This window comes from Bufo gargarizans, chromosome 3 (assembly GCF_014858855.1).
Source record: "Bufo gargarizans isolate SCDJY-AF-19 chromosome 3, ASM1485885v1, whole genome shotgun sequence".
NCBI lineage: Eukaryota > Metazoa > Chordata > Amphibia > Anura > Bufonidae > Bufo > Bufo gargarizans.
This window is the reverse complement of record NC_058082.1, coordinates 56,074,932-56,219,110: the sequence shown is the minus strand read 5'-3', so window position 1 is coordinate 56,219,110 and position 144,179 is coordinate 56,074,932. Positions and strand designations below refer to the sequence as shown.

The 144,179-nt window shown below is 44.5% G+C and overlaps 1 protein-coding gene across 2 annotated transcripts; it reads right to left on the bottom strand.

The window, feature by feature from the left end:
• Positions 1-40,382: 40,382 nt before the first annotated feature.
• On the bottom strand, positions 40,383-93,954 carry LIMA1 (LIM domain and actin binding 1). Of its 2 annotated transcripts, XM_044284199.1 has the most exons (11): positions 93,818-93,954; positions 84,182-84,304; positions 76,167-76,212; positions 65,829-66,227; positions 58,887-58,980; positions 55,564-55,718; positions 49,768-49,866; positions 49,205-49,259; positions 47,967-48,070; positions 45,052-45,185; positions 40,383-43,606 (listed from the first exon to the last, which is right to left on the bottom strand). In XM_044284199.1, the coding sequence occupies exons 2-11, from the start codon at positions 84,295-84,297 to the stop codon at positions 42,643-42,645; spliced, it is 2,166 nt and encodes a 721-aa protein (XP_044140134.1). In that variant the 5' UTR covers positions 84,298-84,304; positions 93,818-93,954; the 3' UTR covers positions 40,383-42,642. The 2 variants fall into 2 exon arrangements, with proteins under 2 accessions (XP_044140134.1, XP_044140135.1); XM_044284200.1 differs by lacking the exon at positions 65,829-66,227.
• Between the last annotated feature and the right edge of the window lie 50,225 nt (positions 93,955-144,179).

Below are 144,179 nucleotides of genomic sequence, written 5' to 3'. Positions count from 1 at the left end.
CCCTCAAGCAAGAGGGTAAGACAGAGAAAGAAATTTCTGAACTAATAGGCTGTTCCCAGAGTGCTGTATCAAGGCACCTCAGTGGGAAGTCTGTGGGAAGGAAAAAGTGTGGCAGAAAACGCTGCACAACGAGAAGAGGTGACCGGACCCTGAGGAAGATTGTGGAGAAGGACCGATTCCAGACCTTGGAGGACCTGCGGAAGCAGTGGACTGAGTCTGGAGTAGAAACATCCAGAGCCACCATGTACAGGCGTGTGCAGGAAATGGGCTACAGGTGCCGCATTCCCCAGGTCAAGCCACTTTTGAACCAGAAACAGCGGCAGAAGCGTCTGACCTGGGCTACAGAGAAGCAGCACTGGACTGTTGCTCAGTGGTCCAAAGTACTTTTTTCGGATGAAAGCAAATTTTGCATGTCATTCGGAAATCAAGGTGCCAGAGTCTGGAGGAAGACTGGGGAGAGGGAAATGCCAAAACGCCTGAAGTCCAGTGTCAAGTACCCACAGTCAGTGATGGTCTGGGGTGCCATGTCAGCTGCTGGTGTTGGTCCACTGTGTTTTATCAAGGGCAGGGTCAATGCAGCTAGCTATCAGGAGATTTTGGAGCACTTCATGCTTCCATCTGCTGAAAAGCTTTATGGAGATGAAGATTTCATTTTTCAGCACGACCTGGCACCTGCTCACAGTGCCAAAACCACTGGTAAATGGTTTACTGACCATGGTATTACTGTGCTCAATTGGCCTGCCAACTCTCCTGACCTGAACCCCATAGAGAATCTGTGGGATATTGGGAAGAGAAAGTTGAGAGACGCAAGACCCAACACTCTGGATGAGCTTAAGGCCGCTATCGAAGCATCCTGGGCCTCCATAACACCTCAGCAGTGCCACAGGCTGATTGCCTCCATGCCATGCCGCATTGAAGCAGTCATTTCTGCAAAAGGATTCCCGACCAAGTATTGAGTGCATAACTGAACATAATTATTTGAAGGTTTACTTTTTTTGTATTAAAAACACTTTTCTTTTATTGGTCGGAAGAAATATGCTAATTTTTTTAGATAGGAAATTTGGGTTTTCATGAGCTGTATGCCAAAATTATCAATATTAAAACAATAAAAGGCTTGAACTACTTCAGTTGGTGTGTAATGAATCTAAAATATATGAAAGTCTAATGTTTATCAGTACATTACAGAAAATAATGAACTTTATCACAATATGCTAATTTTTTTAGAAGGACCTGTATATGTCAGCATAATTTTTTTTTCACTCCATTGAAGTTTTATAGGGCAGGTCAGTGGACTATACAGTTTTGGCATCTACATCAGGAGCATTGCATGCCTGACGTATGAGCCAGAGCCAGAGGTGTACATAGATAAAGGCCCCAAAGCAAGCATCGAACAGGCCCCCACACCAGACAGAAGGCGTTCTGCCTAAACCCTTTTCAATTACCCTTGGGCCATTTTTTTCCACTGCCTCATTTGCTAAAAGTTGTTTCTTTAGAGTAGGCATGCTCAACCTGCGGCCCCACAGTTGTTGCAAAACTACAACTCCCATCATTCCCGGACAGCCTACAGCTATCAGCCTACAGAAGAGCATGGTGGGAGTTGTAGTTTTGCAACAGCTGGAGGGCCGCAGGTTGAGCCATCCCTGCTTTAGAGGGTAGAGTCCTGACCAAGTTTTCACCCCCAGTAGAAGAGGAGATAATCCCAACTGAGACTGGGCCCCCTCTTGCCCTGTGCCCCATAGCAGTCGCATGGTCTGCCGCCATGGTAGTTACACCCCTGGCCAGAGCCTTAGAAATACCAGGACATCGCTATAACAATATGCATGGGCGGACTGGCCATAGACCCTACAGGGAAATGTCCTAGTGGGCTGATGTCCAGGGGGCCGCCCAGGCACTTCTCATGTCTGCCAGCAATGTATATAAAGATCTGATGCTCTCAGCATTAACCACCTCAGCCCCCCTAGCTTAAACCCTTAATGACCTTAATGACCAGACCACTTTTTACAATTCTGCACTACACTACTTTCACCCTTTATTGCTCGGTCATACAACTTACCACCCAAATGAATTTTACCTCCTTTTCTTCTCACTAATAGAGCTTTCATTTGGTGGTATTTCATTGCTGCTGACATTTTTACTTTTTTGTTATATTAATCGAAATTTTTGCAAAAAAACATCATTTTTCACTTTCGGTTGTAAAATTTTTCAATTAAAACTACATTTCTATATAAATTTTTCTCAAAATGTATTGTTCTACATGTCTTTGATAAAAAAAATGCAATAAGTGTATATTGATTGGTTTGGGTAAAATTGATGGCGTTTACAAACTATAGTGCAAAAATGTGAATTTCCGCATTTTGAAGCAGCTCCGACTTTCTGAGCACCTGTCATGTTTCCTGAGGTTCTACAATGCCCAGACAGTAGAAACACCCCACAAATGACCCCATTTCGGAAAGTAGACACCCTAAGGTACTCGCTGATGGGCATAGTGAGTTCATGGAAGTTTTTATTTTTTGTCACAAGTTAGCGAAAAATGATTATTTTTTTTTATTTTTTTTTACAAAGTCTCATATTCCACAAAAAAATTAAATTTTACATGAACTAACCATATCCCTCACGGAATACCTTGGGGTGTCTTCTTTCCAAAATGGGGTCACATGTGGGGTATTTATACTGCCCTGGCATTTTAGGGGCCCTAAAGCGTGAGAAGTAGTTTGAAATCCAAATTTGTAAAAATGCCCTGTGAAATCCTGAAAGTGCTCATTGGAAATTGGGCCCCTTTGCCCATCTTGGCTGCAAAAAAGTGTCACACATGTGGTATCGCCATACTCAGAAGAAGTAGGGCAATGTGTTTTGGGGTGTATTTTTACATATACCTATGCTGAGTGAGAGAAATATCTCTCTAAAAGACAACTTTTCCCATTTTTTTATACAAAGTTGTCATTTGACAGAGATATTTCTCACACAAAGTTTGGATATATGTATAAATACACCCCAAAACACATTGCCCTACTTCTCCTGACTACGGCGATACCACATGTGTGACACTTTTTTGCAGCCAAGATGCGCAAAGGGGCCCAAATTCCAATGGAGTACCTTTTAGGAGGGCATTTTTAGGCATTTGGATTCCAGACTTCTTCTCACGCTTTAGGGCCCCTAAAATGCCAGGGCAGTATAAATACCCCACAAGTGACCCCATTTTGGAAAGAAGACACCCCAAGGTATTCTGTGAGGGGCATGGCGAGTTCCTAGAATATATTTTTTGGGGCACAAGTTAGCGGAAAATGATTTTGTAAGAGAAAAACAAAAAATAATAATAATTTTCCACTAACTTGTGCCAAAAAAAATATATTCTAGGAACTCGCCATGCCCCTCATGGAATACCGTGGGGTGTCTTCTTTCCAAAATGGGGTCACTTGTGGGGTATTTATACTGCCCTGGCATTTTAGGGGCCCTAAAGCATGAGAAGAAGTCTGGAATATAAATGTCTAAAAAATTTTTACGCATTTGGATTCCGTGAGGGGCATGGCGAGTTCATGTGAGATTTTATTTTTTGTCACAAGTTAGTGGAATATGAGACTTAGAAAAAACAAAAAAAAAATAAAAAATTTCCGCTAACTTGTGCCCCCCAAAAAAAAATTATTCTATGGACTCGCCATGCCCCTCAAAAGTGATCTTTTTATAGCGCCGCAGCGATTTTACGGTGTTTTTGCAGTGATCAGAAAAAAAAAATTCTGTCACTGCGGTGGGGCGGACTGAATGCAAGTGTGCGCACAAGATCAGGCCTGATCGGGCGATTTTGCGTTTTTTTGTAGAGCCTATAGAACATGTCCTATTCTTGTCCACAATTGCGGACAAGAAAAGGCATTTTCTATATAGTTCTGGCAATGTGCCTGTGTCAGTGTTTTGCAGATCCGCAAAACACATACGGACGTCTGAATGGAGCCTTACAAAGGGGTGATATCAATGACAGGGGGGTGATCAGGGAGTCTATATGGGGTGATCACCCACCTGTCATTGATCACCCCCCTGTAAGGCTCCATTCAGACATCCGTATGTGTTTTGCGGATCCGTGGAACATATGGACGTCTGAATGGAGCCTTACAGTGGGGGTGCTCAATGACAGGGGGGTGATCAGGGAGTCTATATGTGGTGATCACCCCCCTGTCATTGATCACCCACCCCCCTGTAAGGCTCCATTCAGACGTCCCTATGTGTTTTGCGGATCCGTGGGGGGTGTAGTGTAGTGGTGTTTGGTGCTACTTACAGAGCTACCTGTGTCCTCTGGTGGTCGATCCAAGCAAAAGGGACCACCAGAGGACCAGGTAGCAGGTATATCAGACGCTGTTAACAAAACAACGTCTGATATACCTTTCAAGGGTTAAAAAATCGCATCTACAGCCTGCCAGCGAACGATCGCTGCTGGCAGGCTGTAGATGCACTCGTTTATCTGCTGTTTCCTGTGAACGTGCGCGCGTTCACAGGAAATCTCGCGTCTCGCGAGATGACGCCCCGGCGCGTCAAGGAGGAATTAATCGACCACCTCCGGACCGCAATCCTGCGTTAGGCGGTTAAAGGGAATCTGTCACCTGCTTTTAGCATTTTAAGCTTTCAACATTGCCATGTCCAATAAAGTACCTTATTTCCTGCAGTCTTCTTATTACTTTATTTTGTTTTGTCATTTTGATAAAAAAATGCTCTTTTTCTGATATGCTAATGAAGCTCCAAGGTGCCCAGAGGCAACAGCGCTCAGATTATGTCACTAGGCTCGGCACATGCCCAGTGAGACTTTTGAGGCTGTTGCCCTCAGGAGCTTGATGATCGCGCAGGCCGCAGGCGGTACTGCGCCTGCGCAAGATTTCTGGCGGCTGACAGGAAGAAGAACGGGGCGTTTCTTGAACGTAGAAGATGACGTGGCGAGGGGGCTGAACCGTTTGCCGGGGCTGTGGGAGGTTATTTCAGGATCAGGAGGCGTTCTTGGGATTCAAATTAAGGCGGGCTGGGCACTGCAGGGGGGCGTCACTGGTCTCCAGAGAGGGGAAAAAACACCCCTCTGGGCACCTTGGAGCTTCATTAGCATATCAGAAAAAGAGCTGACAAAACAAAATGAAGTAAGAAGACCACTGCAGGAAATAAGGTACTTTATTGAACATGGCGATGTTGGAAGCTTAAAATGCTAAAAGCAGGTGACAGATTCCCTTTAATTAATGTAGGAGCATCAGGTACTTATACATCTGTGCAGAGGCCGCAGGTGCCTCCCTGAATTCAACTGTATTCCTGTCTTAAGGGCAAGCAAACAGTTTCATATAAGAAAAAGGGTTAAAACCAGCTCACCTGCATTACTCCTGTGGAGCAGTGCACGGAACGGACCCAAGCCAGTCCTGATGAATGTCCACATGAAAAGAAAAAAGGTTCCAGCACCAGTTGTAGACGTTTTTTTCGGTCCCGATCTTTACTCACCAGATTTCTTCAGAATATGTACAGAATACAGTGGCGCTAATTCCCACTCTTCCCCAGTTGATTTACGCGTTTCGAACAATGATGTTCTTAGTCATAATCCGGTGCTGGCAGCAGTATGTTTTGCTGTACTATGGCAGGGATGGCCAACCTGAGGCTCTCCAGCTGTTGCAAAACTACAACTCCCAGCATGCCCAGACTGCCTACAGCTATTAGCCTACAGCAGGGCATGGTGGGCGTTGTAGTTTTACAACAGCTGGAGAGCCGCAGGTTGGCCATGTCTGCACTATGGCATTTGGTTCTGCACTACGGTATTGCTAGCCCCTACTACTTCTATTGTCCCATCTTCTGCCAATTTAGATGTGCCTACAACATGGGGCCACTTTAAGTTCCCAGTCCGCCCCTGACAATATGAGAAAACTGAACGGAAATACAAGTAATCATTGGACATACTGTGGCTTTATTCCTTCTTTAGTAATTACTTGACTGCCCTCCAGGGGGCTCCCTTGCAGTGTTATATGCCTTGTAGCTTGTTTCTTGTGTCTTTTCAGTTACTTATCTTTATTTCCCAACATGTGTGTGCGCATTCGGATTCTTCCTACTGCATTAATCCAAATCCTAACCTTTTCTGCATTTCTACAAGGTTTTTACAGTGTATTTAATATCTGATATTTAAAGGAAGCCTGTCATCTCATTTTTGTCTATCCAGCAAAAGTTTTCCAGAAATAAAAGTTTGAATCTGGGTCTGACCTGAGCTCATTGCTGGACCTGGAGTTACCAGGGGCGTACGGCTGGATTTGCTGTGTCACTGGCACCAGCCAGCCCACGTTGCTGTGATTGACATGATGTAATCACCAGTGTGTCTGAAATCTCGAACATGCGACCATGGTGACATCTCAGCAGTCATTTGAAGGGTGAGAGATCTCTCTGGTGACTTAAAGCCCACCCCACGACAGGATCATAAAATCAATAAACATCACTGGTGTTGCGTACCTAAAAATGGCCATATTATTAAAATCTAATATATAAAGCTGTATATGTGTATGTGTGTGTTTATGTATGTCCGCTAAAGGAATCCGCACCATCACATTTACAATCACGAAATTTGGCACACAGGTACATCAGGTGTCCGGGAAGGTTTTAGAACAGGTCTCAGCTCTCTAGGACGTACCGTTCCAGAGAGATTCACAAAAAATGAATTAGCCAATAGAAGCTTGGTCACATGACCCTTATCAGCCAATAGAAGCTCTCAGGTCCTTCAGCCTCCACACACAGTTTTACTCCAGGTTTCCATAACAACCCAGCCATTTATCTTCACTGCTGTAGATGAGTTTTAAAGGAAATCTGTCACCAGGATAATCGCTAGTGAAGTAAAGCCATGGCCTAATAGCACTTAGTACCTTATTTCAAGATGTACCTTTGCAATGAGCAGGATACGGGGTATACACACTGATGTGAAATTATGCAATGGCTGGGTCAGGTGTAGATGATAGTCTATGTAGTCCGTTTGTTTGTGACGCCAATTGCAGCGTGCGCAGGGTACAATCACAGGGCCCCTCAAAGGTGTTATAACTAACGTCCCAGTTTAGGACTGGTGTAATGTCTCTGTATATTAGTGGTAATTGTGTCAACAATGTCTCCTACCTGGGTACAGGTGGACTCCTGGCTCACTTGCAATAAAAAGAGTGTAGTGATAGGAGGAGTAATAGAGGGATTTTGCAGCAGAAATTGAGATCCAGACCTTTGGTAAAGTTCAAAATAGTCTTAATTGAGGGTAACTTTCATCCAAGCAAGATACAGCTTTTTGTCTTAGGTCCTAGCAGGTTTTCAGCATTGGTTGGCAGGAATTTATCTTCTGCTCTATCAACCTGGAGCTTGCAGGAAAGGACGTCTGCTTTGTAGCTCTAAACATGTGGCAGGAATTTGGCTTCTGCACTTTCTATCTTCTGCTGTATGGGGACTGACTAGCTGAGGAGGAATATGGCTTCTCCTAGGTCTCTGGACTTTACTCACAGTTATCTTCTCAGGGTATGCTTTCTTCCTGGAACTCGAGGTTGTCTGCTGTTTCATCCAACTGAGGCTGCAGGGCTCCGGCTGGGGATTTGATCAAGGTCTCAGCCAAGACAATATCCTGGCTTTGTTTCCTATATCAGGGACACCTGAACTCTATCACACAGCCTTCCCCAATAGGGGTGGCTGGCACAATGACTCTAAGGCCTCTTTCACAGGGGCGTCATGTTTTTGGCCCGGATAAGATGCGGGTGCGTCGTGGGAAAATGCGCGATTTTTCCGCACGAGTGCAAAACATTGTAATGCGTTTTGCATGCGCGTGAGAAAAATCTGCATGTTTGGTACCCAGACCCGAACTTCTTCACAGAAGTTCGGGTTTGGGTTAGGTGTTGTGTAGATTGTATTATTTTCCCTTATAACATGGTTATAAGGGAAAATAATAGCATTCTTAATACAGAATGCATAGTACAATAGGGCTCATGTGACGGACCATGTGATGAGCGTAGTGACGTCACCACAGGTCCTTTTCCTGTGCACAGCAAAGATGAAGACAGAAGAGCTGCGCGAACAAGTGGATTAAGGTGAGTTAAATTATTTTTTTTTAACCCCTCCAGCCCTATTGTACTAAGCATTCTGTATTAAGAATGGGTCCGATGAATGGGTCCGGATTCAGTGCTGGTGCAATGCGTTCACCTCACGCTTCGCACCCGCGCGGAAATCTCGCCCCGTCTAAAAGGGGCCTAACTTTCTTCTCTCCCCACGATGCAGGATGTGGGCACAGCCCACTCTGCCCACAGAGGGGGAGCTAAGCTGGAATGAACTATTCCAGCTTAGAAATAGTAAACTGAACCTAAGTTCTTACCAACACATTGCTGCCACCTGCTGGTGACCATGGAAATTACAACATTAGTTTACATTCAACATGGTTTATGCACATTTGTGAATGATATAATGAAAAATCACATCATATGACAAGGTAAAGGCTCTTAACAGGTTGTAGCGGGGTAGAAGAGTTTCATAACACAACTCTGGGGTGTTACACCTTTGTTTCAGCAATATATGTTTTTATCAGGGGTCAAGTCCTGGGAAAAAAAGTGTGGGAACTCACCCAAGATCCACTGCAACCCCCCCCCCCCCCTCCAAAAAAAAAAAAAAAGCACAGAAAATCTAGCACGCTGTAATTTGTGTAGCTGCGGACTGAGCCAAATGTACACATTGTGATCAAAACACAATATCACAGTGCCATCCTCTCCCCCTGTCCCCTAATGTGCCAGTATCAAGTTCCTCTCTCCTACCCCCTTCATGTGCCAGTATCATGGCGCCAATAGCCCGCCTCCCCCGTGGCAGTAAAGTAACCGTCCGGTATTTAAAAAAAAAACACTTTTAGAAAAGTTTGTCATGGGATTCGAACTCATGACCCCTACACATCAGAGGCAAGGCATTTACCCTCACAGCCATGAATGCTGTCTAGGTATTTGCTTAAAAAAATATATATAAGACTTCTACTGTAGGTAACTTTGCCCACTGTGTGTGGATGTAGCAGAGCTGGGTGTGTTGGGGCAGCTGTCATGTGTATGGTTGTACACTAGGTATCAGTACACTAGGTATCAGTAGGAGTCTTAAAAAAAAAAAACACTTTTAGAAAAGTTTGTCCTGGGATTCGAACTCATGACCTCTACACATGAGAGGCAAGGCATTTACCCCCACAGCCTTGAAAGCTGTCTAGGTAGTTACTTAAAAAAAAAAAATAAGTCTTCTACTTATACCTAGTGTACTGATACCTAGTGTACAACCATACACATGACAGCTGCCCCAACACACCCAGCTCTGCTACATCCATACACAGTGGGCAGCTGTCATGTGTATGGTTGTACACTAGGTATCAGTACACTAGATATAAGTAGAAGTCTTATATTTTTTTTTTTTTAAGCACCTACCTAGACAGCATTCATGGCTGTGAGGGTAAATGCCTTGCCTCTGATGTGTAGAGGTCGTGAGTTCGAATCCCAGGGACAAACTTTTCTTAATGATGAACTTCTAAATGATCTCCTATGTGTCAGCTGCGAAGTGACTGAACATACTCGCAGCGTATTAGGCCGACAGAAGAAGTGAAGGAGATGAGGTCAGTAGGGGGCGGGGCGCCATGAGAGGAGTCACAGACAGCAGCAGCACCGCACAGACAGCTGTGTAGCCGCTTAGCCTGCCCTGCACAGTGCGCTTCACCCCCTGATTTCAGCCGCGTTCTCCTGGCTTGAGGCTTGAAAGGGAACGGCGTTCCTGCCATGAAAAAAGTGCAGGAACGCCGTTCCCACGCGTTCCCCCTCCACTCGACCCCTGGTTTTTATCCTCTGAAAATCCAGTTTATTTTATATGCAAATGAGCCAGTAAAGTGCCCAGAGGGGCGTCACTCTTGCAGGAAGAAGCCCAGACACACCACCTGCCACAATGTGCCCACCCTCAAAAGACTTACAACCCCAATTAAGCCACTCCCCTGATCTGGTTAGGCCACGGCCTAGTGCATTGTGGATCCGCAATACACCCAGCCAGCACCCCCATAGAAATGCCTATTCTTGTCTGCAATTGAGAACAAAAATAGGACATGCTCTATTCTTTTTCTGGAGCTGCAGACCAGAAGATCAGGGCCGTGCTCCAGAAATGCGGATGCGGACAGCATAGTGTGTGCTGTCCGCATCTCTTACGGCCCCATAGAGAATGAATGGGTCCGCACTTGTTCCGCATAATTGTGGAATGGATGCGGACCCATTCTACGGACGTGTGAATGGACCCTTAGAGTGAGCTGTTCTAAAGGACACTCCCCCGACCCGGTTAGGTCATGCCCCAACCCACTCCTCAGCCGACTGAGATTGAAAAAATGAAGTTAAAAAATTAACTTATATCTGGTTAGGCCACGCCCCCTCCACTCCTTAGCCGACAGGGATTTAAAAAATAAAGGTAAAAATAAACTTCTGTCAGCTACAGATCACACTCAGACAGCACAGTGCTGCTGTCTTAGAGTAAGCTGTTCAAAAGGACACGCCCCCGATCCAGTAAAGGCCACTGTTAAGGGGGCGGTCCCCTGTGGAGGTCACTGTCAAGGGGGTGGTTTGCTGTGAAAGTCACTGTTAAAGGGGAAGTCTGCTATAAAGGTCAAAGTTAAGGGGGTGGGCTGCTGTGGAGGTCCAATTTTAAGGGACGGGGCGCTGTGGGGGGGGGGGTTCAGTGTTAAGGGGTGGGGGCAATGGAGGTCACTGTTTAAGGGGCAGCGTGCTGTAGATGTCACTGTTATAGTGGATAGTGTTGATATCTTTTAACGACCCACACAAACATTAAATGAAATAGATTAAATATATGTCACCGCCAGTTCTGTGAGAAGGTCTGACAGATGTTCTTCTCTACCTCTTGCATGACGTTCTTTGTTTTGGTTTCACTTTGTCATCTCCTTTCCTTCTCCCAGCTGTCACCTATTTAGACTAATTGTCTCCCTTTATATTCCCTCCCATACTGCCTCACTTTGCGGTTTATACTACTTCCTGGATGAGGTGTTCACTGCTGGAGGCTGCTGCTGCTGTTTGCCAAGATAAGTCTTTTTCTTTATTTGTGTTTCCTTGCTGGCTTGATTCTAGGTGACCCTGACTCCGTCTGTATTAAGTGCAGGGAGCCGGTTGTCGTGTCCCCTCACTATTATAGGGTCTTCAGGTGTCACACAGTCTTAGGTACGTGGGCATGCAATCGTCTACCATTCAGACCTTTGCATGGGCATAGCAGTCAGGGAGAGCTCTTAGGGATTCATAGGGCTCATCCATATGCTCCTTAGTTTGGGATCAAGCCAGTCGGATGTTTATTTATAAGTTCCAGCTATCTGCAACATCCGTGACATTATAAACCGCCATAACAGTCTTAAGCATGGATCTGGTTTCAGCCTTGATTGACCGCATGCAAGGTCTTTCACTGGAGGTAGCAGATCTCCGTAAAACTGTGTCTCAGTTTCAGGTGACCGGTTCTGCTGGCGTTCATGGAGTTTGTTCCGAGCTTAAGATCTCGCTTCCGGATACGTTCTCCGGGGGTAGTGAGAATTTTGTTCGCTTTAGAGAGGCTTGCAAAACTCAATTTTCGCCTACTTCCCCATTCCTCTGGTGATGAGGAGCAGAGGGTGGGATCATCGTCTCGCTGTTCAGGGATAACGCTCAGTCTTGGGCCTTTTTGCTGCCGGTGTGGTGGGGGCAGGCCCCCTCCGATCGGTGGATGAATTTTTTGTAGCCCTGGGGCAGATATATGATGACCCGGATCGTATTGCTCTGGCTGAATCTAAACTGCGTCTTTTATGCCAGGGTAAACAGTCCGCAGAGATATATTGTTCTGAATTTCGGAGATGGGCAGCTGATACTGGTTGGAATGATGCTACACTCCGAAGTCAATTTTGCCATGGTCTTTCGGAAAGATTGAAAGATGCATTTGCTTTTCATGAGACCAGCCTCGTTAGATTCTGCCATGTCTCTAGCTGTTCGTATTGACGGGCGTCTTAGAGAGAGAGGAGACTACTCCTTCCTGTCATATTCAGCCCAAGGACAGTGGGGCTGTCTCAGTCAGTGTGCAGGGGTCTCAGTCTCTCTCAATCCCCTCTGAGGAGGAGGCCATGCAGCTGGGTTTGCTTGCCTCTGATAGTAGAGGATTCAGCTCTCAGAGGAGGGTTTGTTTCTGTTGTGGGGGTATAAATCATTTGGCTGTTTGCCCCTCTAGGAGATGCATGGAGTTTTCTGAGGGTAATAAAAGAAAAACAAAAAGAAAAAACCCTCTAAAAGCTTTCCATTTGCTACTATTGGCAAGGTTGATGCGGAAATTGAAGGTTTGTCAGTTGCTTGTAGTTCCCGTTTTCTCCTACCTGCCAGGGTGGCGTTAGACAGCAAGAACATTGTGAGATTTTTGTAGATAGTGGAGCAGCTGTCAATCTCATTGATAATCAATTTGCAATAACGCATGGTTTCCAGGTATGCACTTTGGAAAAGGATATACCTGTTTTTGCTATCGATTCCGCTCCACTTTCTCAAAGATCATTAAAGGGCATAGTTCACAATATCCGTTTGACTGTGGCTGACGCTCATGTTGAGGATATGTCGTGTTTCGTCCTAAGCGGATTACCTACTCCTCTAGTGTTGGGGCTACCCTGGCTCACTAAACATATCCCCACCATTGATTGGCAAAAAAGGCAAATAAATGGTTGGAGTGAGTTTTGCAGAGAGAATTGCCTCACGGCGTCTCTTTCAGAGGTTTCTACCAAGACTGCACCATCTTTTCTCTCTGAATTTTCGGATGTGTTTTCCGAGAGTGGCCGCCAGGAGTTGCCCCCTCAACGGGAGTACGACTGTCCTATTAATCTCATCCCAGGCGCCAAGCTGCCAAAATCGCGTTTATACAATCTCTCCCAACCTGAAAGAGTCGCTATGCGTACTTAACTCTCTGAGACCCTGAGAAAGGGACACATCCGACCCTCGAAGTCACCTGTTGCCGCAGTTTTTTTTTGTTAAGAAAACAGAATGTTCTTTAAGACCTTGTCTGGATTTCAGGGAACTGAACCGTATGACAATTCGTGACCCATATCTGCTTCCTCTGATCCTGGACCTGTTTAACCAGATTGTTGGGGCTAAAGTTTTTTCTAAGTTGGATTTAAGAGGGGCATACAACCTAGTCAGGGTCAGGGAAGGGGACGAATGAAAGACAGCCTTCAATACCCCTGAGGGTCATTTCGAGAATTTGGTTATGCCCTTTGGTTTGATGAATGCTCCGGCCGTCTTCCAATATTTTGTGAACAGCATTTTTTAATCATTTAATGGGGAAATTTGTACTGGTGTATCTAGATGACATTTTGATTTTTTTCTCCTGATTTCAAGACTCATCGGGACCACCTATGTCAGGTCTTGCTGATTCTGCGGGAGAATAAATTGTACGCTAGACTGAAAAAATGTGTGTTTGGGGTTCCGGAGATTCAATTTCTTGGTTTTCTTCTCTCTGCTTCTGGTTTTCGCATGGACCCTGAGAAAGTCAGCGCTGTGCTTGATTGGGAGCTTCCTGAGAATCAGAAGGCGCTGATGCGGTTTTTGAGTTTTGACAATTATGACCTTTGCATTGGCATAGCAGTCAGAGAGAGCTCTAGGGGTTTTATAGGGCTCGCCCATATGCTCCTTAGTTTGGGATCAAGCCAGTCGGATGTTTATTTATAAGTTCCAGCTTTCTGCAACACCATCCGTGACACTGTTATTGTGTAAAACTTACATAAATAAAAAAAAGTATACATATTAGGTATCGCCGCATTCATATCGACAGGCTCTATAACAATATCACATGACCTAACCCCTCAGATGAACACCGTAAAAAATTTACAATAAAAACGGTGCTAAACAATTTTTTTGTCACCTTACATCACAAAAAGTGTAATAGCAAGTGATCAAAAAGCCACATGCACCCCAAAATAGTGCCAATAAAACAGTCATCTCATCCCGCAAAAATCATACCCTACCCAAGGTAATCGCCCAAAAACTAAAAAAAATTATGGGTCTCAGACTATGGAAACACTAAAACATGTTTTTTTTTGCTTCAAAAAAGAAATCATTGTGTAAAACTTACATAAATAAAAGTATACATATTCGGTATCGCCGCATCCATGACAACCTGGTCTATAAAAATAGCACATGATCTAACCTGTCAGATGAATGTTGTAAATAACAAAAAATAAAAACTGTGCCAAAACAGCTATTTCTTGTTATCTTGCCTCACAAAAAGTGTAATATAGAGCAACCAAAAATCATATGTACCCTAAACTAGTACCAACAATACTGCCACCCTATCCCGTAGTTTCTAAAATGGGGCCACTTTTTGGGAGTTTCTACTCTAGGGGTGCATCAGGGGGGCTTCAAATGGGACATGGTGTCAAAAAAAAAAACAGTCCAGCAAAAATCTGCCTTCCAAAAACCGTATGGCATTCCTTTCCTTCTGCGCCCTGCCGTGTGCCCGTACAGTAGTTTACGACCACATATGGGGGTGCTTCTGTAAACTACAGAATCAGGGCCATAAATATTGAAATTGGTTTGGCTGTTAACCCTTGCTTTGTAACTGGAAAAAAAAATATTAAAATGGAAAATCGGCCAAAAAAGTGAAATTTTGAAATTGTATCTCTATTTTCCATTAATTCTTGTGGAACACCTAAACGGGTAATGAAATTTGTAAAATCCCCAAAAAATTAAATATCATTCCCAAAATGATCCAAACATGAAGTAGACATATGGGGAATGTAAAGTAATAACTTTTTGGAGGTATTACTATGTATTATAGAAGTAGAGAAATTGAAACTTGGAAATTTGCAATTTTTTACTTCATTTTGGGTAAATTTGGCATTTTTTAAATAAATAAAAATGAATTTTTTTTACTTCATTTTACCAGTGTCATGAAGTACAATATGTGACGAAAAAATGGTATTACTTACCGGTAATTTGATTTTACAGAGCCCATGACCGCACCACCAGAGAGAGGAGGATCCGCCCCATAGAGACAGGAAACCTGCAGAATAAAAATGGGCGGATATTCTCCTCCCCTTCAGTGAGTTTTCCAAGTATCGGAGGAAAGCCGCCAACATATGTTAGACATGTGTAATATATATATATATATATATATATATATATATATATATATATATATATATATATATATATATATATATTTTATATTTTAAATAATTTTTTTTCCTTGCAACACCCATGCAGTATAGAAGGACCACCAGGGAGGGAAAACCAGGGTGCTGTCATGGGCTCTGTAAAATCAAATTACCGGTAAGTAATACAACTTTTTTCTATCGCCCATGACAGAACCACCGGAGACTTACTAGTGTAATCCCTAAGGGTGGGAAGTAGAGAGAAGAACCCCTTTACCAAAGGAAGAATCACCAGAAAAGTTCAAGTCCAGCCTGTAGTGCTTAAAAAAGGTGGAAGGAGAAGACCAGGTGGCTGCCCTACAAATTTTCTCTATTGAAACAGAGGACCTCTCAGCCCAGGAAGCAGCTACCGCCCTGGTCGAGTGGGCCCTCAGACCAACCGGAGGAGACAACCCCGAGGAAAGGTAGGATAAGGAAATGGCCGAAACGACCCACCGTGATATAGAACTTTTTGAGGCAGCAGAACCCTTGTTCCTCCCCTGGAACTGCAGGAAGAGTGAAGACTTCCGCCAAGAAGAGGTAGAGGACAAATAGGCCAAAAGGGCTTTCTTGACATCCAGACAATGAAGAGATTTTTCTTCCTCCGAGGAAGGATTTTGGAAAAGGGTAGGAAGAATAATCTCCTGAGAGCGGTGAAATTTGGTGGCGACTTTTGGAAGAAAAGCCGGGTCAGGACGGATAATTACTATGTACAATTAAAGTGTATGGAGGGTTAATGGAAATGGCTTGGATCTCACCAATCCTGCGAGTGAAAGTTAAAGCTTTCAAAATGGCCAGCTTCAAGGTTAGATGCTTAATTGAGATAGAATTAATGGGTTCAAAGGAGGGCCCAGATAAAGCTTTCAATACCACTTCTAGACTCCAGGGGGAGGGCTCTCGGAGCCACAACTAAGGAAGACCTCTCCATGGCCCTAAAAAACCTGGAAACCCAAGGGCTCCCAGCTATGTTCTGGTTAAACAGAATGGACAGGGCAGAGACCTGAACTTTCAGGGTACTGATTGATTTATAGACCCTTCTGAAGGAACTCAACTCGAGGATAGAATGCAGAGGAGCAACCGAAGGAATGTCCCCCAACTGGATCTGGACAAAATCTAGAAATTTGTGCCAAATTCTGCTATAAATCCCTACTGTAATTTCTTTTTTGCTTTTTTAGCAGAGTAGAGATTAGAGCATTTGAGAACCCTTCCTTTTTTAATAGCCACCTCTCAAAATCCAGGCCGTTAAGTGTAGGCTGTCCACGGCTGGATGTATCACTGGTCCCTGGCTCAAAAGGCCACGGACTGTCGGAAGCACCCAGGGATCGGAGACTGACATGGTCCGGTGCCCCGTGAACCAGGACCTCCTGGGCCAGAAGGGGGCAATTAGAATTACTGTGGCCCGCTCTTCCCTGATTTTCCGTAAAACCCGGGGAATCAGGGGAAGAGGGGGAAAGGCATAAGCCAGGCGGAATTTCCACTCCTGCGTCAGGGCATCTATCCCACAGGGGCATCCTGCTTTGCTCAGGTAATAGAATTTTGGCACTTTCTTGTTTGAATGGGTAGCAAATAAGTCGATCTCTGGGATGCCCTAAAGATCCACTATTTTCTGAAAAATGACAGGGTCTAGCGACCATTCCCCCTGAGACATGGTATGGCGGCTCAGGATATCCGACTGTTTGTTTTCCACCCCTCTGATGTGTACTGCCAATATCGAGGTGCACATTCTCTCTCCCAGACTCAGAATGACACAAGCTTCTTCCATGAGGGCTCTGCATCTTGTCCCTCCCTGTCTGTTCAAATAGGAGACTACAGTCCTGTTGTCTGAAAGAATCCTTAGGTCCTTTCCTTCTATCTCTGGGAGGGAGGCCCTCATTGCAAGGCCGATCGCCATCAATTCTTTTAGATTGGATGACTTTGCTTTCTGTAAGGGGTCCGAACTACCCTGGAAGGAAGTTCCCTGAATGTGGGCACCCCACCCCCAAGGACTTGCATCCGTGGTCAGGCAAACTAACCTGTCAGTCTTCCACGGGGTACCCCGGATAAGATTCGCCGTATCCAGCCACCACGATAGCTTCTGGAGAGTTTGGACTGAGAACTTCAGTTTTGTGTCTAAGGACCTGCTTCTTTTCCAACTGGACAGGATCTCCCACTGTAAGGCTCTGGAGTGTAGCTGAGCCCACCTCACTCCCGGGATGCAAGATGTGAGGGAGCCGAGGACAGACATTGCTGCTCTTATTGAGGTAACTGGTCTTCGGGTCAGGTTCCCGATTTTGTTTTGAACGAGATCCACCTTCTCCGTAGGTAAAAAAGTTCTTTGGAGAGATGAATCCAATATTAAGCCCAGGAAGGTCTGCCTTCTTGATTGACGGGGTCTTGACTTCTCTTCGTTTACTATCCACCCTAATCTGTTTAGAATGGACCGGATTTCTGAAATTGCCGAATTGCAGGCTTCTTCTGTCTGACCCACTACTAAAAAGTAGTCTAGGTAAGGGATAAAGAGAATATCCTTTTCCCTTATGTGGGCCGCCATTTCCGCCACCAGCTTTGTAAACACCCTCGGGGCCATAGAAAGGCCAAAAGGGAGAGCCTGAAATTGAAAATGTTCCAGTTGACCTTTCAGATGGTCGGCCACCCTTAGGAACCTCTGGTGCTCTATCAGGGGGACGTGGTAGTACGCGTCTTTTTAGCTATAGGATATAGGAGGTTGATCGCTGAACGTAAAGTTTCCATCGGGAATCTTTTGGGTTGAAGAAAAAGATTACATTTTTTTAGATTTATGATGGTTCTGAAAGAACCGTCAAGTTTTCTGACCAAAAAAAGTGGGGAGTAGAACCCTTTGCCCTCTTTTATTACCGGGGTTAAACCGATTTTTCTATTAATTTTAAACACCTCTCCCTCTATGACTGATTTTTCCCAGGGCTGAAGATGGATCGACGGTTGGTAAGAATCTGGCAGGAGGGTACTGAAGGAATTCAAATTTTAACCCCTCGCCGATGGTATCTAAAATCCAAGGACTTTGCTAAAAAGTCCTTCAGTCTGCCCCATACCGGAGTTCTGGCGTCATTGCTGGTCTGGCTTTCTCTTATCCGAGGAGGATTGGTTAAAGAAAAAAATAGTTTTTTCTCTGACCTCTGAACCGGTCTTCCCTGGCCTTCTTATCCTGTTCCTGGTTACCTCTAAAGGAACGAAAGGGCCGACAATCTATTTTTATAAGAAAAGGATCCCTGGAAACCATGAAACCTTTTCTTTGTCTGCCGCGTTGTCCAGGTCATCTAAGCTTGGACCAAAGAGGTATTCCCCCTCACATGGGACTCCACAGAGTTTTGATTTGGAAGCAATATCCCCACTCCAATATTTTAGCCAAAGTGTGCTTCGCGCTGAGTTAGATAAAGCTGCCGATCTGGCTGCCAAGCTAACAGAGTCAGCCGAGGCATCTACCAGAAAGTCAGCTGCCTTCCTGATCGTAGGGAGGGAGGCCAAGATATCTTCCCGGGGGCACCTATTTTTTAACTGGGACTCTAGCTCGCCTAACCATACAATAAGAGACCGGGCCGCGCAAGTAGAGGCTATGCTGGGCCTAAAGGAGGAGGTTGATGCCTCCCAAGTACCTTTAAGAAAGGCATCCGCCTTTTTATCCAGGGGGTCCTTCCATATTCCTGTGTCCTCGAATGGTAGGGCCGTCTTCCTAGAGACCTTGGATATAGCCACATTGATTCTAGGCGCCTTGTCCCAAGAGGCAGAATCTTCCTCTTTAAAAGGATATTTACGTTTAAGATTCTTAGATATAAATACCCTCTTATTGGGTTTCTTCCACTCTCCTTTTATTAAAGCAGACACATTTTTATGTACTGGAAAGGTACCATGTTGTCAGGACTCCAACCCCCCAAACATAATATCCTGAATTGAACGGGGTTCCCGAGTTTCCTCTATGCCCATAGTCGAGCGGATGGCTTTAAGGAGCTTTTCAGTGTCTTCTACCAGGAAACAGGGTCTCCCCCCCTATTTCTTCTTCCCCAGAGGTGGTCTGTGATGAAACATCAGAGGACCCAAACACCGAAGAAGGGGCCTCTCCCTCGTCTGACGAAGGGGGTTCTCTGGAGTACTCTCTACGCTTAGGCTTTTGCTGTTTTTGGGCAGCCTGGGATGCGTTAACTTCTGAGTGTACTAACGCTTGTAGGCACTTGTAAAAATAGGGAGACTCCTCAGCCACCGTCCTATCTATACAGGGCTGGCACATCTTTTTATCCCTGAGAAACATGAATTACATAAAGTTGCAGAGCCATAATGTAAAGAAATAAAATTAAGCACCGTCTAAACTACAACCAACAGCTATGTCAGACATCCATCTTACCAATCAGAAGATAACCCCACTCTGCATAAGGCACACTCATTCTTCTTTTTAGAAACTACTTTCTTGGGCCTAACTGGAGCAGGAAGAACAGTGGGCTTCTCAGAAAGCTTGTAGTCTTCCATACCTGCAGGGTGGATGATCAGCTCAGGTCAGAAGGGGAGACGCCGGCCGATGAAACTCGCGCTCTACTCATAGGGCTCCTGAAGATGACGTCACAGCCGGCGCACTGAAGCCGATCATGTGACTTTAGGAGCGCTCCAGGGCATGCTCATAGCCGGAGCTGCTCCTCTTCCTCCCCCTGGTGGCCGGCGTTCTTCTTCCGGCGTACCACGATGCTGCAGTCTCCAGCACTCCTGCACACTGACCGCCCCCTCCGGAGCTCAGCTGTGCCTCTGCCTGCCCTTAGCACACCACCGGATGCCGCCAACTTACCAGGGACTCGCAGGTTAGTGGGGAGAGCCACCAGAGGGAAGGATCCATGCACGCCGACGCTGCAGGCTTCCCATCAGAGACAGGAAACCACACTGAATGGAGAATGTCCACCCATTTATATTCTGCAGGTTTCCTGTCTCTATGGGGTGGATCCTCCTCTCTCCGGTGGTGCTGTCATGGGCGATAGGAATAAACAATCTCAGAATGGCCTGGATAAGTCAAAGCGTTTTTAAAGTTATCAGCACTTAAAGTGACACTGGTCAGATTTGCAAAAAATGGCGAAGTCCGTAAGGTGAAATAGGGCCGAGTCTATAAGGGGTTAAGTTCCCAGTCCTCCCCTGTCTGCATACTACTCCACCGGAAAGCTCTGTCTTCTAACCTCATCGACCCTTTTCTGCCATGTTTTGGGTTACTTGCCCACACTTGGGAATCTATGCTAAACGGCCACCATAATTCGTCTCTTGTTCTATTATATTCCCTATTCTGGAAAATAGTTTCTTTGCAGTTTTCTCCATTTATGATTTCAAATGTGCAGTTATCATTTTGACCTTATCTTTTTATTTTTACGTACATCTATTCGTTCTTTATATATCCTTTCATTTTCTTGTATCTCATTATACTCATCAATGCATATTCTTTACTTGCAGCGACTCACTGATAAAGGTCCGGGTCGGACCGAAACATCTATTGGGTTGCATATACTGTAGAACTGGATACAACATGGATAATGATTTTTTTTTTTTCACTACCTTGACGAGCTGGAATGCTACTCGATCATGTCGGTCCTTATGGACATACATTTTTTTTTGCATAATAAATCACTAATGCTGCTTGATCACGTTGGTCATTATGGACATATGCACAATAATTTACTAAGTGTGCGTGGAATCGTTCACTCACAACGTAGCCTTGTAATCAGCCTTTCCCCTTTCTCCTGAACTGGCTGATAACAGGGAGGTGTAGAGCAGAGGATGAGAAGGTTGTGTAATATGCTGGTGTTATATAAGGGATGATTATTGTCTTCCTCCTCCTGCTCCGAGCAAAAAGTACACAAGTGTCTGCTTCAGGACGTTACTAGCAAAGATATTTCTTCAGGAATTTGGAGCATGCAGAAAATGAAAAGATAATCATCGTACACTTTCCTGAAAGCTACAACTATCTGTGGATCTCCTTCCCAGGCAGACATGGCTTTCTTCTCACAGCCAGATGCTATTTAAGGCTCTTCTAGTGCCAGCTCGCTAATCCTGAACTTTAATCCTAATCTATTTTTATAGGATAATTTGCAGAAGGTTTGGAGACCTTTTGTTCACAGTAATTCTAGGAACTGAAATTCTATCAAACTCTAAGAACAAAACGGACTAGGATAACGAGACTAGGATATCAGGAGGAGAAATCGCACATTCTGTAGGAGAACCTTTATAAATAATACTTGTGCTCATGGTGGTCTAAATGGACTAGTTGGGGGGTAATTTGCTTAAACCGGCGCTTCACACGCTGGTCTTAGTAAATACCCTGCTGAAGAAAGATCTGACTAATTTATTAACGCCAGGCCAATTGTCGTTTGTGTATTTACATACACAAATGCTCGTTAGCAATAATCTCGAAGGCAGTTTTTTAAACCCCCGTAAATGACTCCAAAAAATTGACCTTGTAATACCACTTTTATATTAGGGTTGCACTAGGTATTGAAGCCTCATTACTTTTTCAATATCCATACACCTCACAGTGCTGAAAGCTGGTAGGAAAAGGACCTGTGATGACATCATCGCTATGTGACAAGTAATGTCCACATGTTCCAGGTCACATGGCGCTGACATCATCACAGGCAGGGCCGTCTTTAATACCGATTGGACCCTGGGCAAGAATTTACTTGGGCCCCCTGGATCCCACCTTCCCACACCCTAGCTCGCAATCACGCCCTCCACCACAACACACAAAAAAAATAATAATCCACACACCTCGTAGAGTAGTGTGGATCTCTACTTTAATAATAAAAAGAGTGGCCGCTAGAGGTGTTCCTTGGCAGTAATGTAAATACTGCCTTTTTTCTGAAAAGGCAGTGTTTACATTAAAAAGCTTGCAGAGACACGCTATAGACACCAGAACTACTAGGTTTAGCTGTTGTGGTTCTGGTGACTACAGTGTCCCTTAATATAGGAGGGGGGAAAAAAAGAATCAGCACAAAAGTACCAAATAAAATGGCTGTATCATTCTAAAAATTAAGCACAACTTCTGACACAAATATATAGTATTATGCAGATTATATATATATTTTTTTTTTTACAATGTGCAGATAGTACTGTACTACTTAGGCTACTTTCACACTAGCGTTCGTTGGTCCGCTCGTGAGCTCCGTTTGAAGGAGCTCACGAGCGGACCCGAACGCCTCCGTCCAGCCCTGATGCAGTCTGAATGGAGCGGATCTGCTCAGACGGCATCAGTCTGGCGGCGTTCAGCCTCTGCTCCGCTCGCCTCCGCACGGCCAGGCGGACAGCTGAACGCTGCTTGCAGCGTTCAGCTGTCCGCCTGGCCGTGCGGATCCGTTCAGACTTACAATGTAAGTCAATGGGAACGGATCCGCTTGAAGATGACACCATATGGCTCAATCTTCAAGCGGATCCGTCCCCCATTGACTTTACATTGAAGGTCTGAACGGATCCGCTCAGTCATCTTGCGCACTTAGAAATTTTTCTAAGTTATTAATGCAGACGGATCCGTACTGAACGGAGCCTCCGTCTGCATTAATATGATCGGATCCGTTCAGAACGGATCCGATCAAGCGCTAGTGTGAAAGTAGCCTAACCCCTCTCCATCCACGCCTACATACGGGGTAATACAGCGCCACATACCTCTTACATCCAGTGACATCTCTTTGATGTAGATGTTCTCTTTCCTCATCTTCTCCTCTCAGACCTTCAGACCAGACCACCATTTTTCAACCATTTCTCATCTCTGCAGTTTGACAAACAAAATCTTAGTTTACTACTTTTCCATCCTCCTCCTATCTTCTGGACAAATCATCCTATTACCCCCAATACTGTGCCGCTGTGCTCCCCAATACTATACTGCTGAAACAGATGAAACCCCTGATAATAGTACCACCATGCAGATAGTGCTCTTCAATAATTATTGGCACACAGTGCCCTAAAATAACTGCTCCCAGCAAATAGTGCCCCCGACACTAATAGTGTAAATATAACGTCCCCCAAAGATAATTGTGGTAAGCTGATACTGTGCTAAGGTACCCCCACAGTAATAGTGCTCCCAAAAGTCCCACCAAAATGAATAATTCTCTAGCACACATGGTAGTAATAGTGCTCCTACAGTGACCCCAACATGTCCCCACTGTGCCCCAGAAGTAATAATGCTCCCACAGTGCCCATACTAGTAATCATGTTCGCCATAGACCCCCAGTAGTAATAAAGCCCATCATAATGCCCCCCAGTAGTAATAATCCTCCCTATAATGTGCCAGTGCAAAAAATACACCTTTTTAATGCCCCCAGTTGAGCTAATGTCCCCATAGTGCCCCCATAATGTGCCAGCATAAAATAACCCCTAAATAGTGCCCCCAGTAAATGCCCCATAGTGCTCCTCTCCCCCCTTCTTCCTAGTGCCCCCCATAATCTACCAGTATAAAATGCTGCATATATAGTGCCCCACTAGATGCCCTCAGTGTCCCCATAATTTACAAGTATAAAATACCCCTTCTTAGTGCCCCCCATAGATGAGCCCATAGTACTCCTCTCTCCCCTTCCCCATAGTACCCATCATAATGTGCACCAGTATAAAAAAAAAAAAACTAGGCAGAGCCCCCCATATAAAATACCCCTTTTTGTGGCCTCAGTAGAAGCCCCCATAGTGTTCCTCTCCCCCTTCCCCCATATAAAATACCCCTTTGTGGCCTCAGTAGATGCCCCCATAGTGCCCCAATAATGTCCCAGTAAGACGTGCCCCCATAGATGAATAAGTGCCCCCATAGATGCCCCCCAATCATGTGCCAGTAACAAGTACCCCATAGATGCCCTCCAATCATGTGCCAGTAACAAGTACCCCCATAGATGCCCCCGAATCATGCGCCAGTATCAAGTGCCCGCATAGATGCCCCACAATCATGCCAGTAACCAGTGCCCCCAAAGAGGACCCCCCAATCATGTGGCAGTAACAGGTGCCCCCATAGATGCCCAACAATTACGTGACAGTAATAGGGCCCCCAGTAGTAGTATCATATAAAAAAAATAAACACTTATACTTACCTCTGTCTGGCAGCGATGTGATGCAGGCCTCTTCCGGCCTGTGTCCTGCACTGTACAGCTCAGGCGGCGCGATGAAGTCATTGCGCCGCCTGCACCGGCCTTTGATAGGCTGCAGCCTATCAGAAGAACAGGGAAGGGAGACCCCTCTCCCTCCCCTGCCTTGCCGCAGCACTCCCATCTGTATTGCTGTCTTGAGTACGGCGATGCAGATTACTATGGAGATGAGCGCTTCCACAATGAAAGTGCTCATCTCCTTGTGCCCTGCTGCGCCCCCCTTCCTACCACATCACCAGTGGCAGCGGGGCTCAGGAGGCAGCTGACCCTTTTTCCCCCACGTTAAAGACTGCCCTGATCACTGATCCTACAGTTTCAGGAGAAGTCTTGCTACAGGAGACATTTCCTGCTGTTTTCAGGTGAAGATTGCCCTATTGAAGCAGGTGACAGGTGTGTTCTTCATGGAGACACTCCGGTATGCCTGTATTAGTGTGAGGCACATAGTGTTATTACCACTGTGTGCCTCACACATTAATAGTAAGTGACCCCAATCATGTACCTCCTCACGCAATGGACAAGGGGTTAATGTGAGGTATATAATGGGGTTATTTATTATTAATGTGAGGTACATGGAGTTCACAATTGATAAAACCATGCGCCTCACATTAAGGGTCCATTCACACGTCCGTTTTTTCTTTCCTGATCTGTTCCGTTTTTTGCGGAACAGATCAGGACCCATTCATTTTCAATGGGTCCTGGAAAAAATGTGTGCTGTCCGTTTCCGTTGTTCCGTTCCGCATGTCCGTTTAAATATAAAATATAAATATAAAACATGTCCTATTATGTTCCTGAAAAATCGGATCCTGGTACAATGCAAAGTCAATGGCTCCGCAAAAAACGGAAGACATTCGGATGTCATTCCGTATGTCTTCCGTTTTTTGCGGAATCCGTTCCTGGAAACACATAGCAAATATTTTTTTTTTCAAAGAAATCCAAACAACTTTATTTGATTATTGAAATGTATACATGTTTCCGTTTTTTGCGGATCCGCAAAAAACGGATGACATTCGGAAACATTTTCAGGAACAACGGATCCGCAAAAAACGGACCGAAATTCGGATTATAGAAAAATACTGATGTGTGAATGTAGCCTTAAAGTAGTAGTAAAGCAACTTCATCATGTACTTCACAAATTAACCCCATGTTGTCTATTATGTATGGAGGTCGTTGATGGGGTTACTATTAAACATGATGCATATGGTATTATCAATTTAGACTTCCATGTGCCTCACATTATTAGTTAGTGACCCTATCGAGAAAGTACAGTACCTCCTCACAATGGGCAATCGATACTTTGCAAAAAAAAAATGGTGATTACACTTACTGGTAATCGGATTTTCCAGACCCCACGACAGCACTACAGAGAGAGATTACAGAAAAGAATACCCCTTCCTTACGGGAGGGCCACCACTTGCAGAACCTCTTACCGACAGAAGAACAAAGGCAGAACTTAGCTGGAACCGACAGACGGCAAGGTAGAAGGAGAAGACCACGTGGCAGCCTTACAGGTTTGCTCAATAGAAACATTAGCCTTCTCTGCCCAAGAGGTAGACTGCACAAGTAGATAGTGCTTCCAGAAGAGATGTAAGCCAGAGAAAAAAAATGACCTAATCTATCTGGCTAGTGAACTCTTCGAGGCCACCTTACCCTTATTTATGCCAGAAAAGGGAACAAAATGCACAGAGGACTTTCTCCAATCCTTAGTTAACCCTTGGTAACGTATAAGGCATCTCCGAATCTCCAGACAGTGGAAACTATTTCTTTTGATCCATGGGCTTATCAAAAGTGCTTGAAAATTAATCAAAGCTAAGAATACCCAGATGGAAGCATAGGGAATCCAAAAGCTAACTAGAGGTCTGAACTTTAAAGAAAAGGGGTCGGATCAATAACATCCCAGGAAATTTTTATACCGGATATTATACTTAAATCCAACCAATCTTATAAAATAAATCTCATATGGGTTTCTCATCAAGTGTTTATCAAAATAATCATAACAGATTTGAACAAAACATCTTAGAGAAGTACTTATCTTGACAAGGAATGATCAAACTGAAGATGATTGCTGAACACAGCTTCCTTTGGTGCAGAATATATTGCGAGACAGATGCTTTGATCCAAGATACACTGGAGGTCCTGTGTTATATTTACCAGAAGAACTTTAGACGTCAAATCTCAAATTTTCCTTGCAATCTGGCATCCATGATGGAAAAACTACCGTGGCATCAATCCCCCGGAGGAGCTCACGGGTCTGCCGCGAGAGCCCACTGGACCCTTCAGCCTGGGAATTCTAGATCGGCGGCAAGTATTTATAAGGTTTGCTGGTGTGCCATACCTCCTGTAGGCCATCCAGACTAAATATTTCAGTCCATCTTATTACTCCCAACCAGGAGCCATATAGGGCTTTGTTGATACGCCATTCATACTGTAGGCTATTCAAGCAATATGGTCCAGCCCGTCTTCTCACTCCTCATCAAGAGCATTATAGGGCTTTGTTGGAGTGCTATGCCTATTGTAGACTATTAAACTACAAACTGACAACCAAACATAGCCACAGAACTAGTTCACCCTGCATGCATAGCCACCAAGATAGACCACCACAAAGACATGACGGCACCCCAGGCACCGCTGGTCACATAGACACCCACTCAGAGCCAAGCACAGTCATCCAGACACTGCTGCAAGAGTGGTCAACCATTTAGACATGGCAACAGAAGACACCCGCCATGCAGACACGGCCGTCAGAAGCCATCCCCCATGCAGACACGACTGCCAGAAGCCATCCCCCATGCAGACACGACTGCAGAAGCCGTCCCCCATGCAAAGCTGCCCGCCGATTAACACAACTGCACTAGTTAAACCCAGAGGCAGACAGCAAGAGCAGTCATCCCAGCAAGCATAAACACAGAATCAAGCAATTAGCTCCATAGATACATGAGGGCATCCAGGAAAATACAAAAAATGCAGCCAGCCTGCCAGTCACGGATTCCAAGGCAGCCAGCCAGCCAGGCAGGCATAGACTCAAAAAAGGCCGGAGAAGCGTGAGTTCGAAGGCCTAGAGTGAACCGGACGCTTGACCTTGCCCTGTGGGAGGTGGGTACTTTTACCACTTGTGGCCTCAGAGATGATATCGTCCATCCAAGCACCAGACGAGAGCCTGAAATGGCAAGGTCCACAAGGGAACATTTTGATGAGTAGTCTGCAGCCCAGTAAGGCGACTGTGAGAGTGGATGAGCAGGCAACCAGAGTGCCTACATCCAAAGCGGCCTCGTAGAGGTACTTCCCCGCCTGAGAGATCTGCAGGGCCAAACACTGGTGGTCCTCTGGGCGAAGACCAGCCGCAATGTCCTGATGCAGGCAAAGGGCCCATTCAGAGACCGCCTTAGCCACACACACGGAGTCAAAAATGGGACTAGGCGCGGAGCCAGCCGCCGCAAAGGCAGACTTGGTAAAAGACTCCAGGCGGCTTTCCACAGGGTCCTGAAGGGACAGTCCATCGGCCATGGGGATGGTGGTATGCTTAGCGAGGGAGAGTCGTCCTAAACCTGGAAGGTGTCGTGGACAGCCACGACAAGGCTATCTACTATGGAAGCAATCTTAGAAGATTGTTCCTGATACAGATCCAAGTCTGAATCAAGTACCTCCCCTTTGGACAGTGTCTCACCTGGCTGGGAGGGAGGACATATCCAAGCGTGGCCTTGGGAGGGCCTCAGAAGAAGAATAGTGCCCTGTTCTGAGACGCCTGTGCGAAGGTCTGGGTTGGTCGCTCAAGGAAGGAGCAGGATGTGTTGGTGAGGACTGGTCAACCAATCGACCCATGAGAGAGAGGGTAGATTGGGAAACTTTCGATAAGTCCTCTACTGCCCGGGACAGGGCGCGGGCCCATTCCAGTTCCACACAATCAGGGGGGCAGCGCGGCTGCTCGGGTGGGAGGGCTAGGGCCGGTTTGGGCGTACAGCATGCGGTACACAGGGAGTCTGACTGGCCATGAGGAAACTTAAGCTCGCATTTTGCACAAGCATAGTGGGTGGGGGTTGGTGGTGGGCAGGCATCACTCGTGGGTTCGGACATGGCTACTAAGAGCTGGTCCCAGGGCTGGAGGGATATAGGGTTGTCCTACCAGAAAAGCTGCAGGTGGAACCAGGTCCTGATGTCCCCCAGTGAAGCTCCCTGCCGACCGGCGTGAAGAGGAGTGGAGAGCCAGCTTCCCCATGGATCTAGCATGGGAAAAAGAGGTTCCCGCCCCTTAATTGTAGGGGAAGGGTCCTGAGAAAACGCAGCCTAGTAGGCCCCCCGAGACCAGGGACTAAATTAGTTGCGGGGGCCAGCCGCGAAGCACTTCCGGTCGGCCTGAAAAACGGAGGTGGAGCGGGGGCTGCCCAGAAGAGATGGCATGCCGGAGACCCCGCTGGAGGGGTAGAAGAGAGCCTGAGAAGCGCGGGAACCAGGAAGGCCGCAGAACGGGGCCTAAATTAGAAGGACTGGTGGCCGGAATGGCGCTTCTAGGCGGCCGCCAGAAGGAGTGCCGGAGGCGCCTCCCAAGGATCCCCAAACCAGGGCCAAACTGTAGCCCTGGAGGAATAGTTCCCCATGTGAGGAGGACAGGTAGGAGGAAGGAAGGGAAGGAAAGAACAGTGGGGAGCATAGCAATAATCACCCCATCTTCCTCCTCTTCTATTCACCCTCCCTCCCTCAGTGGGCCAGCAGGGTCACCTCTTCAGCTGCTGGCACCAAAAAGTGGCAGGTAACTGGCATGGAGGGAAGGTAGGGTTGCCACCCAGGCGGTATCTCACCGGCAAGGCTGGTATTTTCCTAACAGGACTGCTACTAATGAGCACTTCCACCTCTGGTCAAATGGCCTCCATTGAATGCAATGAGTCCATTCTATACCTCTCCTGGTGTCAAAAGGCTTCTAGTGAGGGCAGGGAGATCAGGCTATGGCTTTATAGTTACACTAATTAAAATCATAGAAAAAAGGGGGAGTGAGCACTCAACACTTGAACCATGGGATACAAGAAATGTTTATTTGGGTAGGACCTACTGCGTCCAATAGATAAAATTAATCACACATAACATATGCTAAAATACAATAAAATTCCAGTAGAAAATTGGTACCAATAAAAATACCCTGGTAGTGGGGTGAATACCTTATTAGCACATCCTGGAAGGCACATTTAAACCGCATATAATAGGGGCACTATTCATATTTGTTGTGCCACAATCCACAGTTCAATACTTGATTCCCAAAGGTATTATATGGATTATTGTTGTTATTTATGTCACAGTCCACAGTTCAAATGGAAATGTCCCAAAAGTATCTGTGATGAATCACTCCAAGTGCTAATTTAATAGTGCATACAGAGTTCCAGCACTATAGCACGGTGAATATCTCCAACGGTTATCCTCTTGCAGCTATTAGTATAGCCGCCCGGAACGGTGAGTTTTAAATCGCTACTGTTCCAGATAGTGATTCTGATTCCTACCCGAGTCCAGGCACTGCGTCCCGCTGCTGTGTCAGCCAGTCCTTCCACGAGGTACGTGCGGTGTCGGTCGCTTCGGCGTCCCGTATCGCACGTCTCAGCCAGATGACGTCACAATCGCGGGGCTGGATGGACAGGACTAGTGCCTTACCAGTAGTGTCCGTTGCTGTGTATTGGAGAGGTAGTTAAAGCTGAAGATTTTCTTATCGCATGGCCATGCAATTTTTTAGTAGAGGTTCCGCAGGTTGAGTGGGCGCTTCTTCCTATCACCAGAGGCGTTTCGGGGTGTCTGCAGCCCTTCCTCAGTGGTTGAAGCGCTCAACATCCCACTCCACCTTTTATAGTGCATCCAGTAATCCGGAAATTCTGGATCATTTGGGTACTAACCTTCCAATGCGGTTTTAATGCGGTATGATTGCGATTTCTTCAGTTTAGATGCGTTTTTCCTAATTATGCAACTGACCTATTGCAGACCTGTGCCATACTAGGTATTTAGTGGACTTTGACATAAATAACAATAATTCATATAATACCTTTGGGAATCAAGTATTGAACTGTGGATTTTGGCACAACAAATATCAATAGTGCCCCTATTATATGCGGTTTATCCATATTGCCTCCTTTGCTGGCTAGATTCATTTTTCCATCACATTATACACTACTCATTTCCAGGGTTACGACCACCCTGCAATCCAGCAGCAGTGGCGAGACTATTGTCTAACTTCTAGGGCTGTTTCACACGAGCATGTGCAGTGCAGGGATTGCACTCCAGGAGTGAGCGTGAACCTCTGTTCTGGACACTGCTCGTCAGCATTATACTATGTGCCTCTTCATGACCTTACTGATACAGAATCATAGTGACAGCGTTAGGTCAGTATGACTCCAGCACTGCACACACTTGTGTGAAACAGCCCTTATACTATTTAGTAGTCTGTGGTAGAGGTCTATGCCATATAATGCTGACTGTTAAGCCACACTCCTCAGTTGGCAAAGTGCGGACGATTATGCGCGATTGGTTTACTTGCTTATTAACCCCTCAACGACCCAGACATATTTCACCATAAGGACCAGGCCATTTGTTTGCAAATCTGATGTGTCACTTTATGTGGTGAGAACTTTAAAACGCTTTTACTTATACAGGCCATTCCGAGATGGTTTTCTCACCACATATTATACTTCATAACAATGGTAAAATTGAATTAAAAAATTATTTACCAAGAATTTGGAAAATATAGAAAATTTCCAAATTTAAATTTCTCTACTTTTATAGTAGATAGTAATACTTCCAAAAATAGTTATCACTTCACATTCCCCATATGTCTACTACAGGTTTAGATCATTTTGTTAATGACATTTTATTTTTTGGAGACGTTACAAGGCTTAGAAGTTTAGAAGCAAATCTTAAACTTTTTCAGAAAATTTCCAAAACCCACTTTTTAAAAGGACCAGTTCAGGTCTGAAGTGACTTTGTGAGGGTAACATAATAGAAACCACCCAAAAATAACCCCATTTTAGAAACTACACCCCTCAGGGTATTCAAAACAGATTTTTTACAAACTTTGTTAACCCTTTAGGTGTTCCACAAGAATTAATGGAAAATGAAGATGAAATTTCAGAATTTCACTTTTTTGGCAGATTTTTATTTAATACATTTTGCTTCACTAAGAAAGCAAGGGTTCACAGCCAAACAAAACTCAATATTTATAGCCCCGATTCTGTAGTTTACAGAAACGCCCTATATGTAGTCGTAAACCGCTGTACGGGCACACGGCATTGCGCAGTAGTAAAGGAACGCCATATGGTTTTTGGAAAGCAGATTTCACTGGGATAATATTAAGTTGCCATGTCACATTTGAAGACCCCCTGATGCATCGCTAGAGTAGAGACTCCAAAAAAGTGACCCCATTTTGGAAACTACGGGATAAGGTGGCAGTTCTGTTGGTACTATTTTAGGGTACATATGATTTTTGGTTGCTCTATATTACACTTTTTGTGAGGCAAGGCACAGTTTTTATTTTTGTTATTTATAACATTCATCTGACAGGCTAGATCTTGTGGTATTTTTATAGAGCAGGTTGTTACAGACGCAACAATACCAAATTTATTTGGTTGTTTGTTTCAGTTTTACATAAAGCATTTAAAAAAAAAAAAAAAGATTTAATGTCTACATTCTGAAAGCCGTAGTTTTTTTTTATTTTTTGGGCGACTGTCTTGAGTAGGGGCAAATTTTTGTTTGTGATGAGATGACCGTTTGATTGGTACTCTTACAGGGTGCATATGACTTTTTGATCGCTTGCTATTGCACTTTTTGTGATGTAAGATGACAAAAAAAAAAAAAAAACTTTTTTGACACTTTTTTTTTTTTTACAGTGGTCATCTGATGGGTTAGGTCCTGCGGTATTTTTATAGAGCAGGTTGTTACGGACGTGGCGATACCCATTATGTATACTTAAGTAAATCAAAGTAAGTTTTACTTGGTGTTGCACTTTTAGTGATGTAAGGTGACAAAAAAAACAATTTAGCACAGTTTTTATTAAATTTTTTTGACGATGTTCACCTGAGGGGTTTAGGTCATGTCATATTTACATAGAGCCGGTTGATACGGACGCGGCAATACCTAATATGTCTACTTTTATTTTGGATATATATATATATATATATATTTTTTTTTTTTTTTACTTGAAACTTAAGTTATTTTTTGGGAAAAGTTTATTTTTTGTTCCACTCTGGGACTTCAACTTTTGTTATAAGGGAAAATAATAATGATCGGGTTCCCCATCCCGATCGTCTCCTAGCAACCATGCGTTAAAATTGCACCGCATCCGCACTTTCTTCCGATTTTCACACAGCCCCATTCACTTCATGACGTACATGTACTTCTCTGGTCCTTAAGTCACAGCCAGAGATGATATACATGTACGACATGGGTCCTTAAGGGGTTAAACATGTCTAAAATGAGATGTGCCAAAAAATTTAATTGTTTTGCAAATTATTCCAAAATTCATAGTCAATGTGGGTTAATTAGAGGCCAAAGTACATGAGGCTTGCATCTGATTTCATTACAGTTTATAATGGATGCTGCGTGTGCGTGTGCATGTGCGTGTGTGTGGGGTTGTTGGCTCTTCTTAAAGAGGACCCGTCACCTCTCCTGACATGTCCGTTTTAGTAACTACTTGCAGTCCCCATGTAATTCCCTCATAAAATGCATCCAAGGCATCTCTCAGGAGGCCACAGTTCTACTCCACACTAATTAGGTAGGGGCAAGTACCCATAAAAAGATGTCTTCAGATGAGTTTGGCTTGGCACTTCCAGGAGGCGGCCCTAGTGAGCTGGTTCTCTTTCCCTGGGAGATACCTCTTTGAAAAAAAAAAAAAAAAAAAAAATCCATGGACCATTACCACCAAGTCTCCACCATAAAAAGCTGGTCTTCTTAAGGAGTCCGTAACCCCTGTCCCCCAGGCTGCACCCAAGGCATGGCACTCAGCCAGTCAGAATCCCATTCCATACTGACGAGGGATAAGCACACCGAAATAGCTGGATATTTGCTCTGGACATTTTCCGTCAAGTCACCAGGCTTGTTAAAAAAAGGTCAGACTGACTCATAAGGAGCCACTTTCAAAAGGTGTCATATAATGGACACAAATGAGATTGTTCACAATTTATCCACAAGGTGGCAGTGTCTCCTAAGGAGGATGACAACATATTAGGCTAATATGCGGTATACATTTTTGACGCTTCCGTTTTTTACTACAGATTCTAGATACATGAACTTAGACTACATATGATGGTATAAAGCACTAAGGTTTTTTTTTTTTTTCTTCTATTCAGGCTAGTTGACTTAGGATAAGTAGCTTATGGCTTTCTTGTCACACCACAGCAATTCAATTGGTTCCCCATTCACTTTACGGTCACTCTACTCCAGTGTGTCATCACTCTGGAACACTGACCGTGAGGCAATGCAGTTACTGACGGCCGGACTTCATCTTCTTAAGGTCTCATGAACACTGCCGTTGTTTAGTCCGCATCCGTTGCTCCGTTCCGTGGCCCCGCTAAAAAAAAAAAATATATATATATATATATATATATATATATATATATATATATATATATATATATATACACACAGGTCCTTCTCAAAAAATTAGCATATTGTGATAAAGTTCATTATTTTCTGTAATGTACTGATAAACATTAGACTTTCATATATTTTAGATTCATTACACACCAACTGAAGTAGTTCAAGCCTTTTATTGTTTTAATATTGATGATTTGGGCATACAGCTCATGAAAACCCAAATTTCCTATCTCAAAAAATTAGCATATTTCATCTGACCAATAAAAGAAAAGTGTTTTTAATACAAAAAAAGTCAACCTTCAAATAATTATGTTCAGTTATGCACTCAATACTTGGTCGGGAATCCTTTTGCAGAAATGACTGCTTCAATGCGGCATTGCATGGAGGCAATCAGCCTGTGGCACTGCTGAGGTGTTATGGAGGCCCAGGATGCTTCGATAGCGGCCTTAAGCTCATCCAGAGTGTTGGGTCTTGCTCTCTCAACTTTCTCTTCCCAATATCCCACAGATTCTCTATGGGGTTCAGGTCAGGAGCATTGGCAGGCCAATTGAGCACAGTAATACCATGGTCAGTAAACCATTTACCAGTGGTTTTGGCACTGTGAGCAGGTGCCAGGTCGTGCTGAAAAATGAAATCTTCATCTCCATAAAGCTTTTCAGCAGATGGAAGCATGAAGTGCTCCAAAATCTCCTGATAGCTAGCTGCATTGACCCTGCCCTTGATAAAACACAGTGGACCAACACCAGCAGCTGACATGGCACCCCAGACCATCACTGACTGTGGGTACTTGACACTGGACTTCAGGCATTTTGGCAGTTCCCTCTCCCCAGTCTTCCTCCAGACTCTGGCACCTTGATTTCCGAATGACATGCAACAGTCCAGTGCTGCTTCTCTGTAGCCCAGGTCAGGCGCTTCTGCCGCTGTTTCTGGTTCAAAAGTGGCTTTACCTGGGGAATGCGGCACCTGTAGCCCATTTCCTGCACACGCCTGTACACGGTGGCTCTGGATGTTTCTACTCCAGACTCAGTCCACTGCTTCCGCAGGTCCCCCAAGGTCTGGAATCGGTCCTTCTCCACAATCTTCCTCAGGGTCCGGTCAACTCTTCTCGTTGTGCAGCGTTTTCTGCCACACTTTTTCCTTCCCACAGACATCCCACTGAGGTGCCTTGATACAGCACTCTGGGAACAGCCTATTCGTTCAGAAATTTCTGTGTCTTACCCTCTTGCTTGAGGGTGTCAATGATGGCCTTCTGGACAGCAGTCAGGTCAGCAGTCTTACCCATGATTGCGGTTTTGAGTAATGAACCAGGCTGGGAGTTTTTAAAAGCCTCAGGAATCTTTTGCAGGTGTTTAGAGTTAATTAGTTGATTCAGATGATTAGGTTAATAGCTCGTTTAGAGAACCTTTTCATGATATGCTAATTTTTTGAGATAGGAAATTTGGGTTTTCATGAGCTGTATGCCAAAATCATCAATATTAAAACAATAAAAGGCTTGAACTACTTCAGTTGGTGTGTAATGAATCTAAAATATATGAAAGTCTAATGTTTATCAGTACATTACAGAAAATAATGAACTTTATCACAATATGCTAATTTTTTGAGAAGGACCTGTGTGTATATGTATATATATATATATATATATATATATATATATATATATATATATATATATATAACGTCCTATTCTTGTCCACGCTTTGCGGACAAGAATAGGCAGTTATATTAAAGACTGTGGGTGCCGTTCCGCAAATTGCAGACTGCAAAACACACCACGGTCACGTGCATGAAAGGCCTAATGCTTTTTGTTTTCTTCCAGGATCATCTCCTTTCACTACTGTGTTGGGTAAGGAAGGTAACAGGATGAAACTAGAACATCCCTGTACGACACTGCTCATTTCACCAGCCGACTTCATGCTTTTACTTAGATACACAACATAAAAATAGTCAATTAATGATAGCGTTTCCCATTACAGTAGATCTGTCTCCTCCCCCAAGGCTTTATAAGCGCAGTACTGCATGGATAGTGCTACTTCTGCTCATCACTATGTTAGGCGGTATTCACATCTGTGGCAAGCTGATCTGACACAAGAGCCTAAACCAGGCATTCATGCTGGAAAGCAGTCGGATCGCATTAAAAGTCAATGGGGATTGAGTGGTGAACTACAGAATCCAGCAGGCTTCTCTCTACTGGAACAGCTTGCCGTAGATGTGAACAGGACCTTATCTCTTCATATACCCTCCCATTTCCACACTATGTTCTACAAGGCAGTGCTGGAATACATTGAGAGGACTTCTGAGTGCACACTCATAATTGAGAGAACCGAGTGCACGCTAAGTCCTCTCCAGGTCAGTGGTGTAGCTAGAAAATGACTGGGCCCCACAGCAAAAAAATGTTGTATCAGATTTCAAATACGCTCAAGTGGAAAGCGACTTCTTTCAAGTATATTCTAACTGAAGCCAATGGGGAAGGGCTTTTTTTGCGTGTGCGTATTTTTTTTTTATTCTACCACTAAAAATGTGTTGTTCTCAGAGACTTCATCAGCCTTCTGACCTGTTAGTTTTTTTTTTTCCTCAAATGTAATTTTAGTCATGAGACAAGCAGTACAAGAGTGAATCTCGATTCCATACGTCTGGATGGAGAAGCACATGGATCTCTGTAAGCCCCATCCAGATAACCAGAACCAGGCCAGTCATAAAAACTTCTGCAACAAACCTTTCATGTATGAATATACCCTAAAGCAGTGTTCCCCAACTCCAGCCCTCGGGGCCCACCTTCCAGTCATGTTTTCAGGATTTCCTTAGTATTGAGCAGGTGATACAATTAGTGGTGATGAATCAGGACTTACCTCAGGCATTCATTCTGTGGGATATTCTCAACTCATGACCGGTAGGTGGGCCCTGAGGACTGGAGTTGGGGAACACTGCCCTAAAGGACGCAGTTTGCTTGTTGTGTACAAATGTTCTATGTGGTCTTGGATCTGGAACAGGGTCGGATGTGACAGCAGACTGGACTGGAAAATTCCATCCATTTTGCATCTGCAGGACATAGGAGGACATGAGTTTTAAAATAAGGGTTTTATTATTAATTTTATTTATACAGTTTTGTCCATTTTATGTATGGGGTATATTAAAGTGTGATTATTATTTTTTTAAGGCCGGTCCAGATGATTGAGTGCCTGTTAATATCCATAAAAATAGAATATTAGTACTAAAAGGCAGTGGGATAGGCCTATCACAGTGCACCTATATCCAGAAATTGACAGGTGAGCCACTATAGCCATTTTCTATGAGGACATTCATATCCTTTCTAATGGATTACAAATTCTGATCTGATCCTGCAGCCACAATCTAAAACATGTTCCTTACTTCCTGCTGACCCGAATGTACGCTTGGGTGAATTCACATGACAGCATTTTCGGTCTACGTCCTATTCCTATTTTTTGGGGATCACACACAAACCCAATTACTTCTACTGGGCAGCAAAAAATGCAGCCAGCACTTGGATCTCATTGGTGTGTGGTCCATATCTGTGCAGCCAAACTGCAAATTGTAGAACATGTCCTTTTGTCTAGACAAGAATAGGCATTTTATTTATTTTCTCCAATAGGGCCCCTAAGAACAGTGTGGAGAGCACATGGAGGTTGTGTGAATGCCCCCTTAGGTAGAAGTCACAGACAAATGGAAGAGAATGTCAAAACAATAGATTTTATTATTAAAACTTTTTGCAAATTTGCTTCGTTTGCAAACAGAGGACCCAGTATTGAAAGTTACAGGACATTCAAAAAATTTGAAGGGAAGGACTGGAATGTTATAAAAGAAACTAGTAGTCATCTGCTAAGGCCCTTGCTTTTCCAGCAAATCAGCTAAAGATTGCACATGAACAATATATTCCAATGGTGGGAATTATTTTCAGCCCACAATATACAGGCACCGGCCGTGTGCACTCCTATATCACGGATGGGACCCAGTCACTTGAATGGGTCCATAATCTGCAAGATAGAGTGGAGGCACGGTGCGTGGAACTCCAATCCCATGGAATTGGTGTCCGTGCTTCTGTACCGCCAAAAATAAATAAATAGAACATGTTCTTGCCATGCGGACAGAATATTACAGACCTATGCAAGTAAATGGATCCACATCCGCAAAAGCCCTTAACCCTACAGGACTATAGGAAACAGCAGTGACATTACTTATAAGAGCTTTAATGGTGGCAAGTTGTTGTCCCCCTGAATAAGGCCTCGTTCACACAACCATATTTTTGGTCCGAATCCAATCTGCATTCCTTGCGGATCGGATACAGACCCTTTCATTTCAACAGGGTCGCAAAAAACATGGACAGCACACCATGCGCTGTCCGTATCCGTATTAATGTTCCAAAGTCCTGCAAAAAAGAAGTCCAATTCTGGTTTGTTTTGTAGACAATAGGCACCGTACCAATGGGTCCGCAAAAAAGACAGATTCAACACAATCCTCATCCATATTGTTGGCGGACCCGCGTTTTGTGGAACGCAAAATGCATCCGATCGTACAAACGCACCCCAAGTCTATTTTCACACTGGCGTTTTATCTTTCCGTTTGTGAGATCCGTTCAGGGCTCTCACAAGCGGTCCAGAACGCATCAGTTCAGTCTCCATTCCGCTTTGGAGAAGGACACCAGAATGCTGCTTGCAGCGTTTTGGTGTTCGTTTGATGAAACTGAGCCAAAAGGATCCGTCCTGGCACACAATGTAAGTCAACGGGGGATGGATCAGTTTTCACTGACAATAGAAAACGGATCCGTCCTCCATTGACTTTCAATTGTGTTAAATCAAGACTGATCAGTATTGGCCATGTTAAACATTATACAAAACGGATCAGTTCTCAACGGATGCAGATGGCTGTATTATCTGAACGGATCCACACACAAAACGCGTGTGAAAAGTAGCCTTACACTAAGTTAACGTCCCCCTCCACAAATACTGTATGGAGCACGGCTTCCAAAGCTGCAAAATAATCAGGTCAGGAGGGGTGTACACATATGCATAAATAATGGACGGCATTAAAACAAGCAAAAACGGGGTAAACCTTCCATCAACAACATCATGAGGAAACAATTCATCGACTCTTCTGTCCCTGAAGGAAAAACAAACAGATCAGCAGCTTATCTGACTAATAATGGCAAAGCAATTACTGTGCAATGAAAGGAAGTGAGGCCGTTGTCCTCGGGAACAGGGCCAGCACTTGTCTACTTACAAGGGATGCTTCATTTTGGTTCTTCCTTTGATATGTTCACCCCCCCCCCACCACCAAACATGTGACACATCGTGAATTAACTAAAAGCACTGGAGGCTCCGGTTCCCCAATCATTTTAGATCTACCCTTCCTGTTCATTGTGAAGGGGGCTCACAAGTTCCACAACTATTAAATTCCTTGTGGACCTCAAAAAGGTATTAAATCTGGTGATTATATATAGTTATACTCTATTCAGATAAAAAAAAAAAAAAAATGTTGCCATAATGCAATAGTTTTTTGCACTTTGAGAAGTGTGTGGCCTCTCACAGCCCTGCACATTTACTAGTCAGGAGACCCTCATACACATTAGATAGTCAGCTGGTCCAGTTAACAATAGCCTATGGAGGCTTTAAACATGAAGATTGTGGCCTATGCAGGTTGGAAGCACCTAAAACATTTCACCCAAGTCTAAAGCTGACCATACATCTTAGGGCCCATGCACATGAGCGTGTGTGCCCCATGCCTGTATTGACCTGAATGGGTCTGCAGTCCGCTTTAGCTTTGATATAAAAGATTGCCATGTGATGTATTTTTTTTTACAATAATCATGGGATAACCATTTTAAAGGTGTTGCCAAGGTTCAGAGCTGAACCCAGACATACCCTTATTTTCACCTAGGCAGCCCCCCTGAGGCTAGCATCGGAGCATCTCCTGCTCTGATGCGCTCCCTTGCCCTGCACTAGATCGCGCAGGGCACAGGCTCTTGTTTATGACACACTGCCGGGCGGAAGCTTCCGCCCGGCAGTGTGTTTGGTGACATCACCAGCTCTGATGGGCGGGATCTAGCACTGCCCTAGCCGTTTTACTGGCTAGGGCAGCGCTAAAGCCCGCCCATCAGTGCCAGCGACATCACCGGGTTTCCTGGCAGCCCCATTTAGAGCCCCGTTAAGTCACAAACTACTAAAAAAAATGCCTTTGCCCTGCGCAATTTAGCGCAGGGCAAAGGAGAGCATGGGAGCATAAACTGCTCCGATGCTCAAGTCAGGGGGGCTGCCGGGGTGAAAATGGGGATATGTCAGGGTTCAGCTCTGAACCTGGACAATGCCTTTAATGGTCAAGTTTGCCATACACATGTCTGCTGCGGGAACAGGTGAACATCTAATGTTAATGGCAGGCCTCCAGAATCTCCTCAGACAGCTGATGTCAGGGGAGAATAAAAGGATCAGGCATATTGGATTTGTATTTCAACTGCCCAATACTTTCCCCTCTCCCATTCACAATACATGCAGGCTTGGCCAAAAGTTCTCATGTGTATAGCCTAGCTTTAGACTTCATCCAATACTAGTTTAGGCAAACAAGTCAAAGAAATAGAAAATACACTGAAATTCTTGAATAAAAATCTCTTTATTGTCAGATTGGTTGGGAAGAAAATATATTACAACTTTTTCTTAAAAAATGAAGTACCAACTTATCAACTCATTCAGCAAGACGCACTTGTATAAAAAAAAAATCCTTATTTTAATCTTCAGGGATAGGGTAAAAACAGACATAAGAAAAATCACATACACTGCCCTCTAAAATGAAAATCTTCCATACTGTAGCCTACTATGATGTAGTGTTTATTATGACGTTATACCACTTTCTCTCAGGTCACACCTTGTAGAGAGACTATGATGGATTTCACACTTGTGCTGCCAGAACTACAGAAATTAAACCACAAATGATAACTCTTAAGTCTCCATGTCCAGGTCTCATATGACCCCAATGAAGCAGCAGATACATTCATCAGTGGCAAACCAGGAATGTACAAGTACTCGGTATATTGCATAGTTGAGACATTTACTTCCAGTGCAAAATGTAATACAAAACTTGGTCCCACTGGATTATCTAAACACAATGGAGGCAGCTATCTTTTAGCAATGAAACATTCATGAGGACTCTGGCCACAAGACCAGAATGGTCAGGTGAATGAGCAGAGGGCATCCTCATAATTACTGGTTCAGCTCAAGACATTTCCACTGTGCTACGATTTATGCACATGTTAAACCTATTTGCCATTACTTTATAGTAAAAGTGTAATAAAAGAAGCGGCACATTGCACTTTATGACCCACAGAGGGTTGAAGGGTGGACTAGGCCAACCATAACTGAAGGCTCCACATGCATCAAGACTTTGGTCGTTTTTCTTCCAGTTCACTACTTCTAAAATGATAAAGTTTTCATGAGAATTAAAACTACACATCGCACCTGAAATACTAGTGTATTCCCAAAAAGCGCCTACAATGGAGAGATAAAAGATATTGCCTTTATACAAAGTATATACTGCAGAACTTATGTAAAAATTCCCACATCTGAACAAAGCGCCTGGACAGTTAAAATAACACGGTTTACAAAGTTCCAGCTGTGCAAAACAATAGGGTCAGTTTTCCTTACAACCCCCTACCACGCCAGGTAAGACGAGCCAAGCAAATTTAAAATGCTACAATACAAAATAAGAACAGTGCATAGAGAAGGAATGCTTTACCGTTGTACAGATCTGTGCAAAACAGGATTTTGAGAAGAGTTGCGTCAAAGTTGACCATAAAATATTATGCAGTTTACAAACCACACATGACAACTGCCTTACACTTTGAAGATTGAGGATTCTCTACTATAAAATATTTCCAGATTATGACATAAAAAACAAACAAAAAAAAAACAAAACACTAACATTCTGCAAGAACTTTGCCCAAAAAATTGCTTTCATCCACACCACCCCTGTAGGAAGAGGAAGCAGGTGAAGGCTCAAGATGCCACCAACCTTCCAATGGCTGTCAGTCAAATGCTCATTCGGCTGACAGCCATCTATCCCGACTCCTGTATACATGTCCGGTTTAAACAAACGTGTATGTGATGGTCAATGGGTATAGAGAAGAAAGCCAGACACTTCTGGTGGCAACTTAATATCTGTGCCCCATCTTTCTCTCCTGACATTGTTGGGAGCTTCCTATACACATACTGTTGGCTGAGAATGATTATTTTCAGCGCATAGGAGGGCCATCAGCCATAAAGCTCAGATTTTGGTGTGGCCAGTTCAATAAGTTATATAGGGGCCTCATAACTCTCTGACCGAAGATGTTAAGGCAAAGAAGGGGCGGGAAACTTGAGTTTCATTGATAATCCCCCCACTAGAGATGCCTGGCAGAGTCTCTCACCATTCAAAGCACATATACACCTGGCAAAACCTAACAGGTGTGTGTATTGGGGAGTCTGAGGAACAGCTGTCCACAGAATATTAAAAGCAAGCTTTTGATAACTAAACATCATGCATTTGCTGTTGGCAGAATGAAGGCCGATTTCTTGATACAGACGCTTTAATTGTACTACAAAGTGCTATACATCCCCATGACTCTGAAAGCTTGTATGATGATCTCCTAGAGGCAAGACAATAAATTTCCTGGAGAAAAAATTATGGGGATCTTGTTCTAAAGCAATCACATCCCTACAAGTTTAAATTCTTGAAAACATTAAATATTACTAACTTAAACATGGGGGCAGGGGGGGACAAAAGTTTTAAAATGGGACTTTACACTAGATACAAAATTAAATCAGTATTACCTAGGGCATTAAGGCCGAGCCATGTACAACAAAACTTTCACAAAATTTACTAATAATCATCTTCGTCATCATCGTCATAGTAACGATTTCTTTTGATCCGTTCTTCTACACTCAGTTCTTCCACATCTTCTTCAAAGTAACAGTTGTCTTGAGATTTTCGATTCAAAGTTGGAGAAAGCTCCTTGGACACTACTAGATCTTCTGTGCTTGAGTTTTTCGAATGGGTAGATTCCTCAGGGGAGAGTTGCTGGTTGGAAACATCCAATTCAGAATGGTCCCCATTTTCTAAGAAGCTCTCGTCTTCAGGGTTTGAAGGAGTTTCATCCTTGGCTTTAGTGGTTATGTGAAAAGGTTCATCCTCATCCAGGTCAGCTTTGGCCCCATCATCTTCTGGTTTATTGCCATGTTCTCTTTCCAAATCATCCCCAAGTTGCAGGGATTCAGGCTTTCGTAATACTGGCGACAACTCAGATGAACTTTCTGATTCTTTCTGGTTTTTGGTGACAGTTGGTTTTGCTATACTTAGCATGAATGGACGGCTGCGCTCTTTGAGAGAGGAACTTCTCCTAAGCTTCTTAAGGTCAGTATCTTCCGGATTTCCTGTTTTTATAAACTCTTCGCTTGGTGGCCATTTTGGTTTGAACACTTTTATGTTCTCCTCCAAAGTACCACCTAAGCCTGATGATTCCATTGGAGGTGGCCAAGCAATTCTCAGCTTTTTGGTTTCAACTTGTTTTTCTCGTTCATGTGCATTACTCGCTGACTTGGCTTCCATGGATGCAGCCAGGACACCAACTTTAGCAATTGGTGCCTCTTCTACAACAGGACTGCCAGGGTCTTCAGTGGTATTACCTTGTTGCTCATTATTCTCATTGGCATCTTTCTTGCTCTCCCACAGTTCTTTGTGTGGTTTATGTCCAAAACCCTCATCGTAGTTCCCTTTGGACTTAAAGAGCTGGTTGAAGTGAGGCTTGCAATATGCATTCCCGTGCAGTGAGGCATAGTTCCCCAGACTGGTGAAAAAACGAACAAAAAAAACAATATATTACTTCCCAGTAACAAAAATTCCTCCAGACTATCAGTACTCTTATGAAGCCACAGCTCATGCAATTTGTTAATAAAGTTAGACTTCCTACTGATAAGATCTTTAAGGCTACAAACACCCAGGAGGCCCACACGCACTTCTCTAATATATCTTTAATGATACATACCCCGTCACGGTTCACCCCCCCCCCCCCATTCAGATTTTCTTACATGATGCTTTATCCGGGGTCACACAGGTCTAAGATCTCCAGCCCAGCTCCATTAAAGTGAATAGAGCTGAGCTGCGATACCAAGCACAGCCGCTATACAATGTACAGTGTTGTTCATGGTGGGGCAAGAGAAGGCAACAGATACTTTCTCAGACATCTGATCGTGGTGGTCCCGGATGTCAGACCCCATCGATCAGATAATTATAACCCATTTTGAGAAAACCAAGTAATTAAGAGATTGCAAAAATATAATATATCATAATATATCTCTATATATCTCTCTCTCTCTTTTTTTTTTTTTTTTTAAGTCCTCTTTATAATATGATTTGGGAAAAGGGAATCCAAGACTGTAAACAGTTTTACATAAGCGTGAGCGCCACAGACAGGTAACCCTTGCAGCATGCCCCATCACTATATATAAAAGCATCTCTTTTGTAACGTGCATCACACACACAGTGACCGTTCCAAAACCGCCAACAGCATAAAAATTCTGTGCAATTTTGAGGTGAAACACATGCAATGCTTGGCCATGTGAGATTTTTCTTCTTTACCAGCTTCTTTTGAACAATGCCCAACATATGGAAAAGGTCTCGATGTTTGCAATGAAGGGAAGAAAAGACTCCAGCATACTTTATAGAAACACTGCAGAGGAAAGCTGGGGGGGTTAGCCAGAACAATAATCAAAATAAATATATTATAACATATATATAGTAAGATAATGGCGGCACCGAGTAAACAAGGCGGGTGCTATGTCCCAGGGCATATGTCCAGAGCCCAAATGTATAAAAAGGAAAAAAAAAAAAAAAATAAATCGGACAGCACTTCAGATAAACAAAAATGTATTCACCCATGTGGCAAAAAAGGAAGCAATGTTTTGGCTCAACAATAGAGCATTTTTGTTTAATTTATCTGAAGTGCTGTCCGATTTTTATATATATACACACACACACACACACACACACACACACATTCTCTCTTACTACACTAAACAGAAGTACATTTGCCATAAGCTTTTGGATGAAGGAACACCTATCCCGAAATACATGTGCTGCCCTTACACTCTAGTTACGGTACATACATGTTCAATCAGTCAACATCTCAGGAACATGTTCTGCCTGCGAGGTTCATACAAGGACACAAAAGCCGTCATGTGCGTCTAGTAATCCCAACCGATCCCAATCGCCTACACTGGAGGTATCACCTACCTGAGCTTTGTGGAGCAGTGATGACAGCGGAAGCAGCTGTTGTGATACACTTGCTCGTTGGCAAAGAGACGTTCCATCGGGTAAACAGTCTTCTGACACCCAAAGCAGATCTCTCTTGGCGGTGGCTGAAACTTCTGTTCAAAAGCAAACACCTGAGTCAATAGATTGAAAATGTGCAAACATCCAATTTTCCTACTCTGCCCTGTGCCACCCTATACTGCAAACAGATGGGACAACATAGAAAGGAGCTTCTGAGAGAAAGAAAAAGCAGCAATGGGACACGCATCAAATTAATCAAAGTGTATCCACACGGGACAAGTCCATGCCAAAGGAATATAAAAAAATATATATATAAAAAAGAAAAAGAAATGCAAGGTCAGACACGTTACAGAACCGTGCACTAATCATACCCTACAACCTCCTGCATCTATAGCTTTATATGCTTGGGCAGCAGCATGCAGTGAACAAAGCATTCTCATGTGACTTTTGAATTAATGATGGCCTAGGCCCTGTCAAATTGTATGGTTGAATGCAAGAGCACAGCGTGTAAAAGTCACGTACAGAGAGGGTTGTACGCGCTGCCTATGCCACTGCAGCGTGGAAGAAGACAATGCCTTAATGGTGGAGGCTGCAGAGGTCAGACTACAAGGGAAGAGGAGGACAGGAGCGAATAGAAGGAGTCAGGAGACAGAAGCTGGAAGAGAGAAATAAGAAGCGGTCAAATAGATTCTGGCTTGAAGGAAACTAAAGCCGATGGGCGACCATTACCAACTAGTACAATAACGTAACTTCATGAATGCTCAATAACCAAGACGTCTCATAGAACTTGCTAAAACTTTCCAAGTGATACATTACCGATCTATAAAATTCTGCAAAGCTGAACCAGTTTAAAAGGAAACCCGTCATTAGACCAGGCAGTGCTATACACGACAGTAACGTGTTATATAGATGCCTGTGGATAATGGGATTAAAGAACCACAACTTGTCACGTGTGGTTCTTCACTCACATTATACGCAGTCATCTTTAGAAACATGCTAAAGGGATGTGTAACTATATTGCGACTGTCCATGGGGCTCAAACCCAATGAAAGGATCTCTCTAAAATGTTTTACTAGCATTAAGTCAATTCTGGCAGGCTCTACAGCAGGGATCAGCAACCTCTAGCACTCCAGCTGAAGTGAAACTACAACTCCCAGCAGGCACACTTCCTCAGTAGTCTTTGTAACTCGCATAGAAGTGAAAGAAGGATCCTGGGAGTTGTAGTTTCAGAACAGCTGGAGTGTCGGAGGTTGCCAATCCCTGCTGGACAGGGAAACCCTGCAGAGAAAAAAAATAAATGGTGTTTCCCATGGTAATAATTCATTAGCGTTATAAAGACTCCCTAATGAATATTCTATTTAAGTATCAGTTTTGTTACAGAGCCCAAATTAGCCGGAGTGGTTGACTAGCAACAGGTTGCACTGCTGCAACCACATCTCTGCAGAAGAGCATATTCTCCTTCCATGCGATACAAGTGCCAGCTATGCAGATACCTGAACCGAATCCAGTGCAGGAGAAAACTGCTTCCAATTACCAGCAGGAAGAAGTCCATTTTTTATTAGTTCTACACTTAAAAGGGTTTTACGAGATTTTAATACCAATGACCTATTCTCTGGATAGATCATCAGTGTCTTACCGTTGGGGGCCAACACCTGGGACCCCTGCCGATCAGCTGTTTGAGAAGGCACTGACGCTTGCAGTAACGCTGCAGTCTGTTTCTCCTTGGCCTAGTGGCGACACGTTCATCGGTCACATGACTTCCGCAATTCAGCCACATTGAAGTGAATGAGGCTGAGCGCGATACCAAGCACAGCCACTATACAATGTACGGCGCTGTGCTTGGTCAGCTGAGACAAGGTGGCGGTGCTCACATGTGCGCCGATCTCAGAAAACCCCCTTTAATTTATGCTGTAGTTGGCGTTTTAACAGGCAGGAGAGACAACGGCCCACATTTACTAATGCGATCACACCAATCTGAACAATACACTGCGCACCGCTCGATGATGTGCGCCAAAATTGCACCAGATACTAAGAAAATGAATAGGTCGAGTAAAGCCAGGAAAAAAAATAAAAATTAAGTGTCTAACCAGTTACCAAATTTACCATACATCCAGAGCCACTGTTGGCGCATGTTTAGACGGCCTAAGTATACGCGGTCTGCACGTTAGACAGCATTAGTAAACCTGCCTGAGGTTCTTTCAGTAGTTCAAACTCACATTTTTAACTAAATTAGATTTTGCAGATAGCCAAAAAAAGGCCTGGTCACAGTACGCAAGCTGCAGATTCCACATCGAAAATCTGCAGCCAGTGTGCTGCACGGGCACATCGCATAAAGCAATAAGTGAGATGTTCTACAACACACAAGTCTGTAGATATTACACAGTGTATGTCAGGGGATAAGTATAAATGGGTTTTCCAGGCTCGACATTGATGACCTATCCTAGGTCATTAATATCCGATTGATTGGGGGGTGTCCAACACCACACACAGATATGTTCCCTGCAGCCCCTGGCACTGGAATTAGCACTGTGAATGGAACAGGAAGGACAGCACCGCTCAGAGTGTAGTGGCCATGCTGGGTTACTGCAGCTCAGCTCCCAGTCACTTCAACAAGATGCAGTAACCCAGCACGGCCACTACGCTTTGAACAGAGCTCATCAGTGGGGTGTGGGGGAGCTGAACCCTCATCCTGAGTATAGGCCAGGGATCGCAAAACTACAACTCCCCGCATGCACAGACTGCCAACAGCAGGGCATGGTGGGAGTTGTAGTGCCGCAAGTTGTCCATGCATGGTATAGGTCATCATTGTCAAGAGACTGGTAAGGGAGAATTGAACCCTTCCCTTCTTAAAAGGGATTTTCCAGCGAGCCACTTACCTTAGTAATTTTGGGAGGAGTTGTTTCCAGCTGGTTTAGGGCTCTTGCTTGTGGGTTATAACCTGGAGAACTGCTGGGTCTCTGAACTTCATCCTCAGACTTTCCTGCAGATTCAAAATGCACGTCATTAAAGGAAATGTGTCATAAAAAAAAATAAAAAAATATCAGATAGTAGCACTTTTTTAAATCTGTTTATTTTCCAATTTACTTATTCTATTTCTGAACATGATTATGGGGGCGGCCATCTTGCCTGAGCTGTGCTTAACAGCATTTAGAGAGCATTAAGACAATGCTATATGGCATGGGCCAGACACAATGGTCAGGAGTGGGCCCTATTGACTTACATGGGAATGTTTTCTAGGCTCTGACCTGTGCAGAAATCATTGTACAGAGGTGATATCATTACAGGCAGGATTAGAATGGGTTAACTGAAGTAAAGTAATATGTACAAACCATGAAGTGGCACCAATTAACTGACATTGTGGCCAGTGCAAAAACTGCAAGATTTTTTTGTTTTAATATAAATATAAAAAGTGACATTGAAAATAAAATAACAAAAATTGTTTAAAAATATGTTAAACATAAAAGGGATTCAAACCGCAGGGCATTTTCTGATGGCACATTCCCTTTAATGCTACTAAAAAACATGCAGGTACTAATTGTACATCTAGGGACACCAGCAAAATGGGGGCTCGGGGACTGTGGATATGCCATGTCTATGGAAGGAGAATTTCTTTAAAAATACTGGTAAACTGCATTTCAAATAGATGATTTGTGAAAACTGCAGAGCAAGCGAGCAACTCCAACAACATTAGAATAACTACCGGAAGAGGATTCCCTAACGGTTTCATAATAATACACCATAATACACAGCCTTTCCACATTAGATTGGGGCTAGAAGGGTCGTCCTAATGAATCTCCTCCGACCGTGGCCATTTGGACGCCTCCCATTCTCTCTCTATCCCCCATGACACCATCATACCTTCTTGGCCCCAGAAGGCAAATCAAACAGCCTCCCCACAATATATTTTATAACCTTTGAACACCTGTAGTGTTTGGTTAAATGAGCTTCATTTATATAAAACTTTACAAGTTTTCAAAGTTTATATGCAAGGCTGGATCGAGAGCGTTCACATAGCAATGTTACGTCCTGTCCTACCAAAAGCAGATGTCCATCAGTACGGCTGCAATACCCAAATCAGTGCAAATGCAAAGGTGCAACTGCCTGCAGAGCTTACCATTACTATCTGCCAGGCTCCGGGGTGTAGAAGGACTGTTTTCACTGAGTGATCTCTACAAGAAATCAAAACACAAGGGATTAATAAACATTTATCTGTTAGACTAAAGGGTGTATTAGACACCCCCCGACGCTGCTAGAGATAGTCGCGAGGGAAGAGTTCCCTCTTGGCAGTAGCCAGACAGCTAGCAGAGGACATCGCTATATTACATGCAGCAATGTCCTCCGCAGCATGGGGAGGAGTGATTACAGAGCACAATCTGCCGCCAGCAAATCCAGATCTTTCAGCAAGCTTGTTCATCAGCCAATCGAAGGCAGTATTAGACTGCCAGATGATCGCTAACATGCGTTTATAGAAAATCTGCCCGTCGAATAAACCCTTTAGATCAGGGATGGCCAACCTGTGGCTCTCCATCTGTTGCAAAACTACAACTCCCATCATGGACAGTCTACAGCCATCATCCTATAGCAGGGCATGGTGGGAGTTGTAGTTTTACAACAGCTGGAGAGCCACAGGTTGGCCATGCCTGCTTTAGATGGTGTCTTCCCTGGAAAAGATCTTACCTTTTCGCCCTCAATGGAGGAGCTGGAGCGTGCTGGACTGGGAGGAACGTTTTCTTTTTGCTCAGACTTCATGTCGTTCCAAATGGCTTTCATGTCATTCTACAGAAATAGAAAGAAAAAAACAAACACAATTGTAAAGGACAATGGAACGTTTACACACTGTGGACATAGTATCAGCAGCCAAGGAAATTAATACTACCATCATTTTTGCAACTAAGATGCTGAATGTAACAAATCTACAGAACCAGAGGGTGTTAGAGTTTCCTAAATTTCTTTTGACTGTTTGTGTGGGAATCACACACACTAAAGCCCCCCCTTACACTTACACATTAGTCTGTTCTAGGAACCCACCATTTTTGGCTGAACCAGCTGGCAATCTAGTGTGCATGGGGAGCTTCCAACTCTGCCTCCAACAGATTATGTCAGGAGAGAAGGACTGGGTGCAGGGAAGTGTCCGGCAGCAGGTTTCTCCTCTCGCCCCATTGAACAGGGTGCATGTGTCTATCAGGAGACTGTGTATATGTGCACTGGGAGAACTGGGAGAGATAGTTGGCTGAATGAGCATGTTCAAATGACAGCCTGCATAGGTGTATCTATAAAGAAGGCTATACATACACACACAAAGATGACCAAGTTAGGCTACTTTCACACTAGCGGCAGGACAGATACGACAGCCTGTTCACCCTGTCTGATCCGTCCTGCCGCTATTTCACAGGGCCGCCGCCCCGTCCCAATTTATTATAATGGGGACAGGGACGGAGCTCCGGCGCAGCACAGCGAGAGGCCGGCCATGTAGTAGTTTTAGTCTGGCGGCCTTTCGCTGTGCTGGACCTCCACCCCCATTATAGTCAATGGGGATGGAGAGGCGGTCCCGCGGCATGGCGAAAGAGCGGCAGGACAGATCCAACAGGGTGAACAGCCTGTCGGATCCATCGTGCCGCTAGTGTGAAAGTACCCTTAATGAAGGTGTATGAACACCTTAAGACAACTCACATTGGCTATGTGCAAAGTGTTAGTCTTGTATAACAGTTCACATATACATTACTGTACTAGGCATATTTCCAGATACTCCAACTTTGGCAGTAGCTTAGGGCAGTGTTTCCCAAGCAGTGTGCTTCCAGCTGTTGCAAAACTACAACTCCCAGCATGCCCGGACAGCATTTGGCTGGAGGCACACTGGTTGGGAAACACTGGCTTAGGGTACTTCACACTTGCGGCAGAGGATTCCGGCAGGCAGTTCCATCGCCGTAACAGAATCCGGATCAGTCTCACAAATGCATTGCAATACCGAATCAGCCTTTCCGGTTGTCATCCGGTATTTATTTTTCTCATTTTTAAAGGTCTTGTGCAGACCGCAAAACCAGATCAGTTTTTCCAGACATCTTGGGGCCGGATCAGAGAGGCTCATTTGCCTATACCTCATTTTTCTCAGCAATGCGGGCACATAGGAACACAGAAGTCTTCAGCGCCAAGCGCACATGTAACAGGTCAGTCAGTTTCATAGGTACAAATCTGCCTACATATGTGTAACACCCCAGAGTTCTAAGAGCCTTTATACTGTCAGATATGATTTTGCTCATGTCCTCCAAAAATGTGCATAAAACTATGTTAAATGCAATTGTTCATGTAATTAGCCTGGTTACCAGCAGGTAGCAGCAACTCATTGGCAGGTACAAGTTACAGTTTAGTGCAGACATGCTTAACCTGCGGCCATCCAGCTGTTGTAAAACTACAACTCCCAGCATGCCTGAACAGCCTACAGCTATCAGCCTTCAGCAGGGCATGGTGGGCCGCAGGTTGAGCATCCCTGGTTTAGTGCATCTGAGCTGGAATGGTCTATTCCAGCTTAGCTCCCCCTCTGTGGAGCAGTGGGCTGGACCCACATTCTGCAGCATGGTGGAGAAGGAAGTTGGAGGCAGAGTGCCAGCCACCCCTGCTAGGGAAAGGTTGTGTGAGTGTTCAGGAGAACCCCTTCTAAGGGAAGATAGCAAGGACATATATCCCAGTAGAGCACCTTCAGCTCAGCTGGATGAAGAACTACAGACCAACTCCAGAGTTCCAGGAAGAAAGCATCCCCTGAGAATCCATCTGTGAGATAAGTTGAGTACCTAGGAGAAACCAATTCCTCCTCAGCTAGTCTGTCCCCACACAGCAGAAGTTACAGATAAGTGCAGAAGCTAATCCTGCCACAGTTAGAGCTGCCAAGCCGACGTTTATCCTGCAAGCTCCACATTTAAAGGGACACTGACAGGCCCAAAAAGCATATATATATATATATATATATATATATATATATATATATATATATATATATATATATATATATATATATATATATATATATATATATATATATATATATATATATATATACACACATACATATATACATACATATATACACACACACAGGTCATATAAAGTGTATTAGAATCATCTAAGTATCCCCCCTGTCCACCTTATAAATACAGTAAAAAGAAGTTTTATAACCTGCTTTCATCGTGTTCAATCTGCCCAAGGGGCGGTGTTTCATCTCAACTTGCGCCCAGCCAGCCTCGCCACAACTGCCGTTTGAAGCGCCGCCCAGCTAATCAATATTCACTTTGCTGGGCGGCTACTAGTGTCCCCGGCCATCTTCAGCACATGCGCCCGGCACCCTCACTGGCCTGGGATCGCATCGTGCCTGCGCACAGTCCGATTACCAGAGGCCGATGCAGCCTCTTAATGCGCATGCGCCAGGCACAGCAGCGCTTCAGAGTAGCCGCCCAGCGAAGTAAATATTGATTAGCTGAGCAGCGCTTCAAACGGCAGTTGTGGCGAGGCTGAACACGATGAAAGCAGGTTATAAAACTTATTTTTACTGTATTTATAAGGTGGACAGGGGGGATACTTGTACACTTTATATGACCTCTATCTATCTATCTATCTATCGATCTATATATGCTTTTTGGGCCTGTCAGTGTCCCTTTAAAGCAGAAGTACTCATTCCTGCCAATCATTGCTAAAACCTGCTGGGACCAAGAGACCAAAGCTGTATACCTCTTGGATGAAAGTTATTTCAAGTAAAGCAACGTTTGAACTTCATCTAAAGGTCTGGACATCATTTTTTTCTGCAAAGTTACTCTATTACTCCTACTATCACTATACTCAAACTTATTGCAAGTGAGCCAGGAGTCTGGCCATACCCAGGTAGGAGACACCGTGACAACTACCACCAAACAACAGAGACATTAGGAATGCCAGAGTGGTGTGATGGCCTATAATCTGGGACGTGCGTTATAACACCTTGGAAGGGCCCTGGGATAGTACCCTGCACACGCTGCAATTGGCATCACAACAAATACAGTTTATTGCCCCCCCCCCCCCCCGTACCTGGCCCCTGCAGATGCTCTTTAAAGTGCATGCTCAGCCAACTGAACAGTGCATGCTAGGAGTAAGAGCCAAGCACGTTACCTACACACTGCATATAAAAGGCTTACACCTTTAACTTTTAAAGATATGGTAATTTTTACATTTTGCATAGATTCTTTAAAAGGGGGTTGGGAAATCTGCTGCCAGGATTGTAACCAGAGCGTTCTCAGATTGGCTCGCTGATACCGGTATTATGTCACACGGGGAAGAGACTATGAACTCCAGACAGGCTGCAGCCTTTGGATGCAAATGCAGATTAATTACATGAAACTAAATTTCCACCTCTAAGCAACTTCAGGGCTTTATACTAAACCACTAACGGCTGCCTCGAATGCATTTACATGTTAAATTACCAAAGGAAACGTGGGGTGGAGTACTGGAGTCATTTGTTCTGCATCTACGTGTACACCTCGTCTTAGACCATTCTGCTTTCCATATGGTAAATAGGATGTGGTTTATAGGAATGAACACAACATCATCCAAGTATTCAGGAGCATGCTGACTGTAGATGCTAGAGGATATGGCCGAGCAGTGCATAGCTAGGATTTGTTCCAGCAGAGGTGGTCAGACTGGTTTCTCCGCTCGACAAGTCACTACTTAGGAACAGCACAATAGTGAGATCCTCAGGCCAAAAATCCAGAGGAAATTGCTGAGCTCCACATCCTGTTGAGTCACTCATTAGTGATCGGATGAGGCCTAAACCCAGCCCTGGGAAGGACACAGAACACATGCCCGGGTGTTACAGGCTTTCCTGTATAAGTGACATTATGACGAGAGGCAAGAAAAGAAAGTCAGAGCAAAGGTTCACAGCACGATATACAGTCCGCCGAATACCAAATATTGGTTCTGAGGGGTTAGCAAGCAGTACGTGGGCGCAGATCACCGGTGGGGGATATTTGGGGGGCAGCAACTGGATTACTTAGAATATAGGCATAGGAATCTGGCGAGAAGTCAGCAAATCACCTCGGCACAACACAGGACCAATGGGTGAATCATTTACTAGCACTGACCCGGTCTCCAGGTCAGAGTCCGTGGGCTGGCAGTCTTCAGGAGCGGTGGAACAACAAGTCACAGAATACAGTATTGGACAGCATTTGGAGTGCGTTGGAATTGGAAAATGACTTAAGGGTTTAACCCATGTCAGAATGGAGAAGGAAAGCACACACCTCGCATGCATCGTGTGCCCTCTATTCACTGCAATGGGAGTTGCAAAATAGCTGAGCAAGGCTTGGCTCTTTTCACACGTTCCATGGCATTGAATGGAGAGCACATGAACGGCCACCTCTCCATCCACGGAAATAGCCAAGTGTAAGGAACTCCCACAGCGGTGAACAGAGGGTGGCTGGGTTCGTGGGGCCCGTTTAGGAAACTGGAGCTGGTCCACAAGGTGGGACCCGCACCGATCGGAGACTGATGGCATATCCTGGCAATATGCCATCAACATCTGCGTAAGGAATAGCCCTTTAGTACATGTGCCTCCAGTCAAAGGTCATTTGATACCTCAATAGAAATTCTCAAGAGAAAAAATAAAAATAAAATCTAAAGCCTCATAAGCAAATACTGTATTTTGCAATGGATATCAGGTATTCCAGCGAACCAGCAGTACCTTGTAATGCACAGCATAAACAGACACCGGGCTCGTACGGGTGAACTGCTTCCCTCATTCCACAAATAGTTTCAGCTCGTCTTGATCAGGTTTTCTTCAGTTTCTGTCAGTAACAGAAGTTCGGTCTTCCAGTAGCATGAAACTCAAAATCTCTGCTTGTGTAATAGGAAATGCCACCCGGACACCATCTAAAAAAACACTAAGCTACCCCTGCACAACTGCTGGACTAAAAGCCATGTACCACAGTATGCACGTGGCGGGCTAGATCCTGTCCCGTGTGTAGACACCTACTGCAATCATGTGCAAAAAAATAAAAAGTTAAGCCTCCTATCATGTGCCATTTATAATACTGATGTCTTCTGTGGCAGAGGGATCTTTCAGCCTCCATCTAGGCTCCTAAGCCCGATTCGACTGACCGCTGCACTCCCTATTTAACTACATTGCTCATCATGTGTTGCTGTTACATCTACTCATTGTGGACGTACCACGACTGCAGGACGAGACTACACAGTTCATGCATCTATCATACTGTTACTAATATAGAAGGGGAAAGGAAGTCTTCATGTCCAGAAGAATTAAGGGGATGTTCCCCGAACTGTTACAGAATACGCAGTCGCCTCTATTCACATTGGGTGCATCAGGACTCCTGTTTTTGGAGATGGGTGTCCCAGATATATCTTAAAAGAGGTTTATGATGGGAATACCCCTTAAGAGGATACATTTCAAAGCACAGAAACCTAAGCAGATACATAAATATTTGATCATCAAGAGCTACCTACCGTAGGAGAGGCCGGCTTGGCCTGTTTGCTCAGAGCCGCTTGGTATTTAGCCATTCTATCCTTAAGAGAGGAGGTTTCCAGGACATGAGATATTTCAAAACTTTTCTGAGAGGTGAGCTTACTGGGACTGCTATCAGGAGAACCGATGGAAGTACCTGGGCAACAAGGGAAAGAAAGAAAATTAAAAGTTACAACCTGAACTAAAAACAGTTGCTAACTAGAAAAGACACAAACATACAAGCAATTGAAATCCTACAAGACGCACAAGGCCACAGAAAATAAAAAAGTACTAGACTGAAGGAAGCATAGTTTAATCTATGCAAAGAAATTCCTGTTCAAAAGAAACTTTGCTAAAAACGAAGTTACTGACACAATCTACTATGCGATAAACATCATTGTTGTAAAAAGTTTATAAATTTTTTAACTGTTTATATACAGCAGCCTGAACGTGTTCATACATAATGCAGGCTCTGTCCCGATCGGAGTGAATACCATCAGCCCACGTCTGACTGTTCACTCTTCTCCATCTGGCTCTTGAACAACCCTGTAAGCTTACATCTCTTCAAGTCCACTACACAGTTTTAAAGAGGTCACATTAAGGGTACATTCACACGTCCGTTGTTTCTTTCCTGATCTGTCCCGTTTTTTGCTGAACAGATCTGGACCCATTCATTTTTAATGGGTCCTGAAAAAAAAATCTGACATTGTGCTGTGACTTTTTTTTCAGGACCCATTGAAAATGAATGGGTCAAGATCTGGTCCAGATCTGTTCAGCAAAAAACGGAACAGATTAGGAAACAAACAACGGACGTGTGAATGAACCCTAAGGGTGGTATCATACACAACTTTGTGTGGCACTTTTTGGTGCCTTTTTCTGAGCCAAAACCAAAAGAGGATCCAGCAGGAAGAAATCCTTCCTATACATTTCTCATTTCCCTTCTTCAGGCTTTAGCTTAAGAAAAAAAAAAAAAAAAAAAAAAAAAAAAAAAAAAAACAAACACACACAAAACTGCCACAAAAATCTGATGCCACCCTAAAAGATTGTTCAGGAGACGAGAGGGACTACAGAGTAAGCACAGACAGATCTGACAGATTTCACTCTGAATGGGACCAAGCAGCCTGAAAAGTACTAGAACACATGAAGAGTTCAGAATTTTTAATTAAAATCGACCACAAAAATGAGTTTATAGAACTTATGGACATTTGTGAAGACAAGTACTGGTAGTTCTATCTATGTTTCTATCAAGGTAAAAGAGGAGAGAATATTTAAAAGAAAAACTGCTACAAGAGAACATGGTTTTAAATTAGAGGGGCAAAGGTTTAAAGGTAATATCAGGAAGTATTACTTTACTGAGAGAGTAGTGGATGCATGGAATAGCCTTCCTGCAGAAGTGGTAGCTGCAAATACAGTGGAGGAGTTTAAGCATGCATGGGATAGGCATACGGCCATCCTTCATATAAGATAGGGCCAGGGGCTATCCATAGTATTCAGTATATTGGGCAGACTAGATGGGCCAAATGGTTCTTATCTGCCGACACATTCTATGTTTCTATCTCTTGTACAAGGATAATTGCATGTTGCTATATGACTGAGATCTCCTACAAACCTACATTACTTCTTACAGTTGTCAGATATAATTCACAGCTTAACCGGTGTCTACCTGGCATTTCCAAAATGCAGATGATGCCACATTAATCCCTACATGAAAGGTATCTGAATGGCAGGTGCCAAGTGCTTAGGTTATTCCTGTCAAACCCCACAGATTGCAGAAAGGACCCACCAACATTTTCCCTGGTGCTGACAGTAGGTTTCATTTCTGAACTCTAATAAGCAATCACTGACTAAGTGAATGTTTACACAATGGCTCCTCAGATCTGATACAAGACAATCAAGTAGAATATACCAATTTCATTATCTTCCCGACAGCCACTACTTCTACTCATGAAGATTTTCCATAAAAAAAATTATTAATAATAAATCTGGGAACCTAGAGAACATTCTTTTCATAAAAAGGAGTGCAGTTCCCTAATGCCATGACAAGCAGGGGCATGCAACAGAAGAATACATGTGCCAGGCACCATAATCTTCAGCAGCATTGATTTACAAGAGTGTGTATGTGACTCAAAAGGCAAAGGCCCCAGAATACTTGTCAAAAATCAATTAAAAACCCAATTGTACGTGAATCCAGACCACAAGTCAGTAGGTCACCTGTCCTTAGTTACAGTAGTTTACCAAAGTGACAGAGCTGAAGTACCAGGTTCTGCCTCCTATATGGACAGCTCATTGTGCCAGGGGCTCAGACCCACATTAAAGTGTAGGTTTTCTCAGGTGTCGTGTGTACATGAGAAATACTACTTCTGGCCATTATATGACTTGCATGAAACAATCAGGCTTCAGCTGTCAGTTTTCCTTGAGGTTTTGGGTGCAGACTCCCTGCTAATAAGAAGATATCCTGCTCATCTCTGTCTTACACAGACTCAAGGGCAGCATGGAGGACACTACACAACATACTGAGCAGTGTTGCTGTGAACACAGCATTGGGGAGATGTAGAAAAGTTATCCCTCTATCCACTCCCCTTTCAGCCTGCAACTGTAACCCAATTTCTGGGCGAGCCATTGAAGGGGTATTCTGGTTGCTAAAAGTTATTTCCTATCCAGAGGAGAATAGATAACTATTAGATTGGTGGTGGTGCAACAGCTGGGACCCCAACCGATAACAAGAATGGGCGTCTTGTATCAGTCGGTGCTCTCTGAAATGAACAGAGTAACAGGAAAAGCATGCGCTGGTCCGTTAATCTTTATGGGAGTTTTGAGTACTCATTCTTGTGATCAGTGGGGGGGGGGGTCCCCAGCATTAAGACCCCCACCGATCTAATAGTTATCCCCGAGTCTATTGATGGGGGATAACTTCTAAACTGGAATGCCACTTTAATCCATGTTCGCTGAATATCTAACAGTGAATGGTGAGTGGGTGATCAGTGCAGTTTGGGAATCTAAGAAAGGCATTTTTCTGCAATAAAATATACATTACAATCTCCTAAAAAAAAAAAATAAAAATTTTAAACTTCTTACTGAAAGACTGATGGACTATCCTAAAGAAACCTACAAGTCCCTGATCACATTGAAATGAAAACTTCTGCGTCATGAACAGCAGATCTGATCCTAGTGACTAATGTCTACAACATTTTGCTTATGACACTGTATGAGGCCTATGACACTGTATGAAGCCCTTACACAACTAGATGTATTCTGGATCCACAAAGATTTTCTAATACCTCACCCCTAGGTTGCTATTAAGAAAAAGTTAAAATAAAAAGCTTACTTTTCTCCAAGAAGGCATCAGAGTCTTCATTTGTCATGTGGTTTTCTGCATTCAACCTCCCAATATTTATTTTCCCTGGTTCACGCTGAGGATGCTTTAGGTAAAAGGAGACATCAAAAAATAAATTAATATAAATAAATAATAACAGATACCTGGATAGACAGAAGTCTTTGGTAAACAGCAAGAAAACGTATTGCAGTGTATCTTCCTGATTGTTGCTGCCATGTCTATAGCGAGCAGGAAGAGGAGGGAGATGGCAAGTGTGCAGTGCGTGCGCCGCCCCTTCATACAGCTGATCAGTGGGGATGCCCCGGCCGATCTGATATTGATGATCTATCCTTAGGATAGGACATTAATATTAAAAGCCCGGAGAACCCCTTTAGTGAAAGTGAGTGATAGTTCCGCTTTCTAACCAGATTTAAAAGGGTTATTCTCATTTTTCAAGTGATTGCCTATTGCAGGCATGCTCAACCTGCTGCCCTTCAGCTGTTGTAAAACTACAACTCCCACAATACACTGCTGCAGGCTGATAGCTGTAGGCTGTTCTGGCATGCTGGGAGTTGTAGTTTTGCAACAGCTGGAGGGCCGCAGGTTGAGCATGCCTGGCCTATTGCAATCATGTTATGACTGGTATGGGTCCAACCTCTAGGACCCCCACAGTGCTTGCGAATGATGGGGTGGCACTGTCAATTTCCTTGCACAGTAGCGCTTGACCACTTGGCACAGAAGTGAAGTGCTAAACCAGAGCAAAGGCCACATTTTTTATGATCCTAGGCAGTGATTGCTAACCTCTGGCACTACAGCTGTTGTAAAACTACGACTCCCAGTTCTGAAAACGGCCAAACAAGTGTACATGTTGGGAGTTGTAGTTTTACCACAGCTGGAGTGCCAGAGGTTAGCCACACAGCCCTAGGGGGTTGCAGAGGTTGGACTCAACGGTTATAACATTACGCCATCTTACTATAAGAAGGGAATACCACTTAAGTGGCGGACAACTTGCATTCAATGCATTCACTTATTTTCACATATACCCGATATAAAAATAAAAGACCATTACAGAAAAATCTTGGATTTCGCCAAATCCAAATGTCTTCCATCTAGACCTGAAAATGTAGGCACTTTTTATATTATGAGGTTTAACTGATTTACGTATCAAAATGTATTCTGATCGATCAGATCAACTCGAGGCAAGCGGTAAAATAACCCCAGACCGATGTATGAGATGTTGTGCACAGGTCCTCAAGGACAACCAGTAGGGTCCACAGCTAAAAGGAGCACACTAATTGGTTTCCACCAAGCATGCCCACTAATGAGGAATGAACCCTTTCCGCAGTCCTCATCTGTGAGCACATCTCATACAGAAATACAGGAGCAGCATTAGCCATGAACACAATGATCTCCAGGGTCAAATCAATGTCCTCCAAGCTACCTTACGCCAATACTCTGACAAGTTGGATTGGCCATGTTTTGAATGTAAAACGTCATGTTCCCCTTTAGACATTATTTTACACTGTGCTTTCAGCTGCAAAGTTTTTTTTTATATTTTAAGATCCAATTCCTCATCACCTTTAGCATATTCAGAAGAATAGTAGTCTGTGGTTGCATCAAGGGAGATCTGTATTCAGTCCTCACAGACATCAATACGAGGTCCTACTGAGGTCTATGGGAAATGCATAGAGATCAGCACCCCGAGAAATCTTGCTAGTTATGGAGATAAGGCGAGTGGGCGTCAAGGGGTGCCAAAACCTAAAAAGCTCCTTCTATATTTCATTAGAACAGATTTGGTAGTTAAGGGAACACATCCACATCAAAAATTAAACATACAAGCAATTTCAAAATGACAGCAAATCACTAAGAAACGCCATCACCTTAGGCTTGGCAGCGGTCTAACCTCAATTACCCCCCAATCAACAATGCGATTCTGTACTGTGCGCCTCCGAAAACACCCGGTGTTCTGAGTAGAAGGAGGCACTGCTGAGCAGGGGAAACTAAAGCGGCCATAACCATTAATTCTAAGGACTAGTGAGGGTCCAAGAGGAGAGATCCCAACCAAAGGGATAGGTCACCAGTTTATAGCTGGTCATAAAATATTACTCCTCTACAGATGCCGAGTTCTAGCTCAGAGAATGGTCTAGATCTGCATGCTTTGGGCCTGAAATCACCCAGCATTCCTTATCTCACCATGTCCCCAGAACTTGCACCAACCAACATCGGATTAGAAAAACCCAACTTTCCTACTGTATTACAGTGGGATCTGACAAGACGACTGTCAAGAAGAATGTTGACTGCAGCTCTGGTCAATGAAATTGATTTACAGAGGGATTCAGACATTCCACACAACAGAAGCGTATTCCAGAGCAGACCTGTACCTAGTATGAATGGTATGCATGTTTGGTGCCAGGTACGCCATAGAAAAAAAATGCGAATTATGAATACTATAACATTCCTATAGCAATTTGCCTTCAAATGAAAGCTATAGTCTGCAAGACTGAAAAAGCTAAAAACCGCATAGTCCTCATCACACAGAACCCCACCTATAGCTCCTATTAAGCCTGCAATTGGCAACTGATTAATATATGAAACTACTAGTAGTCCGTGAAATGCAGTTGTCAGCAGGATACTAAGGCTGACTTCATCCCAAAAAACCTTCTAATTATTTTGCTGATGGGTGGGGAATAGGCTTTGACTGCTTGTCATCCGATATGTCTCCAGACCTGTGGTCAGAGTCACAATGCAACTTAAAGGGGGTTATCTTAGATCTAATATATCTCCCACAATGCCCGAGCCCCTTGTATAGATTAAACTAATCTGCTCCCTGGTACCCGCGTTGCTCCGGATCCTTGCATGGCCGCTGCTGCATCTCATCGCGCCTGGGAATTTGAGGCTGGTCACCATCACAGATGTTTTGATCTGAGCGATGCGGAGATGCAGCGGAGGCCATGCAGGGATCTAGAGCGATACGAATGTCGATGAGCAGATAAGTATAATCCATACAAGGGGCCCAGGCATTGGGGGGCATATTTTAGATATCGGATAACCCCTTTGACCATACAAGATGATCATTACCTCTAAGAGCCCACTCACACGGCAGAATTGGCCAAAGTCCCAGCAGCAGCCGCCAAGTGGTGTCTGCCTCACATTGTTTTCAATGGCAGACCGTGCTGCAGTTCGGGGACAGATTTTTTGGAACGAGCGTTCTCAGGAACCCCGATTACCCTGCAGTGTAAATGTATCTTTAGACCCCCATCGTAAAGGGTTTGTGTCAAGTTTTAAAGGATATCCTCTAACCACAGGATAGAGCAGGGGTTGTCAACCTCCTGCACTCCAGCTGTTGTGAAACTACAACTCCCAGCATGCATACTTGCTCGGCTCTTTTAAGAGCTCGCATAGAAATGAATGTAGCATGCTGGGAATTGTAGTTTCACAACAGCTGGAATGCTGAAGGTTGCTGATCCCTGGGATAGGGGATGACTACCTGCTTGGTGTGGGTCCTACAAGCGGAACCCCTACTTGTCCTAAGAATAGCTTCCGGCCCCCTATCCGGATGGAGCAGAAGTGAGAGCACACACTGCCACGCCATTCATTCTCTATGAGACTGCCAGAGATGGAGTACAGTGCGGGGCTATTTCCAGCAGAGACCAGTTAAGCCAAGTTCACACTTCAATTATTTGGCGAGTCATTTCCATCTGTTATTATGAAGCCTACTCAGATATCAGGTGTAAGTGTCAAGATTTGCACCTATTCTGCGTTTTTGACCCATACCTGGTTTTGGCTGACGAAAACTGATGGAAATATCTGATCATATAACTGAAGTGTGAACTCAGCCTTAGGCTCCATTCACACGTCCATATAATGGGTCCGCATCAGTTCCGCAAATTGCGGAACTGGTGCAGACCCATTCATTCTCTAAGGGGACGGAATGGATGCGGAGAGCACAATATGTGCTCTCCGCATCTCCAGAGCACGCCCCCAATCTTCCGGTCTGTGGCTCCGGAAAAAAAAAAAAAATTGAACAGGTCATATTCTTGGGGGGTGCCGGCCGGGTGTATTGCGGATCCGCAATGCACTACAGATGTCTGAATGGACCCTAAGGATACTTTCACACTAGCGTTAGAGGAATCCAGCAGGCAGTTCCATTGCCGGAACTGCCTGCCGGATCCGGAAATCCGTGTGCAGACAGATACCATTTGTTTCCGGATCAGTCTGACAAATGCATTGAAATACCAAATCTGTCTCTCCTGCGTCATCCAGAAAAACTGATCCGCCTTTTTTTTTTTTACATTTTATAAAGGTCTGCACATGTGCAGACCGGGAAAACTGATCTGGTTTTCCGGAACACTTGGTACCGGATCCGGCATTAATACATTTTAATAGACATTAATGCCAGATTGGTAATCAGGCAAGTGTTCTGGAATTTTAGCATGCTGCAGTATTTTCTCCGGCCAAATAACCTAAAAGTAACTGAACTGAAGACATCCTGATGCATACTGAACAGATGGCTTTTCATTCAGAAGGCATGGGGATAAAACTGATGCGTTTCTGAAGTATTAGACGGCCACGCGTTATGGAGCACTTTTTTCTTTTCACCTACCATTCCTTTCATTGGCGGTGCCCTACAGTTTAAAGGCAAAGAACACGCCACGTTTAACTATACATATAAAAGCAAACCATTTTATATACACGTGTCCCTTCAATGCCTACGTATAGGGTCAACTGTAGATCTCCAAGCAGAGTGTGAACTTAGCCTGTGGAGGCTGAGGCCTGATCATCCTCAAGACCGGTGGAGACCCTAACCAGCCTACCCTTCACGATATCCGACAACTGATGTGGGAACCTCTTTACAATACATAACCGGCCCACTTGTTTAAGCTTTTTCATCATAATCAGCGACCAATAATTACTCCTCGTCATCTACAAAGAAGGCGGCATTAAGCTAGTTCTTCTCAGACATGGACATCGAGCCATTATACTCCTCTTTTCACACTCATGTAGAAACAATCAGCCAGTGTTGCAGATCACAAAGTGTTAAGCATCTCCAGCGCTGCTCAGATGCCTGTTAAACCCCGGGTGGGGGAGGGGGGATTTACAGTCTATGACCTCATATACAGCAGCTCTAGGCACTGTAACCAGAGCCTGAGATAGAGAACGGGATAGGAAGAGAAGGCCACAGAGAGGGCATGGACCTCAGCCGGACAAAGGCCTGCACACATAGCAAGTCAATGGATTGAGTTTCCTGCCAGGCAGACACACCCGGGCAATTATCTGTGCAAGGAACCTCTTATCAGAAGGCAGGCATGCTGGGAATGGGCTATGCCCAGTTAACCTATGAACCGCGCCACATCTGGTTATTCACTTACTGAGCTGGCTCCTTTTTTGTTTAAAGGGGAAATGCACCAAACTATCATTTTCACTTTACCATCCTGCAAAACCTACAGTCTAACATTCCTTCCAAATCCCCACATGTATGTAAAGGTTTTACTTGTTTCTTAGCACTGGAGTTACACAAGAAGATGAGTACAGGTGGGGGGTGGAGGAGGTACAGACCGTATTTTTTACTTCCTCTTAGTAATCCTATTGAAGAACATTGTGGTCAGCCTCTTCACGGGATTTATTTCTGGAAACAGATTGCAGTCAAAAGGCAAAACTAGGACTTTAGCAACCTTTAGAAAGTACCTGATGTTTCCACCAGTATAAATGGCGTTGTCCTTTTCTGTCCAGTTAAGAATTACAGTATAGGCCGTTTCTAACATAATTCTTCCTGGGAAAGACTGGTGATGACCAACTTAGATGCCACCAGGGCTGTCAACCCAAACTTACATGCTTCAATGACATGTTTTCTTAGCAGGCCTTACTAGACAAGACTACTGTTCAAGAGTCTGGAAAGCTGGATGACAACTTCTATGAGAGCCGACCCTTCCGTCAGATTGGTTTTATCCCAGGTTGCTCAGAAACCGTGGACTTAAAGGAAAATATAATTTTAGGGAGATATACCCATTACTGAAGAAGTATGGCACTCTTTTTAAGCAACATAAAAAGAAGCCAACAACCCCATGTACATAGTCTTCCATCCTGCTGAATTTAGACAACCCCATGCACCATATTAGAACCCTCCTAGATGGCTTGAATACATTTCCTGACTGACAATGGTTAATAGGGCTGGCTGAGAACATGGTTGTTCCACTGTATTGCAACAGGAAGAATTTAGTTTTTTGTGCTTCTGGCCTTTCCCCAGGTTACAGTCCCAAGCAAGCAGATCTGTGTCATAGCAAGCCTACAGTGCTTACTCCGCACAGAAGAATTCAGCTCTGCAGGCAGAAAGAGTAAGCAAACTATAGAAGCAATGATGTACATAACTATTCACATACACTTTTCCATCCCGGAAAGGAAAATGAGCTCACAATCCTGGTGCTTCCTGATCACAGGCGGCTCATGCAATGCCGATTCATTGCCAAAGTGCTGACATGTCTGTTTTCCCACCAGGTGGAAGTTTACCGCAGACATAGATGTTCTACAGTAAGAGGAATCTCCTTGGAGTAGTTACAGAAACCACAAGACACGGGGGGGGGGGGGGGGGGGAGACACTGCCGGAGATTCATAATCTGCAGTCGTTCCTGGTCTAACTAAGAAGCGATACAGCTGGGAGTTGTAGCCAAACACAAAGAGGAGGCTTTAAATCAAATAAAATGGCTACAGGCAATGTAATGTGTTGCTATGAAGACAATGTAGTAGAAGAACCTCCATGGTTGTCCCAGGCATCGCTGGACAGCGGTGAGCTCACAGAAAAGTTTGGCAGCCACAGCCAAGTGTCGAATAGTCAGATGGAGGGGCTCTACGGCTAAACATGACACCGTACCATCAGTCACAAGGGCAACTGCTAAGCCATAAGGCAGATGAGGGCAATGACACTGAAATGCACTGGTGGGATCTCTGCTCAAATCTTACCTTATGGACGGCAGCTTCACCTTTCTCAAACATCATCTTCAGGCTGTTTAAAGGGACATTGAACTTCTCTATCTTAGGAGATGGTTCAGGGTTGTCCAACTTTGAAGTCTCCAAATCTTGTTCCATGCTCTCAACCTCAGTGGAGGAAGAACGAAGTTCTGAGGCACTGGGATAGCGGAAGCGGCTTTGTTCCTGCACTTGAGCGCGGATCTTGGGGCTTTCGACCTCAGAATGGTCGGCAGGGGTAGTTTCAGTCTTGGGGCTGCTGACTCTATGCCGTATGACAAAGCTGCTACTGTGCTTAATTTCTGTCCGAGCGACCGGACCAGGGATCTCCCACTTCTTCCTTAACACGCTCAGGGACCCTCGATTAAAAGAGGACGGAAGAGTTTCTGTGTTCTAGGGAGAACATAAAGTGGATGAGTAAGGAAGTGGCTGCCTAAGCCAGGAAAAGAAAGGTCTCCAACAGACGGCAGATCCACATCCAGACAGCTGCTCAGAAAATTTTGGTCTATGCCACATGTAGATTAAAAAAAAAAAAAAAAAAGCATTCAGCCCAGGGGGAATAAGAGGCGGAGAAAAGTTTGGGCAGGAAGTTTAAGGGAGAGGAAAAAAAAAAAAAAAAAAAAAAAAAAAAAAAAAGAGGATATCCTTATAAGGACAAACAGATGGGAAGAACAAGGCAAAAAATGATGAGAAAGTGACTCATGTAACAAGCAAAAGGCCATGACATGAAATGGGACAGAAAGTCAAAGAAGGTACTTCTGCTTTACGCTGACACAACTGGAACATTTTTTTTTTATATAGTAAAACACACACAAAGTATTTCAACTAAAAACCTACAAGTACAGGTAACCAAATCGAAGTAAAAAAAAAAAAAAGCAGTAAAAGCAAGGATTGTGAGCCGGTGGCAAACAAGGATAGCTGTAATTTAGACATGCATATAATAAAAGTTGGCGTGCAGTTATCAAGAGGCTTGATCAAAGCAGAACATTATAGAAGAGGATATTAAGAATGGCAAGTAAACTGCCACAACGAGGGTGAGCGATTACTGCTCAGGGTGGTACATCAGAAACCGGGAGTGCAGGTCAACAAGCACGCATGCAAGAATAGGGGGAAAGGCAGACTGATGAGCCCCAAAAAAGAAAGAAGTCATTCTACCTGTTTTCGCTGCATGACTGCGGCTGCTGCCTGGAAGAGCTTCCAGTAGGAGTGTAGCCGCAGTGACAGCCTGCCAGGCTTTATAGAATTACAGGTGATTAGCAGCTATATTGGGATTGTAACCCTAAGTCTCTCGCCTCATTATATGCCGAGGAAACAGCACCAGGTTTCTGAGCTGGGTTAAAGACAAATGGAAAGATCACCCAAAAGGGGTTCTCATCAAGCGGCACCGGCTACAAATGCAAGCAAGGGCAACGTCTAGCTATGCTTCTACCCATGCAGAATAGCTAAACGTGGCCACATACATTCAATAATGATCGTCCGGTTCACAGCTATCCCTCATGACTCCCAACTCTGATTTCCCCCCCCCCCCCCAAATGCGTTTCAAATGGCAAGAAATGAGATAGCCACTGCCAGACATTGGTGGCACTTTATCTCCTGGGAGAAGAAAAGGACTGGGTAATAAAAATAAAAATAAATCCCCCCCCCCCTTACAGGATACACAGGTGGCAGATCTACAAGGCCAGATTTTCGTGAACTAGCCTTATTACGAAAACTTGTGCAAATGTGCCGATGAACAACCATTTCTCGCTCATCAGATAATATTAATTTTCAATTAATGCATCTGATTGGGGACATCATAGTAGCCATGGCTTGTCCCAATAGAGTACAGGGGATCACTGCATGTAAATGCAGAGCTCCGCCTCCACTGATGAGTAGGCATCAGAAAGGAACTGTCCCTTCCCAATAATTGCTTGTTCTTTCAGTCAATGAAAATGGGCCATAATATGTATGTAGGTCTTTAAGGTTCGCCCTACCAAAAAAAAAGTATGACAGAGAAAGTTAAGGGCATTACAAAAAGGTTTGCAACTGAATAAATCTGAATAGGTTTGCTTCATTAGGCAAGCACATAAGATTTCTGCACGCCTTATTCAGATGGACAGGACAGTCGCCAAAGATTTCTGCCAAGTATAAACATATACCCTTAAAGTTTAATTAGCCGTACACAAGAGATTTTGCATGCCATAAAGCCCAACTTAGATCAGTTTCTACCTCCTGTCGGTGCCCGTTACACAAGAGTGTGGCAGAAGTCACCTTAAGGCCAGCATCTGTGGAAAAGGCCATACAACACCAAGGACATGCTGAAACCCACCGCAGCAGGATTTAATTTACAGAAGCCCAGCTTGGGTCACCAAGCAAGGCGAATACTGATCTTCAGACTGTTGGTCATTTGCTATATTCTATGGTGTCCACATACAAGTCAAACAGAAGGTGGCTGACAAATCTCTAGTGTATGGGCAGCACTAGACAGATCTGTAATGGCAGCGCGGTGGCTCAGTGGTTAGCACTGGTGTCTAGGTTCGAATCCGACCAAGGACAACATTTGCATAGAGTTTGTATGTTCTCCCTGTGTTTGCGTGGGTTTCCTCCGGGTTCTCCAAAGACAAACTGATAGGGAACTTAGATTGTGGGACAGCTTGATGCTAATGTCTAAAGCGCTGCAGAATATATCAGCGCTATACAAGTGCATAAAATAGCGCCACCACCCAACTGTGTATGTGTAATGAATGCACACTATAGGATACACACAATACACCAGCGGTCAGCAGCCTTCAGGACTATCAAACTACAACTCCCAGCATGCACAGCAGCAACACTCACGGAAGTTAAAAGAGGTAGAAGTTACAATTCTGGGAGTTGTAATTTGAGAAGAGCTGACGTGCCGGAGGTGGCCGATCCCTGCTCTACACTAAGGGGGGCGGGGGGGGAATTTATCATGAAGGTAATAGGTGGTCAGTTTTGCACTGGTGCACTTCACTGCACATTTATCGCATGTTTGATAAACCTAACACTTGTCCAGAAAAGCTACTCCACCTTCCTACTGGAGCAAGAGGGCGGCTTTTTTTTTTTTTCCAAAGTCTCAATAATAAATATCTTGAGTGAAAATCACTAACATAGCTAATGGCACCCAAAACTGGAGTGAGTGCTGGGGGTGCAAAGATGCAAAAGCCCAATTTTGCGACTTTTTGAAGCCAGAATTCTGGCGTGAAAGACATGATAAATCAGGGCCTACATTTTTGGTGCGTATTTTATTTATTTATTTATTATACACACTTATATAGCGCTACTAATTCCGCAGCACTTTACAGACATTATCATCCAACTGTCCCCAATGGGGCTCACAATCTAAGGTCCCTATCAGTATGTCTTTTGGAGTGTGGGAGGAAACCGGAGTACCCGGAGGAAACCCACGCAAACACAGGGAGAACATACAAACTCCATGCAGATGTTGCCCTTGGTCGGATTCGAACCTAGGACCCCAGCGCTGCAAGGCACCAGTGCTAACCACTGAGCCACCGTGCTGCCCACATGGCTGTCTTTGCCAGCGGCATTTTTATATATTTTGCCATCTCATTACCCACATGTATCATGGCCCAGGCGATGCTCTCCTGCACAGGCGCCCTTCGTTATACAATAGAGACAATCATTTCATTATAAAAAAAAAAAAAAAAAAAAAAAAAAAAAAAAAAAAAACACGATAGAAACCAGTTTTACTTCACAGTTAACAGATTTTGGTTTTCTTTTACTTTCTTGATTAAATCAAACTGAGCCTGGATTTTAAAAAGGTCAGCATTCCTAAAAGGAGACAATCTTATTATTCTCCCAGGTCGTATGTTATCAGATAAGAAAACGTCACTCCTAAAGCAATCAGTCTGGGCAGGATTACAGCTCATGGCTCTTACTCATACCCCCCCACCGGCCATCCTTGGAATGTCTGTCACCTCTCCTCACAAGACAGCCGGCTAAGTGATAATGTCGTGTGATTAATCAGAGACGAGCCCTGCTGAGAAGACCTGCCGTACAATGGCCTCATCTAGACATCAGTGGCTCTAGGGCAATGCTGTCTTTCTGATGAAAGGTCCATTTCCCAGAAGAGATTAATCAAGTGCCTAGGACAAACATGTTCTAAGCTGGGGTTTTCCAACTTCTTTAAAAACTGGACTGGGAAACTACCAGAAACTCAACGCTTACATTCCCTCAGGATAGGTCATCAATATCAGACCAGCGGGTGTGCTGGGTGCTGCCATGTCTATGGGACAGCAGCAGCGGACTGTGCACGCCGTCTCCTCAAACAGCTGATCAGCGGGGGACCCGGGTGTCAAACCCCCACCAGATACTGATATTCAGAGGACAGGTCAGCAGTTACCAGTCTCTGAAAACCCCTTTAATATCAGATTGGAGGGGGTCCAACCCCACTAATCTGTTTGTGGCATCCACAGGAGCCAGAAACTATACACTGGCCGTAGCTAGAAGCGGAAGGCTCCATCCGTGGTGTAGTTTAGGACGCAGGCATAATGCAGCACTTAGAGTCCAAAAGCGTGTCCTTTTGGCTTCTTTTGGGCTGGGATATGGCTTATTCTCTTTTAACAGAAAAACTTACTATACAGCGGCATCCCAAAGAGAAAAATGTATATTACAAGGAATAACTATTACTACAGGATGGGAACCAATGTAGTGGCCTACATGCAGTAGGCCACTATAGCCTTGGAGATTTCTGTCAGATATATACTTTGGAGAACATTCCAGACATATCTGAAATGCCAAAGAGCCTTAGGAAGTCACCATTTGTGGGGAAAGAAGAAAAGGAAAAAAAAAAAAGGTACTGTGATAATTCCTTTAACTGCAGATGCATTCAGATAACATAGCTAGAAGGAATATCAAATGACTTGGCTCCCAAGATCTCAGGCACATGGCAGAGCTGAGCGCAGAAGGCTGGATGGCAGCACAAACAGTCCCCAGTGGCTCTATACTAGAATATAGCTTATAGCTTAGGGTCTGTTCACATCTACGTTGTGGCTTCAGTTTATAACAGGAGGAAAACTTGCAATGCCAGGTGCCTCCATGACTGATACCAACAAGCCGTATTAAATTTACAAAGGAGTCCGTCAGGGTTAGGCTACATTCACATGTCAGTATTTTTCTATAATCCGAATTTCGGTCCGTTTTTTGCGGATCCGTTGTTCCTGAAAATGTTTCCGTATGTCATCCGTTTTTTGCGGATCCGCAAAAAACGGAAACATGTATACATTTCAATAATCAAATAAAGTTGTTTGGATTTCTTTGAAAAAAAAAATAAATGTGTTATGCGTTTCCAGGAACGGATTCCGCAAAAAACGGATGACATACGGAATGACATCTGAATGTCTTCCGTTTTTTGCGGATCCATTGACTTTGTATTGTACCAGGATCCGAATTTTGCGGAAAAGAATAGGACATGTTTTATATTTAAACGGACATGCGGAATTGAAAATGAATGGGTCCAGATCTGGTCCTGATCTGTTCCGCAAAAAACGGAACAGATCAGGAAAGAAAAAACGTCAAGAAAAACGCTGCATCACAGCCAGCCATCAAATTTGATGGATCTGCCGACAGTTTGGGATCTGGCAGTACTGCAAGTACACTTGATTTTAAAGAGGCCCTGTCACCATGAAAAGAAATGGAGTCCACAGGTTATAGAGCAGGAGGAGCTGAGCAGATGGATATCGTTTTGTGGGGAAAGACTCAGATTTACTTAAAATTTCAGCTCTTTCTGACCTCAATGGCCAAGTGGGCAGTCTTCTAAGTGACTGACCACCTTCCCTCTGTACAGAGAGATGTCACTGGAAAGACAGCACACAGGTACAGAGCGGAGATTTAAGGGGCTCTCCAGGATTTAACAATTGATGACCCAACCCATCCCTAAGATAGATCATAAATATCAGATTGGTAGGCATCTGACACCACTGCTGATCAGCTGTAGCTGTCAACCCATTGTTAGTGGACAGAGCTTGTTACTGCGGTGCTGTTCCCATTGGAGTGGGACACAACTACAGTGGACCAAGCTGAGCAGTTCCGGTGGGGGTGCGGAGTGTTGGACCTCCACCAATCTGATATTGATCTAACTTAAATATACTTTTCTTGTAGTAATCGTGAATGGCAACTATGGATTACAACAGATTCTATTCAAAATGTCTCAAGTAGTTATTACAGTCAATTTATTGACACCCATCCCTATTAAATTGACTAAGACCTCATGCACACGACAGTTTTTCTCGGCCTCCGTTAAGTTTTTTTTTTGCGGATAGGGACCCATTCATTTCAATAGGTCAGCAAAAAAATGCTGATAGTTCATCCGTTTGTGTTCTGCGTCCGTTGTCAGCGTTTCCCTTCAGCAAAAATAAAATAAAAATTGTGCATGTCCTACTTTTTTCACATTTGCAGACAAGAATAGGCATTTATTAGAAGGGATCTGTGGGGAAAAACTGATCCTCAAAAAAAAAAAGAAAAAAGCTGCATCCTTTTTTTGGGCAGACGCACAACTGTCGTGTGCATGAGGCCTAAGCTATAGAAATATTGTGCTGCAAAACAAATGTATATCCTAGCAAAAAAAATAAACTAAACAGTACCTACCACTTTACTCTACTTTCACACTCGCATTTGGCTTTCTGTTTGTGAGATCCGTTCAGGGCTCTCACAAGCGTCCAAAACGGATCAGTTTGCATTCTAATGCATCCGTTTGGCTCCGTTCAGTCTCCATTTCGCTTTGGAGACGGACACCAAAACACTGCTCGCAAACTGACACAATCTGGCACAATAGAAAACGGATCTGTCCTCCATTGACTTTCAATGGTGTTCAAGACAGATCATCTTGGCTATGTTAAAGATAATACAAACAGATCAGCTCAGAACAGATGCAGACGGTTGTATTATCTGAACGGATCCATCCATGACGGATCCGCACAAAACGCGAGTGTGAAAGTAGCTTACCCAAGTAATCAAGCTCTGCAACTCCAATGTCTCCCGCATCTCCAAAGTGTCTGTTTACAGGTGGCTTAATGTTGACATGCTGGCCGTCTGCAAACAGACAACGGGTGGGGGAGGGTCACTGGAGCTGCAGCGCTTGATCACCAGGGGGAAAAAAATAAATAAAAAATACCCCAAAAACGCCACAGAGGACTGGTAAAATAAATGAATTTATTTAAAAATATTTAGAGGAAAAAATAAAAAAATAAAAAATAAAAAAAACTCCCCTCCATGGTCTTCCAATCCTGGCTTGTGAACTTCCAGACAGAGTGGGTCAAATGCGCTGCTCTAGACAATGACTGACCTCAGCAGCGACGTGTTCTCAAGCAGTATGCCACCTCTGGGACATTGCCACTTGGGGACACGCCACAGCTAAGGGTACTTTCACACTTGCGGTTTTCTTTTCCAGCATAGAGTTCCGTCCTAGGGGCTCAATAGAACTGATCAGGCATATCCCCATGCATTCTGAGTAAAGAGCAATCCATTCAGGATGCATCAGGATGTCTTTAGTTCAGTCTTTTTGACTGATCATGACAAAGATAAAACCACAGCATGCTACAGTTTCATCTCAGTCCTAAAAAGAAACTGAAGACTTGCCTGAATGCCAAATCCGGCATTTTTTCCATAGGATTGCATTAGTGCTGGATCAGACATTCAAAATACCGGAATGCTGGATCCATCCTTCCGGTCTGCGCATGTGCAGACCGAAAAAAAAAAAAGGTGGGAGAAAATAAATAAAATGCCGGATCCATTTTTCCAGATTACACCAGAAACACTAATCCAGCATTTCAATGCATTTTTCTGACTGATCAGGATCCTTATCAGTCTTACAAATGCCATCAGTTGGCATACGTTTTGCCAGTTCCGGCAGGCAGTTCCTGTGATTGAACAGCTTGCCGGATCACTGCCGCAGGTGTGAAAGTAGCCTAAAGCCAGTCATGCAGACGTTTACAGGCTCAGATTGGGAGACCTCTGAACAGAGTCAGGGAGCTGGAACAAAGTGGTGGGGAACAAGCCCAAAAAAAAAAAAAAAAAAAAATCCCCAAAAGCTGGACAACTCCCTTAAGTATCTAGTTACATGGTGCCTACATCGGTGAATACTCTTGTGCACAGTAAGCAATTAGGTCCATGAAGATCACATAGGTAACTTTAGGATGAATTAGGGCACCCCAACCACGCCACCAGGTAGCCAGGACACAGACGGACAGTTACATTCTTCTGCATTCTGGCGCTTGATCGGTGAAGAGAAGCAAACTGACCCCTTTTTCTGTCTTCATTTTACATTGAATATTAATAAGAGACCAATGACTTCAGAGCAATATCCCCAATTCCCCTCATCTTGACCTGTATAACAAGTCTCTTCACGCTCAATTTATTTAAACCAACTCATTCAGAAAAAATACTGATGGCAATAAATGAATGAAAATATGGTAAGGAAAGTTACTAAAAAACATGCATGATAGAGGAAAGGCCATCAGGTGAAGCACAGCATATCCGCTCAGTATGCATCATAGTGCCTCACTGATGTACTATGTATAATAGGAACAGATGGCGGGATTTTTCTTGTAATACAAGGTTACAGGTATTAAAAAACTAAAAAGGATTCTGAAATAAATGTTTAATTTAAAAATAGTTAACCTAAAACTTCCAATATCAAAAGTGAGTTGGATGAGTCTGTCCCATTTTAACAACTTATCTCCTATCCACAGGATAGGCAGGTGTTTGGCCTATGGGGCCTGCTACGGTCACATGAATGGGAGCAATGTTTTCCCGCTTGAATAGGACAGCAGACATGTATGTGTGTCACTCCATTCAGCTCTATGGGGCCGCTGGACATCGTCAAGTACGAGCGCTCAGCTAACTCCCACAGAGCTCAATGGGGCGGCAGGGCCCAAGCATGTCCCTCACTCTATTCAAAGTGGGGGAATACCGCTCTCACTCTTGGGACTGGTGGGTCCCCAGCGACTGGACCCCACAGATTAGACATATTCCCCATTTAATGGATATAATGCTGTAATGGAACAACTCCTTCAGGGAGTTAAACTACTAAATATTGTATCATAAGCACCTCTCACTCCACAATATCATTTGGTGGAAATGTGAAATCTAAGGCATCTTTTACATTTGCAGTACAGCCTTCCAGCAGGGGACCATTGCAAGCAGCATTTTTTTTCCAACCAAATCCAGGCATATTTGCCAGGTTACGGCCAGATCTCTGCCAGACTCCATTATAGTTAATGGGGCCGGCAGGCATTCTGGTGACATGCAGGAATGCCAGATCCGGAAAACTCTGGCAGGCTGTTCTCTGCCGGAACGCTGTGCCGCAAATGTGAAACTAGCTTAACTGACAGTTTTCTCCACTTTCCATCTCCATAACAGACTTCACCATTTCCTAAAGAGCAAAGACCAATAATAAAGCACAAAGCGCTCATTCAACTGACAGCGCTCTCTCCCGATGACCCCAATACACAGGCATGCTTGGTTCGGCCAAGTGTGAGCATGTTGTGAATGGGAGAGGGGAGAAAGTTGCTGCCAGACAGACACAGGAAGCTATCTGCCCAAGAACAAAAGGGTTTGGACGTGTTGAAATCCAACATGCCGGACCCTTCTCTGCGTAGTATCTAGGAATGGGGAAGTGTCGGAGGGCCCTCCCACACATTAGATGGTTGGCCGATCCAGTCTAACGTGTACGGCCTGCTTATTTCAATTGCCATTTCCTTTCCAGTAAATGCTGCAGGTCATAAGAAAATATGGTGGGCTGTAAAGTAAAGGACATAAGACCTTTACCAGGAGTTAGAATCTACAAAAAGCAGGTACAGAGTCATGAATCTCAGAACCAGATTTGTTCTCAGTGACAGGAGCTCCAGAGTCCGTAGGAATAGATCCAGTAATGCACACTTGTCAAAAGGGTTTTCTGGGATTTTACTACAGAAAAACCTATCCTCTGGATAGGCCATCAGTATCTGATCAGTGGGGGTCCGACACCTGGGACCCCTGCTGATCAGCTGTTTAAGACGAATCAATGCTCATGTGAGCACCGCGACCTTCTCTGTGCTCACCAAGCACATCGCCTTACATTGTATGGCATCATGCTCAGCCCCATTCATTTGTAAGCCGAGCACAGCCGCTACACAGTGTACGGCGCTGTGCTCTGAGCACAGAGAAGGCTGCGGGGCTCACAGAAGCGTCACTGCCTTCTCAAATAGCTGATCAGCAGGGGTCCTGAGTGCCGGACCCCCACCGATCAAATACTGATTACCTAGCCTGAGGATAGGTCACCAGTAGTAAAATCCTGGAAAACCCCTTTGATATGCTGATCAGAAGGCTACTTACAGTTCTCTTCTTATCCTGGCTGGCTTCTTCAGCTGCTTTTTGATATCTATGCAGAACAGAAAAAAATAAAATAAAAAAAGTCAATATATATTAACGTGTAGCCATTTTCACACATTCTGCACTGAAATTTCTTTGGAAATACAATCACCCATTTTGTCTACTTATCAAAATGAAATACTTCTATATTCTTTTAAATCTAAACTGTTTATTTTTTATTCCATTTTTGTACATGACTACAGGGGCAGCCATCATGCCTGAGATTTAAAAGCAGTCAAATGCAGCAATCACGTGGACCATAGGAGCCTGTAATGTGACGGGAGAGAGTGTTTTGAGCATGCTCTGTGACTTGTGCAGGGATGGGGGAGGAGGTAAGTCGTAAACATCTATCGTAAACAGCGTAGCCAGTGTTTTCTATATGTTGGTTAAAAGAAAAAAGGAAGAAAGTCTGGTACCGTGTTGGCCAATAGAAAACTAGTTTAGTTTAGTGCTCTCATTAAGAGAAACAAAATAAGAGTATTGCAGGTCCTGATACCTTTTAATGGCTAATAAAAATAGAAGTAATGATGTTACATAGCTAGCTTTCGAGGCATTACCAGTCCCTTCATCAGGCGTACTACAAGAATATATGAAGAAACAGCAATGTCCCCTTTCATTGTAGGCTGTGAGGATAATGAGATGACTGCGAAAAAGTGATCTCTACACAAAACGGTTCTGAAGCTCAGTGGTCAGTGTCAACACTGAAATATTTCATGACCTTGTTTTGCCGACAGCAGAATGTTCTAGAGCTGAAGGATATACAGTTTTATAGAAAACTATGCAAAACTTAAATTTTATTAATTAAATTCTCTGCGCTTTCTGAGCTCAGTAGCCAAGAGGGAGGTCTTGTGAGTGACAGCTTTCCCTGTACAAGTGTGTAAACAGGGAACACTCGGTCACTAATGAGACCACCCACTTCGCTACTGAGCTCAGAAACGCAGAGATTGTAACGAATAAACTGCAAAATTGCTGAGTATTTCTGCTCAGCTCCTTCTGCTCTATAACAAGCTGTATGCAGACTGCAGTGCATTTATATGATGACTGGTTCCCTTTAAAATAAACCATCCTGACTGAGGGGTTCTAAAGAAAGCACACAAAGTGTTTCATAGGTCCAGCACCATCAGGGTTAAAACATCTATATCTTTATTTAATGATTTGCCCTAAGTGTGTGTTATCTTTAAAGGGGTTGTCTGGCATTAGAAAAACATGGATGCAGTCTTCCAAAAACAGCACCACCTCAGTCCACAGGTGGTGTCTGGTATTGCAGCTTGGCTCCACTGGAGTCAATGGTGAACAGGTGCACTATCGCACACAACCTGTGGACAGGGCTGGTGACGTTTTTTGGAAGTCAGACCATGTGCTTTAAATCTGTGTCTATGCCAGGAATTTAAGAAAAATAAAAGAAAGCTTCCAGTTCTGTGAGGACACAGCATGAAATTAAAAGGTCACCACGAAATGCAATGCAATCTACAGGCTATAGAGCAGGAGGAGCTGAGCATATTAATATCTACAATTTTATGGAAAAAGATTCAGTAAAACTTGTAATTTACACATTTATTTCTCTGCTCTTTCTGAACTTGAGATCACCCCCGTGTACAGCCATCAGTAACTGACATCGATGTCTGTATAAACGCTTACACAGAGAATGCCATCAGTCACTCATAACACCTTCCCTGTGTACAATTGAAGTCAGAAAGAGATAACTGTATAAATGACACGTTTTAATAAAGCTTTTCCCATAACTATATACAATCTGCTCAGCTCCTCCTGCTGTATAAACCTGCTGACTGCAGATTGCACTGCATTTTGTGGTGGCAGGTAGGGTTGATACAATACCAAAATTTTGACTTGATTTCGATACCATAAAAAAGTATAGCAATACTAGATACCATGCGATAAAAATATATACCAAAAAAAGCTTGCATTCCGCATTTTATGGAACGTCAGGCCCATAATCGAACAGTCCTACCCTATTATTTTTTTTTGGGGGGGGGGGGGGGGGGGAACAAGGTGACATAGTAAAAAAATAAAAATAAAAAAAATAAAAAAATAAAAAACTGCGCGATTCTCAATTTTTCTCTTTTCTGTTACAGCATTCACCACAGGTGATGTTTTTTATATATTATAATAGCTTGGACTTTTTGGACGTGGCAGTATGCAATATGTTTATTGTTAATATATTTTGAATGTAAAATTAGGAAAGGGGGCGATTTATACTTAATATTTTGATGTTTTTTTTTTTTTTTTTAGAGATCCATTAGGGTGAATAGGACTTTTCACTCTCCCTGATGCCCTGGCTGCCATTGTAAATTCCCTGCTGCTGTGTGCACAGGGCTTCAGTAGCATCCTAGCTGCCATGGTAACTGATCGTGGTAACTGATCGGAGCACCGCAATTACACTGCTTGGGCTCCGATCTTGCCACTGCACCACCAATGAAGAGTAGGGGGGAGATGACCCTGTGGCCTCTGCCACCAATGATTTTAATATTGTGGGGAGGTTGGGGGCACACTACGCCACCAATGATTTAATACTGGTGTTTGGGGGGGGGGGGGGGGTGAGGGCGCACTGCGCTACCAATGAACATAACTAACTTTTAATACAAAATACAGGAAGCGGGTGCCAGCTGCAGAATCACATAGCTGGCACCCAGCCTCTATGACAGGGAGCTGCGGTCAGTGGCAGTTAACTCCCCAGGTGCCGCAACTGATCGGTTAACTGCCACGGATCACAGCTCGCTGTCAGAGGTCAGGAGCCGGCTATGCGATTCTGCACCCGCCTGCTGTATTTGAATTAATGGGTGAGTTATCGTCATTGGTGGTGCAGTGGCCACAGTCCCTCCCCTCCTCCGCCACTGTCCTCTCATTGGTGGCAGCAGCACAGGGGGGAGGGAGAGACTGCTTCCTTCTCCCCTGTGCTGCTGAGGGAACATGAGCGCCAAGAGCAGCGCCATGTTCTGAGATACTAGGCTGCGCCATCAATAATTTGATACCCGGTGCAACCCTAGTGGCAGGTGCTTTTTAAGGCTGGATTTACATGATGTGAGGTGCCGATAATAGTGCGCTAGAAACACAATAGCGGATAAAGGAGCTTACTTCTTAATTATTTATAGCCTATTTTGGAGAAAACAGGTCACATTCTGTTGGAATGGTGACTAACCTGTACATAGATTATAATTTAAAACCTATTTGAAGACCTAATTATTTGATTATTTAGGGTCTCTTTCCCCCAATCATCAGTCCGCTGATCTGAGCCTCCCATTGTTCTGTAGTACATGCCGACACCACGCACTGTATACTAAAGTGAAATTCCCCTCCCGTCGGCAGAAAACAGTGACCTCATGGTATCTTTGACTAGTGCAGGTGACAGCAGGTAAGTCCCAGGGTTTTTGATTTACCAAATTGCCCGACGAATAAGCGTTTGTTCGTTCATCAGGCAATCTGTATTACACTGCCAACGAGCGTTCATACATTCAGCAAAAAAAGTAGATGCAATACAGCAGGAATCTTTACTCTCATGCTTTAAAGGGGCTTTCTAGCATTTTTATATTGATGGCCTATCCGCAGAATAGCTTCTCAATATTAGATCAGTGACGGGGCCCGACTCCCACTGATCAGCTGCAGGAGTACACAGCTCTGTCCCATACTGTAGTAGATGGCGATGGTTACTGTAGTACTGCTCCAGATATGAATAGGAGCAGCGCTGCAGTAAATGCCGCCATCCACTACTTCAGGGATGGTCCAACCAGCAGGGCATGGTGGGAGTTGTAGTTTTACAACAGCTGGAGAGCCTCAGGTAGGCCATTCCTGCACTGCTCAATGGATGGAGCATGTACTTCAAGGACTACTTGTGAACAGCCGATTAGTGGGCATGCAGCATCTTACCACCGATTATCATGAAGACAGGCCAGCAATTAAAAAATTCTGGAAAACCCCCTAAAAAGGGTTGTCCCAAGAAAAATAATTCTACAGTTTTCAAACCAGCACAAGGATCAATACTTTTGTAACTGAATGCAATTAAAAATTTAGTATAGCTACTGAGTAAGGGCTCATGCACACAACCGTATGCATTTTCCTGTCCGCAAAAAATATGGATGACGTCCGTGTGCATTCCAAGTTCTCAGAACGGAACAGCTGGACCCTAATAGAACAGTCCTATCCTTGTCCGTAATGCAGACAATGTTAGGCCATGTTCTATTGTTTTGCGGAATGGAAATACGGAAACAAAATGCACACGATTAACTTTTGTTTTTTTGCGTTCTGAATGGTTCTGCATACGGGAGAAAAAAAATAAAAATGTTCGTGTACACGAGGCCTTAGTCAACTAAACCTTTCTGTATAGCGCCACCTGCTGGTTGTTCTTTAAATTTCTCTGTCCTGCTCACCGAGATGGAAGCACATGCTCAGTTCCATCCTTTAATTGCCACCAGCTGCAGCAGACAGGACACGCCCTCTGAATAAAGACACCCTCTCCTAAGCTGCCAGCTTGATATAAATCTAGCAGAGCAATAAATGGCGAGCTCTCTGGACCCATGTGAGGTACAGGGCTGGTTCTAGAGGATGTCAAACTAGATTATGATAATTTTCATATTTTACATTAATCATGGAATAACCCCTTGAAGCTGAAAAAAAAAAAAAAAAAACACACACACGTCCGATTCCTGTCTTCCTGTCTGTTTTGCGGACAAGAAAAGGCATTTCTATCATGGCTGCCTATTCCATTAATTTCAGAATGGCAATTTGCGGACCGCACGACACAGCATGGGTGTGTGCATGAAGCCTAAGGCAGATGCGGTCTAGCTTTTTCTTTGTTCTGCTCCCTCATACAATATGGTCAATCATCTCTAGGGTAGACTTAGTAAATGTCAGCAATATCCTATAACTGTGCTATAGAAGGTTTGCCTTTACCCCCCCCCCCCCCCTAAAGATATTGTGCACATTATGGAGAGAGCAATAGGTAACCTTAGTGAGAAGGTCACAGAATAATTAACCAGTATAACAGGAGGTTAGAACCGGCATTACCTGGCCAAGTGAAACCGTAATGGGGGAAAATAAATGTGCAGCCTCATAAATCATGGAATGTGTCGCGTGTTCTGCTAGCACGGGAGCTCCAGCAACTTTACCCTGAACGCAAAACACCAAGATCCCTTTTACACCAGCGAGTTTTCCGCGCGGGTGCAATGCGTGACGTGAATGCATAGCACCTGCACTAAATCCTGACCCATTCATTTCAATGGGTCTGTGTACATGAGCGTTGTTTTTCACGCATCAGGTGTGCGTTGCGTGAAAAATCACAGCATGTTCTATATTCTGCGTTTTTCACGCAGCCCTGGCCCAATAGAAGTGAATGGGGCTGCGTGAAAAACGCATTGCATCCGCAAGCAAGTGCGGGTGCGATGCGTTTTTCACTGATGGTTGCTAAGAGATGTTTTTTGTAAACCTTCAGTTTATCACGCGCGTGAAAAACGCATCAAAATGTATTGCACCTGCGCTGAAAAAACTGAACAACTAAACACAATCGCAGACAAAACTGACTGAACTTGCTTGCAAGTGCGAGTTTCACTGAACGCACCCTGAACGCATCTGGACCTAATCCGTCACGCTCGTGTGAAACCAGCCTACGTGCTGTAAAACGCACAAGGAGAAACCAATGATTCCCTATGGGAATTGTTCTCACCTGGGCGTTTTACAGCGCGTACAATCGCGCTGTAAAAACGCCCGACGCCCCAAATAGTACATGAGCTTCTTTGGGGCGTCTTGTCGCACATTGCCGTACATAGACTTTCAGGAACACGCGACAATGGGCGTTCGCTTGTCTCTGTATGCACGATTGCAAACGCCGGTACAATCGCGCATACAGAGCGCTCCTTTCAGAACGCTCAGGTGTGAACCCAGCCCAAGAGTACGATTGCATCTGCGGTAGCAGTTCCGGCAGGCTTTACCGGCACAGAGAAGCCTACTGGATGTCGCCATATCCCATTTGACTATAAGGTGGTCCGGCGGTGATCTGGCCACTTTACAGCATAAATGCTGGGTTTTGGCAGGACAAAAACGTTGGTCTGGCTGACATAAGGAATTTTGTTGCCGGATCAGACATGCGGCAGATACAAACATACCCTTAGCTGAACAGGTCAATGTGCACTGCATACATGGCAATGGCACAGCATAAGTGAGGCCTCCGACTAGATTAGAACTCAAATGGGTAAGGGGCGTCCTAACGCAGGTTGGGTTTTGAAATCAATGTCTGAAGTGGATCGTAAGGGGACCGAAAGTACACAAAATTCCACTTAAACAGCACCCAAAAACAACAAGAAAGCACTCAGTAGCGGAGTAGTCATCATGCAGGCCATATTATACCAAAACCTAGCGCTATTATGTAGAAGTATGGCAGGTTTAGACCTGGCATTACAGTACAAGAATGTGTTTTCTACTTGGCAATCTAATCCAGTTACAGTCCAGTAACATTAAGAAGCTTCTGACGACAGGAATAGGTGCAGCTTCCTATAAACAGGGAAGGGTGCGTAGATTTTTCTGGAAGAACCTGACTAATGTTCCCAGGAGGGTTCAGGGCAAGATGTTACATGTCTACGTATACATGGGGACAGTTTATCAGTAACTGAATCAGCACCTGTGCACAGATCGTCTGCAGAATACTGTAATCTGCCGTCCAGGAATTAGTGCCAAGAACGGGATCAGATCCGGACTTTTGCAATAAGGAGGGGGGGGGGAAAAGCTTTGGTAAAGGTTTTCCTAATTACACAGGGCTGGACCTGATCCCATTACAGCACTAAGGCTAGGTCTACATGACGACATTAGTCGCACCAATGTCGCGCGACAATTTTTATAATGTTAGTCTGTGGTGTCACCCTGCAACATGCGACAGTAGCAAAAAATCCATTTGAGATGAATTTTTCGGCGACTGTCGCACAGCATGTTGCAGTGCGACACCACAGACTACCATTATAAAAATTGTTGCGCGACATTGGTGCGACAAATGTCATCGTGTAGACCTAGCCTAAATATACAGCTTCCATGGTCTTCTGAAAATTACCAAAATTACCCAGCTCACACAAAAACGCCAAGGTGGACTCCATGGGAAGAAGGGAATTACACAAAGTAAAGCCCAAGCAGCCATGGGACAAAACGCTGGTGCCACCAATGGCTAGGTTCTCACTCACGTTCCCGGTATTGCAATGCAACAAACTGTGCCAAGTCCAAGAAGGAGTGGTCATAGGGTTCCCAAAATGTAAACATGTCTAATGTTGCAACGCTCTTATCATTGCTGAAGGCTAGGAAAGCTGGGTGACCGCACCTTTGGCAGATGTGATGACAGTCATACAGGTTGTCACCTTTCCAACAAGGTATAAGTGGTAGAAAGCAGTTCTATCTAAAAGGACGATGAAAGTTACATTAGGGAAGAGGTGGGCCATTTCCCTGCGATTTGCTTTTACACTGAAGTCTCATGACTAGACTTAGGTCTAAGATTCACAGAACTCCGGACAAATAAAAAAACAAAAATAGCCAACACAGTTGAAAAGAAGCTGCAGACCACATGCAATTTACACCGAATTCTGCGTTGGAAAATTTGTTTGGAATAAAAAAAAAAATTGGATTATTGGTGCCTGTCCTGTTACGTGAGCAATGCAACCACCTACACAATCATTACTTGTTGATGATGAATCTCTAAAGCTGCCACGTTGCAATAGTCCTATGGCAAGAGGATGGAGTCTGACCCAATAGAAGATTTAATTAAGACACACCTAACCGGAAGCGGCCATTTTACAGACCATATTAATATTCATGAGAACTCAGCCCCTCCATTCACAGAGGCCTCAGCAGAATGCGTTTGAGGATTCAGAAAGGCCTCCGGTTCTCAATTCAGCATTGGTGGGAACACGGTGTATAGCACAAGAGTTAATTGTAACAATGTAGCGCTGCACAAATAGAAAATAAAAAACTAAAAAGGGGGTAATAAAACTTACTTGGAGAAACGTTCCATTATGGCCGCATTCTTCGGCTTCACGAGAGACAGCTCTCTGGCCGTTACTCGGAGGGACTGGGAGGCCCACTGACCCCTTTTAAACCCAGAAGTGTTCATCTTAAACCTAGGGTGGAAAAAAGATTAATATTAATCTTGCAGGAAAAGTTAAAATGTCACAAAGCAGAAGGGTTTTGCTAACTGCGATTTCAGCAAGTTATATATTTATTTATAGAGGAGGAGAAGGGCGTCTTGCACAATGCTCTGCTGGCACTAGTGGGGGTGAGGCCAGCAGTCACTTGTCACACAATCTGGTTTCTGAAAAACATACCTACCTACAGTACAGGGTTTACTCATGAGAAGCCCAGACGCACAGGGGCACTTGATGCCAGAGGGCACATGTGTAGTAGGAAAGTATACGCTAAAAGCCCCTTCGTCAACAGTAGAGCTTTTCACTACCATTTCCCCGGTAGTCACTGCAGCGCCGCTGGCTACGAGTGCCTCTACCTTCATTTTCTTCCGTAGTCATGGTAGGGTCTCTGCCCACGTCCCCTTTTCTCATGGTAGACACAATACTTATATACTCTCCTCCAGTTCTCTTCCATAATGCTGCTCATTAAAGAGGCTCCCAAACCCCCTCCCCCATTCTGTAAATGTGCTGGTATACACAAATGTCTAACAAACATCGGCTTCCTTCACATCTCTATTGGAGATCCGGCAGGCCACTCCGGCACACGGCATCCTGTCCGTCAGTCAGAAACCCTGCATGGGAGTGCCTCCTTAAGGCCACTTTCACACTAGCATTTTTACTGGATCCAACAGGTGTTTTTTTTTCCAACTTTTCTTAAAATAACCATTAGCCCCCTTATGGGGCTAGAAACTGGGATCTTTTGATCCCTTGTCCCATTCACCCCGATAGAGTCTATTAGGGTAAATAGGACTTTACTCTCCCTGCTGCCCTGTGCACAAAGCAGTAGGGGGCTTACCATGGTAGCCAGGGCTTCAGTACCGTCCTGGCTGCCATGGTAAACAGAGCCCCGCGATTTCACTGCTGGGGCTCCGATCGGAACTGCCACAAATGAATGGTAGGGGAGCGCCTGTGGCCACCAATGAAGATAATACTGGAGGGGGAAGGCCACTGCGCCACCAATGCATGCGATTAACCCTTATATACAAATGTAGGCTGCGGCATCACATACCCGGCCTCTGACAGGGCGCAGCGAGGGCATGGCAATTCCCTGTCAATTAATCCCTCAGGTGCGGCACACTGTTCAGCTGATCGCAGTAGTGCAGCCTAGTATCTGAAAATAGTAAATACCGGTATTCTATTGATACGGGTACAAAAGAATCAATTGGGTATCAAAAGTTCGATACCCGATGCAACCCTAGGCAAGGTATCTGGCAGGCTGTACGGCGACATTGCCAGACAGGGCAGTGCATCGCCAGACCCCACTGACTAATGTGATCCGGCCGGATTCTGGGGTGAACGCTGGGTTTTGATGCACGCACTGTTTTTTGTCTGGCTGAAACCTGATGCTCATGCCGGAAACTACATGATGCCTGGACATTATAGTCAATGGGCTCTAGTGGTAACCGCAGGAGGTATCTGGCTGGGCCGGATCCGACAAACTAGTTCCGGCAGATAATCAGCCTGCCAGATTTCTTATTGCAGATGTGAAACCAGTTAATCACAAGTGACAAATTCTCTTGTTTTTATTTTCCGATTGCAGACATTATAAATATATTCCCCAAATACCTTTCATTAGTTATAATGGCTCATTTTGTCTGGGGAGCAATCATTAGGAGAAATAAAATGGCCGCCGTCCTATTACTGCAAACAAAACCTGTCCTAATCACACAGGACACCGCCACTTTCCCACCTTCTCTCTGTTCTTCATGTCTCCTCAGGAGCTCCATTCCTGCAGAGATTCAGCTGAAGACCATATTAAAACAATATTCAGGGGAAAAAAAAAAAAAAAAAAGTAGCACTCAAACTTCTCAATGTAGTTTCTGTGTTTAATTCTAACCCAGCATGTAACGTTTCGACTCTAGTGCTTGATAAATACTCACTGGAGTCGAAACGTTGCATGCTGGGTGAGAAATAACACCGACAGACACCACTGGCACCGCCACTGAATGGACTTCTTGAGAACATCTCAACAAAGGTAGTGACTTTTTACTTTGAAACTGTATTCAGGACCATAACCCCCGACAAGCAGAGCAGAGAGGAGGATGAGGCAGCTCTGAAGTAACCTGTTCTCCTGTTTGATTAGGACAGGTTTTGTGTGTACTAATAGGACGGCGGCCATTTTATTTCTCCTGAATGCTCCCCAGATATTTGGGAATTTATTTATAATAAAGTACTAATTACTTTACCCCTTTAAAGTAGAACTCCCAGCAAAATGTTTATTCTCTGACCTGCTAGAAAGGGATGTCATGTGACCAACTCCCTGATCTCCAACTGACACAGGACAGGAAGTCAGTTACTTCTCTATTCATTCCTATAAGGCCTCATGCACACGACCGTTGTTTGGGTCCGCATCCGAGCCGCGGTTTGCGGACCGCAAAAAATGGCACGGTCATGTGCATGAGGCCCAAGACAGAGTGAGGCTCCCATAGGGGTACATAGAGAAACTGATTCCTATGCATACATAAGATGCTGTATCAGTTGGAGAGTCTGATTGCTGGTCACATGACACAGCTGAGGATCAGAAGGGAGGGGATAACTCACAAATACAGTTACTGGTAAGAAGATTACATCATGTACCTTTCTAAACAGGTCAGAGTATAACATTTTTGGCAGGAGTTTAACAGGATTTAGAGATTCTTTTCAGCAGCCATATGAGATGCATATTTGATTTATGGGATTGTTGTGGTCATGCTCTGACTTATGCAGTACAAAACAGCTCCATCTTGTCCATTATAGGCGACGTAGATGCATGATGATAATGAGATGACTACTGAAAAGTGATCTCTACAGGAGCAGCCAATCCACGCATGCACTAGGTGTTTTACCGGTGAAATGTCCATGCCGATTGGCTGGACTCCCTGGTCACACATACTGCAGATCGGCACAGTCTGATATTGTATATTGAATGTGGTTTCAAGTTGCACTGTCCTAGGAAAAGCGCACTGCTGAAAATGTAACCTGAGGCCATTGTGAGGGTCAAGTTACACGAGCCAATGCCAGGCCAGTAAAATATGCTTCTGAACAATGTACCATTCGATCACTGCTCAATTAAAGGGAAAGTGTATTCAGAAAATGCTAAACAGTTTAACATTAATTTTTTTTTAATAAAAAAAAAAAAAAAAACTATATTTAACCCCTTCATGTTTTCACTGCCTGGCCCTGCAAATCAAAGTGGAAAGGGTGCCGCAGCTGCAGAGAGAGCAGAGCCTCTAGGTGTAATGGCAACGCCCCCGTTGCATATAATAAAACATATCTTTCTCAGCAATGTGGGCACATATGAACAACCAACAGACTACTTCAGCTGCCAAGTGCACATATAACAGGTCATCCAGTGTCATAGGTACGAAGTCTGCGGATAGATGCCCTTTAACATGCGACAGTCTGATCACTTCTCCCATAGATTGCAAAAATGCCGGTTGGGCTTTGGGAGCACTGGGCTCCCACAAAAAGACAACTCAGGCGCCGCAGTCGCAACTAACCACAGCATCTGCGGGATAAATGTTCCTGATCAGTGTTATGAGGTCCCGAGCATGCGCCATCTTTAAAGCAACGACTTGTGCTGCCCATGTGTGGCACAAGTCGTAAAGGGGTTAGGAGAAAAATAAAAAAAGTAGTTTGCACACTGGCCACTAGTCCTAAAATATGTCAAGACTTTCGGTTCTTCGAAAGCAGCCAGATGGGCTGCAAACAATAGACTGAAGGAGACCTCATGGACTTCTATGGGAGTTTTCTAGGCATCTCTGACCTGTGCAGAGGTCATTCTACAAGGAAAGAATAGACAAGCTCTAACAATCACCTATTGTGAATGGTGGATCCAGTGTGTCTTATCTATAAAGAGGTGATCTTCTAATCCTGCCTGTGATGATAATGTGATGGCTACTGGAAAGTTACCTTAATATGTTGAGGAAGTCTCAACATATTAGGCTTAGGCTACTTTCACACTAGCGTTACTATTTTCTGTTATTGAGATCTGTCATGGGGAGAGAGGGGGGGGGGAAAAAAAAAAAAAAAAAAAAAAAAAAAAAAAAACCCTTCTGTTTTGTCCCTATTCATTGTCAATGGGGACAAAACGCAACTGAATAGAACGGAGAGCTCCAAAATGCATTCCGTTCTCATACCAGAGAGCAAACCGCAGTATGCTGCAGTTTTCTTTCCGTTATGGGCTGCGGAGCAAAACGGATCTGTCATGACCCACAATGCAAGTCAATGGGACGGATCCGTTTAACTGACACTATGACAATAGAAAATGGATCTATTGACTTTCAGTGGGGTTCATGACGGATCAGTCTTGGCTAGGTTAAAGATAATACAACCGGATCTGTTCATAACGGATGCAGACGGTTGTATTATCAGTAATGGAAGTGTTTTTTCCCCGAGCCCTGCCGGATGCAGCAAAAAGGCAAGTGTGAAAGTAGTCTTTGTAGGCAGTGTGAAAAACAGCATGATTTATTTATTCCATTTTTTTAAAATATAAAATGGTGATATGGACAAATAAATAAAAAATAAAAATCATATGTTCTAAGAAATTATGTTTAAAGGGGGGTTATCCAGGAATATATTTTTTGACTTATCCTCAGAATAGGTCATCAGTATCAGATCTGGGGGGGTTGCTCCCGGGACCCCACCACCAATCAGCTGTTAGACAAGGCCTTAAACACTGCAGCCTCTTCCTAGGCCAGTGACATCACTGTACATTGGTCACATGGTCTAGTTGCAGCTCAGCCCCATTTAAGTCAATACCAAGAATAGCCACTATAGGATCTACAGCGCTGTCCTCAAAAAGCTGCCGGCAGCAGCATCTCGCCCCAGAGCTCCGATGAGCACAACAGCTCCATGAAACAGCCGATTGGCGGGGATGCCGGGACTTGGACCCCCACTGATCTGATAATGATTACCTATTCTTAGGATAATCTTTTACAGGAATACCCCTTTAACAATAGGTCATTTTCTGATGACACATTCTCTTTAAAGTGGCTTTCACACGGCTCAATACATAGCGAATGGCAAATGATTGGTATTATAATACCTTGTCCCCGATTCACACTGCCTATGGTGAAACTACAACTCCCAGCATGCTCCATTCATTTCTATGTAGTTCTGAGAACAGCCAAGCTAGTGTACATCTTAGGAGTCATAGTTTTACAAACACAGGGCTAGGGATACACAACATTTGTTGCACCACTGTCACTAATGTTGTGCAAAATATTTTATAATTCTAGTCTAGAAACATAGAATGTGTCGGCAGATAAGAACCATTTGGCCCATCTAGTCTGCCCAATATACTGAATACTATGGATAGCCCCTGGCCCTATCTTATATGAAGGATGGCCTTATGCCTATCCCATGCATGCTTAAACTCCTCCACTGTATTTGCAGCTACCACTTCTGCAGGAAGGCTATTCCATGCATCCACTACTCTCTCAGTAAAGTAGCAGTTTTTCTTCTTTTAAATATTTTATGGTGTCACACTGCGACATTCACAAAAAGCCCATCCAAAATGGATTTGTGTGTCAGTGCGACACCATAGACTAGCATTATAAAATATGTTGCACAACACCACTGTGACCGGAATGTCACGCGACATGTTGCAGTGTGGTTGTACCCAATATGTTGTACGCCTTGTTGCCCTAGCCGTACACGGCCCAAGGACTGGCAACCAGCATTCACACAAATATTCATTCCCGATTCTTGGCCAGTGTAAAAAGTCCCTAAATTGAGGGACCACTGTCATATCAAGCCTAGATATCATTAACATTCGGGCAAGTCCACCACACTTCCGCCATCGGTGCCAAGCCCTGGACACTCCCTTGAACTCCCATAAAACAAACTTTCCCTGAAGAACAAGAAAACCATGAGTAATACCAGGATCACTTTCTATCGAGGGCAAGGTGATCGGGTAATAACTACCAATGACTTAAAGACATGAAGAAGCCTCCACTGGAGAAGCCGAAATTCCGAGGAACTAAACACACAGAAAGGTGTAACAATATCCTGCAGTGCTAAAAAACCAGACAAACTTGTCACAGCCGGTGACCACAATAAGCACTGCGCAGGATGGCTGCCCTCATTCCTGGATGATTTGTCATCAGCGCACACACATTAACTCCCAGATGTATCACTGAACGAGACGTGGCCTCCTATAACAGCAGGGCAGAAAAGATACTAACATTTACAGAAACCCTTCAGGAAAGCAAGTACTAGAGAAATAAATAGTAACAATAGACTGCCATTTAAAGGCGATGTCCAAAATTAAAAAAAAAAAGATGGCTGCTTTACTCCAAAAACAGCTCCACGTACCGATCCATGGGTTGTGTCTGGTGATGAGCTGTAATACCACACACAACCTGTGGACAAGCGTGATGCCGTTTTAGGATGACAGTGACCATCTTTTTCTAGACCTGGAGAAACCCTTTAAGGGATCCTAAAAGGGCGAGGTGGAATACAAACTAGCGGAGCTCGGTTACTAGAAAAATGACTGAGGGGCTTTTTTGTACAGACGATAAAAAAAAAAAAAGGGAACTCAAAATGGGAACAGGGAGATAAAGCTTTCACCCTCCACCATCATTCTTCTCCACCTGCAAACAATCCCTAATAAAAAGAGCACCGCCTGAACAAACAAGCAGGGCAATTCACAAAAGGGCTGGAAAATGTCCATTCTTGGCATAAAGAAGGTGTAAGAGCTATTGCCTGGTCTGGTGGTGCCCGCTCCAGCATCAGAGGGTAGCAGACGGGCACCACATTCAGTGTGGACCATGTAGGCGAGACGTGAGGTCTGAAACACACAGCTCGGGAGCCGCAAACCATAGGAAGACCCCAGCAATCTCAACCGACCACCAGGGCGGGTGCTTCGTAAACTATCTGGATTATAGATGCACAAGGGATTTCGACCGCATCAAATTCCGCCGGCAGAAACTACTGCGGTTTCTGATGCAGGGGCACTGAAAGGAGCTAAACCGGAAGCACGCTTCCCGATGCGGCTTTCGGAGGTGTCCGCACAGTAACCGCACCAAGAAGGGACGTCTACATTTTTGGCGTATTGTGGAAAACCGCACAAGAAATTTCTTTGGCCCCATGAACGGCTCAGTGACCTCCCATTGAAAACACGGAAACAGACATGTGAACCCGTGTACCGCCACAGCAGAAACCACTGTGAATGTGGTCAAGCTGAGCCTAGGCCACGTGAGCAATGGTCGTGACGCCATCGGCCTAGGATAAGCAGCGAGAAAGAGCGCCCTGGCCTTCAAAAACAGCTGATTGGAAGGGGTCCCAGTGTTGGATAGGTCATCAGTTTCAAAGACCCCTTTAGGCAGCCAGATCTATAACAAAGAAACCTGAAAAATATGCAACATGCATTTATACCATAAACTGTGCCCCAATACATTTAAAGGGGCAGTCTCATCTGAGACAGAGGGGGCATATCGCTAGGATATGCCCCCAATACCTAAACAGAGCTCTGAAAGTGGTGGAGGGCGCCTGCGCATGCACCCTACAATCAATTCCATGGGGGCTGCCGAAAACAGCCGAGCACTGGCTCAGCCATTTCCATCGGGCCTATAGAAGTGAATGGTAGCGGTGACCTGTCATGCGCGGTGCGCTCCCATTCACTTCTATGGAGAGGACGCTTGGTGGTGGCCAGACCGGAGTCCTCCAGCCACCACTCTCCCCACCCTGTTCTCGATACACAGTGCAGGTACCAGCTGTGGGACCCGCACCCATCAGACAATGGGGGCAGATCTTAGCGATATGCCCCCTTGTCTTAGATGAGACAACACCTTTAACTAGTTATCATGGGGATAATAGACGTTCTATGTACAAAATGAGCCGTGTGGTTTAGTCGCCACCAAGGGGGCATTGTGAGGCCATGGAGGGGATGTGCCCAAATACTAACCCCCACCACCTCTAAGTCTGAGCAACGTTTACTTCGGGATACAATATAAGGCCTCATGCACACAAACGTATTTTCTTTCCGTGTACGTTCCAGGTTTTTTGGCGGAGTGCTATTCAAAGGGCATAAGCAATTCAAAATATCAACCACATAATATTAGTAACATACTAACCCAAAATCCAGGAGGGGGGGGGGGGGGACCAGAATTCCCCAACGTACGTTTCGCCTTGCTTTTTCAAAGGGGCGTGTCCCTCTGAGCTATACATATATAAACAGCTGGGGTATAGCTCAGAGGGACAAGCCCCTTTGAAAAAGCAAGGCGAAACATACGTCGGGGAACTCTGGTTCCCCCCTGGTTTTTATCATGACAGATATTTTGTACTGATTACAATAATGTAGATTATTTAGATGACGTGTGGTTCATTACTTTTGGTTGGTTTGGTCAGGGGACCTAGAGTACCATAAAGGGATGCCCAATCCAGACAACCCCGTTAACGTTCCATCTACAGCAGCCTGTATTCTGTGTGTATGGCAGGAGCCCATGCCAGAAACTGGCTGTAATATCACGTTACAAAATTAGTGTTTTTAATACACAACCATAGTCCGCATGCCTTCTGCTTTTTTTGTGGATCGCGCACTGACCCATTCGTTTCTATGGGGCCACGCACACAGATCCACAAATCACAGAACATTGTCCTAGTCTGGCCCGCATAGTGGTCGAGAATATTGCAGTGAGAAAATATGAAATGCATCTGCGAATCCGTTGTTGGCAGACTGAAATCCATGGTGTGCGCATGGCGCCTAAAAGACACGGAGACACAGGATCAGGTGAGCAAAATCCAAAGGTAATTGAGAAGCTTCCGCCTGACGGGGTCAGACGGACAGGACTCTGAGCAGAGACTAACGATAAGGATGAAGACGGCGACTATCCGCTCTCCTGCTAGACGGCGCCGTTCACACGCTGCAGTCATGGGAACAGGAGCGGATTTTAGGAGGTGGCGCAGATCTTCAGGCAAGGATGATCGTTTCATGCATATATTTTGCAGATCAATGAGGAAATCTACAGGCGACGGAGGATTTGGGGAGGAACAGTCCGCAGACATCTGCAGCATGTGAACAGCGCTCCATCAGATGCCCAGGATACCGCTCTAGTGGAGGTTTAGGAGAACCTATAGCAGCTGGCAGCTTAGAATTACTCCATTTGCTGACATGGGCCATAAAGCACCACCAAGGCTCCTGTATTAGATGGTCCACCCTGTGGGCACACACAATACAACATGCCAACCACTGTAATAACTGGAAGCTGCAAGGGCTGGTAAATGACGGGCATACATATGGCGCAGTTCACAAGCAGCGGTTATACCACTGGTACTTCTAGCATGGGTATGCATGACAACAGTAAGTCTATTAGGGAGGGTGCACTACAAGTCCCAGAAGAGCAGAGCTCCCGCCAGAGACGCCCAATGGACGGAAAGTTACCTGGCATCAACCTTTGTCCCGCAATATCTGCTGATACCGCGGGGTTCGCAGCAATGACCCAGTTACCGCACATAATGGAGGCTTACCTCTGTCAGCCGGCTCACCGCACTCTGCCTCAGTCCCGCTGGCTTGTAGTCACCGCTCCCGGGCTGTGTGATAGACTATCGCAATCAACCCCGCACCTGCCACAACCCCGCACAGCTCAGCACCTGCACTGCCCGCCCACACAATGACGTCAGTGGGCCTGCCAGCGCCTGATATAAAGCGGCGGGGCGAGCACAGCGCCACCTACAGGAGGTCCGTGCAACTAGCGGTAAAGACTAGAGTCGTCATCGCGCCGGGAGGAGGGAGCGCGCAGTGCCCTGAAGAGACGGCCAGGACTGCGATAACTCTCATAGAGACAGCCAGGAGTGCGACAACTCTCATAGAGACAGCCAGGACTGCGACACCTCTCATAGAGACAGCCAGGACTGCGACACCTCATAGAGACAGTCAGGGCTGCAACAACTCTAATAGAGACAGTCAGGACTGCGACACCTCTCATAGAGACAGTCAGGACTCCGAAACCTCTCATAGAGACAGTCAGGGCTGCGACACCTCTCAGAGAGACAGCCTGGGCTGCGACACCTCTCATAGAGACAGCCAGGACTGCGACACCTCTCAAAGAGACAGCCAGGTCTGTGAAAACTCTCATAGAGACAGTCAGGACTACGACAACTCTCATAGAGACAGCCAGGACTGCGACACCTCTCATAGAGACAGCCAGGACTGCGACACCTCTCATAGAGACAGTCAGGGCTGCAACAACTCTAATAGAGACAGTCAGGACTGCGACACCTCTCATAGAGACAGTCAGGACTCCGAAACCTCTCATAGAGACAGTCAGGGCTGCGACACCTCTCAGAGAGACAGCCTGGGCTGCGACACCTCTCATAGAGACAGCCAGGACTGCGACACCTCTCAAAGAGACAGCCAGGTCTGTGAAAACTCTCATAGAGACAGTCAGGACTACGACAACTCTCATAGAGACAGTCAGGACTACGACAACTCTCATAGAGACAGTCAGGACTGCGACACCTCATAGAGACAGCCAGTACTGCGAAACCTCTCATAGAGACAGCCAGGACTGCGACAACTCTCATAGAGACAGCCAGGACTGCGACACCTCTCATAGAGACAGCCATTACTGCGACACCTCTCATAGAGACAGCCAGTACTGCGACACCTCTCATAGAGACAGCCATTACTGCGACACCTCTCATAGAGACAGCCATTACTGCGACACCTCTCATAGAGACAGCCAGTACTGCGAAACCTCTCATAGAGACAGCCAGGACTGCGACAACTCTCATAGAGACAGCCAGGACTGCGACACCTCTCATAGAGACAGTGAGGACTGCGGCAACTCTCATAGAGACAGCCAGGACTGCGACACCTCTCATAGAGACAGCCAGGACTGCGACACCTCTCATAGAGACAGCCAGGGCTGTGACACCTCTCATAGAGACAGCCAGGGCTGCGACACCTCTCCTAGAGACAGCCAGGGCTGCGACACCTCTCCTAGAGACAGCCAGGACTGCGACACCTCTCATAGAGACAGCCAGGACTGCGACACCTCTCATAGAGACAGCCAGGACTGCGACACCTCTCATAGAGACAGCCAGGGCTGCGACACCTCTCATAGAGACAGCCAGGGCTGCGACACCTCTCATAGAGACAGCCAGGGCTGCGACACCTCTCATAGAGACAGCAAGGGCTGCGACACCTCTCATAGAGACAGCCAGGGCTGCGACACCTCTCATAGAGACAGCCAGGGCTGAGACACCTCTCATAGAGACAGCCAGGGCTGAGACACCTCTCATAGCGACAGCAGTTCTCTGCTTTACTGTTGTAAGAGCTGGTTCACACGGAATTTGTGTGGATTGCGTTTTTATATGCATGTAATAAAGACATGCTGTAGTACAGGCCTCCTTCACAAATTTCTTTCCAGGGTTTTATTTATTTATTTATTTTTTTGCTTGAAAAAAGTCATGAACATACAGCGTTTTTCGATTATTATATTCTTTTTTCCATGTGTTTTTGATGCACCATTTCTTTCACTTCCTTATACTTTTAGGGTATGTTCACACAGCCAAAAGCCGTGCTGCATCTGCGTTGAAACCGCCTCCCGCGCTGCAGTTCACATGGCCGAGGATTTTACCGTGTGGTTTCCCAGACTGCACCAAGAATGTATATATGTCGGTCACCCCGGAGCTGGAGCATGTTCACGGTTTAGGGCTCATGCACACAAAAGTCTTTTCTTTCCGTGTCCGTTTCCTTTTTTTTTTTTGTGGACTATATGCGGAACCATTCATTTTAATAGGTCTGCACAAAAAACAGAAGTTAATTTGTGTGCATTCCGTTAAAAAAATAGAACATGTCCTATTATCGTCCGCATTATGGACAAGGACAAGACTGTTCTGTTAGGGGTCGGACGTTGTGTTCCGCAAAATACGGAATGTACACAGACATCCGTATTTTTTGCGGATCCGTGTTTTGTGGGCCGCAAAATACATACGGTTGTGTGCATAACTCATCTCTTCAATCTATCACTAAACTCTGGTGTCTTCCCCTCTGCTTTTAAACATGCTACCATTACACCCATCCTCAAAAAGCCTTCACTTGACCCATCTTCCTTGTCCAGTTATCGCCCCATATCACTTCTTCCATATGCCTCAAAGCTACTTGAACAACATGTCCATTCTGAACTGTCCTCCCACCTCTCCTCTTGCTCCCTCTTTGACCGCCTACAATCCGGCTTCCGAACCCACCACTCGACCGAGACTGCCCTTACCAAAGTCACCAATGACCTACTGACAGCCAAAACCAAGAAACAATACTCTGTCCTCCTTCTCCTTGACCTGTCCTCTGCCTTCGACACTGTTGACCACACCCTTCTGTTGCAAACTCTCTCATCTCTTGGCATCACTGACCTGGCTCTCTCCTGGATCACATCATACCTCACAGACCGGACGTTTAGCGTCTCCCACTCCCGCACCACCTCCTCGTCTCATGCCCTCTCTGTTGGTGTCCCGCAAGGCTCTGTCCTAGGACCCCTGCTCTTCTCAATCTACACTTTTGGCCTGGGACAGCTCATAGAGTCCCATGGCTTTCAGTATCACTCCTATGCTGATGACACACAAATCTACCTTTCTGGTCCAGACATCACCACCTTACTATCAAGAATCCCACAATGTCTATCTTCTATATCATCCTTCTTCGCCTCTCGCTTTCTTAAACTTAACATGGATAAGACAGAATTCATAATCTTTCCCCCATCTTGTTCAACCCCCCCAACAGACCTATCTATCACGATCAATGGCTGCACATTATCCCCAGTCAAAAAAGCCCGCTGCTTGGAGTGACCTTAGATTCTGCCCTTTCCTTCCGACCGCACATCCAAGCCCTTTCCACCACCTGCCGCCTCCAACTCAAAAACATCTCCCGCATCCGTGCTTTCCTTAACTTTGAATCTGCGAAAATGCTCGTACATGCCCTCATTATCTCCCGCCTAGACTACTGCAACATTCTCCTCTGTGGCCTTCCATCTAGCACCCTCGCACCCCTCCAATCTATCCTCAACTCCGCTGCCCGACTAATCCACCTCTCACCTTATTACTCCTCTGCCTCTCCCCTCTGCCAATCCCTTCACTGGCTCCCCATTGCCCAACGAATCCACTTCAAAGTACTGACAAACACATACAAGGCCGTCCATAACCTGTCCCCTCCCTACATCTCTGAGCTACTTTCCCGATACATCCCCACACGCACTCTCCGATCCTCACAAGACCACCTTCTCTCCTCTCCTCTTATCGCCTCTTCCCACAATCGACTCCAAGATTTCTCCCGTGCATCCCCCATACTCTGGAACTCGTTACCCCAACATATCAGACTCTCACAGACAGTGGAATCCTACAAAAGAAACCTGAAAACCCACCTCTTCAGACAAGCCTACAACCAATGACCCTGCTGCCTCTATACCGCCATGACCAACTCAACCCGCAACCTACTGTGTCCTTCTCCCATACCATGTAGATTGTAAGCCCTCACGGGCAGGGCCCTCTCTCCTTCTGTACCAGTTTGTAACTCATCTTGTTTATGATTAGTACAATTGTCTGTTATGTATGTGCACCGCTTATCATATGTACAGCGCTATGGGATGAATGGCGCTTAAATAATAAATAATAATAATGAGCCCTTAGATTCATTCAGCGGAGCTGAACCTAGAGCAGGACCGCGCCATTCAAAATGGTACTTGGTGGATTTTAACACAGACAAGATCCGTCATGTGAACAGGGGCGTAGCTATAGGGGAAGCGGCTGCTAAGGGGCCCATCCAGGAGGAAGAGGGCTAAAGGATTTGGTTAGGGACTCCTCAACAATATTACACAATTAAATGATATACAGTAACAGTATAGACAGTGTAGAAAACAGATAGAACAGCTGCCGGTGTAACGTTACATTACCCTACTTCGTGAGATTTCCCTGCCTCCTAACTTCCGGTCGCACCGGAAATGACGTGAGGAGTTGTGCCGATCTGCGCATGCTCAAAACGACGGTTTAGGGAAATCTCACAGCAGAGTTCAGCTGAACACTGCGCATGCGCCGGAGAGCCTCACCAGCCTTAGAGTAGGGAAAAATTACGGCCCAGTGCGCAAGCGCGGCTAATTACAGAACATCCATCTGATCTCCGCGCCTGCGCAGTGTGGGTGTAGAGAGATCTGATGACCATTTTTTTCTGTTTAATAAATATATATATATATATATATAAATATATGCAGCATTTTTAATGCCGGATCCAGCATGTAAATTAATGCCGGATCCGGCATTCCGTCAACTGATCTGGAATTTTGGACGGAGATAATACCGCAGCTGAGGTGGGACCCTCACCTATCCAACATTGATGGCATACCCTAGTGCAGGTATCATCAACCTTCAGCACTCCAGCTGCTGTAAGACTACAACTTCCAGCATGCACGCCTATTGGGCTGTTCTTGTAACTCCCATAGAAGTGATAGGAGGATTGTGGAAGTTGTAGTTTAAGAACAGCTGGAGTGCCAGAGGTTGCTGATCCCTGCCCTAGCGATATCTCGTTAATGCCCCAGAAGGGCCACCCATTTCACATGAGGCCTCTTGCACATGAACGTGCGCTGTCTGTGCCCGTGCTGTGGCCCGCAATGCACAGGTACCGACCATGGGCCAGCTGCATGCGGATCGCAAACCCCATTCAATTGAATGGGGTCCGTGATCCGTCCATTCCGCAAAATGGAACGGAAGCACGGAACGGAACCCCACGAAAGCACTCCGTTGTGGTCCCGTTCCGCTTCGCATCTCCGAATTTGCGGACCGATTCAAGTGAATGGGTCCGCATCCGTGATGCTGAATGCACACGGCCGGTGTCCCGTGTATTGCGGACCCGCTGTATGCGGGCTGCAATACGGCCACGGGGGATACACGGTCGTGTGCAAGAGGCTATATTGTGGATGGTACATGACACTTTGACCACACTGTGTGAACACACTCTAAAGACCTTCACTGTGACCACAGGACATATAATAGGAAGCATGGAAGCAGCAGGTTCGTGCTCTTTACATCCCTGTGTGTGAGGTCACTTAGGTGCCGTGCTTATACATTAATGATGCATTTGACTCTGTGCCCAAAGTTAGCTAAAGAGGTTTAAAATTTAATGAGGGGGCATTGTTTCCTTAACATTTTTCTCTACATCAGCTGGAGTGATAGAACAATTCTCGGGCCCCGCATGAGGAGCTGATTATTACCGCACACAATGGCTGCCGCTTGTGAGGCTGGCATCTAACAATGCAGTTACTAGCACTTATTGTGTAGGGCCGGGACCTAAGTGCAGATAAAGAATGGCTATCTCAGCTGAGCAAATGTCAACATTGACTTAAAGTGACCATATTGTCCAGGAGACCTCTATTTACCTGGCTATTTTAGGCAAGACTTAAGGGTATATTAGATGGGCAGATATTCTGCCCGATATTCGCTAGTGAGCATTCCTATGAACGCCCGTTAGCGATCATCCGGCAGTCTGAAGGGCTGTTTCACACGAGCGGATGCCGTGCGGGTAATCTGATGCGTGAAAGAGAGCCAAGCCCCGCTCCGGACAGCGGAGACACGGAGCAGTAACATGATTGATAACGCTCCGTGCCTCTCTGTGACTTTTTTACTACAAAATCACAGTGAGATAAAGTTGTCACCGTGATTTTGTAGTAAAAAGATCACAGAGAGGCACGGAGCGTTATCAATCATGTTACTGCTCCGTGTCTCCGCTGTCCGGAACTGGGCTTGGCTGTCTTTCACGCAGCGGATTACCCGCACGGCATCCGCTCGTGTGAAAGAGCCCTAATACTGCCGTTCTTTGGGCAATTCAAAACTTTCAGCATGCTGAAATATCTGAATTTGCTGGCGGCAGATTGTGCTGTGTAAGCATGTTCTGCCGCCGGCACACCACTGTCCTGCGTGGGGGCGAGTGACGGCATAGCGATCGCTCCTTTCCATGCTGCGGAGGACATCTCTGCATGTAATAGCAGCGGTGTCCTCTCCTAGCTGTCTGGTTACTGCCCTCCCGACAAGCGCTTGCAGCATGGGGGTGTCTAACACACCCTTTATACAGGCGGCTGTGCTATTTCAGATCTGATATAACATTTCTGTATCTTTCAGACTTAAAGGTGTTATACCGACATGGAAGTATAAAGGCAGATTGTCTGACAGATGATTTCCCTCCTGACCATCGCTTGCCTGATCTCGCTGTCTAATCCCTTGCTCTTAACTGTGTAGGGCAAGGGATTCTGGTCATTTTGGCAATATACTGTATCTGATAAATGGGCTCAGGCCACTGGCCCCCCTCTCACCTCAACCCCTTTTCGAAAAGTGGTGAAGGCACAATGGCGTTTTGCGACTTATTTTGGCTGATCGGTGTATATATATATGCAGGCTCGGACTGGCCCACAGGGGTACAGGGGAATCCCCCGGTGGGCCCCTGAGCAAGGTGGGCCCCTAGTCTCCCACCCCCTGCACAAGTGGCACATAATACAGTAGACTTACTGCACTACATACATATATACAATGTATAGCACCTCAACCAGCCTATGTTCATATAAAAAACTTGTTAAAATATGTATTGCATTTGAATGTATCCGTACGGTGGGCCCCCAAAATAAATTTTACTGGTGGGCCCTAGGTTCCCCAGTCCGACACTGTATATATGTATATACTGTGTATCAGTCATGTCAGTGCACCTTCATCCCCTGAAGGATGATTACATCATGTGAACAATAGGTTTTCAGATTCTCTCATATCATCTACTTGTGAGAGGGGTGAGTGATGTAGAACTGTACGCTGGTTGCCAAATTACTGGTAAAGTCTTTCCAAGTCCTGACATGTGCTTTAACCTGCAATTACGTATGACAAACAAGTGACTGATTGAACGTCCACTTTCCCTGTCAATTGCCTGCCCTGCTTTAGGCCTGTTCTATGGACATGTCTGGTGGGTAGAGAAGGCAGAATGGCCACCAGCAGACATTCAACCACTTAGACATCATGTTGATGAGATGAAAAGTAAGAATGAGCCTCGGTTTGTGTTGTCCTCTGACAAGGGAGCGGAGACGCGTCTGAACGGCCCTTATTTGTCATGTGTCACCATCGACAAGAAGGTAAAAGGTCAGGCAGCCTGAGCTGTCCTCGTCTGGGTGACTTTGTCATAGACACTGGTAGAAACAAACAACTATGAGATATTCAGTTGCAGGAAAGTTTTTAGACATGAACAGACTCCAGAAGAAGCTACTATTGTCTACCTGTGAGTCAATCATGAAGTGTCTGTTAAAGGGGGTTAGATTTGCTTCTATTCTGTGTTTTTGACCCGCACCTGGTTTGGCTCACAATAACTGATGGAAATAACTGACCAAATAACTGAAGTGTGAACTCAGCCTAAGGCCTATTGCACACGGCCGTTTTTTTTTCCCGTTTACTGGCCGTTTTTTGCGTTCCGTATACGGTCCGTATACGGAGCCATTCATTTCAATGGTTCCGCAAAAAAAACGGAATGTACTCCGTATGCATTCCGTTTCCGTATTTCCGTTTTTCCGTTCCGTTTTAACATAGAACATGTCCTATTATTGCCCGCAAATTACAGTCCGTGGCTCCATTCAAGTCAATGGATCCGCAAAAAAAACGGAACACATACGGAAATGCATCCGTATGTCTTCCGTTTCCGTTCCGTTTTTTCCTGAACCATCTATTGAAAATGTTATGCCCAGCCCAATTTTATCTATGTAATTACTGTATACTGTATATGCCATACGGAAAAACGGAACGGAAAAACGGAACAGAAACGGAAACACAACGGAATCAAAAAACGGAACAACGGATCCATGAAAAACGGACTGCAAAACACTGAAAAAGCCATACGGTCGTGTGCAATAGGCCTAAGGGCTCATGCGCACTACAGTATTTTGCGTTCAGTATACTGGCCGTTTTTTTAGTTCAGTATGCGGTAAATATACTGAACCATTTATTTCAATGGTTCAGCAAAAAAAACATTCCATTTCAGTATTTCCGTACCGTGAAAAGATAAAACATGTCCTATTCTTGTCCGCAAATCACAGTGCTTGGCTCCATTCAAGTCAATGGGTCTGCAAAAAAAACGGAACACATTCATCCGTATGTCTTCCGTATCCATTCAGTTTTTGTGGAACCATCTATTGAAAATGTTATGCCCAGCCCAATTTTTTCTTTCTATTTACTGTATACTGTATAAGGCATTTGGAAAAAAAAGAACGGAAAAACGGAAAGTAAACGGAAACACAACGGAAACGGAACAACGGATCCGTAAAAAATGGACCGCAAAACACTGAAAAAGCTATACGGTCTTGTGCATGAGCCCTAAGAGCCCTTGCACACGACCGCATGCCCTTCGAGACATACGTCCCAGAGCGGCATTGATCGTGCGCACGGGAGTACACAGCATCATAGATTACATCATAGATCTCTCTGGTGGCAGTTGAAGGATGGAACTGAGCATGTGCGACCACAAAGTACAAACCGCAGGTAGCTCTGCAGATAGATTTTATTGACTAACTCAGTGACTATGCAAAATTCTAATTACAAAAGTATTCAGATCCAGGTGCTGGTTTTGAAAAATTTTAATATTTTTCATGGGACAACCTCTTAAAATGTTGTTTATTTATCTTTATGGACAATATTATTTATTATTATTATCCAGAGAATAGGTAATCAGTGTAAAAGACCTGGAAAACCCCTAAAATTAGTTCCCTATGTACTATAGGAGTTTTATCTCTCTGTGCTGACTGCTATAGGAGGACACTATTTTGTAGTTATTTTCAGTTGCGTAGTACTCCCGAAATAAAAACAGCAAAAAAAGTTGTAAAAAAAGTTTTCCATTAATATTGAGTTTTAAAAAATATCTCTTTCTGATGAAAAAGGTCATTTGGAAGTCAACAATATTTATTGGTCACAAGTATCATTATTATTAGTCTTGTTGTATAGTAAATTATTTTATCGTAATCCAATCACTCTATTCAGTTACTTCAAGGAGTCACAGTCTGAATAACGACTCCCAGATGCAAAGAAAATATATGAAGCAGGGCTTGATGGCAATTTCCTAATCTAATCTCCAGACAGGGAAAAATCAAAGAAAACTAATTTTAACATAACATATGATTCAATTGACCAGACAAGACAAATCTCTGAGATTAGTCGGTTTCTTCTCTTTCCTGGCTCCGTTGTGGTAAAAGGAAATCAGTTCAATTATCAAAGCTTTGTCATTTTGTGAAATACTCTGAGGCCACGTTGAATTCTAAACAGAGCTCACAGCTAAAGCTGGCGTGGCCGAGCAGATTGATCTACAGTGTATTTTAGTGGGAAAAGATTCAGTAAAACTTGTAATTTACCCTGCTTTCACACCTGAGCTTTTCTCAAACGCGCGTTTTTATGCATGTTTTTTGTAATAGTAAACGTGCGTTTGACGCGCGTTTGTGTGATTGACTGCAGTGTCCTATGGCCACAAACGCGCGTCAAAACACCCCAAAGAAGCTCAAGAACTTGATTATGCGTCGGGCGTTTTACAGCGCGATCTTACGCGCTGTAAAACGCCCAGGTGAGAACCATTCCCATAGGGAAGCATTGGTTTTCATGTGTTGAGCGTTTTACAGCGCGTTTGAACGCGCTGTAAAACGCTCAGGTGTGAACTTAGGGTTATACATTTACCGTATATCTTTGCTTTTTCTCCTGTGAAGAGCTATCGGTACAGGGAGGAGGTGTTATCAGTGACTGACAGCCATCTCTCTAATCACCGTTAGGCTCTATTCACACGTCCCATTTATTTTCTATGGAGACGGAATGGATGCGGACAGCACACAGTGTGCTGTCTGCATTTGCGGAGCGCGGCCCCGATCTTCGTGTCCGCAGCTCCGCAAGAGATAGAACATGCCCTATTCTTGTCCGCAGCTTGCGGACAAGAATAGGCATTTCTATAGGGGTGCCGGGCGGGTGTGTTGCGGATCCGCAATTTGCGGGTCCGCAACACACCACGGACGTGTGAATGGAGCCTAATACACACAATTCCGTCAATCACTGACAACCCCTCCTCCCGGTACTAATGCTGTTCACAGGAGGTAGAAAAAGCAGACACATAAATGTATGAATTGTAAGTTTTACTGAAACTTTTCCCACTAATATAACCATGAACACCTTCCCAAATGTAAATATACCTTTTTTGATAACATGTCAGTGCCCCATGAATTATGTGGGTAAAACTAAGAGGGAACTGAGGAGGAGAGTGGGAGAGCATCTTGGGGATATCAAACATGGACGAGATAAGGCTACTTTCACACTAGCGTTCGATCGGATCCGTTCTGAACGGATCCGATCATAATAATGCAGACGGAGGCTCCGTTCAGAACGGATCCGTCTGCATTATTTTAGCATATAACAGCTAAGTGTGAAAATAGCCTCGTACGGATCCGTCCAGACTTTCAATGTAAAGTCAATGGGGAACGGATCCGCTTGAAGATTGAGCCATATTGTGGCATCTTCAAACGGATCCGTCCCCATTGACTTACATTGTAAGTCTGGACGGATCCGCACGCCTCCGCACGGCCAGGCGGACACCCGAACGCTGCAAGCAGCGTTCAGCTGTCCGCCTGTCCGTGCGGAGGCGAGCGGAGCGGAGGCTGAACGCCGCCAGACTGATGCAGTCTGAGCGGATCCGCTCCATTCAGACTGCATCAGGGCTGGACGGCTGCGTTCGGGTCCGCTCGTGAGCCCCTTCAAACGGAGCTCACGAGCGGACCGACGAACGCTAGTGTGAAAGTAGCCTAAACCTGTGGCAAACCATGTTCATGAGTTCCATGGTGGGAATGCCAAGTCCTTGGGTTTTCAGATTATTGAGATTATCCCACCTTCTCCACGTAAGGGTGACTGGGATAAGAGGATTTTACAGACGGAGTGCCAGTGGATCTATAGATTAAAAACATCCAGTCCGGATGGTTTGAATGAACAGCTATCATTTGGCTGTTTTCTATAATCCGGATGCTCTCTCCCTCCTCCTCATACCCAACCCACCTGGGCATAACTATACTCTCCTCTTTTCATTGATCTTAATTTCTATTTGTCCTTTTTTCTGCTCCCTTGAACTATCTCCTCCTCCTTCTCCAAACGAAACCAGCTGCCAATAGAGATTCTATCTATATCGTTATCCCTGCCATTCTATTAATTATCGGATCGAAAATGATCCTAATATATGTATTGTATAGCTACAATTGGGTTTCCCTTATAAATTGTGGTTGTCCTTTAGTGGTTGAATGTTGATTAAAAGTTAATGTCCGGTAAAATTGATGTCTTATTTTCTCCCCCTTGACATCTCTAATATTGTGTCCCCCCCCCCCCCTCTACCCCCCTGGGGATTTTACTGTCCTGCTATCCCCTTTTTATAAATAGACCTTTAATACTATATCTTTATAGAGTCCACCCCATGGCCACATAATTGAGTATTTAGTAAATTGTGAATGAATGGGGAGTACTGTATAATAATAGCACTGTGACCGTACAGGACCAGTTGGCATATCCATTTATTTGTTTTGGCAGCATATGGTCACTCTCTAAGGTCCCGTCTATGAGACACAATTGATCAGCAACTGTATGTGTATTCCGGAGCATGAATCAAATAGGATGGCGTCATTTCCGGTCCGGGAGTATGGTATTAGCCCATAAACCGCCTGTTGGAACGCATGTGCGTTCCAGGGCTACTTCTGGTTTACGGAGCTTAACTACTTACGTCAATTCCTCTTTTGGTCGCCGGCTCCTAACGTCACTTCCGGCCTGTGGAACGCATTTGCGTTCCAAAGCGGCGTTCTCATGGCTTATCGTGCCACACTACTTTTAAGGTACCCCTGTACACTTATCTTATGCAGTTTATATATGATGGACCAGATGGGGGCAGGGCCTACCATAAGGCAGACCAAGCGGCTGCCTTAGGGCGCACCCTGGGGGAGGGCGGAAAAATGTGACATGGAGGGGGAGAAATGTGATATGGAGGGCTGATGTGACATAGGGGGGTGATTTGACATGGAGGGGGAGAAATGTGACATGGTGGGCCAAAATGTAGCTTCGCTTGTGTTGGCAAAAATCCTTGCACCGGCCCTGGATGGGGGAGTCGGCTCTCTATATGTATAAGTTGGGACTCTTACACTGCAGGCATGAGGGATGGGGTAAATTAAGGGGGGAGGAACTAATTGTAGGTGGATCCTTTATAAGGCGCCAAGTTTTGAACAGACATGGGGACACCGGTCATCTCTAGCCTGCATCCTAGGGCTCCTGTTCCTAGAGGGTCTCGATTGTGGGACACTGAATATAAAATCTCCACTGTGAGATCTTGTTGCTGGAGTATCATCCTCCTCTTTCCCTGACGAACCAGTCATAGTATACAACGGCTGGGGAAACGTAGCGTTGGGAATTGTTTGTCCTTACTATATGTTAGTGTGTTTAGATCTGTGCCTTGTCACTCAGTTTACTATTGGATAGGGTGTTCTAGGGTATACTAGGTTAGGTACGAGGACAGGGAGCCCCTACCTTCAAGGGGTGTCCCTGGGCTTAGCCTATCTAGGGTCATATAGGGAATTGTCTAGGTTATTTATTTATTTTATACTGTACTCCATAAGGGTGACCTTGATTTTTTGATACCATCCACTAAGGACCTTCTGTCATCATCATCATCCCTGGACCATCTCTTTTTCATCATTGCTGTTTTTCCATTCAGTCGAAAATCACTTCATCTAACGTGATTTCAGATAACTGTGAGTAAACACTGAGTATCTATCATCCTGAGTGCGACTACATAGCTTATTTGTATGTGCTTTCTTGACCCTTTTGAACTTAGTCCGGCTGTAGGCCAGTTTTTAAGCAAATTTATTAAAAGGTACATTTTAATTTGGGAAGGTGTTCATGGTTATATTGCTTTATTCTTCCCTAATGGATATCTACTGATATAGCGTTTTTTTTTTCCGTGTGGTTGAATCTTTTCCCACACAACTTTATATTAATCTGCTCAGCTTCTTCTGTTCTATTACATGATGCTTTCAGATTGCATTGCATTTTATGGTGACAGGTCCTATGTAAGTTCCAGAGACTAACAGATTTCTGATTGCAGCAAAATCTACAGCAAGAGAGAAAGGAGAAGGTTCTGAAATGCATGACTGAGCGAGAAGAGTCGGGCAGTAATGTAACTGCTGTTGAGGGTAATACAGACTTGCCTTGGAGGGATTACTGGTAAGACACCATACACACTTAAAGGGGTTATAGCGGGTGATGCTAGGGAGGATCGTCCCTGTCCCCGCCTGCCATTGGCTGCTCCCCCCCAACACCGGATGTTTTCATCGGCGCATGGGGAGAAGCAGCGGCGGTGCGGGGACCAGGAGCGACGAAGGGAGCTGGGACCTAGGTAAATATAATCCCTGTGTGGGGCCCAGCACATGGGGGGCAGTTTATGATATTGGATAACCCCTTTAAGGAAAGACCAGGTCAGTCGTATCATTCAACCTGTACACTGCAGTGCACACTACAGGCATAAATGCAAAAGTACAGTCACCTGCCATAGATTCTACTGAGAGAGATAGTGTGCCTCTGGCTTGGTTTCCTGACTCAAACTATAAGCTGACTATTACACTCTACATATGCCCTGCGTTGCACCCAGCTACCATCAGGCAGGAGCCCCAGAATCAGGGTGTGACCTGAGGGAAGAATAGGTTACCCCCCCCTTTACGGTGCACTTGCCCTTGAGAGCAACAGTGGAGGACAGCCACTGTCATAGACTGTGTAATAATAGGAGCCACTACCACTCCCATCCTCCTCTCTGGCTCCTCACGGGTCACTGCATTCACAGTATCTGTCAATTCTGAGTTACTATCATGGAAAATTATTGTGTGCTCCTACAGACCTATAGTTATCGAGATGACCAGAAAAGACAATCATTAATTCATCTTATGTGGTTAAAAAAACAAGACATACTAAACAAACTCTCCAGGTCCAGCGCCGAGCTCTTGTCTCCACCTCTTCCAGTCCTCACTGGACCAGAAATGTAACATGCCACCTACATGTGCTGGCCAGTCAGTGGCCTCAGCTGTGACCCTGGCCACGTGCCGGTCCTGCACACCATTAATTGGATGGTAGTGGTAATGTGCATGTAGACAGCATGTCATATTCCGGCCCAACTGGGCCTAGAAGCAATTGAGACAGAAGCTCGGTGCTGGACTTGGTGAACTCATGACGGGTGAGTCTTTTTTCACTTTTGCACTCCGCCCAGCTCTCTGACCATGGTTTCTCAGTCTCGGTGAACCCCTTTATCTGCCCATATTGTACACATTAGAATAATGAGCTTATTCCTATCTGTGCCTGCCACCTGCGCTTGTGCCCTCTGGAATCTAGGACTGGCACAGTGTGTTTGAATAGAAGAGGCTGAGGGATGTATCTGGTTACATGCCCCTCAATCAGCAGCCACTCTATGGACAACACAGAAGACTTACAGGACAAAGTACAAATACAAAACCTGTTACAAAGTAAAGTTCGATTTTACCAAAAAAACAAATCTTTGTAAGTGGCGGGTGCATTGACAGGGAGTGGCGATTGCGCCACCCCGTTATTGTACCCCTCAGATGCCGCGTTCATACATGATTGCAGCATCTGATAGCAATAATCCAATGTGATCGTGACGGACCAGCCGCTGCCATCTTGCTGGAAGATCTGGTGCAAAATCTTGCACGGCCCAAGATGATGTCAACACGCCGGCCATCGTGGTGATGTCATATGTCACCGCTCACAGGATTTCAGCCGAGCTCTTCTAGGAAGTTGGCGGCAGCCAGCCCGTCACGAGCAAATGGAGCAGGTAAATGTTTTTTTTTTTGTTTTTTTGCACTATTTTAGGTTAAATTGATTTGTTTCCACAAGGAAGTTCAGCTTTGCGCAAATTGAATTTATCCTGAAATTTTGTGGACTTCGTTTCGCTCAACATTAACTGTCATGATACCAAAGTGAATAACCCTTTTAATACTTCTTTAGTCAGAACTAAGAGCTATATTCCTTATCATAGACACATCAAACTCCCATGTCGTATCCATTTCTCCATGGATAGGTTCTCTAAAATACAGGAAATGAGAACACTTCCAATAAGGCATATGTAAGGTGTGACACTGTTTATCATATTGTTTACTGGTCTATGAAGATGTACTTTTCTGCAGGCCCAATGCATACCAATTGTTCAGAACTCAATGGGGGGGGGGGGGGGGACTTTGTTAATGCTGAGGTTTCTGATGCCCTGCTGGCATGGGCGGATTGGCCATAGACCTTACAGGTATGGGCTGATGCCCAAGGCGGCACTTAATGCCTCCTCTTGGCCATCAGCAAGGTACATAAAGATCTAATGATCAGCATTAATTAATATAGAAGCGTCAGGCTCTTATGCACCTGGCCACTGCCCTCTGGAAATTAATTATATTCCCGTCCTCAGGAGCATGATACAGCTTCATACTGTGGGACGAGCAGCAGTATTTTGTGCTGCACTGTGGTATTTGGTTTTGCTGGGGTGGTATTTTGTCCTACACTACGGTATTGCTTGGCCCACCTACGTCTGTTGTCCCAACTTCTTTCAATTTGGACCCACCGACAATATGAGGCCACTTTTTATTTTTTTTCGAGGGTCACTTTAAGTTCTCAGTCTGCCTCTGCCTTCTGGAGTACAGTCTGCTAAAATGATAAAGAAGCTTACACGTCTTCTTAATTTTGGCACATCGCAGGAGGTCCGTGCACCGTAAAAGTAAGGAGCAAGGAGCTGGCGTAGATTTCAGATGTAATGTGTGGCAGATGTAAGTGTGTCATGCCATAAAAATCAGTGATTTTCCCCCTCGCACCAACTGCTTACAAAAATGGTGTGGGTATCGACCAAGGGGAAAAGTTGCAAATTTTGGTGCATGATGGAGCTTACGGCAGAATTTGCAACTGTACTACGCCAGAGGAATTAATTCCCCCAATGTCTAAAAGGGGTTTTCAGGTAAAAATTATTTTTTTAAGAAGTGTCCACAGCACGGCCCTAAAACAGAAGATTCATACTTACCTCCACGCTACTGCTGTGGTTCTTGGTCGCAATGACTTTTAGGTTCATTGTACTTTTGATATGCTGAATCACATAGATGAAGACAATCCTTCAGGTTGCTGTTAAAACATACAGCTCAGTGGTTTAAATGGTTGCCTCACATGCAGTGTTCTTAAGTTCAAAACCCCTTTTAAATTTTTTTTATTTTTTATTGCGCCCTAGAAAAGAGACAAATTCAAGTGATGTGTGACCCTGATGTCTGACTCTCCTGACTAGTCAGATTCGCAATGACTTTTAGGTTCATTGTATTTTTGATATGCTGTATCACATAGATGAATAAAATCCTTTAGGTTGCTGTCTAAACCTCTAGCTCAGTGGTTTAGATGGTTGCCTCACATTGCAGTGTTCTTGGATTCAAAACCGAGGCTGAGGCAACAATCCAAACCACTGAGCTATAGGTTTTGACAGCAACCCGAAGGATTTTCTTGATCTATGTGATTCAGCATATCAAAACTACAATAAACCTAAAAGTCATTGCGACGCTGACTAAACATGAGAGTCAGACATCAGGGTCACACATCACTTGAATTTGTCTCATATCTAATGTTTAAAAACATTAACTTGTCTTTTTAAGGTTTCTATTAGGTCCTGAACCCAAAAACTCCAGATTTCAAACCATCAACCTAACCATTGAGCTATGCATTCATATAATACTGTGATATGTGAGCTTATAGCATTTCAGACACAGAGCCATAAGCTCAGCTATAGACTTTCTTTGGTTGTGGGATTTAGCATACAAATACACAGTATATCTATAACTCATTCTCACTTTGACCCTGACTTATGAAGACAGAGCATAAGTCAAACTCAGATGTGAGAGTCAGATATCAAAGTCAGAGTCAGGTTCAGGTATCACACTGGCATTATTCTGATACTTGACTATGATATCTGACCATGTCCTAAAATGAACACTGTACAGCAGGTAAGTATGAACCTTCAATCACAGTGCCGTGTTGTGCACACTTGATAAAAAATACATTTGTATTGGAAAACCCCTTTAAGGTGGCCATACACACAACATGAGTGTCAGATAAACCTGCTGATTTCACTAGGACCAGCCAACCATCAAATGTGTATGGGGATTTCAGAAAAAAAGGATTAACCAATTAGATTTTAACTTGCCCTATTTCATCCTTGTGGTTAGCACTTTTGACTTAGGACAGCATCTATATGTTCTCACAGTGTTCAGGTTGGTTTCCTCCAAGTATTATGGCTACTTAAGAAACACTTAAATGGTGTCTTGACTTTTCCCTAACAAAGAGAACTGTTGGGCGTGTTAGATTTCTATTCTAGTCACACTCATTTTCTCACTTTAGATAAGCTGCTGCCAAAGGTGCCTGGTAACAACTTCTTCCCCTTTGCCTATTAAAAACACATGTGCAGTACCCCAGTACAGGGGGATATCTGCCAATGTTTGGTTTGTAATGTTATGTCATGTTATATACACCCAGTATGACATAGTATAATTGGCAGGGACATGGTTAACCACCCTGTTCCTCCCCCTGTAGCAGGAGTGGGCTGGTCCTTCCTGCCGAGAAGGGGAGTTCTAGTCTAGTAAGTGAGGACAGCAGAAGGAGGTCTATGTGCTCCTTATCGTTGGCCCTCGGGATCAAGAGACTAACAGATCTCTGAGTAACTGCTTCTGCTACAGAAAGAGCAAAAGAGAAAGAAATATAAGACAATGGAATCGGCATGTCAAGCAAAGGAGAAAGCAAGGTAACCCTCAATTACAACTACTACAAAAATTTCTTCTTGTGAAGGACTACAGTTAAGACACCCACCACATTTAACCATGTCCTGGCCAGACGTGCCTCTAAAGCTTGTATCTCGCAGTGGACATTACAGCCACACTTGCCAGATTATCATTGCTATCCAGGAATTCTAGAGAGAGAGAGAGAGAGAGAGAGAGACTATAGCAAGATAGCATATCAAGAGTTCCATTACTTGCTACTTTGCCATCCTATATACCTTGCCAACTGGGAAAAAGATTACTTTTGGATGTACTACAACCCCTATTTTGCACTCAAGTAAAAGGGAGGAGTTTATTCTTCTACCTTTGGCCTTGTTTCTTGACTCCTACCACACTATACGCTGCCCATTGCACTGCTACACCTCCTACCAGGCCGTCATACAACCACCAACATCAAGGGAACCCCAAACTACTATGGAGCAGGAACCCCAGTGACAGGGAGTACTCCAAGGGAATAAAGAGTGCACCATTCATTCACTGCACCTGCCCTAGGGAGCACCGGCCTGAGGAAAACCCAGTGATGCATCCTGTAGTGTCACAGATCAGTGGATGTGAACCCACTGTGTCACTGACTGGCTATACTCTGGATGGGTGTATATAAGCAACTACCTGGTTTTCACTAGAGCCTCAGATGGTGAGGATAGACTTGAACCATTAGGGTAGTCGCCAGGAGCTACTCCAGATCAGTCCCCGAGTCAGAGGCAGCTGGTCCAGGCGGATAAGGAGATACCTGAGTAGGTACCAGTAGTACAGCGTTGTCAGGCAGGCGTGGTCGTTACCAGGAGCAACAGTGCAGGATCTAGGATAAAGCAGAGGCGTAGTCACACAGGCAAAGGGTCAGGGCAGGCAGCACAGGTACAGGTCAGGCAATCCGGATCGGCAACAGGAGAGTCATTGCAAGCAGGCAGGCAGGGAACAGACAAGAAGCAGAGTCCAGGAACGAAGCGTAAATCGGGAGCACGTGTGAGTATCAGAAACTTAGCAAGCACAAGGACCTTGACACTGAAGCATCTGGGAAAAGTGCTGAGCCACTGAAATACCTGTAGGAGAGCCAGGGTTGGTCAGCGAGGTCACTTGACCTAACCCACACAGTCCAGGGAGTGATGCGCTCCGCCCTTAGAGCAATGAAACCAGACACCAGCAACAAGCATGCTGTGGCCAGGGCTGAATGGAACCCGTGGAGTGGAATCCTCAGCACCAAAGCACTTACAGGCGACAGAGTCCAGGACTGCAGCGGTGGACAGAAGAATCATCGCTGAGCGTGGCACCCAGGTGCACGACGGTAAGCAGGGGAAGATCGGCATACTGCAGCCGCTGTTACATGTAGTCAGAGCCACTACCACTCCCATCCTCTGCTCTAGCTCCTCAAGGGCTTGCTGCACATGTATATATGGGGGGGGGGGGGGGGCTTTCTAAACTGTATGGCCAGCTTAGCTGTTTGGCTTCAGCCTTTTACATGCCTCACAGTTCTTCAGCCACTCCAGTGTATTCTATTATATAAAGATCCACATTTTCCAGCAAGACAGGACAGGCCTGGGAGCAGATTACACATTGTATAGAGGGAAGTCAAATAATTACTCAGTAATTAAACAAGAAAAAAAGTGTTACAGGCCCTTAACCTGATGGTTTGGGAAGTTCTCGGTATTGGTTTTTCTATGGTGTTGAGACATTAGGTGACGTGACCTTAGTGGGGAAATGCTCCAGCAAATAAACCTGTCAGGAAAGGAATATATGGTGTGTTCTTCTCTCTCCTGACCCGTCTGGAGCAGCCGGTATGGACTGTAGAGCCGAATCTTTGTCCTTTCTGTCGGCTACGATAAAGACATAAAGATGTTATTAAATGTACACAGCAGCTACTTTCACACTTCCGTTTTTTGTTTTCCAGTATATTCCAGCAGAGGATCTCAATTTAGTCCTCATGTATTCTGAATGGAAAGAGATCCGTTCAGGATGCATCAGGACGTCTTCCGGTCCGCCAGCATTCCGTTTTGTGACCGGACACAAGACCACTGCAAGCTGCAGTTTTGTGTCTGTTCATAAAAATGGGGAAAAAAACTGACCCGTCACCCATTGAGTTTCAATGTATTTAGTGACAGATACATGTTTTTCCGTTTTGATCTCACACAGCCACATCCTAATCCACATCCGGATGTGCAAAATCAAAACGCATCCGTTTAATTCCGGTATTGCGATCCTCTGCAAGATGTCAATACCAGCGTTAACAATGCAAGTATGAAAGTAGCCTAAGCCGGGTATCAGTTCCAATTCTTACTATTCCTGATTGCAAATAAAAGCTAGTAAAACAGTAGCAATAGGGTTAAAAAAAGTAACTGGGCAGAATAGCGATTGGCAGCGTGGACTGGTGTTCTGCATGTCACCGGATACAGAAAATAATGGCTACACCATGCTGTTTTCAGTGAATTTTAGGAGTGTGATTTAGCTTTTTTTTTTTATCACATGGGAACAAGAATTAGTATCCTGCAATACCAAAGCATTAATCTGTGCTGCTATTCTCAAATATACATATATACTGACAAGTGTAGGTCAGCCGGATATACTGTGGGTGGCTCAAAAACAGCATTTACTCCATGGAAGGGCCACACATCACAATAGGTCAAGGTCGGGTCAAGGTGTAGACACACACATATGACTTTTTACACATCTATATTTGTGGCTAAAAACAGGTTTGACCAGAAAAAAACCCCACCTATAGTCACCTATACATAACACATATACACTCAAAACACAATTTGGGGATGTTGGAAAGACACCATGGTAGCCCCATAAGAGAGGAAAACACATAGCATGTAAGGGGATCAATCCTTACTTAAAGGATCCTTTTGCTCCTTGAGTAGTATGTGTATCGGCCAACTCTAGGGTGGCAGAAGAAATGCAGTCAGACACAGACAGAACTTGCTTCAAGGATATTTACTGGTCTCACGTGGGGCATGAAGCTTGCTGGATGCAGTAGTGTGACATGAGACCACAGGTTTAGGGGTTACAGTCTCACATGAGACAACCAGTTATAGTTACAGTCCCTTAGAGTGGCAACAGGTATACAGCCGTAGTGTCTTGCGATCCACTAATTGTGGACCCGCAAAACATGGATACCAGCTGTGTGCGTTTCGCATTTTGCGGACCCCACATGGCTGGCACTATGATAGAAATGACTATTCTTGTCTTCAATTGTGGACAAGAATAGGACTTGCTGTATCTTTCTTGCGGGGCGGAACGGAATTACAGATGCGGACAGCCACATCTTTACGGATGCGGATGTCCGCATCTTTTGTGGCCCCATTGAAATGAATGGGTCCACCTGTTCCGCAAAATTGCGGAATGGATGTGGACCCATTCATACGGTTGTCTGAATGAGTCCTAATACTGTCCCTTTATGTGGTAACAGCTTACTGTCTCCCTTGGCTTGTGGTGTTTCCAGCGTGGGGGAGGTCTGACTTGAGGTTGGGATGTTATATTTCGTTTGGTGTTATCAATTATCTGCTTACATATCTTGTATTATACTTTATTTCCTTGTAAGCATACATAATATTAACCATGTATTTTCATAGCCACATTGTTAGACTGTGTTTATAACACCTTCCCATAAACCTTTTGCACCTGTACTTTATCATTTTTATCCCGCTGTCCGGCCACCACTACTGTGTTGTTGTTTTTAGTCTTTTTAACCTATTTGTGTATGCCAATCAGGTTGTTTAATATATGTCTAATAAAAATGTAATGGTGCAATTATGATGAAAGTGTGACTATTACGTTATCTGCAGCTTTTGACACTGTAGACCACCATCTCCTACTCGCCATGCTCCAATCCATCGGCCTAAAGGACACTGCCCTCTCGTGGTGTTCTTCCTATCTCTTTCAGTGTATCATTCGCTGGCTCCACTTCCTTACCTCTCCCCTCGCTGTTGGAGTTCCTCAGGGTTCAGTCCTAGGCCCTCTCCTGGTGTTCTTCCCATCTCTCTGGTCGCTCTTTCAGTGTATTATTCGCTGGCTCCACTTCCTTACCTCTCCCCTCGCTGTTGGAGTTCCTCAGGGTTCAGTCCTAGGCCCTCTCCTCTTCTCCCTGTACACAGCACCAATTGGCCAGACCATCAGCAGATTTGGTTTCCAGTACCATCTCTATGCTGATGACACACAACCATACACTTCATCCCCTGACATCACCCCTGCTGTATTACAGAACACCAGTGACTGTCTGTCTCTCTGCCGTCTCTAACATTATGTCCTCTCCTGCTGTATTACAGAACACCAGTGTCTGTCTGTCCGCTGTCTCTAACATTATGTCCTCTCTCTATCTGAAACAAAATCTTTCAAAAACTGAACTACTTGTGTTCTCTCCATCTACTAACCTACCTACACCTGATATCTGCCTCTCGGTGTGCAACACCGTCATCACTCCTAGGCAGCACGCCCGCTGTCTCGGGGTGACTTTTGACACTGATCTTTCCTTCACCCCCTATATTCAGTCTCTCTCCCGCTCATGTCGCCTGCACCTCAAAAACATCTCTAGTATCCGCCCCTATCTCACTATGGAAACAACAAAAACTCTCATTGTTGCCCTGATCCACTCCCGCCTTGATTACTGCTACTCACTATTAATCGGCCTCCCCCTCACCAGACTCTCCCCTCTCCAATCTATTCTTAATGCAGCAGCCAGGGTCACCTATCTGTCCAACCGCTACTCTGATGCCTCTGCCATGTGTCAGTCATTGCACTGGTTGCCCATACACTATAGAATCCAATTCAAACTGCTCGTCCTCACCCACAAAGCCCTCCACAGTGCTGCACCACCCTACATCTCCGTCTACCGCCCTACCCGTGCTCACCGTTCACCAATGACTTACGACTGACTTCCACAAAAATCCGAACCTCTCTCTCCCGGCTCCAAGATCTCTCCCGAGCTGCACCGGTTCCCTGGAATGCTCTACACCAAGAAATCAGGCTCAATCACAACATGCACAGTTTTAAGCGTTCTCTAAAAACACATCTTTTCAGGGTGGCCTATCACCTCCCTTGATCTAACCCCCCATCGCCCATTTATCATTCCCTGAAGCTGAGCCTCCACTGCACCCAGAAGCACTTTGTATACTGGCTGCTGACCGGCTCATGTGGCCTTATATCTGCTCTCCTATTCTCCCAAGATGACTGGACTATTGTACATAACAAGCACTTCTACCTTTTGTGTCACCCCTATCCCCTCATAGATTGTAAGTAGAGATGAGCGAACTTCTGTTTTAAGTTCGGCGTCTAAAGTTCGGCTTCCGGTTAGCGGAGAATCCCGATCTGGAACCGGATATGGATTCCGACTTCCGTTGTGGTCCGTGGTAGCGGAATCAATAATGGCCGATTATTGATTCCGCTACCACGGACCACAACGGAAGTCGGAATCCATATCCGGTTCCAGATTGGGATTCTCCGCTAACCGGAAGCCGAACTTTAGACGCCGAACTTAAAACAGAAGTTCGCTCATCTCTAATTGTAAGCTCTTGCGAGCAGGGCCCTCATTCCTCTTGTAGTAATCGACTTGTCTGTTGCTATGTTATTTATGACTGTTTGTACATGAACCCCTGAATTATAAGGCGCTGCGGAATGTGTTGGCGCTATATAAATAAAGATTATTATTATTTAGTATTGAACCACATATACCTATTGAACCCCTTTAAACACCCTGCTGAAGGGATTTGACTCTTATGAGGTGTCGAAATGCTGCCACAGGCTACCCATAGCATTACTATGCCACATTCACGCCAGGGCCACAATACATACATGGTGTTTCACCCACATTAATGCATACGGTTAACTCGCTAGAGTCTCCCAGAGCCAAAGGCACATATTATGGCATATCAAATACACCATGGCATATCATATATGGCGTTAAGTTACTTGGCGCACTTAATGTACATGAAGGCCGCATGTAACACTAGGCTGCTAGTTGGGCATCACTCGATTGGTTTGGATAGACGTGATTGATATCAGACGATGATCATTTGTCTAACTGTGACTTCCATGGAGACTACATTAACAGTAAAGTTTGGATCTACCGGAGCTCACCATATCTGGCATCCCCGGACATGCCCATCTACCAGTGGATCCCTCTTGACTATAACGGGATTTGGTAGTGATCCTGCTGCTTTTCCGGTATAAATGCCAGGTTTCGGCAGGACAAAAACCTTTGCGCTGGATAAGGCAGTCAGATCAGCATACCGCAGATGTGAACCCGGCCTAACATAAATGTTATTTCAACAGAGGAAGGAAATACAGTACGTCTAGCACTGCTTATGGGTGGTGTCACACCAAGGGCAGACTGGCTATAGGGAAATTTCCTGGTGGGTCGATGCCCAAGGGACCACCTGAGCACTCCTCAAGGCTGCCAGCTGGATACATAATGACCTCATGCTGTCAGTAGTAATTAATGCTAGAAACATCAGGTATTATTGCACTTGGCCAGCAGACACAGGTGCCCTCCTGAATTCAGCTGTATCTCCATCCTCAGGACTGTTATACAGTTGAATACTGCAGTGGGGGAGGCAGTATTTTGTGCTGCATTGTGGTATTTCGTTCTGTTGGGGCGGTATTTCGTTCTGCTGGGGCGGTATATTGTGCTGCACTGTGGTATTTTTGTTCTGCTGGGGCGGTATATTGTGCTGCACTGTGGTACTTGGTTCTGCTGGGGCAGCATTTTGTGCTACATTACGGCACACTACAGTTTGGACCCGACTACAGCATGGGGCCTTTAGGTTTTTTCCAGGGCCACATTAAGTTTCCATTTTTTTTTTGGGTTCTTTCGATTCACTTTTTTTTTAGACAAAGCCCAGAGTAAGGGCTCGTGCACACGACCGTATGTATTTTGAAAAAAATACGGATGACGTCCGTGTGTATTCCGTGGCACCTAATAGAACAGTCCTATCCTTGTCTGTAATGCGGACAATAATAGGACATGTTCTTTTTTTTTTTGCAGAATTGAAATATAGACATAGGCCTCATGCACACGGCCGTTGTGCGGCCGTTCCGTGCATTGGGGACCGCATTTTGAACGGGTCCATGATCCGTCCTCCCCGTAAAAAAACATAGAACATGTTCTATTTTTTAGCGGTGAGGAGGAACGGACAGAAATACCACGGAAGCACTCCGTAGTGCTTCCTTGGGCTTCCAATTTGTGCTTCCGTTCCGCACTGCACCGCATCTCCTGGATTGCGGACCCATTCAAGTGAATGAGTCCGCATCAGTGATGTGGGGTGCACACGGATAGGACATGTTCTATTTTTTTGCGATATGGAAATGGAATGCACACGGAGTAACTTCTTTTTTTTTGCGGACCCATTGAAATGAATGGTTCCGCATATGGTCTGCAAAAAAACCTGAATGGACACGGAAAGAAAATATGTTCATGTGCATGAGCCCTAAGCTTGGGCAATTCCAATATTCTGCTCCTCTGCTGGAACAGAGTGCCGAAATGCCCTAAGGCAGGTATGGGCGTAGCCTTAGGCCTGCTGCACACCGTTCCGTGTTTATTTTTGCGGAACTGCCGGATCACGGACCCATTAAAGTGAATGGGTCTGCGATCCACTGTGGCTGCCCCATTATCGGTGTTCGTGCTTTGCGGCCCGCATTTTGTGGGTCGCAGCACGGCCACGGGGCGCACACATTTGTGTGCAGGGGGCCTTAAAGGGGTTGTCCAGGTTTAGAGCTGAACCCGGACATATCCCCATTTTCACCCAGGCAGCCCCCCTGACTTGAGCATCGGAGCAGTTCAATGCGCTCCCTTGCCCTGCGCGATTTAGTGCAGGGCAAAAGGCAATTTGCTGTGATGACCAAAGTGATATATTCTTTACATCATATGTGACTCAAGATGAGGTTTCACACACAGGAATTGTTTCCTTTGGCTCAGGCTGTGAACTTTGCTTTCCTCAGGCTATTTTATCAGGAGTGCCACACCTGATTCATTGTAACCCTACCCCTCCCATTGCCTTCTGTATATTTCATATCTGTATTGTGACAGGGCCTGACTGTCTCTAATAAGCAGAATCCTCACTGGCTCGGTGATTGCTTTGAATAAACAGATTATGTATGAAGGTACAGTCAGGCTTTTTGATCCGGTTTTGAAAGCCAAAATCAGGTGTGGTTCATAAAAGGAGAGAAGATATTAAAGTTTTCAATAAACTTTTGATATGTCATAGAGACATATCAAAACTTTAGATTGGTGAGGGATTGAGTGCTGAGACCTCCACTGATCTCTAGAGTCAGGGGAGTGAAGTGCTCAAATATCACTGCCCAGGACGAAATCGAGAGGGGTCCATAGACTTCTATGGGGCCCAACTCCTGCACTGAGGAGAGATAGTGCTATGCGCGCGCTTCTATCCCCTAATTCTAGCGATCAGTCAGAGTCTCAGCTCTCAGACCCCCACCAATCTAAAGTTATAACATATCAAAAGTTTTGGAAAAGTTAATAACCCTTTAAGGACAAATATGATTTCTCCTCTTTTTTTTCTTGTAATCCACTTCTGGTTTTGGTTTTAAAACCTGCATCAAAAACCTGTGTGGCCGCACCCTAAGAAGAAAGCCAAAGGTCATTTATAAGGGTACGGCTGCATGGCGAAACACTGCTCTCGCAACAGCTGACAGGATCTCAGGTGCATTGCAGTGTCGCCATGTACCCTAAGAGAAAAGGCTCATTCACACTTCCGTATTGCAGATCCGTACTGAATCCATTTCTTTCTCATGAAAAAATATATTTATGGCTTTTAATGCACTTTTTAATGTGCATTACTTTTTTGGCAGCATATTCCAACAGATCTGTATTGGTACTGATTGTAGTCCATAGCACTCTCTGGTCATGTTTCGTATTTGTATATTTTACATGTGCATATTACTTCCATTTTTACATCTCTATTTCAGCAACATTACAAAAATAGTTTAAAAAAAATTAGTTAATCCTTCAGCATTTGGGTCATGCATTTGTATTTGATCCAGGTTTTTTTTTATCAAGTGTAAAGGAGCCAAAAATGGTGTTTGCCTGTGTCACATATCTAGACTTGAGCCAATGTACTGATAGGCTTGTCTTAGACTTTCCTATAGCACTCTACATGGAGCAGTCTGTGATGTGGTGAGCATCTGACGGAGGTTCAGAATGGAGGGACAGAGGCAGCAGAGGGGGAATGGAGGACACCAGGGATGTTGACTGTAATCATATCATGAATAGTCTCATTTTATGTTTGCACCAGAGGGTCTTTTGCATAAAACTAACTGCCAAGAATCTACAATGCATTCAGAATGTCTTCAGACACTTTCACTTTTTCAACATTTTGTTATGTTGCAGCATTGTGCTGAAATAAATAAATAAATAAATAAAGTTTTCCCCCCATCAATCTGCACTTACTACCCCATAATGAGACAGTAAAAACGGAATTTTATTAAAAACTGAATTTTATTAAAAAGGAAAAACTAAAACTTTGCATAGACATACTGTAAATATGTCCCTTTGCTATGCAACCCCTTGCCATGACACTTGAAATTTAGCTCTATGGCCTCCAACTTCTCTTGATCATTTTTGAGGCTGAGTTCACACCAGCGTTCAGCCTTTCCGTTCTCCTGTTCCGTTATAGGAGCAGGAGAACGGAAAGGACGGATTGGGCACATAACTGAGCCGAGCGGAGCCTACAGACCCCAAAGACTATAATGGGGTCTGTTAGGTTTACGTTCAGAAGATGATTTTGGAGCGGATACGAAAGTACTGCATACAGGACTTTTGTCTCAGCTTAAAAATCATCTTCTGAGCGGAAATATAACGGACCCCATTATAGTCTATGGGGTCCGTAGGCTCCGCTCGGCTCAGTTATGTGCCCAATCCGTCCTTTCCGTTCTCCTGCTCCTATAACGGAGCAGGAGAACGGAAAGGCTGAACGCTGGTGTGAACGAAACCTTTGTTTCTACACACAGTGGCCTTGACGATTCTTAAATAAAAGAACTTTGAACAACCAGGACTCTTCCTAGAGCTGGCTGCTCCACCAAACTAAGTAATCGGAGGAAAGAGCCTTGGTAAGAGGGGTGACCAAGACCTCAATGGTTATTCTGGCTGAGCTCCAAAGATCCTGTGTGCATAAATTGGAGACACTTTCAGAAGGCCAACAAGAACTACAGAGCTTCACCAATCTGGGCTTTATGGCAGAGTGGACAGAAAGAAGCCTCATTAAAAGACACATGAAAGACTAACTGGAGTTTTCAAAAGAGCAGCTAAAAGACTATCAGACTGTGAGAAACAAGATTCTCTAGTCTGATGAAACCAATATTGAACTTTTTGGTCTCAATTCTAAGCATCACATCTGTAGGAAGACAGGCACTGCTCATCACCTGCTCAATACATCTTTACAGTGAAGCATGGTGGTGGTAGCATCATGCTGTGGGGGTTCTTTTCAGCGACTGGGACTGGGAGACTGGTCAGAGTTGGGGGAAAGCTGAATGGAGCAAAGTACAAAGATATTCACGGTGGCTCAGTGGTTAGCACTGGTGCCTTGCAGCAGTGTCGGACTGGGGTACTTTGGGCCCACCAGTGTAACTGATTCTGGGGGCCCACCTTAGGGCTCCTGCACACTAACTTATTTTTTTTCCATGTCTGTACCGTTCACTTCACTTCAATGGGGCCGCAATAAAAAAATTTTTTACTCCGTATGCATTCCGTGTCTGTATGTCAGCATGGCCGTTGTGCAAAATGATAGAACATGTCCTATTATTGTCAGCATTACAGACAAGGATAGGACTGTTCTATTAGAGGGCAGATGTTCTCTTCCGCATAATGTGGAATGCACACACCCGGAATCCATGTTTTGCGGAGCCGCAATTTGCAGACTGCAAAACATCCAACGGTCGTGTTCATGAGCACTTACAGTGATAACAGAATTATTCACCACTTCACATCTGCCCATAGGATATAAACATCCTATGGGTGGATGTTTATCTCTGAATGGACGTTCTGGAATGTCCATTCAGAGATGGCAGCTGCACGCTAATTGTGCAGCTGCCGAGCGGGGAACCCTCTGTAAGTGACAGCAGGGCAACCCAAAGAGAAGGCAGGGACAGTTCCCAGGTGTGCCTGCCTTCTAGATCGCTGTATACACAGCAACGAGCATTGTGTATACAGATCAGAAGGCAGGCGAATGCTGTAAAAATAAATAAAAACTGTGCTAAAACAACCAATTTTTGGTCACCTTGCCCCATAAAGTGTAATAATGAATGATCAAAAAATCATATGTACCCAAAAATTTTACCAATAAAAACACCAATTCTTCCTGCAAAAAACGTGCCCCTGCACAAGACGATCGGCAAAAAAATTTAAAAAAATATGGCGTTCAGCAAATGGAGACACAAAAACTTTTTTTTTCCAAAAATGCTTTACTATGGAAAACTGAAACAAACATCATTGAAAGTAGACATATTTGATATCATTGTGTCCCTAACAACCTGCTCTATAAAAATAGTGCATGATCTACCCTGTCAGATGAATGTTGTAAAAAATAAAAACAATGCCAAAACAGCAATTTTTTGGTTACCTTGCCTCACAAAAAACGTAATATAGAGCAATTAAAAATCATATGTACCCCAAAATAGTACCAATAAAACTGGCACCTTATCCCCTAGTTTCCAAAATGAGGTCACTTTTTCGGAGATTCTACTATAAGGGTACATCAGGGGGGCTTCAAATGGGACATGGCATCTAAAAACAAGTTCAGCAAAATCTGCCTTCCAAAAACCATATGGCGCTCCATTTCTTCTGCTCCCTGCCGTGTGCCCTTACATCAATTCACGACCACATGTGGGGTGTTTCTGTTAACCGCAGAATCAGGGTAATAAATATTGAGTTTTGTTTGGCTGTTAAACCTCGATGTGTTAAATAAAAAAATTGATTAAAATGGAAAATCTGCCAATTTTCCTTTAGTTCTTGTGGAACACCTGAAGGGTAAACAAAGTTTGTAAAATCAGTTTTGAGTAACTTGAGGGGTGTCGTTTCTACAATGGGGTCATTTATGGGGGTTTCCACTTTGTAAGCCCCACAAAGTGACTTCAGACCTGAACTGGTCCTTAAAAAAGTGGGTTTTGGAAATTGTCTTAAAAAATAAGAATTGCTTCTAAAATTCTAAGCCTTCTAACGTCCTAAAAGAATAAAATGACATTTACAAAATTATGCCAACATAAAGTAGACATATGTGGAATGTTAAGTAATAAATATTTTATGAGGTATCACTTTCTGTTTTAAAAGCAGAGAAATATAAATGTTTAAAATTGTGAATTTTTCAAAATTTTTGGTAAATTTTGGATTATTTTATTTAAAAAAAGGTGAAATATATCGGATCAAATTTACCACTGTCATGAAGTACAATGTGTCACAAGAAAGCAATCTCAGAATGGCTTGGATAAGTAAAAGCGTTCCAAAGTTATTACCACATAAAGTGACACAGGTCAGATAAGCAAAATTAGGCTCTGTCAGGAAGGGGGTAAAGGGCCCAGATGTTAAGTATAATGGCAGACATTCACAGCAAAATGCACAAACATACATTTGGCAGAATTTACACAAATATGGATATCCTGCACTTAAGTCAGTCAGACACAAGGCACATGCAGCGCACACCAATCACTCATTGGACACATGTGGCACACAAGCCACTTATACATGGCTAAGGGGACTTTCACACTAGCGTTTTTCTTTTCCGGTATTGAGTTCCGTCACAGGAGCTCAATACCGGAAAAGAACTGATCAGTTGTCACGACTCTTGGTCATGGCCGTGACTCCTTGGGAGCCGCATGCAGTTGCCCGCGGTTTGGTGTTGTGTCAACCGCAGCTGGGGGCACTTAGTGGTTTGCCTCAGGTGCGGTTGCCACGGACAACAGGCATGCGTGTGGTTGCCCTTGGCAACGTGTGTTTGTGTGCACTTCCTTTGTCTGTTTGTTGTGCACTTAGACACCTCCCTTCACTTGCGGTTGTCCGCGGCAACGTCTGGTGTTGTGTGCATGTGGTGGCAGTGTCTCGGCCTGCTGGCTGTTCTTCAGGACACGGTTGCCACGCATGCCGTTGCCGGCGGTAACAGGTGAGTGTGTTTGTGTGTTTTTCCCTTTGTGTGGCTTCACTACCCTGCCTGGTGTTGGAAGGGTTAACTCCCTTATTTCTGTGTGAGCACTGGGTGTGTCTGACTGTTGGGTGTGGCTTCTTGGCCCTATAAAGCCTCAGTGGAAGCCAGTAGTCAGAGAGGGTGCTTCAGCCATGCTTGCTGGAGACATCCTCCTGGTTATTTAACAACTGCCAGTGGGGGCCACCCTTCTGGTCATAAAACTATGTTACCTTGTCTGATGTTATGTTTATGTGTATGTGGTTGCTTGTTTATTGCACCTTATGGTTTCCTGGTTTCCTGTGTGATGCATTGTGTGTGCTGTTGTCATTTCTGTTGTTGTGGACAAACAGCACTTTTACATGGGTTCCAGGCTGTGTGTCTGTGGCAGGTAGGTGAGGTTGTAGTTTCCACGTACCTGCCACTGCCATAAGTTGTATTGGATTCCCCTTAATTACAGCTTGGCCATTCTAGGCTCCTGTTCCTCCGTGTTCAGGAGGAACAGGTAGTCTATCCAGCTCCTAGCTTAGGGACCTGCGGAGGAATAGTAGGGACCCGAGGCTCCAGAGAATGAGTCCTCCTACCTTTAAGGTCGACTCATGCCGCTAGGAGTTAGGGTCAGATCAGGGAGGCTTTAGGAGGTGACCTGCTCCCTGATCCTGTGGTCCTGGCCTTGCAGCGACCAAACATCTACGGGCACCGCACGGCTGAGGGTTTTCCCCATCCTCAGTCGTGACATCAGTTTTATCCTAATGCATTCTGAATGGAGAGCATTCCGTTCAGTATGCATCAGTTCAGTCCCAAAATACCGCAGCATGCTGCAGTTTTCTCTCCGGCGAAAAATTCTGAACACTTGCTGGAATGCCGGATCTGGCATTAATTTCCATTGAAATGTATTAAAGCCGGCCCCAAGTGTTCTGGCAAAACAGATCCGGTTTTGCGGTCTGCGCATGCTCTGACTTTTAAAAATGAGAAAAAACTAAATACCGGATCCTTTTTCCGGATGACAACCGGAAAGACGGATACGGTATTGCAATGGATTTGTGAGACGTATCCACATCCGGATCTGTCTCACAAATGCATTCATTTGCGTCTGGATTTCTGGATCCGGCAGGCAGTTCCGGCGAAAAACTGGACAACCCTTTTAAATCCTCCACCACCAGTATCTCTTTACATGGCAGCAGTGATGCCTGTAAATACGGGATATCATCACTGCTGCCATGTAAACCATTCGTGTCAATACTGGAGAATGTGACGCACTGTGCAGAATGTTTTAGTCATAAGTCCAACCCCCTTTGCAGGTCATAACCTTTAACAAAGCCCAAGCAAAGGTGCTAGAGGAGCAACATGAGCAAAGGGCACAAGTGAAGGGTCATAATTGAAACAGAGGCATTAGGGTCACCTTAGGCAGGGTAGTAGTGGGGATCCTGTAGCAGGGGTAACTGGAGGAGAGGCAATATTAGCGGTGCATTTAGAGTGGGGGCATCTGGAGCTGGGGCATTTATGGGGGTGAACCTAAAGCAGAGGCATTAGGGTCAACTGAGGCTGGGTAATAGTGGTGATCCTTGAGCAGAGGTATTAGGGGGGCAACTGGAGAAGAGGCAATATTAGGGGTGCATTTGGAGTGGGGGCATTGGGGGGCATCTGGAGCTGTGGCACTAATGGGGGTGCACCTAAAGCAGAGGCATTGGGGGGATCTAGGTCAGAGTCCCCCCAATGCCACTCTGAACTCTGCAGAGAGCAGCACACATTCATAGATCTGAGTCTATTATAAACAAATCCACTATTTCTCCCTTACAGTCTCCTACAGCTCACTACTGTCACACACCTGAGAAATCAGCCCAGCACCGAAGAGGAGTCCTTCTCTACAGCAGCCACAGTTTTCTGACAGCAGGGAGGGCAGGAGGATGGCCAGACATGTTCTCTCCTCCTTCACTGACAGCAGCCCAGGAATCCTAGAAGATACTGCAGGGCCTCCTGTACAATGCACACCAGTAGGAGGCTGCATCGCTGTGTGATGCTGCCACCTAGTGGCTACAATAATTATATCTTCTTAGAAACAAGAGAAATAATTACTCCTCTGTCTTATCTCTGGGCGCAGGAACTGGGAGCTTACTGAGGAAATCCCCGCCTCCCAGGTAGGCCAGTCCAAGCCTGCCTTGCAGCACTTGGGTCTTAGGTTCGAATCCGACCAAGGACAACATCTTCATGGAGTTTCTATGCTCTCCCTGTGTTTGCGTGTATTTCCTCCAGGTTCTCCGGTTTCCTCCCACACTTCAAAGGCATACTGATAGGGAACTTAGATTGGGAGCTCCATTGGGGACAGTGTGATGCTAATGTCTGTAAAGCGCTTTGAAATATAGTAGTGCTACATAAGTGCATAAAATAAATAAATATTATTAACCCGTAGGATACCAGCGCCGTACATGATCGGGTGGGCGCAAGACCTGCGCCTGCCCGATCATCTGCAAGGGTCCGGCAGTCACAGATAGCCGGATCCCTGCTGTATGCGCTGACATCGGTTAAAACACAGAGGCCGGTGCATTAACCCTTGCGGCATTTGTGCGGTATCCTGCCGGGTGTGGGGTGGCTATCGGGTCCCCGCCCTGCTGTGACGGGGACCTGATGGCAGGGAAGGCAGCCCGATGCCTTCAGTGAGAGCCTGTGAGATCCAGCCCCCTGGATCTTACATGCAGGTGTCACGGATAGTACGGGGAAGGAAAGACAACCAAAGGGAACCACAAAAAAAAATAAACAGACTAGGCCCCAAACCTAGGGAACAAGGAGGTCACCTCCTAGCAATCCCTGATGCTCTCCCTAAGCTGCTACAACATGTGCAAATCTCAAAGGTAGAAATGCAGATGCACAGGAACCTGAGACTGCTGAAACACTGTACCAAACCCTCAGTTTAGGGAACAGGGAAAGAGGCAACCAGCTCCTTCCAAACTGAAGGAGCTAGTGAGCTAGTGTCTCCCTAAGGCCTAGTAAGAACAGACACACCAGGAAAAGGACTTAGCTTGAGAAGCAACTGGAACAGGAGAACCACCAATCAAGCAGAGCACTCCACAGAAGAACTATCAGCCGCAGGGAAACACGTGACAGGCGGAACATATAAAGAGCCACCTGACTGATAATGAGCAGCATCTGCGAAGGGGTGGAAACCTGTCAGCAACAATGAAAACAAGAGAGATCTGTCAGATAGACTGCTGAGTCTTCCGTCTATCTGAACTGTGCTAAAACAACCAATTTTTGGTCACCTTGCCCCATAAAGTGTAATAATGAATGATCAAAAAATCATATGTACCCAAAAATTTTACCAATAAAAACACCAATTCTTCCTGCAAAAAACGTGCCCCTGCACAAGACGATCGGCAAAAAAATTTAAAAAAATATGGCGTTCAGCAAATGGAGACACAAAAACTTTTTTTTTCCAAAAATGCTTTACTATGGAAAACTGAAACAAACATCATTGAAAGTAGACATATTTGATATCATTGTGTCCCTAACAACCTGCTCTATAAAAATAGTGCATGATCTACCCTGTCAGATGAATGTTGTAAAAAATAAAAACAATGCCAAAACAGCAATTTTTTGGTTACCTTGCCTCACAAAAAACGTAATATAGAGCAATTAAAAATCATATGTACCCCAAAATAGTACCAATAAAACTGGCACCTTATCCCCTAGTTTCCAAAATGAGGTCACTTTTTCGGAGATTCTACTATAAGGGTACATCAGGGGGGCTTCAAATGGGACATGGCATCTAAAAACAAGTTCAGCAAAATCTGCCTTCCAAAAACCATATGGCGCTCCATTTCTTCTGCTCCCTGCCGTGTGCCCTTACATCAATTCACGACCACATGTGGGGTGTTTCTGTTAACCGCAGAATCAGGGTAATAAATATTGAGTTTTGTTTGGCTGTTAAACCTCGATGTGTTAAATAAAAAAATTGATTAAAATGGAAAATCTGCCAATTTTCCTTTAGTTCTTGTGGAACACCTGAAGGGTAAACAAAGTTTGTAAAATCAGTTTTGAGTAACTTGAGGGGTGTCGTTTCTACAATGGGGTCATTTATGGGGGTTTCCACTTTGTAAGCCCCACAAAGTGACTTCAGACCTGAACTGGTCCTTAAAAAAGTGGGTTTTGGAAATTGTCTTAAAAAATAAGAATTGCTTCTAAAATTCTAAGCCTTCTAACGTCCTAAAAGAATAAAATGACATTTACAAAATTATGCCAACATAAAGTAGACATATGTGGAATGTTAAGTAATAAATATTTTATGAGGTATCACTTTCTGTTTTAAAAGCAGAGAAATATAAATGTTTAAAATTGTGAATTTTTCAAAATTTTTGGTAAATTTTGGATTATTTTATTTAAAAAAAGGTGAAATATATCGGATCAAATTTACCACTGTCATGAAGTACAATGTGTCACAAGAAAGCAATCTCAGAATGGCTTGGATAAGTAAAAGCGTTCCAAAGTTATTACCACATAAAGTGACACAGGTCAGATAAGCAAAATTAGGCTCTGTCAGGAAGGGGGTAAAGGGCCCAGATGTTAAGTATAATGGCAGACATTCACAGCAAAATGCACAAACATACATTTGGCAGAATTTACACAAATATGGATATCCTGCACTTAAGTCAGTCAGACACAAGGCACATGCAGCGCACACCAATCACTCATTGGACACATGTGGCACACAAGCCACTTATACATGGCTAAGGGGACTTTCACACTAGCGTTTTTCTTTTCCGGTATTGAGTTCCGTCACAGGAGCTCAATACCGGAAAAGAACTGATCAGTTGTCACGACTCTTGGTCATGGCCGTGACTCCTTGGGAGCCGCATGCAGTTGCCCGCGGTTTGGTGTTGTGTCAACCGCAGCTGGGGGCACTTAGTGGTTTGCCTCAGGTGCGGTTGCCACGGACAACAGGCATGCGTGTGGTTGCCCTTGGCAACGTGTGTTTGTGTGCACTTCCTTTGTCTGTTTGTTGTGCACTTAGACACCTCCCTTCACTTGCGGTTGTCCGCGGCAACGTCTGGTGTTGTGTGCATGTGGTGGCAGTGTCTCGGCCTGCTGGCTGTTCTTCAGGACACGGTTGCCACGCATGCCGTTGCCGGCGGTAACAGGTGAGTGTGTTTGTGTGTTTTTCCCTTTGTGTGGCTTCACTACCCTGCCTGGTGTTGGAAGGGTTAACTCCCTTATTTCTGTGTGAGCACTGGGTGTGTCTGACTGTTGGGTGTGGCTTCTTGGCCCTATAAAGCCTCAGTGGAAGCCAGTAGTCAGAGAGGGTGCTTCAGCCATGCTTGCTGGAGACATCCTCCTGGTTATTTAACAACTGCCAGTGGGGGCCACCCTTCTGGTCATAAAACTATGTTACCTTGTCTGATGTTATGTTTATGTGTATGTGGTTGCTTGTTTATTGCACCTTATGGTTTCCTGGTTTCCTGTGTGATGCATTGTGTGTGCTGTTGTCATTTCTGTTGTTGTGGACAAACAGCACTTTTACATGGGTTCCAGGCTGTGTGTCTGTGGCAGGTAGGTGAGGTTGTAGTTTCCACGTACCTGCCACTGCCATAAGTTGTATTGGATTCCCCTTAATTACAGCTTGGCCATTCTAGGCTCCTGTTCCTCCGTGTTCAGGAGGAACAGGTAGTCTATCCAGCTCCTAGCTTAGGGACCTGCGGAGGAATAGTAGGGACCCGAGGCTCCAGAGAATGAGTCCTCCTACCTTTAAGGTCGACTCATGCCGCTAGGAGTTAGGGTCAGATCAGGGAGGCTTTAGGAGGTGACCTGCTCCCTGATCCTGTGGTCCTGGCCTTGCAGCGACCAAACATCTACGGGCACCGCACGGCTGAGGGTTTTCCCCATCCTCAGTCGTGACATCAGTTTTATCCTAATGCATTCTGAATGGAGAGCATTCCGTTCAGTATGCATCAGTTCAGTCCCAAAATACCGCAGCATGCTGCAGTTTTCTCTCCGGCGAAAAATTCTGAACACTTGCTGGAATGCCGGATCTGGCATTAATTTCCATTGAAATGTATTAAAGCCGGCCCCAAGTGTTCTGGCAAAACAGATCCGGTTTTGCGGTCTGCGCATGCTCTGACTTTTAAAAATGAGAAAAAACTAAATACCGGATCCTTTTTCCGGATGACAACCGGAAAGACGGATACGGTATTGCAATGGATTTGTGAGACGTATCCACATCCGGATCTGTCTCACAAATGCATTCATTTGCGTCTGGATTTCTGGATCCGGCAGGCAGTTCCGGCGAAAAACTGGACAACCCTTTTAAATCCTCCACCACCAGTATCTCTTTACATGGCAGCAGTGATGCCTGTAAATACGGGATATCATCACTGCTGCCATGTAAACCATTCGTGTCAATACTGGAGAATGTGACGCACTGTGCAGAATGTTTTAGTCATAAGTCCAACCCCCTTTGCAGGTCATAACCTTTAACAAAGCCCAAGCAAAGGTGCTAGAGGAGCAACATGAGCAAAGGGCACAAGTGAAGGGTCATAATTGAAACAGAGGCATTAGGGTCACCTTAGGCAGGGTAGTAGTGGGGATCCTGGAGCAGGGGTAACTGGAGGAGAGGCAATATTAGCGGTGCATTTAGAGTGGGGGCATCTGGAGCTGGGGCATTTATGGGGGTGAACCTAAAGCAGAGGCATTAGGGTCAACTGAGGCTGGGTAATAGTGGTGATCCTTGAGCAGAGGTATTAGGGGGGCAACTGGAGAAGAGGCAATATTAGGGGTGCATTTGGAGTGGGGGCATTGGGGGGCATCTGGAGCTGTGGCACTAATGGGGGTGCACCTAAAGCAGAGGCATTGGGGGGATCTAGGTCAGAGTCCCCCCAATGCCACTCTGAACTCTGCAGAGAGCAGCACACATTCATAGATCTGAGTCTATTATAAACAAATCCACTATTTCTCCCTTACAGTCTCCTACAGCTCACTACTGTCACACACCTGAGAAATCAGCCCAGCACCGAAGAGGAGTCCTTCTCTACAGCAGCCACAGTTTTCTGACAGCAGGGAGGGCAGGAGGATGGCCAGACATGTTCTCTCCTCCTTCACTGACAGCAGCCCAGGAATCCTAGAAGATACTGCAGGGCCTCCTGTACAATGCACACCAGTAGGAGGCTGCATCGCTGTGTGATGCTGCCACCTAGTGGCTACAATAATTATATCTTCTTAGAAACAAGAGAAATAATTACTCCTCTGTCTTATCTCTGGGCGCAGGAACTGGGAGCTTACTGAGGAAATCCCCGCCTCCCAGGTAGGCCAGTCCAAGCCTGCCTTGCAGCACTTGGGTTTTAGGTTCGAATCCGACCAAGGACAACATCTTCATGGAGTTTCTATGCTCTCCCTGTGTTTGCGTGTATTTCCTCCAGGTTCTCCGGTTTCCTCCCACACTTCAAAGGCATACTGATAGGGAACTTAGATTGGGAGCTCCATTGGGGACAGTGTGATGCTAATGTCTGTAAAGCGCTTTGAAATATAGTAGTGCTACATAAGTGCATAAAATAAATAAATATTATTAACCCGTAGGATACCAGCGCCGTACATGATCGGGTGGGCGCAAGACCTGCGCCTGCCCGATCATCTGCAAGGGTCCGGCAGTCACAGATAGCCGGATCCCTGCTGTATGCGCTGACATCGGTTAAAACACAGAGGCCGGTGCATTAACCCTTGCGGCATTTGTGCGGTATCCTGCCGGGTGTGGGGTGGCTATCGGGTCCCCGCCCTGCTGTGACGGGGACCTGATGGCAGGGAAGGCAGCCCGATGCCTTCAGTGAGAGCCTGTGAGATCCAGCCCCCTGGATCTTACATGCAGGTGTCACGGATAGTACGGGGAAGGAAAGACAACCAAAGGGAACCACAAAAAAAAATAAACAGACTAGGCCCCAAACCTAGGGAACAAGGAGGTCACCTCCTAGCAATCCCTGATGCTCTCCCTAAGCTGCTACAACATGTGCAAATCTCAAAGGTAGAAATGCAGATGCACAGGAACCTGAGACTGCTGAAACACTGTACCAAACCCTCAGTTTAGGGAACAGGGAAAGAGGCAACCAGCTCCTTCCAAACTGAAGGAGCTAGTGAGCTAGTGTCTCCCTAAGGCCTAGTAAGAACAGACACACCAGGAAAAGGACTTAGCTTGAGAAGCAACTGGAACAGGAGAACCACCAATCAAGCAGAGCACTCCACAGAAGAACTATCAGCCGCAGGGAAACACGTGACAGGCGGAACATATAAAGAGCCACCTGACTGATAATGAGCAGCATCTGCGAAGGGGTGGAAACCTGTCAGCAACAATGAAAACAAGAGAGATCTGTCAGATAGACTGCTGAGTCTTCCGTCTATCTGAACTTCTAAGATCTCTCCCAGGGCCGGCGGTGACAGCAGGAAGCTGTAAGTGTATTACAGTGAGTAATACACTTACAGCCAATGCATAACAATACAGATGTATTGTAATGCATTGTAAAGGGGATCCCAGAGTGGGACAAAAAATAAAATGAAAAAAGAAGTTGAAAAAATAAAAAGTTTTACAAAAAAATTAAAAGTTTCAAGTAAAAAGAAAAAAAAAGCATCCTTTTCCCAAAATAAAGTAAAAAAAAAAATAGGGAAAAAAATAAAAGTAGACATATTAGGTATCACTGCGTCCGTATCGACTGGCTCTATACAAATATCACATGATCCACCCAGTCAGGTGAACACCGTAAAAAAATGAATAGAAACAGTGTCAAAAAAGCAATTTTTTGGTCACCTTGCCTCACAAAAAGTGTAATACCAAGTGATTAAAAAGTCTAATGTACCCCAAAATGGTACCAATCAAACCTTCATCTCATCCCACAAAAAATGAGCTCCTACCTTAGACAATTGCCCAAAAAATAAAAAAAATAGGGCTCTCAGAAGATGGCAACACAAAAACAAGATTATTCTGTTCAAAAATGATTTCACTGTGTAAAACTTAACAAAAATAAAAATGATAGACATATTAGGTATCTCCGCATCCGTAACAACCTGCTGTATAAAAATATCACAATATATGCCCCCTCAGGTGATTGCTGTAAAAAAACTAAAAAAAGAAAACTATGCCAAATAACAGTCATTTTTTTCACCTTGTCTCACAAAAAGTGTAATACCAAGTCAAAAAGTCTTATGTACCCCAAAATGATACCAATCAAACAGTCATCTCATCCTGCAAAAAATGAGCCCTACCTAAGACATGTGCCCTTCCCCCCAAAAAATTTTTAGGGTTCTCAGAAAATGGCAACACAAAAACAAGATTTTATTCTGTTCAAAAATGATTTTACTGTGTAAAGCTTAACAAAAATATGTCATTAAGTATTTCCGCATCCGTAACAACCTGCTCTATAAAAAATATCACATTACATGCCCCCTCAGGTGAATGCTGTCAAAAATAAATAAATAACTATGCCAAAACAGCCATTTTTTTTCACCTTGCCTCACAAAAAGTGTTCTACCAAGTGATTGAAAACTCTTATGTACCTCAAAATTGTACCAATCAAACCGCCATCTCGTCCCGCAAAAAAAGTAGCCCCTATCTAAGGCCTCATGCACACTAATGTATTTTCTTTCCATGCCCGTTCCATTTTTTTTCGAACCGTATGCGGAACCATTCATTTCAATGGGTCTACAAAAAAAACGGAAGGTACTCAGTGTGCATCCCATTTCCGTATGTCCGTATATCCGTTCCGCAAAAAAATAGAACATCTCCTATTATTGTCCGCATTACGGACAAGGATAGTACTGTTCTATTAGGGGCCAACTGTTCTGTTCCCCAAAATACAGAATGCACATGGACATCATCCGTATTTTTTGCGGGTGCATTTTTTGCGGACCGCAAAATACATATGGTCATGTGCATGAGGCCTAAGACAATCGCCCAAAAAATAAAAAAAATAGGGCTCTTAGAAAATGGCAACACAAAAACAAGATTATATTCTGTTCAAAAATGATTTCACTGTGTAAAACATTAGGTATCGCCGCATCCGTAACAACCTGCTATATAAAAATATGACATTATATGCCCCCTCAGGTGAATGCTGCAAAAATATTTTTTTATAAACTATGCCAAAACAGCCATTTTTTTCACCTTGCCTCACAAAATTGTGAATTTTTCCAAATTCTTGGTAAATTTGGGATTATATTTTTTAAATAAAGGTGAAATATATCGACTCAAATATACCACTGTCATGAAGCACAATGTGTCACAAGAAAACAATCTCAGAATGGCTTGGATAAGTAAAAGTGTTCCAAAGTTATTACCACATAAAGTGACACATCAGATTAGGGCTCTCAGAAAATGGCAACACAAAAACAAGATTATATCCTGTTCAAAAATGATTTCACTGTGTAAAACATTAGGTATCGCCGCATCCGCAACAACCTGCTATATAAAAATATCACATTATATGCCCCCTCAGGTGAATGCTGTTAAAAAATAAAATAATTTAAACTATGCCAAAACAGCCATTTTTTTCACCTTGCCTCACAAAAAGTTTAATACCAAGCAATCAAAAAGTCTTATTGTCTAATTGTACCACTCAAACCGTCACCTCATCCTGCAAAAAATGAGCCCACAAAAATAAAAACCAATGGTACCCCTAAACCAAAGTCCTGATCAAAATCTGCGTTGCAGAAGCCATATGGCTCTCCTTTCATTCTGAGTCCTGCCATTTTGCAGTTTACCACCACATATGGAGGTGTGTTGCCGTATTCAGGAGAAAATGGGTAACAAATTATTGGGTGTTTTTTCTCCAGGAGAAAAAGCACCCAATAATTAGCATTTGCAAAAATCGGCCTGGGATTTAGGGTCAAAAGTGGCCCAGTACTGAAAGGGTTAATGAAAACCTGATCCAGAGTGCTCTGGAACTTAGACTGGGCAGAAGCTTCACCTTCCAACAAGATTTTTCATTAATTTAGCAAAGATTTCTAACATTTTATTTTCACTTTGTAATTATGGGGTATTGATGCAGAATGATGGGGAAAAATATATATGTTAGCAATGTGCAAAAAGTTGAACATGTCTGAAGACTTTTCCTAATGCATTGTATATATACACACTTAGGGCTCATGTACACAGCAGGCTCATGTACACTGCCGTAGCTGTTTTTGCAGTTCACAAATTGCGGATTAAAACCCCCCACAGATAACGGCCGTGTGCATTCCGCACTTTGCAGATTGGAACATCCTGCCCTCTGATAGAAATATCTATTCTTATCCACAAAAGAGTGGGACATGTTGTATCTTTTTTGTAGGGCTGTGGAACGGACATGCGGATGTGGATTGAGTTCGCTCCTGCTCTGTGTATGTCTGACCATTGCAGAAGAATCTTTATTTGATAGTCATCAAGTTTGTGCAAAAATACATGCAATTCCTTAAAGTAACAAAAAAAAATACATGCAATTCCTGTATTTTATCCTCCACACCCAACTGGATTGCTTTGGAGAGACGCGACATTAAATTCTGTCTGTAAAACAGTAAAGCAGGAAATTGCTTAAGAGAAAAGTGACAAATGTGAGAATGATCTCAATTATCTACTCTATGTATAGTATAGGACCTGCTGAGAGCAAAGTTCAGAAAGGCTGATATTGGCTAATTAGAGGTGAAAGTCAGGTTAAGCATATTGGAGGAGCCTATTGTGTGTTTTAAAACTACAATTTATTACGGTATGCTTTTTAAAGACAGATGATCAGATGTCACATGCTGGTCAATAGTAAATTATATAACTCCCTATAAACACAGTTTGTTTTTTTTGTACAGATTTTTTCATTTCTGAGAATTTTTTGCTGTCCTGACATTTTTTTTGTGATCCCTCAATGTTCTGGGTGTAACAATATTTTCAGACATTTTCCATAGGAAAAAAGGTCTGAGAAAATGCTATGTCACTAAAAATGTCACCCCCAGATACATATTTTGTACAAAACATAAAAAAAGAAAAAGAAAAGAGCCAATAAAAAAACTAGTGTGAACCCACAATTATATTGTCGTACAGATCTTTTTTGGATTCAAATCAACATCTACATCAATATCTTAAAGCAGTGTTCCCTAACTCCAGTCCTCAGGGCCCACCTGCCGGTCAGGATTTGAGAATATCCTACAGAAGGAAGTCCTGATGAATGGACACTAATTATATCACCTGCTGAATACTAAAAAGTCCAGAAAACATGACCAGCAGGGGCGGCCGTGAGGACTACAGCTGAGGAACACTGTCTTAAAAAGAATTGTCTCGTCTTGCCAGATTAGACTAAGTCTCGACCACCAGGTGGCTGGGAGAAAGACCAGCGCAGATCTGCTGTGAAAAATTGAGTACGTTCCTCTTGGGAGGTGAGTATTGATTTTGGAGGGGAACCATATATGTGTGAGGAGTAAATAAGGGGCTTCATACTGTGTGAGGGGGTACCATATTAGTACAATATTAGTGATATGATGGGGCAGAGCTTAGCAGTGCTACATGGTGGAGCTTCGCGGTGTGACAGGGGACCCCAAACACACCTTTGCATGAGACCAAGAAATGCAAAATCTCCCCCTAGCAATATGTTATTACTTTATGAGATAGGAGGATTGGAAAACCCATTTCAAAAGTGACTAATCTTTATACATTAAGTATATGAACATTGATGTGCATGATGCTTTGAATCCACGTGGTACCAGGCTCTATCTGCAGTGCAGGACAACCTCAAGATTTTGGCCTGTAATTTCAAAAAGTCATATCGAAGCATAAATATAACGTAAAATTAAACATGAATTGTTCAAAGACCAATATTAAAGGGGTTGTGTGGGTTCAGAGCTGAACCCGGACATACCCATAATTTCACCCAGGCAGCCCCCATAACTTGAGCATCGGAGCAGTTCATGCTCCAATGCACTCTCTTGCCCTGCGCTGGACGGCACAGGGCAAGGGCTCTTTTATTTACTATAACACACTGGCGGACGGAGGCTTCCGCCCGGCAGTGTGTTCGATTACGTCACCGGCTCTGATGGGCGGGCTTTAGCGCTGCCCTAGCCATTCTACAAGCTAGGGCAGCGCTAAAGCCCACCCGTCAGTGCCGGTGACGTCACCGGGCTCACTGCTTGGTGGAAGCCTCCGCCTGGCAGCCTCAAGGAGAGCCAGGTTCGTCACTGGAACTCCACAAAATGCCTTTGTCCTGCGCGATTCAACACAGGGCAAAGGAGAGAATCGGAGCATGAACTGCTCCGATGCTCTTGTCAGGGGGGCTGCCTGGGTGAAATTCTGGGTATGTAGCAGGGGCATTGCTAGGGTCTGAAAACATCCAGGGCACAAGCCCACTGTTTTGAAATTGCACATTAAAGGCATGCTTAAAAGGGTGTTCTGGTTTTCGCAAATTAAGTGCAGTTCTGCAGACTGCAGTCATTATATAATGCAACATTTGTTATGTTTCATTTCCTCACCATCTTTGCTTGGGCCCTTTAAAATTAATGGGAGTGGACCCTGGGCAACCCCACAGATCATCCTCTCACCCCCCTTGTACTTGTTCCGCTGATCCGCTCCTTGCGGGCTGCGTGGGAATGAGTTCAGTCACTTCGGTGCGCAATCCCGTCCTGTGGCGCGTGATCCCGTGAGACCCGTAACCTCCCGCAGCGGGTCTCGCTGGATCACGCACCGCAGGATGGGATTGCGCACTGAAGTGACTGAACTCATGCCTGCGCAGCCCGCTAGTAGCGAAACAATTACAAGGGAGGATGATCTGTGGTGGGTTGCCCACGTCCAATCAATATTAAAGGGCCCTGGAATAGCCAAAAAATAAATAAGAAAAAATGCTACCAGCATAACACTCGGGCACTGGACAAAACATCCGGCGCTCAAGCCCCGAAGATTTTGACCTAACGACGCCCCTAGCATGTAGACATTGGTATATGAGCGAGTATATAGGTAAACTGTAAAAACGAAAACCAAATATATTAATTTGAACATTGTATAAAATAGCAATAATTTTACTATATGTGAAGATACGGTATGTCAGTGCTTTCTTGGCTCTTTCTGCAACTCCTATAGACTTCGGTGGAGGAAAAGCATCCATCTAGGGTGGATGTCATGTGCATATGTCAGAAGATTCAAGCTGACCTAACCTTGGCAGCATGAAATACCCTTAGGCTTCCTCACTACAATAAACTATGTTTTACTCCAGAGGGGGATATATCACAAGAGAAATTTTGAAAATGTTGTTTTTAAATGCCTCGCGGTTTGATAAATTTGGTGCATATTTAAAATCATACTTTTTTCCTTACAGAATGTAACTCCCGTTTTTCTACATTTTTTTTTTAACTTACTTTACTTATGTCTGTGTACCTGGCTCACCACACCACCGCTTTTTCAAATGTGGCAAGGATGGGTAACACCTTTCTGATATTGCTCCACTATCTTTCTGCGCAACATTGTGGGAATTGGTGATCCTCTACCCATCTTGGCTTCTGAGAGACACTGCCACTCTGAGAAGCTCTTTTTATACCCAATCATGTTGCCAATTGACCTAATTAGTGTTAATTGGTCTTCCAGCTCTTAGTTATGCTCAAATTTACTTTTTCCAGCCTCTTATTGATACTTGTCCCAACTTTTTGGGGATTTGTTGACACCGTGAAAATTTGAATCAATGTATTTTTCCTTTAAAATGATACATTTACTCGGATTAAACGTTTGATCTGTCATCTACGTTCTATTACAAATAAAATATTGACATTTGCCATCTCCACATCATTGCATTCAGTTTTTATTCACAATTTGTTTAGTGTCCCAACCTTTTTGGAATCCGGTTTGTACATTTGAGCAAAAAGTTTCCGGTCCAAAATCATTCATACCCTTCTCAATAATCAATAGAAAAGCCTTTATTGGCTATTACAGCAATCGAAACGCTTCCTATAATTGCAGACCAGCTTTTTGCATGTCTCCACAGGTATTTTTGCCCATTCATCTTTAGTAATGAGCTTTCAGGTTGGAGGGTCTTCTTGCCATCACCCTGATCTTTAGCTCCCTCCACAGATTCTCAATTGGATTCAAGTCTGGACTCTGGCTGGGCCACTCCAAAACGTTAATGTTGCTGTCTGCTAACCATTTCTTCACCACTTTTAGGGTCCATTCACACGTCCGTTGTTTCTTTCCTGATCTGTTCCGTTTTTTGCGGAACAGATCTGGACCAGATCTGGACCCATTCATTTTCAATGGGTCCTGAAAAAAATCGGACAGCACAATGTCTGATTTTTTTTCAGGACCCATTGAAAATGAATGGGTCCAGATCTGTTCCGCAAAAAACAGAACAGATCAGGAAAGAAACAACGGATGTGTAAATGGACCCTTACTGTGTGTTTTGTGTCATTGTCATGCTGAAATGTCCACTGGTGCCCAAGGCCAAGTTTCTCTGCAGACTGCCTGATGTTGTTGTTGAGAATCCTCATGTATTGCTAGTTTTTCATGGTGCCGTTTACTGTGATTAGGTTTTCTGGTCCATTGGCTGAAAAACCCCCCCAAAGCATTAGGTTCCCGCCACCATGTTTGACAGTGGGGATGGTGTTCTTTGGGTTGAAGGCTTCAAATTGTTTACGCCAAATGAAGGAAACATCATTGTGACCAAACAATTCAATTTTTGTTTCATCTAACCATAACACAGAAGTCTTCTTCTTTGTCCAGATGAGCTTTTGCAAAGGCCAAGCGAGCTTTTGTAGGCCTTATCTGGAGAAGTGGCATCCTCCTTGGTCTGCATCCGTGGAACCCAGCAGTGTGCAGTGTCTATTGGATTGTCTGCCTTGAGACATTGCCACCAGAAGAGCCCAGATTCACCAGCATTGCCTTGGTGGTGATCCTTGGATTCTTTTTCACCTCTCTAACTATCCTCCTGGCCAGCACAGGTGTCACTTTTGGCTTCCGACCACGTCCTCTGAGATTTTCTACAATGCGGAACATCTTGTATTTTTTTTTATAATACTTTGCACTGTAGCCACTGGAACTTGAAAACATTTAGAAATGGCCTTGTAGCCCTTTCCTGACTTGTGAGCAGCCACAATGCGCAGCCGCAGGTCCTCACTGAGCTCCTTTGTCTTAGCCATGACAAACCACCTGCAGAGAGCTTCTGTTTTTCACCTGTTGAGTTGAATAAAACAGCGGTTCCCAATTAATCAGGGTAATTAGGATGCTTTAGAACAGCTTGGACTATTTGGAATAGTATAGACCTTTTGATTTTCCCACAGACTGTGACAGATTGTGAAGGGTATGAATAATTTTGGACACTTTTTGCTCAAATGTAAATAAAAGCTGAGAATTTTTATTTTTTCCCCACAATAATGCCTCTTGTACATCGTCTTATTATCTTTTTGGAGACACCTATGTCATTTCCCATAAAAAAATTACTTGCTGGTTGAATAAAAGTAACTTTAAGTCAAAATTTGCCAGGGGTATGAATAATTATGGGCAGCACTGTATGTATGGACAGCAGAACCTAACACACTGCACTATACAGCTACACTATATCAGGATATAACCTGCACTGACTATCTCCCACTGTATCTGTATTATATATATATATATATATATATATATATATATACACGCTATCTAACTATCTATATAATGTACTGAGTGGAAAGCACAGAGCACAGCAATGACACTGCTCTCTCTCTCTGAGAACTTTAAAAAACTGGAGAAATTGGCTGCTGGGGAGGTTCTTATATAGTAAGGGGTAGGCAACTTTCCTATTGGTTGCTAGGGATGTTGCTAAGCTCAAAGACATTGCAGCCTTTTCATTTGCCCACAAGCAAGAAGGGAGGTTACTGATGAAAAAAAAATCTAGAATATTTGTGATTAAGAATATACACTCACCTAAAGAATTATTAGGAACACCATACTAATACGGTGTTGGACCCCCTTTTGCCTTCAGAACTGCCTTAATTCTACGTGGCATTGATTCAACAAGGTGCTGATAGCATTCTTTAGAAATGTTGGCCCATATTGATAGGATAGCATCTTGCAGTTGATGGAGATTTGAGGGATGCACATCCAGGGCACCAAGCTCTCGTTCCACCACATCCCAAAGATGCTCTATTGGGTTGAGATCTGATGACTGTGGGGGCCATTTTAGTACCATGAACTCATTGTCATGTTCAAGAAACCAATTTGAAATGATTCGAGCTTTGTGACATGGTGCATTATCCTGCTGGAAGTAGCCATCAGAGGATGGGTACATGGTGGTCATGAAGGGATGGACATGGTCAGACCGAAACAATGCTCAGGTAGCCCGTGGCATTTAAACGATGGCCAATTGGCACTAAGGGGCCTAAAGTGTGCCCAGAAAACATCCCCCACACCATTACACCACCACCACCACCAGCCTGCACAGTGGTAACAAGGCATGATGGATACATGTTCTCATTCTGTTTACGCCAAATTCGGACTTTTTGAATGTCTCAACAGAAATCGAGACTCATCAGACCAGGCAACATTTTTTCAGTCTTCAACAGTCCAATTTTGGTGAGCTCATGGAAATTGTAGCCTCTTTTTCCTATTTGTAGTGGAGATGAGTGGTACCCGGTGGGGTCTTCTGCTGTTGTAGCCCACCTTTCTTTCCCATTCTGACATTCAGTTTGGAGTTCAGGAGATTGTCTTGACCAGGACCACAACCCTACATGCATTGAAGCAACTGCCATGTGATTGGTTGACTAGATAATCGCATTATTGAGAAATAGAACAGGTGTTCCTAATAATTCTTTAGGTGAGTGTATATCACTATATTCTAAATATTCGTGAATTCTCGAAGTGCCGATATTCGCGATTAATATTCGCAATTCGAATATTCACGCCCAACACTATACCTCGTGAGTTATACTTTACACTCAAGAGATAGATAGATAGATAGATAGATACTTTTAGGGGTAATCTGATGAGTAACATTTGCAACATATTTGTTATGGATACCAAACCAACTAAAACACTACAGCAAAAACATAACCATGTTTTACCAGGTATAAATAAAAAATGAAACCTCAGTGTACTCTACCTCACTTTATGTATCAGACGGTAATATGTATATATATGAAACAGATTGCCCAGACGGGAAAGGCCAGTTTCTAGTTGTATAAGTGCTGTAGCACGTGACTGAAGCTCTGGAGATAGCATCCTCGTGTCTCTTGCATTTCTATAAAAGATCAAGGTTTATTCTTTGAGCTCTGACATCTATGTAAGGCCTCTTTCACACAGGCGTATGCACCCTGTGGTCGTGCTGCAAAATGTGGGCCGCAATGCACGAGCACAGTCCGTGGGGCAGCTGCATCGGATCGCGGACCCATTCACTTGAATGGGTCCGCGATCCGGCCGTTCCGCAAAAAGATAGGACATGTTCTATCTTTTTGCGGAACGGAAGTACGGGACGAAACCCCACGGAAGCACTCCGTAGGGTTCCGTTACGTGGTTCTGTTCCGCACCATTCCGCATCTCCGGATTTGCGGACCCATTCAAGTGAATGAGTCCGCGTCCGTGATGCGGAATATCCACGGAATGGCACCCGTGTATTGCGGATCCGCAAATGCGGTCTGCAATACGGCAACGGGGCGCACACGCCTGTGTTAAAGAGGCCTAATACTGCTGAGCTAGCTGTGTGATCTGCTTTGCATTCCACATTGTCCTCCAGTTTGTGAATTTGATCCATGATCAGGTTGCTTTGGCTAAACATTATCTTCCCTTATACATCCTAGATCCTTATTAGACATTAGTTCACAATCTGTACTTAGTTCCTGGTGGATTTCATGGGTCTCTACATGTTGATTGGAGATTATAGCCTTAGAGTCTGTTTTCTCCTTTTCCCTAGAAGTAAAATTTTCAGGAAAAATTACATC

What these genes read in the sequence shown, in the direction of transcription:
- LIMA1 (XM_044284199.1), bottom strand. Translation starts at nt 84,297, where the DNA reads ATGAACACTTCTGGGTTTAAAAGGGGTCAGTGGGCCTCCCAGTCCCTC. An exon ending in GAGCCTGGCAGATAGTAATG is followed by an intron (nt 48,071 to 49,204) that starts GTAAGCTCTGCA and finishes TTGAATCTGCAG; the next exon opens with GAAAGTCTGAGGATGAAGTT. An exon ending in CACTGCTCCACAAAGCTCAG is followed by an intron (nt 43,607 to 45,051) that starts GTAGGTGATACC and finishes TTTTTTCACCAG; the next exon opens with TCTGGGGAACTATGCCTCAC.